The sequence below is a fragment of the Equus caballus genome, chromosome 20, assembly GCF_041296265.1.
Source record: "Equus caballus isolate H_3958 breed thoroughbred chromosome 20, TB-T2T, whole genome shotgun sequence".
In the NCBI taxonomy this organism is placed as follows: domain Eukaryota; kingdom Metazoa; phylum Chordata; class Mammalia; order Perissodactyla; family Equidae; genus Equus; species Equus caballus.
Window position 1 is genome coordinate 8,613,376 of NC_091703.1, and position 106,761 is coordinate 8,720,136.

A 106,761-nucleotide genomic window follows, 5' to 3' on the forward strand; every position below is an offset into this window, starting at 1 on the left:
TTCCGGGCAACACTGCTGTTTACGTCTCTGTGGTCACAATCAGCTGCAAGGGAGGCTGGGAAGTATGGTCTTTATTTGGGCAGCCTGGTGCCCAGCTCTCAACAGGGGCATGGGTCCCTGAGGAAGGACTGACATCTGGGTCAACAACTAGCACTGAGAGGGAGGGAAGGCTAGGAAACAACCAACGCGCAGCGCTTTCCCAGGAATATCTCAGATGTTTAAAGTTAGAAAGATAGCTTTAGCATTCTTCTTCCTTCTAAACTTAAATTCTCCCCAGCTCAGAATAAGAGAAGGTAAATGAAAACAGCTTCCATAAATATGCTACACCTCTGAGACAAAGAGGAACTCACATTCTCCAGCCCAAGGGAGGGAGGAAAACGTAACTGACTGTGAAGGTTAAGGTCACAGACACTGGGACCAGCTATCCTCAGTCTGTGGTGGAAAGCGAACAGGCACTTACATTACTCATAAGGAAACATTTCTTGTACTCTAGGCTGTTAGACTCCGGAATGGGTCAACAAGTGATATTATTAGAATTTTTCTCCTGCTTTTTAAAATACAGATGAATTCTCAACTGTCTTTGAAACTCTGAATTTCATTCCACCAGATGCATGAGAGAATGAACTGAAGAATTCTAGAATTCTCTTCAAGTCCTTTACTTCCAGGAAATAGAAAAATCTGTTTGCTGTTTGTTTGAGCAGCTCTACCACCTGCCCAGCACAATGATGGGCCCTCCAGAGGAAGAGAAAAAAAGGATATGCCTCTGCACTCAGTGAGCTTACCATGCACGTAGAGAAGCAGTTTCTATGGCCTCTCAGTACACAATTGCGAAGGAGCTTCCCAGGCGTGATCATAGGTGAAGTTTTCTCATTTTACAAGAAATGTCTTCCCTCTGAACAGTCCCTCCAATAACCTGCAAGATCCCCTAACTTACAGGGCACCCCCTAACTTTGGGGGCATGAAGACTTTCCACGGGGTACAACTTGGATGGTCTCAGGAGAATCAACTTCCAGATCCTCATTCTCCACATATGCTCCTTCCTAAGGTGGTTGGACTGAGAAGCTGCTGGAGTTCACAGTAACCTTTCTCCCACTTGATAAAAGAAAGGCAAGTGCTTCTGCTCTCTCACATCTTACCATGGCTCATTATGCTGAGACCGGAGAACTCCAGGGCAGCCAACGAACGAGAAGCCTCCTCTGAAGAATAATAAAGGCCCCACTAACTTGCAGGGCGTTCAGGATTTCCCTGGCTTATACACTTGCTTGTTTGTTTGATAACAGAAACCTATTATTCAAATTAGTTATCTGGCCCGTGTTGGCATAGTCTGAATTCAGTTATATGGTTCAGTGGGGAAATGGGAATAAAATTAGCTTTTCTTCAACAAACTCACCTCTTCCACTTCCTCACCTCTGTCAAAGCAAGAAAGAGAGAAAGACAGAGAAAGGGAGACTGGAGAAAGAGAAAATCATCATCCTTGAGGGTTAGTCCTGTGAGAGCAAATCAAGGAGAACACCTGTAAGAACTATTTGATGCTAAAAAAGACTTTTTTCCTCATATTTATAAATGTAAGAAATTCTTGGGGGCCGGCCCCCATGGCCAAGTGGTTAAAGTTCCACTCGGTCTGCTTTGGTGGCCTAGGGTTCCTGGGTTCGGAACCTGGGCGTGGACCTCCTCCACTCATCAGCCATGCTGTGGAGGCATCCCACAGGCAAAGTAGAGGAGGATTGGCACAGACATTAGCGCGGGGCTAGTCCTCCTCAAGTCAAAAAAAGAGGAGGATTGGCCATGGATGTTAGCTCAGGGTGAAACTTCCTCACACACACAAAAAAGCAACAAAGAAATTCTTTGCAGCTATTCTTAAAACTTATCCCTATGTTGTTAGCTGATAAGAAAAGCACATTCAAAAAGCTAAAGGCCATATAGCTATTGGAGTTTTATAGTTTTGATCATTTGGTTCATACACTGGATGCTAGTCATTTCCACTGTAACTAGAATGTTTTAAACAATTTCTAAAACTTTCAAGATATGTCAGCTGAAGTCCCGGGATTAGTTTCAACAGATTTCTTTCAGATCCCGATGTCTTATTTAATAAGATAGTTTAAAACCTATTTTTATCAATTTTATCATTAAAATCTTATTTAAGCAGAGGAGCCTCATTCTATGAGGCCAGCAATACCTTAACACCAAAGCCAGCAGAAGACATTACAAGAAAACTACAGATCAATATCTCTTATGAACACAGATACAAAATCCTTAACAAAATATTAGCAAATCAAATGCAACAATGTATAGAAAGAATTATACACCCGACCAAATGAGATTCATCCCAAGCATGCAAGGCTGCCTTAACATTTTAAAATCAATTAATGCAACCATCAACAGACTGAAAAAGAAAAGTCACATGATCATATCAATAGATACAGAAAAATCCTTTGACAAAATCCAACATCCATTCATAACAAAAACTCTTGCTAAATTGGGAATAAAGGGGAAGTTCCTCAACTTGATAAAGAATAACTACAAAAAACCTACAGCTAATATCACGCTTGATGGTGAGAAACTCCACTTTCACACTAAGATCAGGAATAAGGCAAGAAAGTCCCCTTACCACCCATTTTCAACATCATACTGGAAGTCCCAGCTAATGCAATAAGACAAGAAAAGGAAATAAAAGGCACTCAGATTGGAAAGGAAGAAATAAAACTGTCTTTGTTCACAGATGACACAATCATCTATATAGAAAGTTTGAAAGAATTGACAAAAAAAAAATGCAACACTATTTTACATTAGCACCCAAAAAAATGAAATACTTAGTATAAGTATAACAAAATATTGCCCCTGCAATGTGGCTTTGAAGCTCCTCACACTAGACGTGAGACTGTCTCTCCACTCCGCCCCTGAATCTGGACTGGCCTTGTGACTTGCTTTGGCCAATGGAATGTGGCAGAAGTGACAATGAGTCAGTCTTAAAGCTGTGCACAAGAGGCTTTGTTTGATTCTGCCCACTCTCTTAGGATGATGCCCAGTCACCCCATGAAGAAGCCCAGGCTAGCCCACTGGAGAGTGAGAAACCATGTGCAGCAGACACAAGGCATCCCAGCTGACCAGATGGTGGCTATAGACACGTGAGCCAGCCCAGGCAAGTCAGCCAAGCCCTTCTAGGCCTAAAGAACCACTCAGCCTCCCTCAGCTGCCTGAGCTAAAAGAATGCTTATTGTTTAGGGCTGGGGTTGTTTGTTATGCACCATTCTTTTTCTTTTTTTAAAATTGACTCTTGAGCTAAAATCTGTTGCCAATCCTTTTTTTCGTTCTTTCTTCTCCCCAAAGCCCCCCAGTACATAGCTATATATTCTAGCTGTAGGTCCTTCTAGTTGTGGCATATGAGACGCCACCTCAGCATGGCCTGACAAGCGGTGCCATGTCTGCGCCCAGGATCTGAACCAGTGAAACCCTGGGCCACCGAAGCAGAGCGCGAGAACTTAACCACTCAACCATGGGGCCCATCCCCTATGCAGCATTCTTGAGGCAAGAGAAAGCTGGTATATCTTATTTTGACAAATTCTCTACTATTTATTGTCAAGAAAAAAAGCCCACTTTTTTTAGCATCTAGCAGCTTGTCATAGGAAATAAAACAAATGTAACGTTACAATATACACATGTAGATTCGACAGAGATAACTATGAAACCAATAAAAGGTTTTCAAGTTTAAAAATATATTAAATTAGGATAAAAAATGGGTGGATAAATGGAATAGAAATAGGAATTCAAGAAGAAAAAAAGAGAGATGAAAAATGTCTGACTGTTAACAAGAACTGTTCACGTAATTTAAAAAGTGATGAGTCTCAAATCATTACAGCATTTAAATTCCATTAGGCCCACATTTGGAAGTCATGTGATAGTTTGACTTTAAGATGTCAACATTTTACAATACGCCAAAATTACATCCTTGGCAACTATTTAAACTTACCATAAAAAATTTGAGATGTTGACTTATACATGTTGGGGAGGGTTGTTTTCCAAATTCCTTTAGAAGGTATGCGAGCGAAAATTCTTGAAAAGTGCTTTTCTAGAGAACCTACTCACGTAGTCCCTATTTAACAGGTGGAATGTCTTGCACGTCTTGTGTACTTCATGTAGTGCTCTGAGTGTGTGTATGAGTATAAGCTCATATACATTCTTATGTATGCACGCATATAGACTTACCTTGATGTCTTTAAATGTATTTCTCTGAGGTCAGTCAGCCAGCCATCACTTTTTGATTTCTGGAAGAGAGATGGAATGACTCCTGGTCTAGGATTCTGAAGAAAAGGCAGAGAATAGGACCCCAGCTGAGAAGAACAAGACTATGGAAAGGGAAGAGGGTTTTCCTCCAGAAGATGCTGGGGTGCATATGGAGAGAGATCTCAGACACTTAGTCCATAATGTCGGGCAACCAGTGTTAGTTTGTATATGTATATTGTGTTGAGCAAGACTGACAAAGTCCCATACTTTTAAGGAATTTATATTCTAGTAGGTGTCCAGAAATCAAAAACTGAGACGTCGAAACAGTTCTGGAAGCCTGCCTAGAGGGACGCCGGATAAAAGTTAGGGAGGCGTTTGTTCTCTGGTTGTTGCTGTTTCGTGGCTCTGAACCTCTGCACGTGCTGTTATCTCTCCTGAGAATGTTCTTCCTTTTTCTTATTACGTTTCATTTTGTTTATTGGAGTAAATAATACATTTACAGGGTTTGAAAATCAAAATGTAAAGAAGGATTGGAAAGGCTTGCTCCCACCCTGACCTGGTCCTCTCCTTTCCCACTCCCCAGCCCCTACTCCCGACTGAGGGGTGCCCATTTTTATAAGTTCCTTGTTTACCTTTCTAGTCTTTCTGCAAATACAAGGAAATATGGATATATATGGTATCTCTCCACCACACACACGCTTTTCATGCACAAAATGTAGCCAGCTACGTATACTCTGCTCCTTGCTTTTTCTTGCATAACAGTATATTCTAGAAAGCTTGTCCTCTCGGTGCATAGACAGCAACCTTGTTCTTTTTCAGGCTGTGTAGTATTCCATTGCAGCACTATCCCTGGATTATCCAGTCCTCCGTACACGGACACGTGGGTTCCAGGCTTCCACTCCTACAGGTGATGCTGCCATGAATAACCATGCGTGTACGTCCTTCCACACAGGTGCAGCCGCCTCAGGGCAATAAATTCCCAGAAGTGCCACCCCACCTTTTCTTCTTGGCAAGCTCTTACTCACCTTCTGACACCCACGGCCCAGAGAGCCAGACATGAGAAGAGGCATGTCAGGGGAGCTACAAGAAGTCTGCTGCCTGCTCTATCCAGCTGGGAACATCTTGAGGGTATGGATCCCTCCATATTCGCCTCTCCATTCCCATGAATAAGTAAGTGAATGAACAGATGGTGTTCTAGCTTAGGTACCTTAAGAAACTCAGGCAGACAATGCCTGGCAGAAGAGCGTCCTCTTTCCCGAGGTGCCAATTGCTGCTTACTGCTGTGAACTCTACGTTAGTATACAATCTAAACATTGATAACCAAACAGTGAAGGGATCCAGAGCACACAGCCAGTCCCAGTGACCCACGCTTCTAGATACAATTCATTCCTCAATCTCATGCCTTAAAGCAGATTGTCTTAAGAAAAAATCTTGAATATGTATGCATAAACTGCACTTTGACTGTCCTTATATTGTTTCTTTTCGTCCTTCTGGGACATTAATGGAAGTCATCAAACGAGCAATAAGGGAAAACACACTTAGTACAACTCCATAGTTGTCTCAGTGTATGGAAAGGTCAAGTACAAGTAAACACAAGTGTGGACCAGTCTGTATGCTGATAATAACCAAGAAGCATCGAATATTCACTATGTGTCAATCACTGTTCTATGTTTTCAAATGTATTCTCTCATTTGATCCTCTCTAAAAACAAACAACAACTGTACAGTTGTTACTATTATTATTCCTAGTTTATGTTTGGCAACTGAGGCAAAGAGAGGTTAAGAATCTTGTCCAAGGGCACACAGCTAGCAATTAGTGGAACTGGAATTTGAAGTGAAGCAATCCAACTGGAAAGTCCATGTCCATCATTCTTTCATTTCAATACTGTTCCTTCTCATGTGTGTGTGTGTGTGTGTGTACTTTCCATGATACATTAGCTATGAATTGGTTCATCTCTTAGTTTCAGAAAACCCAAAATAACTGTGGTTTGTCACAAATGCAAGTTTATCTCTCTCACACACAAATAAAGAATATAGGTAAGCAGGCCAGGGTTGTCATCATGGCCACAATCATCAGGAACTCAAGCTCCTTATCAAAACTGATCTTCTACCTCATGGCCCAAAAAAGCTACTGAGCGCCAGCCACCACATCCACATTTCAGCCTACAGCAACGAGGAAGGGAAAATAAGGGTCTACCTCTTTCTTTGCTACTACTTCCCAGAAGTAGAACGTGAAACTTCTGCTTTTAGTCCATTGGCCACAATTTTAGCCTCTGGCCACACCTGGTCCCAAGGAAGGCTGGGAAAATAGCCCTTGTTGTGGAAAGGCATGCTAAAAATGTTGAGTTTTATTATTAAGGAAGAAGTAAAAAAATAGATATTAAGGAATAACTAGCAGATTTTGAGAAGCATAAATGCATGGAATCCCAGTATGAAAGGGGGTTTTTAAATTATCTAGTAAAAGTGCTTATGTGATGCTTTAGTATTCCTGCTCACCGGTTGTCTCCCTCCCTCTCCCCTCATAAAAAGAAGCCCCAGGCAACCCGTCTGATGTTTGCACAATGTTTCCATCCGTTGAGCTGACATCCAATTGGCCCTATTTCAACGCCTTAGAGCCATTCAGAATAGCTCTCAAACCTAAGCCCTCTCGCCCTCATAACTCAGACATTTGAAGAGAGCTCCCCAGGCTCCTCTTCTCCAAGCACTCAGGTGCTCGCAAACACACCTCTGCAGTCACACTCCCAGCGTGCTCTGGTGCTCTTTAGGGGTCTTGCCAAGGACTGGACGGGAAGTCCTGGGAGTGGCCATACACAATCAGCGGAGGATGACAACTCTCGCATAATAGGCAGCTATTAATACACTTCTAGAATGGCTTCTCAGATTGCTTTAAGGTTTTTGACAAGTGCTTTGCGCTTTTCACTCTGACAGTGTTTACCATCTACTAAAGCTACACAGCCCCAACTCAGTCTTGGCAGCTGACTTTTTTGGCTTTGACATACAGCCTTACATGGCTCCCTATTTTACCTTCTCCTACGGATAGGGCCTCTTGGCTTGAACCTACAAAGATAGTTTTGGATTCTGAGTCTTATCAATCAACATATCATCTATCCCCCTCTCCACCTCCACCTGCAATTTCGGTTAGAACTCTCTCTGGCTTCACCTGCATCACTGAGCAGAACATCGCACAGGGCAGGGCCAAGGCCTAGGCTGCATGATACACCCCGAAATCCTCCCTCCAGGTGACACCGATCCATTAAGCAGTCCTTTCTGTGGCAACAAGGAAAACTGGTTTGGATGTGTGTTGCTGCCATAGCAACATCCAAGCAGGCAGCTAAGAGCCCTAGGGATTTGGCTGTTGGCAGCATCTGCTACCAGAGCTTTCCTTCAACAGTGAGAAGACCTCCCCAGCACTTAGGAGCCAGGACTGGCTGCTGGGAGATAGCATTCATTCACGCATTCATTCGTTCATCATTCATTTGTAAAACATATTGAGGCTTCCTACAAGCCCGAATGCTCTGTCCTGAGAATGAGGGTCAACGAGACCCAATGCCTGCCCTCGAGGAGCTTGTCTGTCTAGTGGAGAGTCATATCACCAACAGGATGACTCTATTAAAACTCAAGTCAGGTCACACCGCGCCTCTGCTCAATAGTCCACAGTGGCTCCCACGCCCCTCAGATCCTGCCCACAGCCCCCCCGGCCCCACACTTCCCCTCTCCATCCTCCCTCTCCCTTCCTCATTCTCTCCCCTCCAGCCACATCGGCCACACCGGCCTCATCTTCAAACACACCAGACAGGTGTGCTCCTGCCTTCCCATCTTTCTTTTCTTTGTCTAGAAGGCTCTTTGCCAAATATCTACATGGCTCCCTCCCTCCCTCCCTCCCTTCAAACCTTTACTCAAAAACCACCTTCTCAGTGAGGCCTTCTCTGGTCACCCTGTCTGAAATGTCAACACTCCCAGTGCGCTTCATATCCTCCTTTCGGCTTATTTTTCTCCCTAGCACCTCCTCCTCTCTAATACTCTCCATCCTGCTTTCTCGTCTCGTTTCACCTCTCTTGCCCCCACTCGCATGTCAGCCTCTGGCAGCAGCAGGGAGCTCAGGATTTTTCTCTTTTTATCCAGAGCTCTCAGATCAGTGACTCATATGTAGGATGAAGGAATGAGTGAATGAATGAATGAAATGCAATTTCAATATAGCATGATCTATGGTGTATAGGAAGAGATCTGGGGGGCTGTGCAGCACAGGGAAGGCTCCCGACCCGGTCCTGGGCAGTCAGAGGCTTCCCTGAGAACTGTGGAGTGATTCAGGACAGGCCGGGCAAGAGCAGGGGAATGTCCCTCCAGGAAGAGGAAACTGGGCAGCGAACCCCCCCACTCCCCGCTGGCCATGGAGACGCAGCGGGGCCTCTGGGAGGCGTGCACTTGGAAGCCACGTGCAGTTGAACGTGGCCCGGTGGCAAAGGGCGGGCTGGAGCTGGGCCGAGAATCCTGCCAACCGTGAGAAGGTGGTTAGAATCCCCCCCACCACCCCTGCCAAGCAGAGGAGCCGGGGAGCCCATGGCAAAGCCCCAGAGTCGGAGCTGACTTCAGAAAGGCTGGAGCCGGAGAGCGGCCCGGAGGGGAGCCAGACTGAAGACGGGACTGCGTGGAAAGATGGCCCAATGATGCCCCTGAAAGAGGACAAGGGGAGAATTAGAGCAGGCCTGGCAGGCATTTTTCCTTAACCATTGTATGGAGGAGCAGCCAGAGGGAGTATGCAAATGAAGGAGCCTAGCCACTTTCCCGCAGAGTTCTACTCACCAGCCGGCCCGGCCAGATTCGGCCCAGCCCGTGGTTGACTGACCCCTGGACTGGGGGTAACGGAGAGGAAAGCATGTGCTGAAAGAAGGGCTCAGAGGTAGGGCCCACAGAACCAGAGGTTGATGGTGCTGGTGGGGGAGAGGCAGGCGGAGGGGACCTCGAGCCGGCGCTGGGGTGCCCACAGCCTGAGCCCAGGCTTACCCAGGAGGTCTCTGGGACCACCCACTGCAGTTTGGAGTACCCCAAGAAAGCCGAGAAAAGCTGTGCAGTGGTTCAGGGAAGAAGAGCCAAACTAGAATGAGGCAGAGACAGGGTCTCCCGAGGACCCTTCTCCGGAGTGGTCCAGGGCCTGCCCTGAAGTAGGGATGCCTCCCCTCCGTGCCTCAGAGTGACTGCAAGGCACCGTCTGGCCTTGTCCTGCTCAGGATGGCCTCCCTTCACCTGCCACCCTGGGCCTCCTTCTCCCCGCTAGGCTACCTTCCCCTCAGCGAGGCCCTGTGCTCTCCCTTCCTCCTGAATCCTCTCCAAGGCGGATGAGCTGGGAGAAGGTGGCCCAGCAAGCCCCACCGAGAATCAGAAAATAGGGTACCTGAGGGGAGGGGAGCTGCCAAAGAACAGGGTGTCCCAGGAGGTGAGAGCAGTGTAAGAGGAAGAAACAGGGTATGGATCTTGGCTCTTCACAGAGATGGAGAGATGCCAAACTCTCTAACAGCTGTGTGTAAGACAACTGAGGTAAAAATAATAATATTAAAAAACAAAATGTCAAGCGGCCAAGCCAATGGGCTCCCTCTCTGACTTCTTCCACCAGCGGTGGGCTCCCTCAGCCCACGAGGCAGCCAACGCTCCCTTGGGCAGGCGGCCGGGCAGCAGGAAGAGGGGCTGCTCCTCATGAGCACATTCTCCAGAAGTGGCTCCTTTTCAACAATTTTAAAGGTCACATGCTGACATGACAGTTGCTAAGACTCTGATGAAAACGCTTGCAGGCAGCATTGTGCAAGCGAGCTCTGGAGACCCTCCCACAACGGGCTCCACAGACACAGGACAGCCTTTCATACGGGCTGCTCCCCACCATGCCAGGCACAGCTGTCACTCCCACAGCCCTCAGGTCAGAGCCTGGACAGGAGACAGACAGCTTCAGGTGTGGGGAGGCACACGGAACGGACAGCGAAGCATGGGACGTGGGTCCGGCGCCAGCCACCAGCAGCTGGAGGACTTCTCGGAGCAGGTACCATGACAGCTATGCAGCGGGCTCCTGACTTCTGACCCACATCAGCCTCAGGGATTGCATGAACAGGGCCAGCCTCAGATGACCTTTCCCTGCTGGCGAGGCGCTGGCCGAGCACAACGAGCTCCCCGCACAAACAGTAAGTCTGCGTGTGGTTAAAATGCAAATGTGCACCACAGACTGTAAAACATATCAACTAAGGGAGTTAAAACAGACTCCCTGTTTGTCTTAAATCCATTTTGTGCTGTACAGGATTCAAAAGGAGTCAGAATACAGATTCCCACTGAAGAGGCCATTTTCCCCTGAGCTCCGCCCTCAGGGTGACAGGTTGAAACCTAGTGCAAACCCCATGGCACCTGACTGTCTGCTCACTCTCCCACCAGGCCCCCACAGCGACGCCCTCCTCCCCCTCCCCTCCCCCTCCCCTCCCCCTCCTCCCCCTCCCCTCCCCCTCCTCCCCCCCCTCCCCCCCCCTTGGGGCGGCTCCTTTATGTGCACACGACCTCCAGGCCTGCCACCCAGAGGCCTCCTCTATCGTCCAGCCTCACGTGTGGAACTCCTGGGAAGGTCGGGAGCAGATGTGGGCAGGAGGGCTTCTTCCGAACATTTAGGAAACGTTAGAACTCACCCCCCTCACAGACTAGGACCCTCCTAGTCCTAATCTCGGCCCATCTCTGACTGCTGTGGGAGTGATTGGTCAAGGCCCTGATACAGTTCCACCAAGAACTCTTTCTGCAGACCTGTCGTGTCACACAACTCCAGGGGCGCCGTGCACGTTTTAGAATGTGGCGTCTTGGAGGTGGCAGGGCCCAGCCTGGGGTTTTTTTGTTTTGCTTGTTCAAACTCTTCATGCTTCCCACTCGTTTTCAGTAACTCACAGGAGCTCAAGTAACGAGAAGAGAATTGCACCAGGATGATGAACTCGGATGGCTGCCACCACCTTCGCCTCCTCCAACCCATGACATACTTCCCATTCATGCAAGGGAAGCTTCCAGAAGGGGCCATGTTCCCGGTGTGGACCATAGCTGTGGGCCTCTGAGAAGCTGCAGCAGCATCAGCTGGATGTTGGGATCTGTGCTGGCACCATGTAGGGGCTGGGACAGCTTCAGAGTCACCAGGCCCAGCTAGAACTCCAGGTTGACCTGGGAGCAAACCAGCTCCTCAGTCACTCTCCCCCAAGTCCCCCTGTGGCCACGCAAGGCTGAGATGCTGCAGACGAGGAGGGCAGGCCCCCCTTGCAGGCTCCTTCTGCAGGCGCCCTCCTGATAAGTTTGCTGAACCGGGTAGGAGAGAAAAGGAGACTGTCTGGAGATGGGAGGGGCCTGATGCCAGGCCTGGACTTCTGCAGGAGCGGATGCTTCACAGTCACTCACGTGCAGGTGCAGTTTGAGCCAAACACACCTTGATAGCCCTGAGGCTTAAAAGCCCAACCTCAGCCCCACACCGGATCCTAAACAATCCTCATCCCCAAAGCCAGACCACCTCTATTTGAGTCAGCTGTGTGACCACATGCACGTCATTTAACCTCTCTGCCTCCATTTCCGGAATGGTAAGACAGGATGATCAACGCCCTAACCTTGACGTTTGCTGTAAGGATGTAGGACAGTGACTGCCCCCGGGAGGACTGGGTCAGCACCAGTCGTGGATATAACGACTCTCCTGGCCCTAAACAAGCAAAGACCTCACAGACCCAAATCCAGCACCTTCCTTCAACACATTTTCACATAAACAGTGGGAGAAAAACTCAAGACTTTTTCCTCTTTCTATTTAGAACCATAAAAGCCCAGTTAGGGTCTCAAACCTAGAATTTAGCTTTCCATAATTTCTCTAACCCGAGGCTTCTATTAGGCCTGGTAAATGGAGGACGTGATCCATGGTCCCCATTCCAGCCTGTCACTGCAAAGTGATCCCCTACATTCTCACACATATCCACACTCACACTCAGTTTCTCATGCCCTCGCACAGTTTCTCACGCTGACACCTCACTCAAACACACACCCGATTGAAGGGGGACGCTGCTGCTGAACTTCTGAGACACGGTGTGTAACGTCTGCTTCCTGAGTGAAGGTCATAGGTCATCTGTTAACCTATGCCGAAAACTACAGTACGGTGTGGTTGAAAGCACTGACGCCACAACAGACCAGGCCACGCACCGCCCGGCAACCCTCTCAGCTTGCCAGCCTCTTGCTTCACTCCAAGGCTCCTACAAACCCTAAAAAATTTCTAATCTGCATCATCCACCCGTTAATATTGACTGAGCAGTCAAATACAAGGTCGCACTGTGTGAGACCCAAAAGACCACGAGGCTGCCCTCGCCTTCAGTGGTAACATAAAACTCAATTAGAGGGCACAGCGTAACGAGGAAGGGCCTTCTGACACCTGCCACGCCATGGGGGACCTTGGGCACATTGTGCCGAGTCTAATAAGGGGTCACGAAAGGACAAATAGTGTTTGACTCCACTTACATGAGGTACCCAGAGGAGTCAAGTGCAGAGACAGAAAGAATGGGGCATGCCAGGGGCTGGGGGAGGCAGAGGGGGAGTGAGTGTTCGAAGGGCACAGAGTTTCAGTTTGGGAAGATGAAAAAGTTCTGGAGATGGATGGTGGTGATGGTTGCATAAAGATGTGAGTGTCTTAGTGCCACTGAACCGTACACTTAAAAATGGATAAAATGGTAAATTTTTTTGTTAAGCATATTTTACAATTTTAAAAAATAAAATAAATTACGGAGAACAAATTATCCCACAAAATTAAGAGGTGAGCAGTGCAGCATGGACCATGAAATCCTCCGAGGTTGCAGAACTCAGGGAAGGCTTCGTGTGGCCGTCCACCGCCTCTTAACAAGCTGTGAAGTGCTGGCTAAAATGGAGAATCGAGGCCCGCAAGGTGTAAAGACTGTCTTAAACTCAACGATGTCTATAGGAATCGAGGGCCAGGTCTCATCTGCCAAGAAAGCTCAACCACCAAGGCATAGCACGGGATGGTTGGCATGACCATAGACTATATATCCTGAGACCCAGTTCTTTTGAGAGTGGAGGGCACTAGTGATAATTATGGCAGACAACGGTGTGTGGTCACCTGGGATGTAGGGGAAAGAGGCCAGGTTTGGGAACCAGGCAGACCTGGGTTCAAGTCCTAGCTTAGGTTCTTACTTGGGCAAATTGCTTTCTGTCTCTGAGCCTCAGTTTCTCCACCTGTAAAATTTCTATCTGATGAGATTATTGTGAGTATCAAAAGTAAGACATGAAAAGCTCGCAGCCCAGGATCTGACAGTCCCTAAGTACTACAAGCCTGTTATCTCTTAGCTGCAATTCTGAACCCTGAAAAGCTCTGAAAACTGCAAGCTTCCTAAACTTGTTTCGTGGCGAAACCTGCGGGGGACCAGTGCAACGCTAGTTAGAATCCTTATTCCACGTAGTGTAATTTATTCTTATGTTTCTTTGCAGAAATATTAATGTATCGATGACAGGGCGCTGCTCCAGTAACAGCCAGGAGGATATCATCTTCCTCAAGGCCAAATTTTCTGTGTTAGGTTGGAAAGATGGGGACTCTCATTATAGTTTCAGCATCCTATACAGATCTAAATCTCTTGTCACCTATAGATACAGTTATGGAAATGTTATATAAAGTGAAAAATGGCACGTTTAGTTAATAAAAAGCCACATGTTAAATACTGTGTATGCTGTGCTCTTATTTGTTTTAAACAGATGTATGCGCACATAGGCTCATCTCTGCATGGACCGTCTTGAGGAGCGTTCCTGAGGGTGGTAACCATGGTTGCCTCTGGAAACAGGGAAACTGGGGTGAGGAGAGAGGAAAATTGATGTTTCATTATGCACCTTTTATGCATGTTGAAATTTTTATTCCACATACGGAATACATTTTTTAAACATTAAATTAAAAAGTTAAAAGACACTTCACACCCATTAGGATGGCTATTATCAAAAAAAAAAAAAAAGAAAGCAACAAGTATTGACAAGGATGTGGAGAAAAGGGAACCCTGTGCACTGCTGATGGGAATGTAAAGTGATACAGCTATGGGAATCCATAGGGCGGTTCCTCAAAAAATTGCAAATGAACTACCCTATGATGATCCAGTAATGATCCAGCAATTCTGCTGCTGGGTGTATGCCCAAAAGAAGTGAAAGCAGGGCCTCAAAAAGGTATCTGTACCTCCATGTCCGTAGCAGTGTTATTCGCAATAGCTAAAAGGTGGAAGCAACCCATTGATGGATGAATGGATAACCAAAATGTGGGATCTACATGCAATGGGCCAGTGTTCAGTCTTAAAAAGGCAGGAAATTGACAGGTGGATGAACCTTGGAGACATTATACTAAGTGAAATAAGCCAGTCACAAAGGACAAATACTGCTTGGTTGCACTTATATGAGGTAACTCGAGTAGTCAAATTCATAAAGACAGAAAGTAGAATGGTGGGTCCCAGGGGCTGGAGGAGCGAGGACTGAGGAGTCAGTGTTTAATGGGGACAGTTTCAGTTTGGGAAGATGACAAAGTTCTGTGGATGGACGGTGGTGACAGGTGACAGGCACAGCAATGTGAATGTACTTAATGCCAGTGAACCGTAAACTTAAAAATTGTAAAGACTAAAGTTTACGTGTATTTTACTACAATTAAAAAGAAAAGTTTCTCAAGTCACATATCCCTTTGGCTCTGCCTGTGCGGCTGGAGCTGAACCTCTCCGTGAGCCCTGCAGGCAGCAGGCAGCGCCAGTCCAGCGGCCTCTGAATAATGCATGAGTCAAAGGGTGGTTGTCAGGGAGGGCCCCCTCCAGGGCTCTGCTGGCCCTGCTGACCACGGAGTGCCCTTTGGGAGGGCTGGTTTGGGTGCTGGTGGAGCAGGTGCTGGGCTGGAGTCTGACCTGGCCCAGGCTGGGGGCATCCTGGTGTAAACACAGGTTGCCAGAGCTGAGGCCTAATTGTGACAAGGTTCAGGCTTCTCCACATGCCCCAAGGAATTGTTGCAAGATGCTCTGGATGAAGCCATGGGTGTCACCCCGAAGCATCCAGTCCTCCCCCAGAAGGGATGAGGGGTCCCTGTTTTCCTTCGAAAGAAGCCAGTACCCGGACCCCGGGATCCTCTTCAAAGTCTAAAGAGGCAAATAGGAGAAATAAGAAGATCCATCTCTTTCCCTCACACCTTGACACCCAAGTTTCTCTCTTTATCTTTTCTTTTCAGCCTTTCATTTATTTTTTTTAAAGGAAGGGGCCTTTCTGGGTAATTAGAGTATTTGGACCATTTCTGTGCATGAACTGGCAATTCCAGCTTTATTTCCCGCTTTCTCCTTACCAGTAAAAGTGGCCCCTTTGAGTCCGGACCCCATAGGCCCCCTGCCCCAGGAGGCTCACTAAGCGACGCTGGGGGAGCCGGATTCCAGTCCCACCTGGACCCACTTCCTATAGGAGGGGCCTGTGGCTTCCCTGGGTCTCAGGTTCCTCATCTGTAAAGCAGACCAGGCGCCCTCAGAGGTTCCGTGCATTTATCAGTTAGGAAGACAGTGGCAGCCAGGGAGTCGAATAGAGGAAATGTAATGTGGGGAGCTGGTCACAGAGACGGTGGAAGAGCTGAAAAGCCAATCCCCCACAGAAGTGAGAGCAGCAAGTTTCCACATTTGGGAAGGAAATGTTATCAGCACCTGAACTCAGCAGTCTGGTGAAGCTGGAACCGTGGAGAGTGGCTGCCCAGCAGGAGCACACTGGCAGGGGGCCGCTGTTAGAGACCCCGGCCAGCTCAGTGGGAGAACAAGGGGAACAGCCTGGCTTCTCCCTTCCTCCAGCCCTCGGATTCACCCTCACTGACTCACTCGGGCTGAACCCAGCCGGAAGCCAGGCAGCAAGACAGCCTGGGAGAAGTCGTTTGCAGAAGACAGAGGGCTGCAGTCCCAAGCAGGGCAGGGGAATCCGGGCGAATGACGAGCAAGTCCGGCCGCGGCCGCTGCCATGGTCCCAGCCTCAGAGGGGATTTTTCCGTTTTTGTTCTGTCCTGGCATTTCTGTTTCAGATGATCCCTATGCAAAGGAATTGAAGTCGGACAGAGTAGAAACATTTCAGTTCGGCTGAAACTTCAGTTAGGCTCCCACTTGTGTTTACGCTCACATATCACTTCTGAACCCCCAAAGTGGATTTGTGTCCTCTGGCTCTCCCCTTGCCCAACTGAGCATCCCCCGACTCACACTTCTGCCCCACATTCTCTCTCAGCAAGCGGCAGGCTGTGCCGGGCAGGTGTGAGATGTGGGCCAGACACAAACAGAGCTAGATTCACCCGGGCTGCTGGGGAGGGGGAGGCAGTGTAACAGGTTCCGCACCATCTGGAGAAGCAGGAGCATTATTTCCTCCACCAGGGCTGGGCTTCCAGGTACAGAGAGCAGAGGTCACTGTGGTCCAACAGGCTGAGCATAGATTAGGAACTCAATTGTTCTTTGTTTAGACTCAGCTGAGGCACCCAACCTTGTGTGACTTTGAGCCAAACTCAATTCTTTGGATCCAACCTGCTTTACGAGACGAGGAAGACGTGACCAGGAACATCAGCGAAGTACTCTGAAACGTAAATGGACAACGACGGCAATACCCAGCATTCATACCGTGCCCGTCCTCTGAGGCGCGTTCTTAACACACAATCTCATCAGTCCTTGAAATCATCCTCGTGAAGTAGGGGAGAGACTTTTATCCCCATCTTACAGAAAGAAACCCATGCACTGAGAATATACCGGGCCCAGCACCGTGGGTCAAGCTGGCACTGGATTGAAGGTCTCGTGAGTGTCAGCCCGACCTGCTTCTACTGAGCCAAGGAGGACACATGAGCTCCTCAGCCCGAGTCCACAGAGCAGCTGAAGAATGTGGGGCTACGCTCTTCACCATTAGGCCTAGAAAGGGGAGAAGGAACGAGTGAGAAGAAGAGAGGGAGTAAAGGAAAAGGAAGGGGAGCAAAAGTAGAGATAAAGGAAGACTTATGATGGGCAAGTTGGATAGGAACATGTCGCTCAGGGAATTGTTCCGCCGCGGTTCTTAATTACAGCATGAGAGAAAACCTGGCTTTGCACAGGATGTCTTCCATCTTCGCCCTCGGTCCTGGAAATCCACCAGGGTTACTATTCAGAAGAGTAAAGAGCCACTCTGCTTCGTTTCTAATCTGGGGTCCTCCCATTATCAGCTGGCCTTTTCGGCTCCCCCCGCCCCACCCCTTAGGGCCCAGTTTACGACACTTAAACTCTTGTTCCCTTTTCTGTAAGGTCCTATTGTGTAAGGCGGGAGAACAGATACTCATGTGGGTGTGCTGAAGCTCAGACATGTTTATCTGCACCTGAACAGTGGAATGCTTTCACGTGGCGGGAGAGTGGTATCCGCCACCATTCTTTGGGATTGCGAGGGTCCTCTTCCCACCCACAGCAGCATATCTGGGCTCTTGCCGAAGACAAGCCCTTACAGAAGTTGGGCAGATGTAATTTACCAAGCATGTCAAGGGTTGGGAAAGATGTGGCTAAAGGGTCTAGCTTGTGCAAGGCCTTACGTGCCCGCCCCCCTCTGACAGGCACGCTCCCGGCCACGCTACAGCACCGTATTCTAGCTGAGCCTTTTGCTGAAATGAGAAATAGCATCTCCTCTAGTTTAGACAGCCCAACACACACCAGAAACACAAAGTCCACTTTTGCTAATTTTCAACCCAAGGGGCTTTCCAGAAAGTGGAGCTTTATAACAGAACAGCTTCCTGGACCGCAGGCAAGCCTGTAGCAATGAATCCAGGCTATAATTCTGATTGCACCCTGCAAACCAGTAAAACTTACTGTGTACTTAATATGCCCACCTCACTGTTTGCCATCATGGAAATCTACTCAAGCTGCTCAGTGCTGCGATTACAGCCCTCTGTTCATGGTGTGTAGGGAAAATGACGTTTATTCTTTGGTTAATGTTGTCTCTCTCGGCCCCCAGAGTCAGTAAACAAACAAGTTGTCCTTGGAGTGAATGCCTCCATGTCGGCGTCTCCCCATTTCTGCGCCGCAGCCCAACAACGAAGCCCGTAGCCCTCTATCAGACTGTGTGCAGAATGAGCATTCTCGGCCCCCGCGTCCTGCTGTAGCATTTGGAGGACGCCAAGTTATTGATGGGAACAGGTGCTCATAATTCGGCATAACCCACCCGAGCCTTATTTCACTTTCTCTGGAAACCTCTTGATTTAGGAGTGAAAACTCCTGGCTCCTCTCAGGCTGGCCTGTAAACATCTCGGTCTGGATTTGCCGAGGTGGGTTGCTAAATTTAATTGCCAGTTTCCATGCCATGTGATGGTGTGTGACAGGCCAGCTCACCCTGTGAGCTAGCCAAAGGGTTTTAAATAAACGCTTTCTGACGGAAAGGATGATAAAGATTCCTGTTATTCACCAGTGAGCCTGCAGAGTGAGCTGGTCCGGGTTTTACTACTGAGCTGCGAGCTGCGGCGGCGTTAATCTCATGAGCTCCCTCACCACTTCCCACTGGCCACTGAGAGGCTTAAGGGGCCTGTGGCAAGCGCTCCAGCCAGATCAGCAGGCCTTTGCCAGCCCAGGCTGTCCCAGGTCTCTGTGACCTTGGAACACAAATAGCTCTGTGGGCCAGCCTCAGCTTCTCTATCTGGAAAGAGGAACTGTTAACAGAAACTCAGGAGTAGCAGCGAGTGCATGGAGCTCTCAGGAAGCCTGCTATAGGTATACAAATAGAGTACTGTTATTGAGAGCATCCGCAGAACCCCGTACGAGATGCCCTTCAAAGAAGGCAGCATTATTCTTACTCATTAGCCCTTAATGCACTAGTAGAAATGAATCGATGCTGGAAATATTTGTATTCTTCCTGATTATTTCTTTATGACGCCCTCCCATCATTGAATACTCACTCAGTCTTCCTTCTAAAGTTACATAGTGTGGTCTGAGAAACAGCAGCATGGGCCACACCTGGCAGCTTGTGAGAAACGCAGACCCTCAGGCCCCACTCCATTCCTGCTGAATCGGAATGCGCTGCTTAACAAGCTCCTGGGTGATGCATATGAATTTTAAATTCTGAGAAGCCCTGGTCTAGAGCAGCGGTTGTCAAACTTTAGCACACATCCGTATTCCCTGGAAAGCTTGTTAAGACATTGCGCGGACACACCCTCACTAGAGCTTCTGATTCAATAGGTCTGGGATGGGCTTGGGTAATGTGCATTTCTAACAAGTTCCCTAGTGATGAGCCTATTGCTGGTCTAGGGGCCACACTTTGAGAACCACTGGTAAGTATGCCTCATGGCAGCTGTTTTGTGACACCTCACCTCCCAGGTCACTGAGGATCCATAATAGCTCTTCATTATGTACTCTGGCCTCCTCGATCCCTGGAATTACTGCATTCTTCTCTTAATATCTTAATTCCTAACTCGTCAATCATCTTTGATCACTTGAAGCCAGTCCATGTTTCTTTATCACTAGCAACTTTTTCACTAGGAAGTTCTGCACTAGACATGGAAAACCAGAGAGTGTGTGCTGTACAAAAGTGGGAGGATTTCATGAAAATCTGACTTTTCTCTCCCGTGTAGTTGTTCTAAAATTCCACTTGTTTTTTCAACTGGAGTTATGCTGTTGGTCCTTAAGGAGCTGCCACAGGATAACCAAATTGATTTACTGCAGTACAATTTATGCTATTTTTTTTAACCACGCAAGCAATACAGTGATACATTTAATTAAAACAATCAATACTGAAGAATAATGAATTAAAAGCGAAAGTCAATCTTGATGTCCCCACCTCTCCATTCCTCTTCCATTCTCCTCCCAGAGCTAATGCACATTGGCAGTTAGGTGTGTACCCTGCTGTGCCTTTATATATGTGTGTATATATGCATAAATATGTATACATTTATTTACATGATAATATCATAAGTATTATTCTGCAACTTCCTTTTGTTAATTAACAATATTTCTTACAGATCCTTTAAAATTAATAAATACACTCTACTTCATTCTTTTTAAAACTGCATGGCTATATTCCATAACATGGATAAATCATATTTAACCATTCTCCCACTATGGCCATTTATATTATTTCCAATATTTTGCTATTACTGACAACATGAAGTTACGTTCTGTTCTCATGAGATTCAACTGAGAAGTGGCCTCCAAAAAGGTGGTGTCACTTTACGTCACCCCTCGCCGCTTTGAAAGTGTTTATTTCTTACCTCCTCCCCAGCACTGGCTATTATCCGTCTTTTACATTTTACAAATATATTGGGGATGTCTCATTATCTAATTTGCTTTTGCCTGATTAACATTTACGGTTAAATATCTTTTCGTAAGATTATCGACCACTTTATTTCCTGTCCTGTGAATTGCTTATTCAGACTCTCTGTCCTTTCTCCGTTGGGTTGTTGGTCTTTTTTGGGAGTGGATGAAGTGGAATAGGAACAATAGTATGGATAGTAATCTTTGGTCTATTAAAGATGTTGCAATGTTTCTTCCTACTCTCTCACCTGACTTTTCATGACTTTATTTTATCTTTTGTCATGTAGAACTTCTAGTTTTTGTGTAATTTATGATACAACTTCCACTGAATCCATGCACGGTTGGAACTCAGGTTCTTCTGATCTGCACTATTCAGAGGAGAAACAGTCTCTTGGACACGAACCAATGAACTTGGGAGTGGAAGCTGTAAGTAAAACTTAGTAGGGAAGTAAAGGAATCATGCATCTCCCACCTTCCTTTTCTTCTTTCTAGCCCTTAGCCTTTTCTTCTTTCTAGCCCCTAGTATCTTTTGGCATGAAGTTTTGGTTTGACGAGAGGTTTAGAAAAATAAGTGCACTGGTTGAGGTGATTTGGAGATTTGTGTGGAAGAGTTGAAAGGAAGTTAAAGGTAGAGGCTGTTAGCAGACAATTCTCCACAGGCCTCTCATGTTTCTGCACATCTTGCAGGCAGAGATACTGACTACCTGCGCTTGGATTATCTCTTCAAGGATGTTTGCATAGTGTCTCCCTCTGGAGAAAACCACTGGTTTGTTTGCTGTCCAGCATAATAAAGATAAGGTCTTCCTCAGGCAAAGATTGGCATGTTTGCTTACAGCCCATTATGAAAGATCAGGATTTCCTAAACTTGGGGCTCCTCTCCTGTAACACACCCCACAGTGTGTGGAGGTATCATCAGGCCCCGTCCGCCTGCCCTGTGGGAACAAGGGCTTGGGGACCCAGCATAAGAAAATGCTGATACTCTGCGTTCCTGCTGTGAGTATTAACTGTCCTTTGTCTCAGACTCAGGAGTCTCATATCTTCTGCCAGCATCCATGACATTGTCACAGGCTAACTTGTTAACTTTGCAAGTAGGAAAAAAATCTCTGAACCTTCACAGTTCGTGACAATTGCCATGTAATGAAAGATTAAAAGACTTCACAAACTCAACCTTTGTTCCAGCCAGACTTACCTGCCTACGATACAAAAGTCACCCGATCAAGTTCTTCTCTTAAACTGAATGCTCCTTAAACGGTTAAGGAGAAGAGAAATCTGTTGTAAAGAATTTTTACATTTTGCGTATAATTGCTGCAAGTCTAATATTCAAATAGTTCTCATGTAGATGAAGTAGATTCATTCTGTGCAACTCTAGAGAAACAAACTGAAAGGCAGAAAAATTTCAGCTCAATATATAAGAAAAAACAAATTCTAACAATTAGTGCTATCCAAAAGTGAATAAATTTTAAGGAAATAAGCTCCTGACTGACTTAGATGACTACTTATGCGACCTCTATGTGGGAAGGAGATTGGACTAGATGATTACAAAGGCCCCTCCAAATCTAAGATGCTCCTGGTGAAGAATGTTGTTTCAGTGGACCATCTAATCAAATTTATTTTTGTACTACGTTGTGGAGAAGGGGAGCTGGTAGATCCAGCCAGGACCTCAGACAGCTGCACTTGGTATGACTTTCATGGGTTTAAGATCTAGTGCTTAGTCTTGTCGAAACTCAGTCAGGTCTAGCTCACCCAGAGGTGAGTTAGTGCTGGAGAATTGGTTTACAGTAACCAAGTCACCAAGAGCCTGATTTACAAACTAGGGAGCCAATGCCTTAATTTTAAAGCAAAAGACAAATTTTCCAATGACTGTAATTTTCTAGTCCCATATACAGGGCACCCTACCCCTCTCCGGCTAATAGGTACTAATGAAACAGAACTAATAACTAGATGTTTGTCTGTTACACCAAACCAACTGGAAAAGATTGAACGACCCTGGAGCTTGCTTCATCTGATAGGATGCATTAGATAGCTTCATTCGAGGCTGATGAAATATCTTGTCCCCAGTGAAGAATATAGTTTTTCAGCGACTACAAAGTTCTTGTTCCCTAAATATAATGTCTGTCTCCTTTGACAGTGCTGGAAACACTCAACAATTCTTAGCAACATCCTCCCTTTCTAGAGCCTAAGAGGCTCATCACTCCACTTTATGACAGGTTTGTACACTGTTAACAAGTTACACAGTGTTTGTTGTTAATCCCCTTTTAGACTGGCTGCTTCCTAAAGATATCTAAGGAAATATCTTAATTTCATCAGTAGTAAAAGTGTGTGATGCATCCATAGGCTTCATTTCTTGGTCCTAACCCTACCATCTTCTAGTTGAGTGTCCTTGTACGGATCACTTAACTTCTGTAAGCCTCGGTTTCCTCTCTTGTAGAAGATTACAATACCTACTTATGATTAAAGACCAAGAATTGTGTGCATAAAAAATACTTTATAAGATCTAAATACCTAAAATATTGTAAAGTAATAATCGCAATAACCATAGATGATGACGGCATAGGGCAGACCTTGGAGATAGTAAAGGTTTGGTTCCAGACCACCACAATAAAGTGAATATTGCAATAAAGTGAGTCTCATGAAATTTTTGGTTTCCCAGTGCATGTGAATGTTATGCTTACACTATACTATAATCTCTTAAGTGTGCAATAGCATTATGTCTAGAAAAACATTATACAAGTGCCACCCCATGGCATAGTGGTTAAGTTCAGTGTGCTCCACTTCAGTGGCCTGAGTTCGCAGGTTCGGATCCCAAGCACAGACCTACACTGCTTGTCAGCCATGCTGTGGTGGCAACCCACATATAAAGTGAAGGAAGATGGGCACAGATGTTAGGCCTAAACTTCCTCGCCAAAAGAAGGAAAAGTGTATATAACTGAATAAAAAATTCTTTATTGCTAAAAAATGCTAACCATCATTTGAGCCTTCAGGCAGTCATAATCGTTTTTCTGGCAGAGGGTCTTGTAAAAAATGCAATATCTGTGGCGCACAACAAAGTGGAGCACAATAAAACAAGGTATGACCATATAGGCATGTCACCATTGACAGCTTTCCTGCATACAGCTCACCCTATCTGTGGTGTGAGGATCTTGTTAGCTTCAATTTCAGGAGGTGTGAGGGTCTTCATAGCTGTTAGTTTTCCATTTAAATTAGCATTTTTTAAAATTTTGCCCTACATTCTGGTTCTCCTCTTATTTTTGAGACCCATAGCTGCCTCTGTAACGATATGTGTTGACAGATTCCTTTTTCCTGCACTGCAAAAGGTGGATTGTATGAAAAGTTGTGTGCACAGGGTTTGTTATCAACAGAAGTGTGTTACAGCGGGAGGAACCTGGTGCAGAGCAGAGTTTCATGAGTTGATCCTGGACCTTTCCCTGTGAGCAGGATGTTTTCTCAAAGATAGGCAATGAGACAGGGCAAGGAGACAGACAGAGGGACAGGCCATAGCAAATGCATGTGGCAGCACAGCTGGTGGCTAGGAAGCAAAGACTGTTACATTTAGCACCACAGACATAAAGCTTAGTGAGATTAGCCTTTCAGACCCCAAACAAGGCCATTTCCAGCTGCTCCAGGGAAGACGGTCACCTCACCGTCACAGCATTTTGATCCAGGTGTCCTGGCTGGAACAAGGAAACTCAGAGTAGCATCGAAAAAGAGAAGTGATCCAAATTCTTTTAAAATTAAAAGATTTTAACTCAAAGGAAGATAAAGGGCATGATTTTTAATTTTCCCAAGTTAGTTTATTCATTTTTAATGCCAAAAACCAACACAAGTTTTACACAGTAATCCACTCACTGAAGTTGAAACCTGAAGTGTGAAGAGTTCTGCTTTGACAAAGGTTTGCACCAGCTGCTGCCGCTAAACAGCATGTAAAAACGTGTAATTTAATTTTAGCTTTACAATAAATAAGTTCTTTCCCAAACCCACTCAGGAGCGCAGGCTGTCGCTAGGCCTACAGGTGTGCTCTGAAATCAGACACTATCAAAGGATTCCATCATGCTCAAATGTGCAAGGGGCCAGACTGAGCAATCGATCATTTTTTTATGGTTTTGTGAACTGTCTTAACAAGTGTGAGTGTCCCCACTAAATTTTTTAGTCAGGTTCTGTTGTGCATATATAAGGTCAGTGTGCATGCGTGTATGTTGGGGGCAGGGGGGGTACATGTGCACATGTGTGTATATTCTATATTAAAAGGTATCAAGAAAAGAGTATAAATAAGGCAAGGAAGTGAGGCATCAAGGACCATAATTGAAGACGCTTGGGAGCAATTAGACAGTATTAACTCATTCATTCAACCAACTCCATTTATTGCACTCATCCCAAGTACCAGGCCCTGTGCTGGGCCCCCAGGGGGACTCTGAGCTGACTTAGACACAGAGCTACTCTCAAGCACCTCCAGTCTAACTAACACACAAACAGTGGTGTCACCAAGCAGGAGAGCCACAGGTACGCAGGGGAAGCACTGTGGAGTTTTTGGATGACAGTCATTGCCACGTATCATCGTCCAGGTCCCGGGGCCATCTAAGAAGGGGCTTGTGGAACAAGTCTTTCTTTGATGGGTGTAGGTTATTGAGTCTCCTGTGGCAGAAATATGAATTCAGTAGAAAAAAAGAATAGGTTATATGGATGAATGTATGAAATGTGAGAAAAGGAAAATATTACATCTACATAAGGAACACACAAAGACTTTCCTAATTATTAGCTGTGAAATTTATAATGCAAAATTAAACACTGTCCTTGTGAAGAAGAATAACACCTAAGGCAGGAATGGGCCCCTATGTTTCTTTTTTCCCCTGACATTGGAGACACACCCCACCACCCTAAGAGGGACTCTCTAGGAAACATGGTTTCATCAAGGCTTCTCCTTGGTTCCCTCAATCACAACCTCATCACGATCTTTGGAGGTTAATTGGGCAACTGAGGTGTCCACAAGCCCAGGCCCTGAACTTTCACTTAGGAAGTCATCTCCTCCAAAAGACTACCTGGAATCAGATTCATTCCTCTGGCTATTGAGTGCCGACTGAACGCCAGCACCATTGTGAGGGTGGCTAGTCCTCACAGGTAAACAAGACACCATCAAGGCTCACGCTGAGATGATGCCCTCTTTGCTCCCGACCCCCATGCAGCTAGATGTTCAGAGCTCTCACCACCCTCTTCTCTGATGGGTGAGTTGCTTGTCTGAATCCCCTGCTAATCTGGGAAGTCCTTGGGCAGGGGTGATGGCTTTTATTGTTGTATTCCCGAAGCCTGGCACATTCTAACTCGGAAAAGAAGCAGCTCACCTTACAGGTATTTCTCCTTATTTGTTCACGCATTTTATTTTATATACTTGTACACACACGCGCACACACACACACCACATTTGGCTCATTGCACAATATTTGTTAATGTATTACTTTATTTTTCATTTCTTCTTGAATTAACATTTCTTTTTATGTATGAATGTATTTAAATCTTCCCATTCATCTTTATATTGTGCAATGACTATTCTAAATGCAGGTATAAGAATGTTCAACTTGTACACAGAATCATTGAAATTATACAATTCAGATTTTGTAGCTCATTTATGCATATGTATTTTATTTTTATCTAAATGGTGGAAACACTAAATAAAATTAACCAAACTGCATTTATTTCACCTCTTGATATGTGCATATTTTACCAACGCTGTCTTCGGCTTACTGATAAGAAAGGAAGAAGCAAAAGGAAAAGGAACGACGAGTTACCCTATCTTTCCCTTTTCTTCTCTGTCGTCATTTTCAGCGTAAGTGGTGAGCTAGCACAGGGAAACGCACGAGTGAGACAGGGTTCCTGGTCGTTGGTGTTTGCGAGAACACCATTGCCTTCTGCACCTGGAGCACGCTCTGGCCTGGTTCTCAAGAAAAGCATGGCTCCCTGCCTTCCTCCCTACTCCCCTCCCACCCCTACTTACCCTCCCTTCCCCGGTTTACTAGTCGTGGACACAACACACTTGCCTTGTACCCACTTTGAGTCTTGCTGGGCTCCCACGTGTTGGGTCCACCACGGTTCTGTGCTCGTGGGGTGCCATGAAGGCCACATGTGAATGGGCAACAGGGAAGGGTAGACATGTGTACAACGTGTGTCTCCTCTGCTCACATGCATGAAACACAACTTCAAAGATAAAGTATTTCAGGACGGCAACAGCCAAGCATTAAGCTAAGCACAGGGACCTTCTGAACACGGGGCCCTGTGCAACCTCACAGGACGCATGCCCATGAGGCAGGCCCTGGCTGCACTGAACGGTCACAACCAATCGCACCTCACTGCAAGGAACAATTGGACTAAAAACAGCTAAAAGAGAGAGCCTCACAGCTTCAGGACCACAACAACAAAGAACACTACTGTTCCCACTCAGATGCACTGAGAACATTACAATGTGACTTTAAAAGCCCTCAGACATGACTCTGACATCCTATTAAATTCAACAGACATTTATTGTGCTCAGCACTATCCAAAAACACTCCAGGACAGGGGTGGGTCAGGGAGAGTTCCTTGAATGACTAGACACTGTCCCTGACCTCCAGAGCACCAGTCTAGCTGGGGAGACAGATAGCTACAGAACCATATTGCCAGACAGATTGTGGCCGCTGCTATGATGGTAGAAATGAGCACCAGGGAAGCACAAGTGAGGGAGTATTTGATTCGAACTGGGAGGAGAGAGGTACTTCAAGATGAGTAAAATATTGATGAAAGATGGGGAAAGGACATTTGTCTTAGAATGGATTCCTCCAAAAAGGAGAGCCTCAGACAGGGTTTGCATGCAGTTCGTTTATTTTGGAAAGTGATCCCAGGAGACAAAAATGAAGGGATTAGGAAGAGAGAATGCCCATCCACACGTGTATTACTGAGCTGATAAGTGCTTTGGGCAAATGGGGCTCAGTCCCACTGGAACCACTGCAGAGGCAGAATGTACCTCTACCCCAAGACCCTGGGAGAGAGATTTACCCACTGGCTCCCAACCTCCATTGGTCCAGGACTTCCCCAGGACTACTAATGAACTCCTTAGCATTTCCAGGGGTGCACACGCCCAAGTACAGCCGAGCAGGTTCCCCCAGTTATCCCACACTGTGGTGGAAGAGAAGCCCAGAGGCAGAGAAGATTTACATGGTGCAGCTGAAGGGAGGTGTGGTCAGGCTACACCTGTGCACTGCTGGTTGCCACAGTAACACCTGGATGTGGTGTGAGAGAAGCACCAGAGATGTCCACACAACATCTAGCCCAGTGCTTCTCAGACTTGAGTGTGCAGCAGGCTCCCAGGAGGGCTTGTTAACACAGATGGATGGATGGGCCCCACCCCAGAGTTTCTCATTCAGTAGATATAGAGTAGGGGCTGAGAATTAATGTTTCTAACAGGTTCTCTGTATGGGCATTCAGGCTTTTAAAGACAGCTGTCCACTGTGTACAGGGACACGAGGCTGATCAAGCAGGAGAAAGAGAAGTTTCCTAAAATGAAAAAAGTATATACATATGTCTCCAGGAAGAGCATAAATTGATTTCATCATAACAAGAGTAGAATTGGCATGCATTCATAGGTACTCGTCACAATTGATAACCTGCTGAGAGTTGCTCATCTATTGATAATCTAATGAGAATTTCAACAGCGAAAAGTAAAGAAGGGGTTGATGTTGGTTATTCTGTCGGTGCCTTATCCCCACCTCAACCCAGACCTATTCCCTGCCCTTCTCTGCTCAGGCAGCTAATCTCTCTGGACTAGATCACCCAGATTGGCCAATGGGAGGCACCATTAGGAAACCAAAAGGTTGGAGAAGAGAGAGGTAGGGCATTTCTTCTCCCTGCTCCCTCCCTGCTTCTCTGGGCTGCTGGTGGCTGTGTTCCCTTACAGCTACCCCGCCACCCCCCCCCCGCCCCCCCGTTGGGACCACCTCTTGTACATTTCTCAGCAGGCTCTGACAAGCCTGTCCCCATTCCTCATTGCCCCTCGGGCCCCAGGGTGGTCACGTCTCCTCACTGTTCCTGTTCCTGGATGCCTCACCATCCCGGGTTGGTTCCCTTATCTCTGCCCAAAGTGTTTTATTAATATTCTTTTCAATTTTCTACCAGGACCCTGACTAATAACAGTGTCTCAGAAAAAGAAAATAATTTAGAGCCAGGTAAAGCTCCGTTTCTGAGCCTTTTGGCATGAAGAATAACCCTGACAACACTCAAGGCAATATTGAAATTTTAAGACTTAAATTCAGGATGAAATGAAATGTAAAATGAAAAAGTAGATGAGTAACACATGAAAATACACCAAGGCCTTGAAATAATTGCAGCGATTAAAGATATAACAAAAAAAAGCAAGGAGAGACAGATTTTTCCTTCAAAACCTAAGGAATTTGCTATAGGCAAGGGCAAGGCCCCAAAAGTACTATCTTGTGCTATATAAAACTTTTCCCCATCTACGCACGCTCTGGGAACATGCAACACTGGCAGGAGAAAAGAAAGCATAATTTAGGCTGTGGACGAGAAAGCCTTCAGAAGCATCTTGGGAAATAGGAGATAAGATCAGACCAGAAATTAAATAATCAGAGGAGACAGTGATAATGCAACGTGTTGCAATCAATTTAAAGCTCACATCTTGCTTGATCTGTGCATCCATAACAAAATCAATCAAAAGCTGGTGGATTTTACCTCTATTTCATGGCACTCCCTGTCCCACCCCCGCCCCAGGCTCTGCCCAGAGTTCTTAGTTCAGCATCTCAGAGAACACGGGGTGTTTCTGCTTTGGGGACCATCTGCAGATTAGAGCGGCGAGGAGTCATCGCCATGTTCTTCAGAAGGGCGGCCCGTGACTTCGGATCCTACAGGGACTTCCTACGTGAGGCGGGTCCGTGGGACAGTGGGTGTTGCCCAGCGAGGGAGGATTTCGTTTTAGCCTCACAGCTCTTCTAAAAGGCCCTCTGTTCTTTTTCACTCTGTTTACACTGTGCCCTCTTGTTTTCCAGATTTCCAAGGTTAAATCCAGCCCCCCTGTTAGGGCTGTTTGAGTCCTTCAGAGTCGCTAGGGCTGCTCTCCTAATCCGACGGGCGGAGAGCCTTTCTGTGAGCTGGGGGTGAATGTGGGGTGAATCCATGCTTTTGTTGGCTCCAGCAGAACTTTTCCCCATGTGACAATGTAAGATGTGGTCTGTGTCCTTAATCTTCTTGTTAACGAGTGGGTCCAGTTTATGGGTTACAGCATTTTACCTCAGGTGAGAGGATGTCATCACAAAAATTGTGAATATTTATTGAACACTTACTAGGTGCCAGCTGATGTGTATTTGAGTACTTAATCCTATAGTAGTCCCATGAAATATCCCCAATTTTACAGATGAAGAAATTGAGCTCAAGAGAGACTAAAAGACGTTTACAACATCAAGGGGCTATGGGTGGCAGAGCTGGGATGTGAATCCAACCTACCCATTCTTTAGTCTAAACCAGTTGTTTGAGGCCAGGGGTGACATTACTCCCCAGGGGACATGTGGTAATGTGTGGAGACACTTTGGGTTGTCACAACCAAGGGAGTACTACAGGCATCTAGTAAGTGGAGCCCAGGGATGCTGCTAAACACCTCTAATGCACAGGACAGCCCCCCACAAAGGATTATCCAGCCCAAGGCGTCAGTAGGCCAAGGCTAAGAGGCCCTGGTCTAAACACTGTGCTCTATTACAGTCTAATCTCTTTGTCTGTTTTCATGTCTTTGTGTTTGGTAGGACGTGTTTGTTGGAATAGGTCCTAACAATGTCTCTTTTGGATTTACCCTTATATGTTAGGGTAAGAAAGCTCTGCTCTTCCCCCACAGTTCCTTAGTCTGTCTTCTCTGCCCTCACTTGGAAGGAAGGGCTGATTAACTGCTTAGCAGAGCATTCATTCTGTGAGAATAGTGTGTCGATCTCTGATGTGCTGTGACGGACTATCTGGTTCCAGGATTGACTTGGTAAGATACACCCAGGCAGCTTTGCGATAATTATTCTTTCAATTATCATAGGAAGTTGAAAGGAGGAAAGAATTCTCTTATGATTTTCCTGCCTTTTCCTATATTTTGAAACATCATACCAATTCTATAGTAGCTTGAAAAAAGTGTAATGGCTATGCTTTCAGCTTTTATTAAAAAAGTCTTTGATGCCTAGAGGCTCATTTATTTGGGGCAATACAATATTTAGCTCATGTGCATTTGCCTTTGGGTACAAGCAGGGAATGGCAGCACCCAGACATCAAGATGGCGTTTCCTTCCCTTCAGATCCACAGTCATTTCTTTGAGGTTGATACATCCTGGAAAAGGAGAAAAGCTTCCTTCTCGTGCTATTTGTGAACTGAAAGAGTGCTGGTAGATTAATAATTATTTGAAAAGTCACCTCACCTCTTCCCCCGAAAAAAAACATGCACCCAGAGACAAGTTTGGAAACTTCTAGAAGGGTAGAGTGAAGAAAAGTTTGGAAAATAAAGGTCACAATGGTTCTGTTAATGAAGGAGAAAGCCTGACAGAACAGAGAACTATGGGAACAGATTAGAACTTCCATTGTAGCCTTAGGCTGGACATGAAAATCTGAGAGCAATGATTTTTAAGCACCTGATGGGCAGAAACATCTTGAAACATGTCTGTGTGCCAGCTGCTAAGAACAAATATCCCAACTGAGAGAGGCCATGGATAGACACAGAGCAGCAGTCCCGACATTGCAGGGACGACAGCCCTTCAGCAAGCGTTTCACCAGAGCCACCCTCAGCCCCAAAGCCCTGTGCTCTTCTTGCTCAGTGAGCGCAGCTTTCCAGCAACAGAATGAAGGAGAGGACAACCTTTGTAAGGCAAATGCTCTGAACCTAAAGATGCAATGTGGTCCAGAATTAATCTTCTCCGGTTTTACTGTGCAAACCAGTTACCCAGGGATCTCGTTCAAAGGCTGACTTCGGTGGGTCTGGGTGGGGCCTGAGATTCTGCATTTCTGACAGGCTCCCAAGCGATGCCCACCCTTCTGGTCCTCAGCTCTCACTCTGAGTACCAAAGAGCTAGCAAGGAAGTGAAACGGACTACAGATGGCTGTGAAGCCAGACAAGGCTTCTGAGACACAGAATCTGATCACATCCCGCCCCTGCTCTTTGCTGTCGGAGTGAAGTTCAGGCTCCCGGCTTGGCAATTCAAGACGCCGGGCAGACTGGCGCCAGCTCACCTATGCAGCCATCACCCTTCGCCTCTCCCTGCTCCTGCCACCTTCAACTGCTCCAGAACCCAGCCACCGGCCCGTCCACACCTCGCCTCTTCCCCTGCTCCACCCTCCGCCTGCAACTTGCTCCCTCCCCACCTGCTGAGTTCCTCCTCACCTTTTCACATCTCCCTCTCCAGAGCTTCCCTGGGCAGGCGGTTTCTTCCCATGGTGTCTGCAAAATGCCTCTAATATAGGCACAGGGCAGCACACTGTGATATTTTACTTAAGTTTGTAGGCGCTGCACCAAACTGTGAATCCTCAGGAGTAGAAACTCTATCTTCTTTATTTAGGTAAACTGCTTCTTCACACAGTACCTGGCATCTGATGTATGTTACAAAAAGTTAGTTAAATAAGTGAAGGAATTAGGTGTCACATCCATTGCCATCATTCTCCTCTTTTCTTCTTCTTCTTCAAAGCTTTTTAGAGTCTTAAATGTTTGGGGTTATGTGTTTTTAAGTGATTTTAAAATAATCATAGTAACAGCTAACTTTTACAAAACACTATATGTTAGACGTTGTTCTAATCACTTTGGTCTGATTAAGGTATTTAATCTTCACAACGATTTCTGCAATCCTATGAAGTTATTGTTCCCATTTTAAATTTGAGGAAATGGAAGCACAGAGAAGTTAAGTAACTTGACCAAAGTCACATAGCTAGGGAGTGCTTGCAGCAGGATTTAAACCCAGGCAGTGTGGTATTAAAAACAAGACTGAGGGCTGGCCCAGTGGTGTAGCGGTTAAGTTCAAGTGCTCCGCTTTGACGGCCCAGGGTTCACAGGTTCAGATCCCTGACGCAGATCTCCCATCAGGCCATGCTGTGGCAGGCATCCCACATAAAAAATAGAGGAAGATGGGCACAGACGTTAGCTCAGGGCCAATCTTCCTCACCAAAAACTAAATAAGTAAATAAAAATAATCAAGCCAAAAAGACACAAAAAACAAAATTATAAAACAAGAATGAGTCTTCGGAGGACCCAATACTAAGACAAATGAACCACCGCTCTGTTCTGCTCTCCTTGCCGTTCTTTAACCTTATCCAACTTATAGAACACACAGCCCTCGGTCAAGTCCTTATAGTGGACTCACACTGGAGCTGGAATACACCTGGTGTCTTCATTCTGTGGTGTTCACAGCCCTCCTGAAGGGTCATTGGCAATGTCAAGCAAGACATCCTGTCCAGTCATTCAACAGAGGGATGGGAGCCTGGAGTTCAAGGATGTGTTCACAACCGAGTTGAGAGGTGCTTCCTAGACAGCAGTGTTAATAGTCACCCACAACTTCTAGTCAACAGTTACAGTGCCACTTAGCCATAAGTTGGCTTGTAGATTTCACAAGGTGGCTCTCTCAACCACAACTGGGTCTTGGTCTAGGTGTAGCTCCCATATTCACTGTCACTGAGGGGTTACTAACAGCCAACCCTTCATTGGATGACACTGTCCCAACTAGGGCCCTCTAAGAACTTTGATGAGGTTAGAGGGCTGGTGGGGAGGGTGGGCGCTGACTTCCCAAGCATGCTATTAGATGGTCCACTCTTCCAGCTATGCTCAAAGAAAGGAGGTAGACAAGGCTCCCCACCAGGGTGGCTGAAATTCCGTGGGATCTGTGTTGGAATTCAGCTTCTCCCTCCAGCCAATCCTGCTCCTTCCCCTTCATTGGCCTTGATCACTAAAATAAACATCTTCTCAAACTCCATCTCAGCATCTGGGGAACCCAACCTGCAAGAGACTGGCCTTGGAGTAGAATGTAGTCTTCCTTTTTCTTCTCACTCTTCTTTCTCCTTAGTGAACCCTACGTTCTAGAATCCCTCAACCTCACAAAACTACTGCTTGTGCCTGCAAAAGATCATGCATGTCTGCAGGTCCCTGCTTTAGCTCATTGCTATTCTCTCCGCATAGAATGCCTTTGGCCGCCCCTCCCCCGTATCGTCCACCTGGCAACCTTCTAACCATCCTTTATGGTGCAACTCAAACAACCTGCCTCTCTCTAGCTTTCCTACACCACCCCTCCCCCAGGCAAGAAATTACTGCTCCGCCATCTTGCATCCCACAGCACCTCTGCATTCTTTATTATGATGCTAATTATGTTTTTATATGCTCTCACTGAGCTGTGGCACACTTGAGAGTAGATTTTGTTTCTTCCTCTTCTTTCTAGCACTTGGCACACAGTAGGAGCACAGTAAATGTTACTCAATTAGATACATTTGAATTCATGATGATCATCCAGTGGGATTTATAGTCTTATGCGAATGACTAATCCCGAAGTCACTGGTTCCTTTAAAGCCCTCCTGACACCCACTCCCACAACAAGGGGTCCACAATGACGTAGGTGACCCATGCGCAGACAGTAAGCTTAACCATTAAAGAGAGCTCATGGTTTCACTCACACATGCACACACACTGACAAAGTACAAGAGGAGGCCCCCACAACCCTACGACCATGCTGGTGTCGGGAATCAGAAGATAACCTCCTTATGGCTGTGGCTCCCTTCTTCCTCGCCCATTCATGATGGTGACCTGGGGCCATCTCTCCCCTGTATTAGATCACTTTCCCTTCCACATCACAGCTTGGACATGGGCTACTACCACACATCTGTCTTCCTCTGGGACTTTTTGGAGAGGAGCACTGACTGGGTAACAGAGAATGTACATAATCCTTGGTCCCTGAACAAGTATCATCTTTTAGCCCTCCAAAGTCGTGACCACCCCTGTCAAGTAAAGAGGAAACAAGCTCAGAAAGCATAAGGACGGACTTGGGAAACTCTAAGAGAGATGACTTCTAAAGACACTTGCAGCTGCTTCTGGAATGTAGGTGTAGGGGTAGCTGTAGGGGAGAAGGGGGATAGGCAAGGAAAGGCCAAAAGAGAGTTGTCTTAACTGGCTACCTCCTTGAAAAGGAGGAAAAGGAGGTTTAGAGGACACTTAGATTTGAATGAACTCATTTGGAGATCTAAGGCGTTGGGTTCGTGAGATACAAATCTGGAACCAGGATGGCGGCGATTCATTCAACAAACATTTACTAAGTGCTTACAATGTGTCAGGCACTGTTCTAGGCACAGGGTATAAACGAGGAGCTGATAGTGGTGGCCCCATCTGGTCCAGCGTAGCAGTCAATTAATCACTAGTTCAACATCCCTTCCACGTGTATATAGTTAGTTAGTTAGTTAGTTAGATAGTTCTTTACTACTGTTTCTCGTAAAAACACCAAAGATAGGCTGCCCATCCATTATACACAACACACAATTTAAATCCTCCCTCCCACCTCCCCCATTTGTCACTCTCACCCACTCCAACTGCCCCAGAGCTCCTCCCTCCCCACTCCCAGCTCCCTCACAGCCAGCTTAGCTCCTCCTCTATCACACAAGCAAGAGACTGAGAAGACAGAGAGTTAAAGAAAAAAATAACTCAATCATTACCCAAAATTGTATTCCAAATCAGGATGGGAGCCACTAGAATCCAGGGTCCAAAAACAGGGAGCTCCATCAGTTATCATGCTTTAAAAAAAAAAAAAGGCAAAGATAACTCTTCAGGAGGCCCCCGACTTAGTCCTACATGAGCTGCCTCTCGAGCGAGAGCTGACTCCAGATGGTGTTCATCAGGGAAGATGGTGAGAAGGAGCAGCAGTGCTTATTGTGAGAATGTGAAAGATCCTTTGTCACTGTTTATTGACCATTCCTGACACATCAAATGACCAGTGTGTACTTCATCATTTTCTTGGATGGATATTAGGGTGAAAAAATCCCTCATCAAGGGCTAAAGAACCGACTTCTGCCTAAGGCATTCTACAAAGACTTAAAGTTGATAATAAATTCTGCCAGACATTTTCATCCTACAAACCAGTGAGCTGGACAGTCTACATTTACCACTTGACCCAGAGCTTACAGGAAATGGAAAGGCATTTGCTTGCACCCCCACCACCAAGAAATATTTGATTTGTTTTTGCCTTTTAGCTATCTCACCGCTCATGATAATAAGAATGACGAACGTTTATTGAAAGAGGACTACATGCCAGGCACCGTATGTTAGCCCTCTTCCACGGCTTTTCTCAGTTAGCATTCACAGGTCCGTGACGTCGGTTCTATCAGCCTCCTTTGGAGATGAGGAAGTCGAGGTTCTCCAGCATTAAGTGGCTTGCCCAAGGTCCCACTGCCAATACCAGGAGGAGCCACATCACCAGCCCAGGAGTTGGTGCCCTAGCCTCCTGGGAACCTATTGTCCAGATCATTCTGTGCCTCAGGAAAGAGAGAAGGGAAACCCCACTTTCTGTGTAAAGTTTGTTCACAGTTCACAGTAAGGCTGTGTCCACATCCACACAGCGAACTCTCCCTGTTCAACCAAACAGCTGGTCACTTTCATGGGGAAAGAACAACACTAGCAATATCCCAAAGACACAAACTAACTGAGTTGATCTGGAAGCTTCCTAGACAAGAACTACTACAAAATAGGATTTGAAATCCAAGTTCCACTATTTCTAGGTTATTCCTTGGCATGCTGAAGCTCTGAACCTCTCAGGAAAAATTTTGATCCTTGTGTATTTTGCCAAACCTGAAATGGCCTCAACCCCGTGTAAAATGTTCATTTTTCCTCCTAACTTTCCGAACGCGTTAAATTTTAAACGAGTAGAATTTCGCTGTTCTTATTAAACACTTAAATAAAAGATGAACTATCAAATGGGTAATAGGTTATTCTAATATTAGTGTAAGAAAACCCATAAATCGTGGCCGTTGTAATTTTTCTAAAATTATATTTTGTTTCCAATGCTTGACTCTCTATATCTTTCAATTGTTTGGGACAGTGTTGCCTGTACACAACTAAGTAAAGGACATGCAGACACCTGGATCTCATCCATTACCTTTCAACATTCACTTTGGAAATTAAAAAAAAACCTTTTTTAAACATTAGTATCGAAATAAGATCGGATAAGTACTTTCCCTTGTCTCTTATTTATTTTAAAACGGAGTTATAACAGCAGTTTGAATAATTGAGGCAAAAAAACTCATCTAGAATCACACCAACCCAGCAAATAAGTTCTTGTTATTTCTCTTCCAGATGCACACAGAATTTCACACATCTGCAACCCTATCCTGTCCATTTTCAACCCAGCTAAATAAAAACATAACTTGTTTTTGTACAAACTATTATTAAGGGTTTGTTCCTTCTCTATCAGCAACCCCCAGCAGCTGGGTGTCTACGTACATGATATCCTCTCTCAATATTAATTGACTTGTGAATATTTACTTATGCTTTTAACTTTGTCAGAATGCTTTTACATCCACGATCTCATTTAATTCTTACAGTAACTCAATGAGGTATTATTATTTTCATAAATGCAGAAAATAAGGATATATGCTGCACTGTGGCCAACAGGTATCACTATTTTCTACAGAGGCCCAGGTAGTAAACAATTCAGGCTTTGTGAGCCGTGCAGTCTCTGCTGCAACCACTCAGCTCTGCCATTGCAGAGCCAAAGAAGCCACAAATGACAGTACACAAATGAGAATGTCCGTGCTCCAATAAGACTTTATTCATGGACGCTGAATTGGAAGTCAGCTCATTTTCATAGATCACAAAATGCTATTCTTCCTTCAATCTCTTTCAACCGTTAAAATGTAAAAACCACTCTTAGCCTACGGACCAAATGCAAACAGGCCGTAGGCCAGAGTTGGCCAGCTCTGGTCTAGAACATAAGCTCTTGGAGTTAGGAAGAACCTTTAGAGCTCTGATTTCATTGCTTCTCCTCTCATTGGTAAAGAATCAGATGCCTCCCGAAGGCAGTAGTTTGCTATGGCCTGGTAAGACTAGATCCAGATATTCTGACTCCTAGTTCAATGCACTTTCCACCAAAAGGCACTGCTTAAAATAAAAGCAAATGAGAGGCCAGTTAAAGAGATAACTGTAAAAACTGCTCAGCATTACGCCCAAAGACTAGAACACCCAGTGCTGGCTGCTCAGCCTGTCACTATTTATGCAGATGGCTTTTGGCACGCTCTCAGAGGGCTTGAGAAATGATAACTGGTTAGGCAGAAACAGTTCCAAGAAACAGCACAGTGACTTTTGCTCTGCCACTACAGTTTAACTCCTCTTCTGCCTGAGTTGTGAAATCTGTAAAAGAAGGAAATCGACATTTGCCAATTTAACTTTTATGATAGTTTCACTTTTTATACCAACTTGACCAGTCCAAAAATAGAATGCCACCATCGGGCAGGCCAGCCTTTTCTCCAGGTAATAGCCAGCAAAGGCAAAGTGCTTGGCTGCTTAACTGCCGCACGGAACAGTGTAGCACTCTCTCTTCCTTCTGTTACCTTGAAGTCCATGTTGTCTCTGCCTCTATTCATTTGTTTTCTACTGTCTCAATAGAAACAAAACCTCACTAGCTCGAGGCGACAGGGTGGCTGCCCCAGAAGCAGCAGTCGAGGTCAGAAAGGCAGCCCGCACCCGCCCTGGGTCGGACACTCTGAAAGCTGGAGCAGAGACCATAGTGCTGTGTGGCTGGATGTGTGTGTGTATTTACGTGCCTGTGTGTATGTAGAGAAAATAGAGACAGGGCTCAACTCTTCCGAACTAGCCAGCCAGGGCTGGGAAGAATGGGAGAGAAAGCTACCTGGGCCATAAGTTTCATCTCCCCACTTGGGGAGAGAAAAGGACATTCTGCCTATTTCCTCTTCTCTGAAATGTTTGCTCCATCAGCCTCCTCCTTGCTTCCCTCTGTCTCTCTAGCCTGGCTGCCCTGAGGTCATCCAGTCTGGACAACAGGCCCTGGAGGCCAAGTCACACCCCTGGCCCCAGCCCCAGCTCCAGCGCCAGCCCCCTCCTTCGTGGCCCTGTGCGCTTTACCCCACCTCCACTGCAGATCATTGTACCTGCGTGGTAGTCGGAAGTAAGCAAATGTGTGAGTGTCTGGAGGCCCTGAGACCAGGGACCACATTTACTTTATCCATCACTGTATGCCAGTACCTAGCAGAATGCCTGACACACAGCAGCAGAAACACTGTTAGATGTTGCTGAGTGAATGAACCTGGTTCCAAAATAGAAACAAAAGAACTTAAAAGTATGAACCAATGCTTTTCGTGGGTGTGGGGGTGTGTGGGTGTGTGTGTGTGTGTGTGTGTGTGTGAGGAAGATGGTCCCTGAGCTAACATCCATGCCAATCTTCCTCTATTTTGTATGTGGGACACCACCACAGCATGGCTGGATGAGCTGTGCGTAGGTCCACACCCAGGATCTGGGCCTGTAAATTCGGGGCCGCCCACCCAACCACTCGGTCACGGGTCCGGCCACCAGAAACAATGCTTTTTAATGGAGATTTTGTGTCGGTCACATAAGTGCCTACTGTCCTGATGCAAAAGCTGGCCTGAACCTGGAGTCCACTTTGATCTCCAGGGGAAAGAAACAGTGAGGGCTGTGGGACGTGAAAGAACCCTGACCTTTGGCGAAGAGGGGCTGGGGGCTCTTTCCCTGGTGGATGTGCTCAGCTTGCGAGAGCCCTTGGCTCTCTCGAGACCCTGAGACGTCTGCAAGCAGGTCAGTGGGGAATGCTGTGATGTCCGCCCAGTCTTTGGCATTCCCTTAGACAAGACTTCCGGAGGTGTCCAAAGAAACTAAATAAATAGTACAACTTGAAAGTCAAAGAGTTGTGCCCACAACACACCCTCTGTGTTCTTCAGGTGCTTCATCTAAAAAATGGGCAACGTTACCCCTTTCTCCCACCACCCCCTAACTTGCAATGTTGCCAGGCAAATTTTGTATGTTGGTTTACTCAGGGTTCTTTTTTACCACCACTTTCAACCTTGTTTAGCATCTACTACATGGCAGGCCACTGAGCTGAGTTCGATGGAGAAAACAGAGGAAAAACAGAAGGGCTGTCCCTGAGAAGCTTGTGGGCCATTGGAGGAAGTGGAGGAGTTAAGCTATTCATTTACATTCAACAAACTTTTATTAAGCATCTTTTAAATGCCAGGTGTGAAAAGAGAGGAGGTTAAATGAACTAATTAGGCCCATAATGCAGTGAAAAAGAAAAGCAAATACACAAAAAATGGTAATGCATTATAAATGGTACAGCATGGTTGGAATAAATGAGTATTCAGCACAAAAACCTGGCCTTGTATGGAGGTCAAGAAAGCCACCCCAATGCGAGTTTTTAATTGGACCTGGAAGAATGAATAGAAGTCCATGGAAGCAGTGCAGGGAGGGGTGAAAAGGAGGGGAACTGGAGGTGAGACCTCAGGGACCAAGTATACAGATGGGGTAAGGACCTAGGCCTAAAATACTATTATTTGGAGAACAGCAAGTATGCATGGAGTCAGAGGGAAGCTGGCAGAAAAGAAGGGAAGAGCATGCCATGCTAAAAATACAGCTAGTAATATAAGCTGGGGAGAACCATGGAAGGCTCTGGAGCCAAGGACTGTAACTGCCACGCTTGGGTTTAAGAAGGACGACTGGGGACTGTGAAAGGAGAGTGAAAGGACAGCACGAATGGAAACCCCAGCTAAAATTCCAGTGCCAGTGTTTTGACTGCCATTCAAGTGCAGTTCCTGTCACACAAGTCAAGCAGGACAGGCCCAGAAGGAGGTCACCAAGCTTCAACGCTGCGGGGTAGTTGGCCCTCCCAGGGGAGAAGCCAGTGTGCACTGGGTTAAGGAATAGATGGTGTGAACGAAGCAAGGTGGTAAGTGATGTATGTCCCAGACAGTGACCTCCTCAAGGGCAGGGACTATGTCTTATTGACTCTTGTGTCACAAGGTTTTGCAGAGGCGGGAGGTGAGCTCCTGGGGAGGCTCATACTAGAAGCTTTCAGAAAATGAGCAAACAGGCTTGAGGAGGAGCATGTGCAGTGGGCGTGGGTGGAGGTATCGCCCACCACATTTGTCCTTTATGTGGGGTAGCCAAGATCTCCTCCTCGCCACCAACCACATAATAACCCTTTGCAATTGTCAAAGCACTGTCCCACATTCTCTCACACATAACTGGCTTTCGGAGCAGATGCTGACGGGGAAGTCCTGCTGAGATGAGTAATCGCTAGAGAGTACGCTGGAAAGAGAAGCCATGCTAGAAGCGAAATAGGGCAAAGTGACATCACAGCAGCTCAAGAAAGAAAGGGCCATTCATGGCTGACAGGTGTGTGACATTTGCAACTCAGAGATCTATTAACAACAGCTAAGCCCCAAAGCATTCTTACTTGCCCTTCAAATAAAACCTAAAAACAAAGGAATTCCACAAGTCTTATCAGATACACATACATACACACAGGCTGTAGTTACTAAGATAATTGATACAATTAATAATTAAGGTAATTAAGATAATTATATTTTACTTTCAGTCCCATTTCTGAATTGAAAAATATTTCCATATCACTGTTACATGTACTATAGACCCTACTATTTTCTGAAACTGCTATACAATACAACACAGGTTGTGAGTGTTAAAATAATAAATGCAACAATGAAAAGACAATGTCTCTAGGCTTTTATCCAAAAGCCAACCACTATTAAAGTACCTTGGTCAAAAGAGCATAATGTAACTGAAGCCTTATAATATAGTATACTGAATATAAATTATTAATGTAATTTAATTTTAAGTGTTAGCTAAATGTTACTAGAGTGTTTTAAAAGCAAAAAAATCTAATGGCATAAACTTGAGTCATGCAAAGGCAAGTTGGTAAAATACTGTAAAATAGGGTAGGGAATAATTTGGTCTGATCTCTGGGCACACTAGTACTTAATTGATTATTGGTCTTCTGGTGGTGTTTTCGTTGTTTTATTCTATGTCAAAAAAAACACACGATTCTTGCTATGTGGTCAGGAACACTTTCTAGATTGCTCATTTCTACTTCTTTCTTAACACCTGCCTATTTCTACTACCAATATTTTCTCCTCAAAAAATACATTGTCACTTCATCACAAATGCCCTCCTGTAATGGGGAATTCGGTATAATGAATTGGACTTGGTTCAAAGTTGAGCCATACGATTACAATCAGAATCTTACTGGGTCAACTCATATGAATATTTTTACAATTTTTGATGCACATTGACAAACCACTCCTTATAAAAGTTACACTTTCACACTCCCACCTGAAATATGAGATCTCGCTACATTCATGCCAGAACTCAATATTACCATTTTTCAATCTTGCTAATTTCGAAACACATATGCTAATTTTAGAGTGGCTATGATTATAATGTTAATTTGCATTTCTTCTATTCTGAGTGATGCTGAACATTTTCTAGCCATTCTGGTTCTCTGCTGTGATTTTTCAGATGTCCTTTGTCCAGTTTTTTGGGGAGAGTGAGAGAGGGTAGAGGTGATTAAGTTTTCTTAACAGCGTATTTGAACTCCATGACTGATTATTCATTCTGCGGGTATTTACTGAAAACCAGTGTGTTAGTACTGTTATCTAGGCACTGGGGATTATAGCAGAAATAGTGCTGCCTCCTGTGGAGCCTACACTCTGGTGGCATGGGCAATATCTGTTTATGGTAAGCTATCAACACATTACTATCTGTTTTTTAATGGCATTACTCACATCATGGTCCCATGCAATGGCCCCCAAGCATAGGGCTTAGCTGTCCCACAGGGCACATCCCCAACATACATAAGCACTCTCATTTTTCTTTCACCAGCGGCCAGTCAAGACTGCCCCCTCTCCTAAACTCTGCAGTTTGGGAAAGTTAGTTACTGGCCTTCAACTGCGCTTCTGGAAGCTTTTACACATGGCTCCCACACTCCTTCCTCTGCCGAAGAAAACCACTGAGCAAGATCAGCCCTCAGAAAGCTAAGCCTCAGAATTAGTCAGAGCAGGAGAGAGTCTATGCCTTAGTAATTTGGCGGAAACTAAAAAAGACAAATCAGAAACTGGCTTTATTCCAAGGCGGCTGGGGGTACAGAGCCTGCCCACAATAAGCCTTCAGGTTCCAGTCACGTCCGAGCACCCCGAAGAACTCCAGCCCTTCCTATTCAGACTAGGTGTGCCCTCGGCTCCCCGGGAAGGGGTCACTCTGACACAAGACTAGGATTTATTTTGTTCCAGAATCCCTGAGTTCACCTCAAACAAAACAAAATGTGTATGTGTGTGTGTGTTCTCTTTCACTCTGCTTCCTCCATCGTTACAAGATCCTGTGAACCCTATGTTAACGCCTTCCTGCCTCTACCTTGGCCCTGCTTACCTCCACCCAAAGCTTCTGTGACGTCAGTTGTCTGCCTTCTGTACATGGGATGGGGTGCTTCATCTCCCACCTCTGCTGCCTGCACTCAAGCCTGACTGTCATCCCGCCCTTACCACCGCACCTGGCTCCTGGCTCCTGTTCGCCATCACCTCCTCCCAGCTGCCTCCTATCACCTGATCCTATGCGCCGTGTCTCTCCATGTGCAGACCTTGCCTCTCTCATCTCTTGCCTCAGCCTCCTTGCTCCCCCTAGACAATACCTCCTCCTCCTGCCTTTTCTCACTCCTTATGATTCATTAGCAAAGGTGGGTGTGGTTGGCCCTCTCTCTGAATCCCAGTGCTGCCTCTGGGCCAATAAATGAAACTCTCCCCCTGCAATCTGTATAAGTCAGCTAGGACTGCCATCACAAAGTACCAGAGACAGAGGGGCTTGAACAACAGAAATTTATCCTCTCACGGTTCTGGAGATCAACATGTCTGCAGGCTTGGTTCCTTCTGAGGCCTCTCTCCTCGACTTGCAGATGGCTGCCTTCTCCCTGTGTCTTCATGTGGTCGTCCCTCTGTGTGGTCTGTGTCCTAATCTCTTCTTATGAGGACACCAGTCATGTTGGTTTAGGGCCACCCTCATGACCTCATGTTAACTACAATACCTCTTTAAAGACCCTACCTCCAATGCAGTCACATTCTGAAGTACTGAGCGTTAGGACTTCAACACGTGAATTCCGGGGGGATACAGTTCAGCCCATAACACCATACATGTATATAACACTTAGCAAAGTGTTTCTACATCATACTCAGCATGGCCACAAGCCAGACCTCACCAAATCTAACCCGGCACCCACTCCCTGCCTCCAGTCACATCCTCCTCAAGGGCCATCTCTCTCTGGCCGCCATCTTTGTTCTCTCCAACCTCCAAACTCCTGATCTTTGTTCTCACTAGGACCTTCAATTACTCAACTCCTTTATACATTTGGCAGCCCTTTAAATCCCTTCTGACCACACTGCCTCCCTGTCTTCTCTGGAATCCACAGCCAATTCCACACACTGCCCTTTTCAGAACCTGTATTCCCTATACCAGCACCAGGATTCAGCCAGTAAGGATGGATCCAGCTATACTATTGTTTATGGCCAGCATCCATTCCGACTCATTTTGATTTCTCACTGCCCATGCCAAGCTTTCATTCTACAAATGTCTATCATTTCCTCTACCTCCCATTTCTGCCCCCAGTTCTACCTCTTTCTCAGAAAACTTACCCCCACCTGCTCAGGGAAAGCTCACTCTCTGACCCCACCCTCTAGCCACATGTGATTGGGCCAATGGCAGACATCTGCCTTAAGAATTCCTATAGAGTCAGATCTGTAAGAGAGTACTGGGTACCTGAGCTGTAAGACTATGTTGAGTCTGAGCCCTTTTAGGCACCATGGCAACCCAAATCCTCACTAGGCCCATGTGATGGGAGAGAGGCCTTGAAAAGACTCAGTCTGCAAAGAGAGAGGAGTGAAGCAGACGTGCCCAAGAGATGAGAGAGCAGAGGCCAGAGTGTCAGGAGCTACAAATGGTTTTCCAGCTCCCATGATGTCAGCCTCTACTTCCTTCAGTTAGGTTCCTGACACCATCTAACAAATCCCTCTTTACTCAAGCTGAGTAGGTTTTTGTTTCTTGCCACCAAGCCATCCTTGATTAAGACACCTTTCAATACAGCTGCTGGATTGTCCCCACCGCCCACTTTTCCATTCTTTTCTTCTACTGGAGTGCATGTGCCCGTTTCTATTGATACAGTCACACCGCGCACACACAGTCTGATTTTTCACTTGAACAAATGCTGCCTGGCTTCCTCCAAACGGGAACGAGTGGCAGCCCAAGACTTAGTCACACAACAGGTGAGCCAGGCGGTGCCAGCGTTCACACCAACTTGTCTCAGACCTGCTAGAGTTTCCTGACAGCCATCCTGACTGCTCAGATTAATTCAAGGAACAGCCACAAGTTTGCAGCACCTGTGGCCCGGGAGCAGCGGGAGGCATTCGGCTGCTACGGCAGACTTGTCTGTAGAAGAGGGTAGGGGTAAAATGTGTTCAAGGGAACATTCTTCATCTCAAATCACTTAGAACTTCGGCAATGAGATTAATGGTTTCCATGGCAACTGATAAGCCCAGAGCCTCGGGAGACTGTAGTCTTCTCAAAGCTCCTCGGGACGAGTGCACCCTCCAAAATACCAGGATCTGCCACGAGCCAAATTTCTCCCTTTGGCTTTGGTCAAAAATAAACTTTCTCTTGCACATTTTATGACTTTTTGTAGAACATTCTCTCCTGAGGAAAATCCACATTTTTCTTTTGGTGGTTTTCTGATTCTATGCTATTCTGCTGTTCCTAAAGACGGGAAGTTCCTACAACTTTTCTAGAATGTTTTTGTTGAATGTTGCAGTTTGGGGATATAGAACAAGGTTGTTTCACTCTATTTCGTTCATTTTCGCTCATTCTGTTTTTCTCTCCCTCTCCACCTCGTCCCTCACTCTTCTCCAGCCCTCATTTACTTTCAGATAAAACACTAAAGTGTCACATGGTTTGTGGGTTTGAATGCATCCTTTTAGGAGCCCTTCCAAATGAAAGGGACACACTCTGGCAAGCATTCAGTTCCGATAAATGGCAGGTACCTTTCCCCTCTGGATGACATAGACAGCCTGAGAACCACAGGTCACGTTACACAGTGATATTCACAGCACACGCTTCCCTGCGGCCTGTTCTAGGAGGGACCACTATTTGACATAAAGATTGGTGTTCCACGAGAGAAGGACAAAAACATGTTGTCATTGTTCGTTTGCTTGTTTTGCCTTGTTTCAGCTGACTCACAGAAGTGGTAGTGACTACCTATATAGGCAAAGCTCCACCACACATGTTTTCGTTGATGTGAATAAGAAATAAAGCAATAATTACGGGAACGTGATTTGTGTTACACCTCTTGTGCCTGGTTTTAACAGGGTCACAACCAGCCAATGGCACAACGCAAGGAAGAGAAAAAGCGGAGTGGGAGTCACAAGCGTACTTGGTTCAGGGCCCATCACCCAGTTGCCACCTTGCTCCTCTACTTACCATTGGTGGCCATGAGCAGGGCTAGGAGTCATTTTCCTGACTATTAAATGCATGGATTTTATTTTCCATCTGATGTGCCATATAGGCTTTCCTCCATGATATTTAGGTTTGCTTTTGATTACATAGTTCATAGTTTTAAGTTTTCAGTAGCAAAATATATCTATGAAATACCTCTATGATTGAAAATCCTGCAAGAAAAATAATTTAATTATGGTGAGGGTGAAAGTTTCTTTTTCTTTAACTATCAAAGCAATTCTTTTTTAGTTTAGTTTTTGATAACCTGGGGTTTCTTAGGAATGCAACTGTGGCCTTACTACAAAACAGAGTGTACCATGAAATCCCAGTTCACCAGAACGCCATTTTCAGGTGAAGCAAGAATTAGATGTACTGTATGCACAGAGGACTGGGCTAGGGGTCAGGATTCCTGACAATTTATCAAGCACCGCTGTCTAGTGGAAATATTCCTTGCAGAGGCTCTGTTCCTTTTGTTCTGCTTCTCTGTACATCAAGTCACCACCTGCCCTTCTCTTTGATGCAGCACACCAGAATCAGCCCACTAGGAAGAAGAGCCTTGGGCAAGTGCCTGGCCCTGATTTCCAAGCCATGTTCCATCAGTTAGAAATAATTAATTTCAGTGACATAGAAAGATGTTCCTAATATTTTGTTAACTAAAATATCAGTTTGGAAAACAGTGAAAACACACTTTTGTAAAGGGTACTCCCAGGGATTGAGTTAGGGAGGAGATTGGGTGACAAAGATAGAAACAAGGAGGAAGTACAAGGAGATTGTTGCAATAATTCAGAGAGGAAGATGCCTTGGACTAGCCCACTGAGTAGAGTGGTCAGTACACAAATTAATTGAATTTTGGTTAGTTGGATTACAAACCACTGAGATTTTAATGTAGGTTCCATTAAAAACCTTATTTTGGCTCAAGAACACTGCTCATTCACATGCTTGGAAATGGATTTTAACCTTTGTTATATAAAAGAGAGCAATTTATTGTATCAGTCAGGATGGGCTGGGTTATGTACGTAACAGAAAACCCCATCATCTCTGTCACTTAAACAGCAAGCTTATTTCCCTCTCCCTCTACTGCCCAACACGCGTCGGCTCGGTATGGTCACTCAGGAACCCGGGCCAATGAAGGCTGCTTCTCAAAAGGTGCTTCCACAGCCACCACTGAGGTGGAAAGGAAACTCTGTGAATTTTATCACTTGTGCTGAAGTTTCATTGGCAATATTGTTTTACCAAACAATATTATTTTATCAATCAGTTTGGTTAGCATGAGTCAGTCCCCTAGATAAAATTTAACTGATACAATCCATTTTCAGAACCTAAGAATTTGATGACTCCATTAAGGAAACGCCCCCAGGAAGGCCCTGTCTGCAGCAGACAATAGATCTGTTCCTCTGCATTCCATTCCACATAGATACATAGATATATGCTCATGTGTGTATAAGTATCTAAGTATACACACACATATATGCACGTATGTATACACATAGGCAAGCCTGTAAAAACCATGGAAGGTTGAGTTAAAATGTCTATAGACCTTGGATGCACCTTGTAGGAGAATTTTCTGAATAAATACTTCACAGAGGCAGAGTCGAGCAAAAATAAACATGGGCTTTGAAATCAGATCGTCTTGCCTGTTATTAGCTACGTGGCTAGATAAGTTTTTCAGCCTCTCAGCCATAGCATCCTCATGTGTAATATGATACAATATCGACCATGTGTCTATTGTGAAATAAGTCCCTAGAAACATAACAGGTTGTCAGCAAATGGAAGTTGCTGTTTTTCTTTTTTTTGCTAAAAGAAAAATGTTTCATGATTATTTGCTTTGTCTTACAAAAAATGCATATATAAGCATTCCTACTAATCAACATTTCTGATTAAAGGATACTGATTAATAAGCACTTTATTTAAAATGTATGTTAGCATTCAAAAATACCTTCTCTGATTTCCTTATACTGGGACAACTCTGGCTACATCCCCCCAGAGTAACTGAGTCTGTTGAACTTGGGGGATGCCAGTTCTACTCTCATCAACTAAGCCTTGGAATCAGGAACAAATTTTGACTTCAGGGCCTATTTGTACACTGCGCTAAGACATTTCACTTTGGAAACTGAGTGTTGAGTCAGATCTTAAGATCAGTCAGTAATGTGCTGATTTTCTACTCTAAATTGTCTAAGATGTTAAAAGATTTTGCATCCTGTTGTACTGGCAACTAATGTTTTCATTCGATTTCAATTAATACTTTTTTTAAGTGTTAACACCCATCCCCTACAATTTGGTGAGTGACCTGTGTCAATTGCCCATTCAAATTTCAATCAGTCCACTGCCTTGTGGGTGGCAAGTATATGATGAGTCCGTTATATATGACCGTTATACTGCACCTGTGGTAAAATGGATTCCTTGATTCTTATGATGATACATAAAGAGCAGGTCCAAATCAAAATACTGTCTGCTCTAAGTCTCCTACAGGGTCAGAAGTGTTTGCTTCAGTTCCTGGATATGCAAATCTAAATCTAGAATGAGCACCTATCTGTCCCAGACAAGACCCACGGGTATCCACCCTGAGCCATGGATAACAGGCCCATACAATCCGCCATGGGCCATCCTGGATATTCTCTGTAAGCGGTCCATGGCTGATTTTAGTCTCTGACAGTTTTGTTGACAAGTAGAACAAGTGTTAGTAACATTTTTAGTTTATGAGAGAGATAGCAAGAAACATCTCTTTTCTGCCCTCAACTAGTACATTTATGACTATGTTTATCTGTTATCCACAAATTCATATTACATTAAATAGGAAATGGAACAAAATAATTAAACAAATTGAAAATTTCTATGACCATAACATTTATGAGTTCAAATTTCATGTGAACACATGGAAATATTTAGTGAGTGTACGTTGGCAACATCCAAATTACATCTAACAAAATGGCTAGAGAGAGAAAAGTAACATAAGATGATTTATTTATCCTACTTAATCTGCTGTTGTATTTCAAGCCCTAACTCTTCCAAATTGGTCAAATCAAGCCTTTCTGTTCACCCTGAATTTCTGATAATGGCTGCCAACGTTGTCGGTTCTTAGTAAGGTTTTCTTTGGCTGATAAGAGATTTAGCAGGTGCGATACACCAAAGGTTCTCTTTGCATTCTTGTTGGTCTTCCGGGCGGAGCTAAGAAAGATACAAAAGATAAAAGGCACTTGGACTAACTTGGCTGAGTGGTGCCCCGTGTCACACACCAGATTAAATCTCGGGGCTTGTCAGATGGGAGAAGGGCTCTCAGGTCAGCTGCTCTCTCAAAGAATGAAAGAAATGCCCCAGACTCACTGCGGTGTGGGGGGATCCCCTCCAGCAAGGGTGAGGCTCATGACCTCTTCCATAGGCCCTCAGCTTCTCTGTCCCCAGACAGTGTCCATGTAAACCTGGGCTCGTCAGTGTGCTCTTTCTGTAAAACTAGATGTTGGAATCTCCATGCTGGCATATACGTTGAAGTGTCCACTATCTTCCTACTACACAGCCATCATATGATGAAAAGAGTGAAATATCGCTGAGACCAGTGGCACTCTGTAGGATTCTACCATGAACATAGATCTGAGCCTTTCATCTTATCATCTATAAACCGGGGTGTGTAATACCTACCCTGCCCACCACATACAGGTGGGGTGAGGATAGAATCAAGGGAGAAGGAGAGCAAATGTGAACAGGCTTGGGAAACTGGCACACGCTGTCTGGATGTGTGCCAGCATTACTCAGGCTTGAAACATGCAGTGAGCTGCAGATGACTCTTCAGCCAAATTTGCTACAAACGTAGAAAAGGTCTACTTGACGGCGTGATCATTTTTTGATGAGGTAAAGTGATGGAATTATAGGATGGGGGCCTCAAGATTCCTTCCTGTGGGATCTACCTGTCCAAGAACCAGAAAACTCTGCCTTTGAAAGCTTACCGTGGCAAGTGTGACTGAGGACACTGCGACCTCCTGTCCTCACCACTGCACTCTGCCCTCCCCTCTCCTGACACACCTAGAGAAACATCAGGACCACACGCTTCTCCTGCTCTCTGCTTTCCCTTCCTCTCTGCTTTGTCTGTAACCTAGTTCTACATCAGGACCTAAGTGGTGAATCTGATCTCCTCACGCAGGTAGTCCACAATTGAAGTGGACAGCCAGCAGAAGAGAAGAAAGGGGTGCCTGAGGTCCCCAAAAGCACCAAGGCAGAACTTGGAAAAATTCTCCACCTCATCTCCCATTCATGGCTCCAGATGGCCCTACCATAACGTCCCTGTCCTTAGAGGCAGTCTGGATTCTTGGTGAGCCATCTACAGTGAGGCATGCCTGTCTGATATGTGGGAACTGCAGGGAGCACTCAGCATGGACAACCTCTGCTCTCATCTGTCCTCCGTAATAACCCCTGCAGCCCGAAGAATCTAAAGCTGTGGGCTTGGGCCATTAGGAAGATGAGCACATACCAGCCCTGAGGCTCCTTAGCCAAGAGGAGGGCTTGGCTCTGATACCGGCATTCTCTCCCCCTGCATCTTTTGTCTTCTTGGGGCATAAGATAGGACTGAGACCCATGTGCCCCTCTGTAAAATATAGACGACTCACCACCAGCCAAGAACCAGTATTAATTCTGAAATGTTATAGACCCAAATTTCTGAAACATTGGCCCTAAGAAGGAATGAAGCTTTACACAGAGAACATGACACAGAAAGTGGGTCTCTGCCCAGAGGAGCTTATACACTAATACGTATACGGGCGGGAGCAAAACATGATTTTCCCATACAGCATGCTGTTGAGATCCCGCTCTTAATGGTATAAATCTTTGTAAATCCTCCAGATTGAAAGATGAATTCAGGGAAGCTGGTGTATATAGCAGGAGGCATTTCAGGCTGCCTGTGGATAATGTGACAAGCCCAGAGACTCACTACCAGCGTAACTGTGTGAAGGGTACTGCCAGGAGGGGCAGGTGCTGCTGCTGCTGCTGAATGTCCCTTCAGACTATCCTCTCCGATAGCCACTCGGCCTAGGCAGCCACCCAGCTCGGCCCCGCCCACAACCCACCTGTGCATCCTCCCTTCCCAAGAGGAGCAGCCAAATGCCCACTAGCACTCTGTTGAGTCAGGCTCGGGTCATCACTGTGTTCCCAGCACCTAACACCAAACCAGGCACACACAGTTCGTGCTCAATATTTATTACATGAGCAAATAAATTAATTAATGCACCTGCAGAAAACAGCCCCTCCTAAAGAACTCCCGTCACCGGACAAACAAGAGGTGCAGCCTTGGTCACTTTGATAGATGAGTGTCTTAATTAGATCACACTCGCAACACGTGATCACTGAGTTAGTTTGTTCAAGCTGGAAGGAATCTTAGTTATCAGCTAGTCCGACCATTTCCTCTCCCACGTGAGAAATCTGACCGATTCCACCAAGTGGGGAATATCTTAATTACCTACTGAAACAGGACCTTAGTAACCTGAAGGCAAATAATTTCGACAAGGTAGCATAAGGACCACAAAAATCTGGCCAGACCTGTTGATGGTCTTCATTAAGAGGTTTTTCCAGGTCTTTACACTGTAAATCCCTGTTTCATTGTAAATTCTACAAGGTTAGGGATTATATTCACGGATGAGAAAGGTCAGCTTAGAGGGGTTTTTTTAAGATTATAAAGATATACCTAGTGGCAAGCAATTCTCCTAAAATTCTTTTAAACTTAACAACATTTACTGAGCCTCTCTTATATGTAAGATGCTCTGATAGGCACTCTAGAGGCATCCAAAGGTGAACTCAACAGTCCTGCCCCCAGCGGCTCTTGATTTCATGAGATGCTGGACAAATGTGTATAAATGATCCTGACACAGTGTAGACCGCAGCACTGGCTATAAGAGAGGCACATGGTTAGAGAGAGCAAGGACTGGAGGGACCTGGCCCCGCAGGTGGAGGAAGGATATGACTCGGCCCTGAAGGGTGGGTGGAAGGTCAGCAGGCAGGTGGAAGGCAGCAAAGGCATATCACAAAGGAATCAGCATTTGCTGAAGCAGAGGCTGGAAGGGAATAGTCTTTACTTCACACCAACCCTGTGTTGGGCACTTTACAAGTATAATCTCGTTTAGTAGTCACAGCAACCAACAAATTAGATATCAGTGCTTCCATTCTTCAGAGGAGGAAACTGAACCTTGGGAAGATTAATAATGCACCAAATGAGAGTCAAGAGCACATGGGGAAAAGCCAGGACTGATACCCCTGCGTGGCTGACTTCAACGGCTGTGCTTTTTCCTCCTCGGGAGGCCGCCACCCAGGGAGGAGAGAGCTGGTGGGGCATATTTCAGGAACATCAGCTCAGTGCGGTCGGTTCCTGGGGATGGAGGAGGGAAGTGGAACCTGGATGGCAAGGAGTTGAGAAAGTGAGGAAGATGATAGAGAGAGGAGGGGAGACGAGGAGGACAAAGTCAGGGCTTTCTCACTGTTGTTTTCTGAGGTGAAGGGAATCAGAGTGAGTCTCAAGACTCAGGGCTCAAAATAAATGGGGGTTGAAGATGAGGAGAGGTGAGAATGGACAAGACAGCAGAGGAAGAAGAGATGACCGAGGCAGGGGCACAGGTGGAAGGCTTAGCCTTGGGAAGCGTAAAGAGCATTTCTTCCCCAAAACAGGATGAAAGGAAAAGAGCATGAGAAATTATCCACGTTTTTAAAAAAGAAAGAAAGAAAGAAAGCTCAGCGGCAGGGAGCAGTGGATTCCTTAGCCAGCCCAGGGAAGAGCGCTGTTCCGGGCAAGGAAACGCGCAGGGTCAGTTAGGGCTCAAGCGGAGTGGAAAAGATTTGGAGCAGCTGTCGTGGCAATCTGATAGGGAGCTAAAAATGGAGTTGAAGAAGATGGCTGAGGGGACAGGGTGAGTCCGACGGCAGGAGCGGGCGGTGGGTCCGGTTACTTTTGGCGCAAAAATCCCTCAGCAGTTTGGGACCAGGAGTAGAAGAGAGGGTCGTCTGGGAAGATGCAGTAGGAGGTCAAGAGGGTAAGGGAATGTGGCACTTTTGAGAACTGTGCCGAAACAACTCACCAAGCAATCCAAACTTGACAGGGAGGGAAGGAACAGAGGCAACCGGCACCGGTCCAAGATGCCCCAGAATAGGGAGGGCTCCAGGGGCCACAATGAAGGCAAAGAAGAGGCTTAGTAGGAATGAGTAAGTGGGACAATGGAAGGACATGAGGTCGTGGCTACAGAGGGCATTTCAGAGATGGAGATCTTAAAGTTGGAGCCTCCTGTAGGGCAATGATGTCCAGAGTCTGGCTGTGCACTGAGGAGAGAGATGCAGGTGACAAGGTGAGGGAGAAGCATGACAGAAGGATGCCCTGCAAGCATTGCAGAGGAGGAGGGCATGGATGGAGCAGGAGGAGGACCAGGAGCTGTGTGCTGCCACCACTCGCCAAAAACACAGCAAAGGAAGTGGCTGAATGTGTGCTGGACAAAGACGAAAGGGCGGAAGAGGAGTTGACTCAGTAAACGGGAAATTCAGCTTGATTTCTAGTGAAAAAGTGTCACAACTAGTGCTGTCCCCACCCCACCCCTAAAAAGAAAGGCAAGTAAAATAGGCTTCATGGAGATTTCTCAAAGGAGATGAGATAGAGCAGGAGACTGCTGGGTGAGGCGGGAGTCGGGGTGAGTAGAGAGGGTGTGATGGTGAGGGACCGTGCCATGGATGTTGGGGTGGGAAACTGCCAAGGCCCAGAGCTGTAGATTTACAAAGTGTCTTCTTCTTTGACCCTCCACCTCAAACAAAGCCAACCCACCCATCTATGCTGTGTCCAGAGCTCAAGGAAAACAACCTCTGGGCCTCACAACCCCTGTTCACAGCACAAGTCCCAGACCCACCCCCATGGCTGTCTTCTTTATCAACTCCTGCTCCAGGCAAGCAGGGGCCAAGCTCCACTGCCCAGCCCAGGTTCATCCCTTTGACTTGAGAACAGGTTTGATTCTACCTTACTTGACCTTGGTGCTCTCTTGGACACAGTTTTAGACGCACCTATGGCATCCACTGCCAAATTTGCAGCCCTTGCCCACTTCAAGAGAGCATTTAATGACAGCTACCATTTAGTCATGCTCAGTATGTGCAAGGCCTTGGAAGCCATTCAGTTCCATTGTGATTCCTTATATAATATTTCCACCCAAAACTGTCCCACTGCTGCTTGAATACTCCAGCACCTGGGAACTCACTCCCCATGACATAGGCCGCTGCTGAATGGCTCTTGGAAACTTTCCATTCCCAAACCGGTATTCTTTCCTTCATAGTCACGTGAAACAAACCACATTCCTTTTCCATCTGATAGGAATCTGAAGACAACCATCGCATCTCAACAAAGCCTCCCCCTTTCCAGGAGAAATAGCTCCAGCTCCTTACATCTCTTCTCCTGAGACACATGCTCAGGTTCCTTCACCATCCTGCCTATTTCAATTGTCAATATGTCTCCTAAGATGTGCTTCCCAGCATAATAAATGGCAAACACTTACAGAGTGCTAACTATGTGCAGCCACTTCCCAGGCCCTGGGTGCATATTAACTCATTTAATCCTCACACCAATACTATGTGCTATTGTCAGTACCATTATCATTCCCATTTTGCAGAAACTGAGGCAGAGAGCAGTGAATAACTTGCCCAAGGCTAGTACTAGCAGGAGAGCCAAGAGTCAAGTCCAGCCAATTGGCTGTGCTCATAGCCCTATGCCAGCAGCTCTCAGACTTGCCAGCCATTGGATCACCCTGGGAAGTTCTAAAAGCTCCTGAGCCTCAGCTCCACCCCTAAAGATTCTGATTTTATTGGGCCATGTGTCACCTGGGCACCCAAACTTTTCAAAGATGTCCAGGTGATGCTAATGTGCAGCCAAGACTGACAACTACTGTTCTCTGCTGTAAGACTGCAACACCCTGGGGCAGTCTGGCCGGGGCAGGGTAGAGTTGGGCTAGAGAGAAGCAATGGAAATTTCCAAGTTCCTCTTGTGGAGGATACCCCGGGACAGGCCCAGACGTGGGTGACGAGAGCCAGCCTTGCAGGAAGGCTAAGTAAACAGTCACTCAGCTGGTGGAGTTTACAGGCCCTGAGAGGTCTTCATTCTCAAAAAAAAAAAAAAGATAAGAGAAAGAAGACACAAAAACCTCCCCTGACCGGATACTTGGCTTCAAGGGCTTCCTCTTGGAGGGACTCGTACCGATCACAGAGCCCACCTTGGGCACAGAGCCATCACTTCCTCGAACTAGAAGCTTCCTCCACAGTCGACAACAGCACGACCTCCTGACCTCCCCTCCAAAGCTAGAGATGGATGGAGAGGGGCTGCCAGCCCTCCCCTCCCAGACCCTCCCTTTGCCTCCCTGTGCCTATGAATTCTCAGGTCTCAGCAGAAGGCATTCACCTACCAGCCCCTGTCCCCAGGGGCTCACGGGGCACTTGCAATCCATCAGCGCTGGGGCTCTCCCGCTGTTCCCCTCTTCCCTTTCCTGGCCCTCCTCTGGTACTCTCTGTTGACCCTAAACTCAGGTTATTGCTTTTGAAAGCATGAGGGTGTTTCATTGGTTAAAGATTTGCCATCAGATGTTCTGTGATTGTTGCTGGAAACTTCCATACCTTTCTGTTCCTTGAACTTGCTCTTAGCAGTCTGGGCCACGGTGTCAGGGCATAGGATGATGAGGGCCTGAACCCTGGGCTGCTCCCAGGGGTGTGGTCGCCTTTTTTCTTCTTTTGCCTTCCTTCACCTCCCAGAGCCAGCCCTGCAAACTCCAGACAGCCCTGGCAACCTGAGTGTGAATAAGAGAGAAACTACCCTCATCCCCAAGCCCTATTAATATTTAATGCAAACATCTGAATGCAAATTGACTTCGCTTTTGTTTTATTCTTTTTTCTCCAGGTCCCTCTCTAATGTAGACCACATTTCATCCAAGACAGCCAAGGGGCTTCCCTCTGCTAGAAAGAGGCGGTGGAGGTGGCAGTCCTGTCACTGAGGAGAGAAGCACAAAGATGGGACTGCGCAGGATTGGAGCAGATCGTACAGCTCCAAACTCGGTATTTTTAGAATATTTCCAAATGAGAGTGTATCTCAGAGGCATTTATTCTCCGTGGAGGTCACAGTGACTTGTGGGCTTCTCAGCCTGGGAGAGGAATTTTGCAAACAGGAATAGACTATTAGTAGCCTGGAAGCCCCCCAAAAGATCTGCCCCCCAACCTGTAAATCCTCACTTTTTCTACGGCTAAGAAAAAGCAGATGGTGAGGCCGGCCAGGTTGTGTAGTGGTTAAGTTCGCACACTCTGCTTCAGCAGCCTGGTGTTCGCGGGTTCAGATCTCAGGCACGGACCTAGTACCACACATCACGCCACGCTGAGGCAGCAACCACACACAAAAAATAGAGGAAGATTGACACCGATGTTAACTCAGGGACAATCTTCCTCAAGCAAAAAGGTGTTAGCTCAGGGCTAGTCTTCCTCACAAAAAAAGAAAAGAAAAAAGAAAAAGTAGTTGGTTCAGCAGACAGCTTTGTCCCCCTCCCTCCCCAGTCTAGGAACCTGGCTATCTCCTGGTCTGTGCTGCAAGACTGAGGTTGAGAGAGTTAAAAAAGGGCGTGGGAGGGTAATAAATTTTAAAAGGAGAGCCAGAAAGGCAAATGTTATATAAAAGATTTAATTGCTTGGGATTGCAAAGGAATTGGTAAGTGCTTGAGGAGTAAGAAAAGTGAACAGATGTGGGGTATTTATTAATGAGTTCCTTAAATTTCTGGTAATAGGCTAGGGGCAATATTTCTGCAGGCAGGAAAGTGATGACAAAGAAGCAGTCCCAGCCAAATGTCTGCTTACTGTGGCATGTGTTTCATCTTTTGCCTCCCGTAAGTTTTCGTGCTCGCACACACGAATTCAGAAGCTGTGAGAGTAAATCCTCTCTCATGTGAGAGATGTGGGTGCATACGAACAGTGTAAGGAACTGGGGCCAGAGAACAAATCTGTTGATACACTTCTTCCTAAATCCTTGCAAAACATCTGCAAGGACAAGGATGCCATAATTCTTTGGGAATTGCTTTCTAGATTTACAGGGGCTGCATATCATCCAGAGCAAAGAGATAAAAAGACCCAAACAGGCTAAATGGTATGCCCAAGGTCACAAAATGAGTCAGGGATGCAGCCATGGACAGGAACCCCCTCCCCGCCGACTCCTCACCCAGCTCACGTATTCCGATGTGTTCACCCATTCATAGCAGGTGGCGACGACCCCCTGAGAAAAGCCTGGGATCACGGCGGAGGACGTTACTCTCCAACCATCCATCAGAACAGTTCAACAGACCAGGAAGTGAAAATGGAGCAAAGAGGCATAAGGCAGGGAGAAGAAACAAATAGAGCAGGGTTACATGAGTTATTCTCAGATCCTTGGATCTAGAAGTTAATTTTTAAATCCCCAGCTTGGAAATACAACCCGCTGGTACAGCCTCCTAAGCTAAGCTGTCATCCCCATTTTTTATATTTCACACAGACCTGACTATTCTAGCTACTTCACACCAAGTTTTGTGAGAAATTCTACAAGAAGTTTCCTATTTTCTCTTAAATTATAGGATGTGACATTTGCCAGTCTTTAACTATTATGAATGTATATGTCTTTGATCTCTTCCCATACAGGAGACATCTACACAGTTGAACAAACTTCTAATCAGCTTTGCTTTTGTCTTCTGTTATCCTGTGCCACCGCTCACCTGTGTTAACAGTGTCCCCCAAGAACTCTTTTATGGCTGAATAACAGCATGTCCTGGCTGGCTTGATGAACTCCTTCCCTATTGGGGGGCATTTCTAATCCTCCACCATTATAAAGAGATGTGTTGTGAATATTACTGTGCACCTTCCTGATTTTCCCTCTTTCAAGTTATTTCCTGGGGGTATAGTCCCCCAAAGAGATAAGGCACGGTTCTTCACTTCAAGGATCTTTCATGAGAGTGTGGGAGGCTCAGGCAGCAACATGCAGTGTCACACAGTCGGGCAGGTGCTGGACAGACGAGCACCGATGTGAGGGACATTCTGTCTGCCTCACCAGGTGCACTCTCCTCCCCTCTCCACCCTGCTCTGAGCTCCAGGTTGCCGGCCTTCATGAATTGTATCCAAGGGTCCCCTTGTCACCTGGCTTCCCACAGGGCTGACGAGTGGGAGGCTCCAGGAGGAGATGGGAGAAGGGGAGGAAGGCAAGAGGACTCCTCCCTCCCAGGCCACAGTTCTCAGTTCATGTGCTCCCCTACCGAAGCTTCTGTCAGGAGTCTTCTCTGGGCCCCAGGAATCCCTTCTCTTCTTGGCCCCTTCAGGCTTAGAGGTAGCCGTGGTTTCCTGGATGCTAGCCCAGGGTGTTCCCCCTTCCCTGGCCATGCCTTTATGAACAGTCTGTCGTTAAGTTCTCCTCAATGACCGATTTAGATGGTGCCTGTGTCTGTTGCCAGGAGCCTGAGCAATGTGCCAGAGTCCTGTGGGACAACTGACAAGGGACTTTAACCAATGGGGGTCGGGGTACAGCAGTCTTGACACAAGAGTCTGCTAAGCTGGAACCTGAAAGGCTGGACAAGTTAGCCAGGCACGGGGGCAGGGAGAGGAGGGAACATCAAGCACAAAACAGGGGGCAAAAAGGAGAACCGCTCAGGAACCTCCTAGAGATTCCAGACGCTGAGGCCTGGGAAGACGAGTGACTAGAGAGAGGAGACGGGGGTCTCAGATGCTCCTGTAAATTAGGGCACGTCCAACAGAGGAATCTCATGCAGCTTTTAAAAGCTATGTTCACACAGACTTTAATGACTCAGTCCATGCATTCAACAATCAAGCTCCCTGTGTTCAGGGCAGGCATTGAGAGGCACCGCAGAACAGAGACAAAATTGCTGACCATGTATCTTAACGACACAAGGAAACGCCTGTAGATTAACAACGAGTAAGGTAAAATCATTGCTTATCTATGAATTCTATATGATCGCAAATCATAGAAAAAAACTAGAAGGAAATACACTAACAACATTGAAGTTATCTTTAAGGGATGGAATTTTTAGTTATTCTTCCCTAGATATTTTTCGATATTTTCCAGATCCGATTTTTTGTCAATATTTTGTTTTTATTAGAAAAAAATTGTTTTTAAATTTTGGCTTAAGATAAATTCTTCCTTTGTAAAGGATGAGAGCATCCAATAATAATTGGGAAACACCGTTGTATATCTTGTTCAATATTTTTCACCCCGCGTTTTATTTCACAGATGTCTATCAAACTCTGTCTTCAAGACAACCCAAAAAAGACACGGAAGGCGGCTCTTGGGCCTTTAACAAGGAGCCCTAAGCGGCGGGGATAACATTGGACCACCCACATGTGCTCCTTAAGCTCTGTTTCCTACTTCCTCGTTCGCCTGCGCTGACCCACCACCTCAGCGGCAGTTCACAGCCAGATGCTTGTATCTGCCGCACAGGTTTCTTGAGTTTTCGACCCAACGCTTGGTGAGGGATCTCACTGGCTTCCACCCTCAGCCCCACCCTTGCTCTCAGGCTGGCGTTGACATTTTGATTGATGACAGCTGGTAATCAGCTCACCTCGCCCTGCCCTTGATTCCTGGACCCGACTCGAGTGCTCCCCCAGCTCCTTCAGGGGTGACACACTCACCTCCACCCCTTATTGTAAGGCCCTGGTTTCTGCTTGCTGTGCCCTGCCCTGGGGTGTGTAAAGGATATCTCCAAGCTGACACCCTCCAGGGCCTCCAGAGGATATGGCAGGTTTCCCAAGTTTGACATCAATTGCTAACTGTAAAATTTTTCTTACCAGCTGATAGCAACAATTTTTTAAGTGGGGCTTTTGGGGAGAAGTTTATTTGGAGAGGGAGAAATAATGTTAATGTTCAAGAAAAACAGACAGTTGATAAAATTCAGGAGCCAATCCTAATTTTTTAAAGAAGTACGATAAAAGTCATTTCTCAAAAACCAACAACAAACATTATATTAAACAATGAAATACTAAAACTATTCCATTAAAGTCTGGACTAAGTCATAGATGCCTCCCTCACCAAAGCTATTCAGTCTACTTTTACAAGTTCTCACTAATGCAATAAGACAAGAAAATTGACAAAGTATAAATATTGGAAATAAGAAAATGTATATGACTGTACACCTAGAAAACCAAAAGATTCTATTTTAAAAACCTCTTATAAATACTAACAGATTTTGTGAGGTAGCTGCATATAATAAATGTACAAAATTCAAAAGCTCTTATTTATGCAAGCAATAATGAGTTTAAAAAGGAAATAGAGTTGCAAGATACAAGGTTAATACACAAAAGTCAATTTTTTCCTACATACCAGCAATAAAAAAGTGGAATTTGAGATTTAAAACACAATACCATTTACATTAGCACCCCCAAAAATGAAATACTTAGGTATAAATCTAACAAAATATGTACAAGGTCTATCCAGTCATTCCTCAGTACCTGTGGGGCATTGCTTCCAGGACTCCCTGCAGATACCAAAATCTGAAGATTAGATTGCTTATAATATCTAATACAACATAAATGCTATGTAAATAGTTGTTATACCATATTATTTAGGGAATAATAACAATAAAATTCTGTACGCGTTCAGAACAGGCACAACCATCTTAGGCCTTTCAGTCCATGGTTGGTTGAATCCGTGGATGGGAAAGCCGTGAATGCAGAGGGCCTACTGTATGAGGAAAACTACAAAACTCTGATGAACAAAATCAAAGAAGAACTAAATAAATGGAAGGATAGTCCATGTTCATAGATAGGAAGACTCAAGATTGTCAACATGTCAGTTCTTCCCAACTTAATCCATAGATTCAATGCAATCCCAATGAAAATCTCAGCAAGTTGTTTTGTGGATTTCAGCAAACTGATTCTAAAGTTTATATGGAGAGGTAAAAGAGTGAGAATAACCAACGCGACATTGAAAGAGAAGAACGAAGCTGAAGGACTGACTCTACTCAACTTCAAGACTTACTGCAGGGGCTGGTCCCGTGGTGCAGCAGTTAAGTTCACACGTTCTGCTTCAGCAGCCTGGGGTTCGCTGGTTTGGATCCTGGGTGCAGACCTACACACTGCTTAGCAAGCCATGCTGTGGCAGGCGTCCTACAAATAAAGTAGAGGAAGATGGGCATGGATGTTAGCTCAGGGCCAGTCTTCCTCAGCAAAAATGAGGAGGATTGGTGGCAGATGTTGGCTCAGGGCTAATCTTCCTCAAAAAAAAAAAAAAAAAGACTTACTGCAAAGCTACAGTAATCAAGAGCATATGAAACCATGCTCCATATCATATGTCACCCGAAAAATGAATATTAAAACAACAATGAGATCTCCCTACACACCTACTAGAATGGTCAAAATCTGGCACACTGACAACACCAAATGCTGGTGAGGATGTGGAGCAAGAGGAACTCTCGTTCACTGCTGGTGGAAATGCAAAATAATACAGCTACTTTGGAAGACAGTTTGGCAGTTTCTTACAAAACTAAACATACTCTTACCATACGATCCAGCAATTGTGCTCCTTGGTATTTACCCAAAGGAGGTAAAAACTTAAGTCCACACAAAACCCTGCATATGGGTGTTTGCTGCAGCTTTATTCATAATTGCCACAACTCAGAAGCAACCAAGATGTCCTTCAGTAGGAGAATGGATAAATAAACTGTGGTACATCCAGACGATGGAATATTATTCAGTGCTAAAAAGAAATGAGCTATCAAGTCATGAAAACAAATAAAGGAAACTTCAGCACACACTACTAGGTGAAAGAAACCAATCTGAAAAGGCTATGTACTGTAGGATCCCAACTATATGACATTCTGAGAAGGAAAACTATGGAGACATGAAAGGATCAGTGGCTGCAGGTAGGGGAGGGATGAACAGGCAGCAGAGAAGACTTCTGGAGACGTGAACTGCTCTGTATGATCTATGACCATGGACACGCATCATTATATATCTCTTCAGCCCCTAGAATGCACAGCACCCAGAGTGGACCCACATGTAAACCATGGACTTTGGGCAATGAAGATGTGCCAGTGCGTGTTCATCAATTGTAACACATGTACCATTCTCGTGGGGGGTATTGATAGCCAGGGAGGCTGTGCGTGTGTGGGGGCAGGGGGTATGTGGGAAATCTGTGTACCCTCCCCTCAATTTTGCTGTGAACCTAAAACTGCTCTAAAAAATTCTCTTAATAATAATTTTTAAAAAGGAAATGGAAAAATAATCTTATGCATAATAAAGAACAAAAAATATCTTTGAATAAATGTAACAAGAAACACATAAAACTTAAGTAAACTATAGAATTTTGTTAAAAGACAGACAACAGAATGATCCTGGATGGAAAAACAATGAAATAACATACAGCTTCCAAAATTAGTGTAGTGGTTTATTAAGAATTCCAATTAGTACGCACCTAACACAGGAGCACCAAAATTCGTGAAGAAACTGTTAACAAAACTAAAAGGAGACAGCAACAGCAATACAATAATAGTAGGGAACCTCAACACCCCATTAACACCAATGAACAGATCATCCAGACAGAAAATCAACAAGGAAATTATAGAATTAAATGAAAAATTAGATCAGATGGACCTAATAGATATATATAGGACACTTCATCCAAAAAATCAGGTTACACATTCTTCTCAAGCGCACATCGAACATTCTCAAGGATAGACCATATCTTGGGAAACAAAGCAAGCATCAATAAGTTCAAGAGGCTTCAAATAATATCAAGCACCTTTTCTGATCACAATGCTGTGAAACTAGAAATCAACTACAAGAATAAAGCTGGGAAAGGGCCAAAAATGTGGAGACTAAACAACATGCTACTGAACAAACAATGGATTATTGAAGAAATTAAAGAAGAAATCAAATATAATCAGGAGGCAAATGAAAATGAAAACACACCGTACCAAATTATCTGGGATGCAGCAAAGGCAGTCCTAAGAGGAAAATTCATTGCAATACAGGCTCACCTCAATAAGCGAGAAAAATCTTACATAAACAACCTCAAATGACACCTAACAGAATTAGAAAAAAAAGAACAAACAAAGCCCAAAGTCAGTAGAAGGAGGGAAATAATAAGAATTAGAGCAGAAATAAATGATATTGAAACAAAAAAGACAGTAGAAAGGATCAATGAAACAAAGAATTGGTTCTTCGAAAAAATTAACAAAATCGACAAACCCTTAGCCAGACTCATTAAAAAAAAAAGAGAGCAGTCTCAAATAAATAAAACTAGAACCAAGAGAGGAGAAATCACAACAGATACCGAAGAAATACAAAGGATCATAAGAGAATACTATGAAAAACTATATGCCAACAAATTGAACAACCTAGAAGAAATGGATAAATTCCTAGACTCATACAACTTCCCCAAACTGAATCAGGAAGAAATAGAGAATCTGAATAGACCAATCACAAGTAAATAAATAGAAACAGTAATCAAAAACCTCCCCAAAAATAAGAGTCCAGGACCAGATGGCTTCTCTAGAGAATTCTACCAAACATTCAAAGAAGATTTAATACCTATCCTTCTCAAACTGTTCCAGAAAATAGAGGAAGATGGAGCACTCCCTAATACATTCTATGAAGCCAACATCACCCTGATCCCCAAACCTGACTAGGACAACACAAAGAAGGAAAACTACAGGCCAATATCACTGATGAACATAGATGGAAAAATCCTCAACAAAATTTTGGCAAACCAAATACAGCAATATATCAAAAAGATTATACACCATGATCAAGTGGGATTTATACCAGGGACACAGGGATGGTTCAACATCTGCAAGTCAATCAATGTGATTCACTACGTTAACAACATGAGAAACAAAAACCACATGATCATCTCAATAGATGTAGAGAAAGCATTCGACAAGATCCAACATCCATTTATGATAAAAACCCTCAGTAAAATAGATATAGAAGGAAAGTACCTCAACATAATAAAGGCCATATATGACAAACCCACAGCCAACATCATACTCAATGGACAAAAACTGAAACCCATCCCTCTCAGAACAGGAACAAGACAAGGCTGCCCACTTTCACCACTCTTATTCAACATAGTCCTGGAGGTGTTGGCCAGAGCTATTCAGCAGGAAAAAGAAATAAAAGGAATCCAAATAGGCAATGAAGAAGTAAAACTCTCACTGTTTGCAGATGACATGATCTTATATATAGAAAACCCCAAAAAATCCATAGAAAAACTATTAGAAACAATCGACAACTACAGCAAAGTTGCAGGGTATAAAATCAACATACATAAATCGGTAGCATTTCTATATGCTAACAACGAACTAACAGAAAAAGATCTCAAGAACTCAATCCCATTCACGATCACAACAAAAAGAATAAAATACCTTGGGATAAATTTAACCAAGGAAGTGAAAGATCTATACAATGAAAACTACAAGACCTTCTTGAAAGAAATCGACAATGACATAAAGAGATGGCAAGACATTCCATGCACATGGATTGGAAGAATAAACATAGTTAAAATGTCCATACTACCTAAAGCAATCTACAGATTCAACGCTATCCCAATCAGAATTCCAATGTTATTCTTTACAGAAATTGAACAAAGAATCCAAAAATTCATATGGGGCAACAAAAGACCCCGAATTGCTAAAGCAATCCTGAGAAAGAAGAATAAAGCTGGAGGCATCACAATCTCTGACTTCAAAACATACTACAAAGCCACAGTAATCAAAACAGCATGGTACTGGTACAAAAACAGATGCACAGATCAATGGAACAGAATTGAAAGCCCAGAGATAAAACCACACATCTATGGACAGCTAATCTTCAACAAAGGAGCTGAGGGCCTACAATGGAGGAAAGAAAGTCTCTTCAACAAATGGTGCTGGGAAAACTGGACAGCCACATGTAAAAGAATGAAAATCAACCATTCTTTTTCACCATTTACTAAAGTAAACTCAAAATGGATCAAAGACCTAAAGATTAGGCCTGAAACAATAAGTCTTTGAGAAGAGAATATCGGCAGCACACTCTTTGACATCAGCTTCAAAAGAATCTTTTAGGACACCATAACCCCTCACATGAGGGAAACAATAGAAAGAATAAACAAATGGGACTTCATCAGGCTAAAGAGCTTCTTCAAGGCAAGGGAAAACAGGATTGAAACAAAAAAACAGCCCACTAATGGGGAAAAAATATTCACAAGTTATTTATCCAACAAAGGGTTAATCTCCATAATATGCAAAGAACTCACACAACTCAACAATAAAAAATCAAATAACCCAATTACAAAATGGGCAGGGGACATGAACAGACATTTCTCCAAAGAAGATATACAGATGGCCAATAGACACATGAAAAGACGCTCATCATCACTAATCATCAGGGAAATGCAAATCAAAACTACACTAAGATATCACCTTACACCTGTTAGAATGGCAAAAATATCCAAAACCAAGAGTGACAAATGTCGGAGAGTCTGTGGAGAAAAGAGAACCCTCATACACTGTTGGTGGGAATGCAAACTAGTGCAGCCACTATGGAAAACAGTATGGAGATTCCTCAAAAAGTTAAGAATAGAAATACCTTATGACCCAGCCATCCCACTACTGGGTATATATCCTAAGAACCTGAAATCAGCAATTCCAGAAGTTCCATGCACCCCTATCTTCATTGCAGCATTATTCACAATAGCCAAGTCATGGAACCAACCTAAATGCCCAGCAACTGATGATTGGATAAAGAAGTTGTGGTATATATATACAGTGGAATACTACTCAGCCATAAAAAAGGACAAAGTTGTCCCATTCACAACAACATGGATAGACCTTGAGAGTATCATGTTGAGTGAAATAAGCCAGACAGAGAAAGACGAATTCTGTATGACTCCACTCATAGGTGGTAGTTAACATATGGACAAAGAGAACTGATCGGTGGTTGCCAGGGGAAAGGGGGGTGGGGGGAGGGCACTAGGGGTGAAGTGATGTACCTACAACATGACTAATAATAATGTACAACTGTAATTTCACAAGGATGTTAACTTTTATAACCTTAATTTTAAAAAAAAGAATTCCAATTAGAGCAACAGGAAAATGTTTACATGCTAAATAAAATAATCTTAACGTTTCCATGGAAGAATAAATATATAAAGATTGCCAAAAAAGTATTAAAACGAAAATGGTGAAGGAGCTTGCTCCTCCATGTATGAAGACTAATGATCAATGCCATTACAAACTCCACGGAACTGGGATGGGAACAGACAAGCAGATCACGAAAGAGAACACAGAGCCCAGAAGAGGATCCAAGGGCATGGAAGAACACACTCTATGCTGAAAGAAGCACGTCAGTTCAAGGCGAGCGATGGACTCTTTCATAAATCATGTCGGCGTAACTGCAAAGCACTGCAAAACCATTGAAGTAGCTCCCCTTTCTCCATACCACACTAAAAAATAAATTCCAAGAGAGATTAAGAGTTTTAATGTCAAAAATAAGCAATAAAAGCTTTAGAATAAAATATTAGAAAAAAATATTTGCTTGAGATAGAGAAGATATTAAACAAAACAAAAATCTCAGAATCCAAAAAACGAAAGATTGAGAGATTTAACTACAAGAAAATTTTACCATGGTGTCTGCATGACAAAAGACACCACTAAGTCATCAAATGAGCAATAAACTGGAAGAAAATATCTGTATCATTATGACAGCCTTAGGGTTAATAACCTCAATATTTTTTAATCCTATAAATTAATAACAAAAAGAGGAACAACCTAAAAATATATGAGAAATAATGTATAGACCGGCAATTCACAAAAAAGGAAATGCAAATGACCGATAAGTTTATGAAAAATTGGTCAATTTCACTACTGATCAGAGAATCAGAAATTAAAACAATAATGAGATATCTTTGACAAAAAGTTGGAACACGGACAGTGTCCAGTCTTTGTGAGAATGTAGAGAAATGGACTCCCTCACACACTGGTGGCAGTGTGATTTGCTCCATTTTTTGTAAATTAAACGGTTTCAGAGGCTGGCCCCGTGGCTGAGTGGTTAAGTTCGTGCGCTCCACTGCAGGTGGCCCAGTGTTTCGTTGGTTCGAATCCTGGGCACGGACATAGCACTGCTCATCAAACCACACTGAGGCAGCGTCCCACATGCCACAACTAGAAGGACCCACAACGAAGAACATACAACTATGTACTGGGGGGCTCTGGGGAGAAAAAGGAAAAATTTTAAAAATTTAAAAAACAGTTTCAGCGTACATTAAAATTAAAAGGAGGCATACCAGCCGTCCCACTGCAAGTTACCTATTCTACAGAAGTAAAAGCTTCAGTACTTATATACACAGGATTTCAGCTAAGTATTATTTATAATGGTCAAAAAACTAAAAACAATTGGAAAGTCTATCCATAGGATTGAATAAATTATAGCAATTTTGTGTGTATATTATGGAGCTCAAATGATTTCAGTCTTACTACATTGATCTGGGAAGATATCCATGATATATTGTTAAGTAAAAAACAGATTGCAAAATAATAGATACAATACAATTCCACTTCGTTAATATAAAGCAATCTGACATACGATTTGCGTTTCTATAAAATAGGGAAACAAAAGGATTCACATCCAATTCTGTGATGATGGGGAGAAGCCGGAAGGAAGGGAGAGGATTAAGTTTTTCCTTTATGCTGTTCTGTATTGTTTAAAATTGTTTCAATCAACACGTGGTACTTTTATAATAATAAAAAAATCGTAAAAGGCGGAGAGAATTGTGCACCAGGTAGAAAGAGGACTGCACGTTTTTTACATCCGGGAAGCAGAGCCGCGGTGCTTGGCAGAGGGAGCCTCCTCCCCAGCTGCCCCCGCAGGGAGAGGGAGGGAAGGAAAGCCGGTAAGTTGCTCGGGCCTCTGATGTAGAGGACAGTGAAGCTTGCTGCCTGTGTGGGGTCATTAGTCAGTGTCCTATGGCATGACACAGCACCAGGCCACCAGCCCAAACACACAACCAACGCCTCCCTGGGTCTGCAGGGCGGGAGGGAGATCCGCAGCCAGCACCTGAGACCCTGTTCTTCCCTCCCGACGTCACACCATGCGTCCCGTGCCTTTCATCCCTGGGTCTACCTTTCCCTTAATTTTCCCCTTTAAAGAAAAATTAAATCTTAGGCTCTTATAAACAACCCCCAATAAACTCCAACTTGTGTTATGAAATTCCTTTTAAGAAATAAATAATTAAAATGCTGAGACTGGGTGACATTTTGCTTACTCAAAGCTGAGCGGTGGTTAATGGCCTTCGGCCTATCCTTGGTTTCCGTTTCTGAGGACTCGCCTCAGAGGTTAACCTGCTACAAACTTGGCTACTCATAAACTAAGGAGGGAGCTCAGAATGCACAACAGCACTCACTTTTTAAAAACTAATTTTTTGCTATTGCAATTGACCTCATCCATGTGATTATTAATTTGTTGAATTTAAATTGAAGGAAATTTGAGACTTGCACACAGAGACAAGCCTTTTATGAAGACTCCCATCTGGGAAGCAGATTTATGAGGCCTTTTGAGACCCAGAATCACTTTAGCATGAAGAAGCACCAGGCAGGCCACCCCCACCCCCCTCCTAAACTGAGAGTGTGGGGCTCCGGGAACCTGAAATGCAGAAAGATACCCAGATGGGAGGGTTCCTGAGCCGTTATGGTTGAGACCTGAATGAAGTTAACTTTTTAGAGTGAGTGGAATAGAACAGAGCTATTCTTTGAGGGCCGATTTTTTTTAAATGACTTCTCAACCAGGTGGCTGCTTGGGGCTTTGGAAGCTCAACATGAAATACAGGGAAGGAAGTGACAGCGTGATGGAGCAGAGCAGCTGTCAGCATCAAGTGAACACATGCAGAATGTTATAAAGGAGTAGAAGAGCCAGGAGCCCCAGCATCGGGCTGGAGGGGGTGGCTCCTCCCTCCACAGCCTCCCCTGCAAACCACATGTTGGCAAGTAAACAGAAAGATGGACGGCTCAATGTGCACTGAAATAGGATTAAAAGTGGCAATTTAATAGCAAGATTCAAGGAGGAAGCAAAGTAGCTTTTCCACGAGTTTGTTGTCAGAAACATCTTTCCATCATTTTTGCTCGGCTTTACAATACAGTATTGAAAGAGGACTCCAAAACACTATTCCGGGAAACTGGAAAGTGTTTTAATTCTCAGTGCTAAAGATGACACAGGATAAGCAGTCAACATTGAAAGTGGAGGCTTGGACAGAAACAACAGGGCCCTCATCCATAAGCTAAAAGTGACAGCAGCACTATTGACAACAGCCAAAAAGTGGAAAAACCTGAGCGTCCATCAACTTATAAGTGGATAAACAAAACATGATGTATATGTACAAACGGAGTAGTATGCAGCCTTAACAAGGAAGGAAATGCTGACACATTCTACAACATGGATGAACCTTGAGGATATCATGCTCAGTGAAAGAAGCCAGTCACAAAAGGACAAGTACTATACGATTGCACGAACACGTGGTTCCTAGAGTAGTCACATTCACAGAGACAGAAAGTAGAATGGTGATGCCAGGGGCCGGGGGGAGGGGGTAATGGGCAGTTAATGTTTAATGGGGACAGAGCTGCAGTTTGGGAAGATGAAAAAGTTCTGGAGATGGATGGAAGTGATGGTTGCATAACAACGTGAACGTACTTAATGTCACTGAGGCGTATACTTAAATACGGTTAAAATGGTAAATTTTATGTTATGTATATTTTAGAACAATAAAAAAGAAAGCAGGCAAGGCCACATTTTTCATGAATTCAACAAGTACTACTTGAGCATCTACTCCATGCTAAGGATGTGTGCGAGCAAAGCCGTACACTGAGAAAACAAGATTAATCATCCAGCTCAGGTTTGGCTCACAGGCTGCCAAACATCTCAATGAGAGCATAAGAAACTAAGTACATGCAACCACTTCACTATTTCCATCCCAAAGTTTGCAGTCCTGAAGCCAGATTACGTATTGTACAAATCTGATTGGCTTCTACGCTAAGTTAATTTCCCAACTCCCATCATTTTTGCCTGTGGCCAAAAATATGTTTGCACATAATTGATTCAAATGTTTTCAGGATAGCAAGCTCATTCTGTATTAAATACAGCCTTTGACCCCAAGAACCTTCAGAAGACACGGGTCTATTGCTCTTTAAGCCCTCCCACTTCAGTCTGAGAGAATGGACCAGGGCAAGATAAGCTTCCTGCAGATGAGAGAGAAGCATCAAGAGACTGAGAAGGTAAGACTCAGGGAGGGTCAACAGTAAAGTGAAAACTAAATCTGGTTCTCTGTAAGTTTCAGTTCATGAAACGGTATATGGCAGTGTGTGGTAGTGAGAAAAATTAGACAGAAGAGCATTTTAATCCTAACTCTGCCATGGAATTCATTCTGTGATCTTGGGCTGTCGGTTTCTGGACCCTGTACTCTCAGACTTCAAGTGAGGGAGAGAATTGCGATTTCATAGGGCAGAGTTCTCAACAGGAGCGGTCTGTCGGGTGGGGGTGAGGCTGCATTCTCCCCATCTCCACCCCTTCGCAGAGCCCTGCTGGGGTGACACAACCTGCAGCTGACACAACCACCATACTTTTCAATCGCCCCGGTAATTATAACACACCCTGCATCCAACAGTGGGTCACTATCATTGCAACTTTGGGAGGATCTGATAAGGAAAAACGTTGCCTGCATCTGGCAGAATACCTAATAAGTAGTCAATATTATTAATCTTTGCTTCCTTCAGGTCTCTAAACACAGGGCTTTTGAGCGAAGTCACTTCTGGTCAGGGTCTATAATTCTTTTCGCCTCCCATCAAATCTCTCCCTTCACGATTCCTACATACAACACATGTAAACGTGGGATGAAATGACCACAGATCTTGGGGAGGAAGGCCCTGGGGGCTTGTCCACTGACTCTTTTGCAGCCATAACTCATATTTCTTTGCACTCTTGGGTGAATTGCAAGTAAACCAAACTGTGAACATTTGTCCAATTAACTTGGGCAGAGCCTAAAGGTCATTTTTGTCTATCCTTGAATCTAGAACCAAGCGCAGGCCCTGTGGGGAGGAGAGCATGAAGAACCTGGGGAGACAACTTAGCATGAGGATGACAAGCACAAGCACAAATGTCAGCAAGACAGATTTAAATATTGGCTGGTCACTTGACAGAGGCATGACCTCAGTTAAGAACTTCTCTGGGTCTCCATTTCCTCATTTCTAAAACAGGAGAAAAAAAGACTCACAGAGTTTTGTGAAGATTAACTTGGGCAAAGCCTTAACACAAGGCTTAGCATATAGTAATTGCTCAGTAAGTAATAATGAATAATATGACACAGGAGCAAGACTCAGGCTTTCTGCTCACAGTAATCATACCTAACATTTACTGAACATTTGCTATGTGAAAGGTACTGTGCTAAAAGCTTTACATAGGGCAACTATCTCAAGCCTCACAGTAATTTCATGAGGTAAATTTTACCTTCTTTTCATAAATGGAAAAACCAAGGCTTGGAGAGATGGAATACCCTGCATAAGGCCATAGAGGGAGGAGCGAGCAGAGTGAGGCTTCGAAGCCAGTCTACAGTACGAGAAGCCACTATTGTGCTGCTGTTGTCCTCGCCTACGAAATGAGTATGTAAAGGGAACGCTCACATCACCTCCCCCACAAAGTGTGAGGGTCCACGGATATGATGGATACAGAAGGCGTAGCCTGTGGAAAGAGAGGGACAAATGCAATTATCAAAAGTCATGGACCCTGCTTGGAGAACCACCATCTAGACAAGGACACAAAAGACTACAACCCAGGGCAGGAAATGATTCACCATGACAGCAGTACCAATATGGGATAAAGAGACTTTTTTCTTTCCTTTTCTTTCTTTTTTTTTGGCAGGGGGGACGTGATTAGGTGTTCATGCTGCCCAGGTAGAAGACAGAAGGCCACATCAGTTGTTCCCCTCAAAGGGACTGTAAAAGAATACATTTGCTTTGACTTCTGTTCCCTTTAGCAGGAGGGGCTATATGAGAAATAGCTATAACATACACATATATTTTGTTCTTTTTGTATTTGCTTTGAATTATGTTTCATCCAGACAATTACGCATCCTGAGTGAGATGCCATTTACCTGCAGGACAGCAGGGAACTGAACAGGACTATCTCTTGAAGGCTCCTCCTGCTCCTTGAAGGAGGGGAGGGGGCAGCCCGGTGAACCGTAGGTCTGGCAGAGTCAGAGCCCAGGGCCTGTAAGCTATACAGTGTCAGAGAGAGGAGGGTCCTGAAAGACCCGCAGGTCCAACCCCCACTTCTGCCTCACACAAATGCCGACAGCCCCTGAGCAGAGAGCTGGCCAGTGACCCTTCAGCCTCTGCTGGAATATTCTCAGGGGACTCACCACCCATTGCCACCCCTCCTTATATCAGTATGCTATGACTTCTGACCACAAAACCTAATTAAACCCCTGGAGTAGGGCTCTCCTTGGGAGTGGCTTTAGGAATATGTTCATAGATAAGGTGCGTTTGCCAGCACCTAGGAGTTTATGAGGAAGAAGGGAATTCTCTTCATTTGAGAACAGGTCCCAACAGTGTGCGTTTTGTATAAAGTCCCCTTTTCCACACGGACATGGGGTTTTCGTGGGTTGCTGCAAGTGGGTCTGTCTGTACTTGTTCACTGTGGCCTTGGTCAGTCCAACTCTGTCCCTAGCCTGCCTATTCTCCTAGCTGAAGCTCGCAGACTCTTGCCTGCACTCCCCGCCTGGCTTTAGTAGTATCCAAGATTGGGACCGAACCCAGGCAAGAGGGGTTTATGGACCATTAGCCCAACCCTCTGACACTTATCATCTCCCACTACCTCATCCGACTCTGTCCAATATTTCCCCCAGCTGTGGTCTTGTGGGTTGCTCCAGATACCACACCCCTACCCTACGCTTCAGTTCTGGAAAATGAAATCTCATCTCATTCCTTTTGTCTGGAAATCCTAGAAATTTCTGGAAATCTGCTTAGTATCCCAGTTCTTCTCAAATACCTCTTGGACAGGGCTCTGCTGTGCTTTTGCAAGGTATAGGGCATGCTACTCTGAGGGCCTGCCATGCCCTCAGGCATCCCTGGACACCTGCTCTGCACTGTACCACCTGCCACCCCAGCCTCAGCTCATTGGAGCAGGTGTCAGACCTTACCCAAAAGTAGCCACCTATAAACCAGCCTAAAAGGTGGCTTGTGACCCCACCACCCTGCCCATTCTCAAACTAGGTCTTTATTCTTAAGGATTTCTAAATATAACACACATAGAATCAACTGGGAGTGGAGCAGTAACAGGAAGGAGAGGGCAATAAAATAATGGCCGTAAGCAGGAGCCATGAGGCGGCAGCGAGAAGAGAAAGTCTGAGGCAGCAGGAGAGCAGAGGCAGAGAGGGCAGAAGTGCCATCACAGTGGGAAATCAGTGCAGGGAGCCGGGCTCCCAGCCCCCTCCCCGTTTTTGAGGGGAGAACAACTGGTTGTAAAAGTAACACTAGACCTTGAACAGCCTTTCTGTTCTCCACAAGGCCTATGGGAGCATTTCCCACCTCCCTTCATTCTCTGGGTATCCCTCCACCAAACCCCATCACCCGGGCCAACCAACTTGGACTCCACTCTTCACCACCTGAATACCCGAACTAACTCAGCAAGGATCTCTTCCAGGGACCAGAGTCCACCCCTGAGCCACGTTCAGGCACCCCCATCCCCCTGTGTCTGCTGAGTCACGCCCAGGCCTGTCTTCGGGGCACAGCAGCCCATGGCCCTCACCAGCTCCCAGAAATAGCACAGGCCCCAGAATGGGAAGACCTGAGCTCAGCAGCTGTCCCAGCCTCTTCAGGCAAGTGCGTAAATTTCTCTGTGGTTATTTTCTCACCCATAAACTGAAAGGTCTCGTACCTGCTCCACATACTCACAGGGATGCTGGGAGGATCAAACGAGGTCAGGGAAGGGCAAGCTGTTTGGAAGAGCAGCAGTAGCATGCAAGGGGAAGGTGGTAGGACATTTATGATGACTTGCTATCTACCTGTCAGTGCCCCCACTCCATCCATGCTGACGTCGTGCTCCACGTGTCTCCTTCCCATCTTATCTTTCCTCCTGCCCTCTCTAGAGCTCCCATCTTGCACCTCAGATCCACAAGGCCCTGGTGTAGGCAAGCTCTTCTGTAGCCGCTTCCTTTGACAGGAGCCCCTGCTCCATCAGGGCGAACTCCAAAACCTTGTTATCATCTCACTGCATCCCTCTTTTTCTTCACTTTTACGGAAGCTGAACTTTCCCCAGAAAAATTTAATTTCCCTGGGGTCAGCACCATCACTCAGAGACCAGGCAACTTCTTCCACTTCCAATGGATTCAACAGGTATGTAAAAGGACGTGGGGTCAAACTTTGCCAATTTATACCACGTTGAATCCATCAAACTGTCACCTTTCTCCTCCTTTAAACTTTCACACCCTCTACTTCATCACTAAAAGGCACGTGAATCACCAGCCCTGGCTCTAACTGACCTCCTCGTCTTGCAGGGGCTCTGTGGCCAGGGAGTAGACCAGTGGTTCTCAAAGTGAGGCCCCTGGACCGGCAGCATCAGCATCACCTGAGATCTTGTTAGAGAAGCAGATTCTCAGGCCCTACCCCAGACCTCCTGAGTCAGAAACTCTGGGAGCGGGGCCCAGCTCTGTGTCACAGCCTGCAGGTGATTCTGCTGCTCGGGTTTGAGAACCACGGACCTAGATTACAAACTGTCTCATCTCCCCGACTGCAGGAAGTCCACCCATGCGCCTTTTCGGCTTCCATTCAGGGCACAGTTAGAGACACACCTCACTGGAACAGAAGGATCTGATCCCCTTCCGACTTGTGACGGCCAACAACAGCAGCTCTGCCCCTGCTCAGCCTCTTCCCCTATCCCTTTGCTGGTTTCCTATAACAGCACCTCCAGATACCTTCTTTCTCCCTAAGCTCCATCCCACTCACTCTCCCTTTCAGTCTTGCCCTCGAGAAGGCTGATGAGGGCCAGAAGAACGGCCTCCACACTTGGAGTCAGAAGACCCGGGCTCACCGCTTACTGGTGTGTGATCTGAGGAAATGGTTAAGTGAGCAGCAGTGAAGTGACTGGCCCAGTACTCAAAAAGATCACCAAACGTCGCCGCCCAGGGCCATGCTCTGCTCCTCCATTTCCCCATCTGCGTAATCAGGATGGGAAGACCTACCTCATATGGGCCACATCACAAGTCATATGCAAAACAAAATGGTCGACATGAAAGCGCTTGGTAAACTTGAAGCCTTACTAATCAAGTGTGGTCCAGCAGCAGCAACATCCCCTGGGAGGGTGTGAGAAATGCAGACTCCCAGGCCCTCCCCAGCCCTGCTGAATCAGAACCTGTATTTTAGCAAGACCCCCAGGAGGTTCATCTTCACTTTAGAGTTGAGGAAGTGTGATTGAAAGAACCAGGAAAACACAAGATTTTATTTAAGTATTACCATCTTCAAGTTTCTCTGTCAGCCTTCTCTTCCTCTCAACAGAACGCTCTTCCCCACCTCCAGAAGAAACCCTGGCCCCTTTCCTAAGTCTGAGGCAGTCGTCCCTAACCAGCTGGCAGGTTAGAACCACCTGGGCCAACCCCAGGCCAATTCAATTAGGCTATCTTGGAAAAGGGTCCAAGATCAGTATGTTTTTAAATTCCCCAGGTGACTCTAATGTGGGCCCAGCGGCGGACACTCGACAAGCCAACCACCCTGCAGTTCCATCACCTCCATTCTAGTGCCTCCTGGGGAACTTAGCTGCCACACTGTTTGCCTCATCTCTCTCTCGACCTGTCCCTCTCTGCCTCTCCACTCCCTGCCCCAACCTTATCCACTGATCTCCCGTTCCCATCCCCGTCCCCTAGCCTGCTTCTCCTTTTGGCTCCCATCACTGTGCCCTGTGGCTTTCGCTTGACCAGAGTTCAATAAATGTTCATTGATGTGGACTTTTGACCTTCCACATATACAAAGCCCTCCACCTGGACGCCAAATCGTCCCTGGGTCTCATCCTCCCTCCAACCTGTCCCGCTTTCTTTCCTTGAAGATCCACAGGCAACTGGATCTCCATTTCCTCAACAGGCTGACACCCTGCTCTCTAAGGCAGAAAGCCTCTCCCACCATCTCTCTGAGGCAGTCACACCACCACCTTCAGACTCTGCTCAATGCTGGAGAACTCAGATAAAAGGCGCTTTGTTGTTAATTGCTATTAGGTAAACAAGAGAGGATTCCTGAAGGGACCTCCAGCATCCATGAGACAATAGATCAAAGAGGAGCCCAAATATGCCACAGGAGGCCAAAGAAGCAAGAAAGGGTTGGTTGTGCCCCACCTGGGAAACACCTGCCCTAAGACTGGGCATCTGAGGGATCTTGCCCCTTCCATGGCAAATGAGCTGGAAGGGAGTTCCGCCTGGACCTGAAGCAGAGGCCAGACAGTAACAGAAGAACATACATACTCCATAAGGAAACATAGAGAAAAGCCCACGGGCCGGCCCCTGTAGCTGAACAAAGGAATCAGGAACTCTTGCTCTAGGCATCATTGGGGAGCTTGGATAAGCTGCCCTGTGCCACACCCTCACACACACATACCTGCAGGATGCAGGTGTTGTTGAATTCTAGAAGCCAGACTTGAAAGTAAGTCATTGCCCACTACTTATTTCAATCATTTTCTCGTCAAATATGTGATCGATGCCTTTTCCCTGCTGGGCAAGAGAATCACAGCACAGCCCCTGACCTGAGGACGCCAAAGTCTAAAGGGGAAGGACAAAACATAACCCGATTACCAAGTGCTGCCAGTGGCTTAACACACAAAAAAAACTAATCAGTGTTATGGGACACAGGGGAGGGACCCACCTGTGGTGCCAGGAGATAAGATGAAGTTTTGTATGGTCCGGAGACCACCAAGAGCTCTGAAGATGAAAGCAGGGGCTCACCAGGACTCCCGCCTTAGGAAATGTGATCCCTTTTACCTCTTCCCCCCCCCACCCCCCCACCCCCCACCTTCTCCACACAGTTAATTGCCGGAAATTAGGAAATCAAAGACCATCATTTTAAGGCTTCTCATCAGAATTGTGGAATGAGAGCCAGCCCTAATGGCCTAGTGGTTAAAGTTTGGCACACCCCACTTCAGCTGCTTGGGTTCAGTTCCCAGGCATGGAATCACCCAACTTGTCTGTCAGTAGCCATGCTGTGGCGGCAGCTCACACAGAGGGACTTACAACTAGAATATACAACTGTGTACTGGGGCTTTGGGGAGGGAAAAAAAGAGAGAGAGGAAGATTGGCAACAGATGTTAGCTCTGGGCAAATCTTCCCCAGCAAAAAATAAGAAGAATTGTGGAATGGTTGTCTAAAGAGTTTGTACTGATCCTACTGGAGAGAATGACAATGTTCATTTCCCCAAACCCTTCAAAACCTCAGGCACTGTCACTGAAGCAATGAGAATGTCACTCTGTTAGGTGCAAATGGAAACTAAGGGTTGTGTTGATTTATGTCTCCTCAATTACTACTAAAATTAAACATGTTTTCAAGTTTCATGGCATGAAATTCATCTTTAATTTGCTTCTTCCTTCTTTGTCCCCCACATCCAAAGCCATGTTGTTTTTCCTCTGATGGTGTCTCCTTACTTCGTTCCTGTCTCTGCATCTCTGATGTCCCCAGCCCAGTCCAAGCCCACAGCCACTCCCCTCTTTTCCTGGCCTGTCTCCCTGCCCACAGTCCTCCCCTCTGCAGTCCACTCCCGGCATCGTGCTTAACTTGCTAAACCATCACTCTCATCAGGTCACTCCCTCTATAAGAAGCTCAGAGGCTCCCAGTGGCCCAGCGATTGAGTCCTCTGCGAGCTTTCCAGGTTCTCCACAGAGAGGCCCCTCCCTGCCCTTCTGGCACCCTACCACCCCTCATCTCAGCTCAGCCCACTTCCTGTCCCTGACTCCCAGCCAACACTGCACTCCTTTGAGCTGTCACAACTCTGAACTCCTCACGGAACCTTTTCCTCGTTATTGGAGAGGAAATCGACAGCTGTCTTCCTACGATGCCATGTAGTTCGCCATTTGTGACTAAGAACCAGTTTCCTATAGAAACGTGTTAAATGTTGATAGGCTGCCCAACTGAAACAGCTGAAAACCAGAACAGAGCTGAATCACAGGGCTGGGTCCTTCCCACATTCAGGGTTCTGGGAGGTGTGTGGTGCTTCTAGAAACAGCACATCACATCAAAGAGACCACAGCTCAGTGAAATCCCTGCTCTACCACCCACTAGACTGTGACCTTGGGAGGTTACCTAACTCTGTAAACTTTCGTTTCCTGGGTGTCACAAGTTGGGGTTTCCAGGATGAAGATGCAGAGATGGAGTTTGGCTTGCAGGGTATTTATTGGGAATCAATGCCTGCAGACAGGGGAGGTGGAGGAATCAAGATTGGGCAGAGGGAGAAGCTGAACTGCAACAAAGCTTCAGCCAACCCCGTGGGGAAATTTGGAGCATATGTGGTCCATCAGACTGGACCTTCTTGGCCCGGGTGGCCAAGCCTTTAAATTCCTGCCTGGATCCATCATTGAAGCAGACAGCCCAGGATACACATGACATTGAACAAGAGGCTGCCTGTTGGAGGCGCTCTGCTGACATCACTCCCACCACTGGAGCTACAAGCCTTTCCTTGAAGGAGGACCTGGACAGCACACCTCCTTACCCACCACGCTTGTTTATAGAATGAGGATGATATGAACAGGACCTACCCAATGTTGTTGAGACAATGAAATATGCTAAGCATTTAGCACATAGCACACCTGGCACAGAGTGGGATTCAGTAAGTGTTTGCTATTATTGCCATTGCCGTCACAGGTAGAGTAAGAAATGGAGAAAGAGTTCTCCCCTTTCTTTAATTCATCCAATGAGTAGGTAGTGACCACAACCAGGTGTCAGGTACTGTTCTATGAAAGGGAGTGCTGGTCTGAGGATATATGTATTCAATAGGTGGCCATGGCTGGCCTCATCAAGAAGAGAATCTGTGGCGTAGCAGTTAAGTTCACGTGTTCCACTTTGGCAGCCCAGGGTTCGCTGGTTCGGATCCTGGGCACAGACCTATGCACCACTTGTCAAGCCATGCTGAGGCAGTGTCCCACATATAAAATAGAGGAAGATAGGCACAGATGTTAGCTCAGGGCCAATCTTCCTCGGCAAAAAGAGGAGGATTGGCGGTGGATGTTAGCTCAGGGCTAATCTTCTTCCAAAAAAAAAGAAGAGAATATGTGAACCAAGACTTGAAGGAGGTGAGAAACATATGGGACAGCCGTGCAACAGCCCTGCGGAGGGAGCACACCTAGAATGTTCAAAGTCAGAGGGGCAGAAACAGAATGAGCAGAGGGAGTGGAGCAGGTGAGGTCGACGAGGTGACAAAACTGCTTCCCAGGTGAGGTGGTGTGCCAAAACAAATCAAACTCGTATGTGGTCAAACCTCACCACCAACTCAGGGGTTCAGAAATACAGGTGACAGGGCAACATGATAAACACCCTGGGGAAGTAATCAGCAAAATTAAGACCGTGGGAAACTCCACAAGAAAAATAAACTAGTTACTTCAAAAACAACCCAAAATTGAAAAATTGCAAGAGGCAAAAAAAAAAAGAGGAAACTATAGATTAAAAAAGACAAGTATATCCACCAATCCCACTAAACACATAAATCTTATTCGGATCCTGACTCAAACAAGCAAACTGTCTTCCAATTAGTAATCATCATCACCATCTTATAGTTGAGAAAACGTGAGCAGTAAGTGGATATTTGATGATAGCAAGGAATGACTCTGGGATGGGTCTATCGGCCACGTGATTTCAGGAAGGGAGATTGTGGATCTGGAATCTGCCGAGAATTCAGAGAGGCCTCCAGCCCCAGTGCTGCAGACAAGTATTTAGATAATAACTCTGTTTGACTTTCCCAAATTCCTGTCGAATATGTGCGGGAAGCACAGCCCCGGGCCGCCCTGGTCAGCACTGCTAAGAGGCCCGGGAACATTCCTGGTCTTGCCCATCTCGCCTCCCTTCCTTGTCACGTTGTATGAGAACCAAGAAAACTTGCGCACCTCAGATTCCTACCCTGCGCACAGCACAGAACGTTGCCATCACTGCCTTCGACAGCCCCACCTTCTTTTCCCAGCTCTGAGGAAGCTCTCCGTCATCATGCTCAGGTCCTGGACTGGGAGTTCCCAGCTTTGGTCTCTAACTCGGCTTGAAGACTGACTGACTCTTCACCAGACCCTTCGTTCTTTTTCTTTCTTTAAAAGAAGGTCCACACTCAGTTTTCTCTCCAAGCCAAATGCGTTGGGTATCGGAGAGCACATCCCTGGATCAAGTGGAGTATTTTTTTAAGTATTGTAGGAAGGAAGTTTCTGAGTTAGATGATTGCTACTGGTACTTTACTATAGATTCTGAAAAGATTGGAAAATGAAAATGCACAGCCACTAGAAGCTTCACAGCTGGGCAGTGGGTCTATTAGCAGCACCTCCCCCCCTCTTAAATAAGAATGCCTTTCCCTCACTGGCACAGGATGCCCCTTTTCCCACAAAACCTCCTCATTTCACCCACTTGATATATCTAAGAAACTGGGCTTGGCTTTATGCCTGGTGACAGAGCTTTTGAGAGCCATTCCCATGTGGCTAATAAAGGTCACACTCTCCCTCTAATAGCCAGATTTGCATTTGCTTTCTGTTCAGTTAAAGAAGATTTGCTTGGAAGACAGTGCCCAGAAAAGAATAGCCAATGATATTCTTCACAAACACTATCTCCTGAGGGGGCAACAGGCAGGAGAAAAACACTTGAATTAGAATCAATTTTCAGACCTGTCACTAACCAGCTATGAGACATCTTTTGCCTCTTGAGATATTAGTTTTCTCATCTGTAAAGTAAGGCATTTGGACAACATAATCTCCTTCGCTCCTTTCTGCTGCAGAATGCTATGATCTTTCTAATTTACTGCATTATCTCTCACTCATCCTTTGTCATTTATTTCCAATTCATAATCAACAGGAATTGAGTATATATTGAAAACAAAACACAGTCATGCATCGCTTAACGGGGATACATTCTGAGAAAAGCATCATTAGGGGATTTTGTTCTTGTGCAAACATCATAGAGTGCACTTACACAAACCTAGATGGTCTAGCCTACTACACACCTCGGCTATGTGGTCTAGCCTATTGCTCCTAGGCTACAAACCTGCACAGCATGTTACTGTCCTGAGTACTGTAGGCAATTGTAACACAATGGTAAGTACTTGTGTATCTAAACATAGAAAAGGTACAGTAAAAATATGACATAAAAGATAAAAAATGGCACACCTGTACAGGGCACTTACCAGGAATGGAGCCTGCAGCACAGGAAGTTGCTGTGGGTGAGTCAGTGAGTGAGTGGTGAGTGAACGGGAAGGCCTGGGACATTAGTGTACCCTAGTGTAGACTTTACACACTGTACACTTAGGCTGCATGAAATTTATTAAAGAATAGCTTCTTTCTTCAATAATAAATCAACCTTAGCTTCCTATAATTTTTTTACTTTATAAACTTTTTAATTTTTTTAACTTTCTGGCTCTTTTGTAATAACACAGCTTAAAACACAAACATATTATACAGTTGTACAAAAATATTTTCTTTATATCTTTATTCTATAAGCTTTTCTCTATTTAAAAAAAAATTTTTTTTTACTATTTAAACTTTTCTGTTAAAAACTAAGACACAGACACATTAGCCTAGGCCTGCACAGGGTCAGGATCATCAATGTCACTGTCGTCCACCTCCACATCTTGTCCCCCTGGAAGGCCTTCAGGGGCAATAACACATGGAGCTGTCACCTCCTATGATAACAATGCCTTCTTCTGGAATGCATCCTGAAGGACCTGCCTGAGGCTCCTCTTGAGGAGGGGTCACTCTTTTCAGAAATACGTCCCTGGTGGTTTGCTTGGTTTGTTTCTTTTTTTAATAATAGCTTTGCTTATAAGCAGATAATACACCAAGAATATTCCTCTCTACCAATGAAAACCTTTCAGTGTTGGGGTCCATGTTTCCAAACTTTTTAAGAAGCTTGTTGAGGTCTACAAAAGCTTCTGCTAAACTTTCACTGTGAATATTCTTGGGGGTTCTTCTTTTTCTTCTCCTGAAGTTTCCTTTTCTCTTGCCTCTTCTTCAGCTATGCAATCTTGTTCTAGTTCCAACAGCTCCTCATTAGTCAATCCTTAAGGAACCACCTCCCGGAGCTCTTCAGTGTCATCCTCATCCACACCCAGGGTAAAGCTGTTTGCCATCTCAGCCGCAGCCTTGTTGATGTTCACAACCTCTTCATCCTTTGAAGTCATGGACAAACCGCTTGAGAGTCCTCTTCCAGATGTCGTTCACACACTCGTTGGTGACATCATCCCAAACCCAAGCAAGCTTCTTGATGCAGTCATAGGTGTTTTAATCCTTCCAGAATTGCAGTGTCCTCTCAGTGTCTTGCTCAGTTGCACCAATAGCCTGAGCAAAGGTCTTCCTCAGGTAGTAGGCCTTAACTCCTTGATCCATTGGTTGGACCAAAGAGGTGGTGTTTGGAGGGAGAAACACTGCTTGATATTTGGATAAAGATCTAAAAGGAGGGTGTCCAGTAGCATTATCAACAATAAGCAAAATCTTGAAAGGTACGTTATTCTCCACACAGTACTTCTCCATTTTGCTGACATAGCAATTCAGGAGGGCATCTTGGAAGAGGAGCTGGGTCATCCATGACTTCTTATTGCTTCTGTAGTACACTGGTAGTGTGTGTTTATTGATATGCTTGCAGACCCTGAGGTTCTTACTGTGTCAGATCACAAATGGTTTCAATTTGTAGCCTGCAACATTGCCCCCAAACAAGACTGTTATCCTGCCCTTAAAAGCCTTGAAACCTGGCATTTATTTGGCCTCCTCATGGATGAAAGTCCTTTCAGGCATCCATTTCCAGAATAGGGAGGTTTCATCCACATTGAATATTTGCTCTGGCAAGTAATTTTCTTCCACAACCAATTTATTGAGAGTTTCCAAAAATTCTTCAGCTGCTGTCACATCAGCACTTGCAAATTCACCACTCACTTTCACATTATGTAAGGAATAACAATTCTTGAGTCATTTAAACCACCCAGAGCTATCTGTAAATTCAACATCGTAGTTGGGTCCAGCCTTTTCTTTCAACATCAAAATAAGACTTTTGCTTTGGCTGTGATCATCGTGACGCTGAGAGCGATATACGCTTCTGTGTCTAGGCTTCAATCCAGGTCATTAGAAGTTTCTTCATGTCTGATATAGGCCCTTCTCAAATTTTTGTTAGTCTCATTGTCTTCAAGGAAACAGATCTTTTAAAGGCGTCTGTCGCTTTGTTCTTGTTCTTCAAGACTGTAGCTGTGCTCACAGGAATGGGACATGCCTGACTGGTGAGCAATAACCATCACTGATTTTCCACCTTCATAGTCCTTAATCACTTTCAATTTCATTTCCAGGTCAATCACTCGACATGGCCTCTTACTGGCAACATTAGTAATGGATTCTGTATGCTTAGGGGCCATGATGAACAAAACAACAGGAGATTAAATCAAGCACAAGAGAAAACGATGCAATCAAGAGACACGGTAAACACGACATGTATGAGGCAAACACGAGATGTATGAGGTTGCTGCAGGCATAATACGGCATACTGTTTTACAGTAAACTAAGTAGAAAGATTATTTATTTAGATTATTATCTAAAATAATGATAAAAAGTATAGTATAGTAAATACATAACTAGTAACATTGTCATTTATCATCAAGTATTATGTACAGTATGTAATCGTACGTGCTATACCTTCATATGACTGGTAGCACAGGTTTGTTTACGCCAGCATCACCACAAACATGAGTAATGTGTTGTGCTGTGACTTTATAATGGCTACAGCATCACTAGGTATATAGAAATATCTCAGCTCCATTATAATCTTATGGGACCACCATCATACATGCGGTCCATCATTGACTAAAACATCATCATGTGGTGCAAGACCGTAGGTCATAAATGATTACAATGCAATACCTAGCAAAGATTAAACAAGTCCATTTAAAAAATACAAAGGATAAATACATTTCAGAGAAGAAACACAAATAGCTGATAAATATATGAAAAAATGCTCAACCTCACTAGTAATCAGGAAAATTAAAATGAGGTGCCGTTTTTTCTCCCTCAAAATGGTAAAAATGTAAAAGATTGATAATGTCAACTGTTGGCAAGGATGTGGAGAAACAGGAGTGTAACTCAGGACAAACTTTTTGGGGACAGCATTATCTACCAAAATGTGAAAGTTTAGTACCCTTTGATCTGGGTCTATGAACCCACATTTTAGAATGTGTGACAACATTGCATGTAATAACAAAACAATTTAGACATAAACCAAATGTCTTTCTATAGGGAAATGGTTAAATACAGTACAGCCATGCTATGGAATACCAAGCAGCCACTAAAAAGAATGAGGTAAATTTATACAAACTGATAGAAAATTATACCCAAAATACATTGTCAAGGGAAGAAAACAAGCAATCCAACCGTATGTAAAATATAGTCCTATTACTATAAAGCTCTCTTCATTCTCCTCTTTCTCTATATGAATATGAGTGTCTGTGTGGAGGAGGGCAGTGGATTGATGGAGGGATGCAGAGGCAGGGTGGCTGCAAGTGGTTATATAGACTGAACATAGGACATTCATATGGTAGACATTGTGGATTTGCATATTTATTGTTATACAATTTTCTGGCAGATGGCAGGAGTGCCTTTTTCTAACTCACACAAACATACCTTATAGGCCAGTGGCAGTCCTACGAAGGGGACTTTCATCTTATTCCGTATATTTGTGCATTATTTTTACAAGCATGCATCGCCCTTATGACCAAAATGATTGGAAAATTTGAACATCGCCCTTGACTTCAATTAGCTAACAGTCTAATGGAAAACTGAAAAAGACAAGGACCAAAATCATATAGTCTTCTAGCCTGATCACCCTTAGATAACTTGAAGACAGCTTTTGCTTTCTGAAAATCTTCTAGTTCCCGTAACTAGTCTGACTTTTAAAATCACAAAAATCAGACAGCTCCATCTCGAAATTCCGTATATTCTCACAGTGTTCCAAAGTCTTCCCACAGCTCCAGGTACCCCTTTTCTTCATGCTTCAAACTCCCTTCCATTGCTCTCCCCGCCCACTCTCCCTACTGAGGGGCTTTCCAGTCCACGGTCATCCATCTTCAACAACAAATCTTCCTTGAAAGGACTCAAGTCCAGAAACACTTTGGGTCAGGCACCAGCCGACATCAATAAGTTTTCTTCTCAAAGTTTTGGCAGTCGTACCTGAGGCCCCTCCCATTCTAATGAGACACTTTCACATTTATCAGTGAATCCTCCCGTATCCCAACGCATTCATTGATTCATTGATTCAACAGAAAATTATTGATCATCTTCTCTGAACCAGAGCCTCAGCCAGTTGAGTCAGACACGTCCTTATCCTCAAATCTGCCAGTCTAGTAAAGCACACGGAGACATCAACAAAGAACTGTGAGTCGAGATGGTAACGCTACCATGCAGGCACAGTGCTGCAGAAGCCCAGACGAGAGATCTCCTATCTGGAAGACGGAGAGGGCTTCAGAGAGGAAAGCTGTTGGGACTGAGCGCGGAAGGCTAAGAGGAAGGCAGGAGCAGGGATTCTTGGCGGGTGTGGTGAAAGACACATTGTAGCTCGAGCAGCAGGTGCTGCAGAAGTGAGGTTGGAATGGACTGCATGCAAAGGACTCTGGAACGGATTCAGCCGGTCACAGGGAGCCACCAAAGAAGATTAGTCAGGGAAACACACAACAAGCTGTTTTTTTGGAAATATAGCCATGGTAGCAGTTTGAAGGATGACCTAGAGAAAGCAGGACTAACATCAAGAAGACCAACTAGGAGGTTGGCGCTCTAGACTGGGCACACAGCCTTTAAAAATTGACACACTCAGGGACATGAACAGACATTTCTCCAAAGAAGATATACGGATGGCCAATAGACACATGAAAAGATGCTCATCATCGCTGATCATCAGGGAAATGCAAATCAAAACTACACTAAGATATCACCTTACACCTGTTAGAATGGCAAAAATATCCAAACAAAAAGTGACAAATGTTGGAAAGGTTGTGGAGAAAAAGGGACCCTCATCCACTGTTGGTGGGAATGCAAACTGGTGCAGCCACTATGGAAAACAGTATGGGGATTTCTCAAAAAATTAAAAATAGAAATACCTTATGACACAGCCATCCCACTACTGGGTATCTATCCAAAGAACTTGAAATCAGCAATTCCAAAAGTCCCATGCACCCCTATGTTCATCGCAGCATTATTTACAATAGCCAAGATATGGAAGCAACCCAAATGCCCATCAACTGATGATTGGATAAAGAAGATATGGTGTATATATATATATATATACACAATGGAATAGTACTCAGCCATAAAGGATAAAATCGTCCCATTCACAACAACATGGATGGACCATGAGGGTATTATGTTAAGTGAAATAAGCCAGACAGAGAAAGATGAACTCTGTGTGACTCCACTCATAGGTGGAAGTTAAACATAGAGACAAAGAGAACTGATTGGTGGTTACCAGGGGCAAGGGGGGGTTGGGGGAGGGCACAAAGTGTGAAGCGGTGCGCCTACAACATGACTAACAATAATGTACAACTGAAATTTCAGAAGGTTGATAAATTATCATAATCTTAATAAAAAGTTTAAAAAAACAAAAACTGACACACTCAAACAGGAAATAACGCTCCAACCTCATATAGTCTGAAATAAATTACATTATATTGAACCTCCAATGTTCTTCTATTTGAAACCAAGTTTGGATTTTAAGAGAATACAGAAATTTTAAACTCTGGTTGCAATTACATATCCTTAAGACATCTACCAGAAGAATGGGAGCTGACTTGAATATGCTTTATCCAAAGATTGACTAAAGGCACTTAGCTTCCCTTTAGGAATCTGCACATTGGAGTTCAGGGTTAAAAAAAAAAAAAGTTGAGCTTAACTATTTTCTTAGCCATGAACTATAATTTGCACTTGGCATCAGCTGCTTAGAATTAGAAACTTCCATCTTTCTTACATCAAGCACATAGCTCACGTTTTAAGGTGGAAGTTCATTCCTCCATCTTCCATGCCATTCTTCAAAACGGTGGAGAGAAAGAGGAAGGAAGCCAGGCAGGCAAAAAGACAAACCCCATGAAAAGTCTCTCTCTGTCTATCGGAGCTGAGAGTTTCTTTCGTGTCTGCAAAACAAACATGTGAGTCAGCCTGAGAAATAGAACACCTTGAACAATCAGAAAATTCCACATGTCTCACCTACAGGTACCTTCAGGCTGATCTTCAGTATTTCTTAGGGTCAAAAAAGCCAAAGTGGAAGGGAGAAAATGCAGATCAGCTGTGGCAGGAGGAAGCCTGGCCAGAAAACGAGTCCATCAGGACAGCGGGTGTTACTCAACCTTCAAGTTCAAACAGGACCTGAGTGCTTCAAAGGGGAGCTACCTAATGGAGAAGGAAGCTGGCTGCCCAGGAGAATGTCAGTCATTAGGAGAAAAAACATTTCAAAAAGGAAGGTAAGGGATTCAAAGAGTTTTTGAGATGATATGCACTTCTCACACAAAACACAAACTTGTATCTGAAAATTTGCAGCTTTTCCAAGCACATTAAAAATTAACTGAAAAAGAAAAAAATCTTGTTTGGCCCATTCTCTTTATATTTGAGAAGTTTTATTAACCTTAAGTTTCTGCACATACTATTGTCTACATAAGTAAAATAGGAGAATGTCTATATAAACGTAGAAAGTATTTTCATGGAAATAAACTAGATACAGATTCTAGGCCGATAGTTAACCATTAAGTACACGCGCACACACACACACACACACACACACGCAGAGTAAGCACTTGCAGTCATTGCCACACCAACTAAATGCCTTTAGCAATCAACATCCTGGACATTTGAACTTTTCCTCCAAGAGCCAGTGTTTTCACAAACACCATCTCATTTCTACACACAACATTCCCAGGACGTTCCTAGAGGCAGAGACTATCTCCATTTTGTAACCATAAAAAAATGAGGTTCCAAAAGGCTAACTGACTTGCCGCAGGTCACAGAGTCATCAGTGGGGGCCCACACTCCAGGGAGGCAGACAGAGGTCACAGGGAACTCTCTGGGCCCCTCCACGACAAAAGCCATTGACACTAAAACTATATTTTAACGTTTCAACAACCATTTTGGACACGATCGTTCCCCAAACCACATTGTAATAGAGCTGTCACTTTTGTTCCAAGAATGCTCTCTGATGGTGAAGAGTTCAACAAGCCTCCTCCTTGATCCAAACTGGTTTGCCCAGACCTCCTTGCTCAACAGGTGGGAGGAAGTGCAAATCTGGGAACCAAGACTTGCAAACAGAGCCAACTCAAAACAGAATCCAATCATCACCACAGCAAGCTCCCCAACCTGCATGTGAGTTTCATCTCCTTTCCGGGCATAAGTCAGAACCTTCACACTTAGTGTAAATAACAACCAGCCCGTGAAATCCCTAAGACGCTTTCTCAATGTCCCCTAACATTGCCTGCTCGCTCAGCCCTACAAGCCCCTTCAGGATCCAGGCCGAGTTGTTGGCCCCAGTTGTCCTAACTGATGCCAGTCAGGGAATGTGCCACACTCTCTCTCACCTCTGGGCCTGTGCATAGGCCATGTCCCTATCCGGAAAACTCTCTGCTGGGGTCCCTCATCTGCACCACTTGTTATCCACTCATCCCCCATGCTATATGTCACTTCTTCCAGGAAGCCTTCCTGACCTCCCTAGCTATATGTTTTCGTAGCACCCTGTCCCTCTCCTAGCCAACACTCCACACAATAATTACCTGTGGACTGGTCTGCCCCCTCTGTTTAGACCACGAACTCCAGGAGGACGGGGGCTGGGTCCCTCTTCTTCGCCATTGTGTCTCCAGCACCCAGAATAACGCCCAGTTATGAATAAATGATCAATGACTGTTTGAAATCAACAAACATTTATGGCTTACCATTAGGGCAGACCCACTGCTAGACACTGAAGATAGAAAGATGAAGACGTAATGTCCTTTTCCCTCAGATAAATTATGATCTCTTAATCTGTGATGGCTTTTATCTTTATTTCATAAACAGATAGAGTTTTACAAAAATACAACTACTCAGTGGGTAACTGTTGAGAAGGGCCCAGTGAGCCCTGGGGCTAGTTACAACTAAAACAAGAATAACCTTCTCTTTGGTATCAGTGATGTTTCTGAAATGTTGAGTCTCAGATCTGGCTTTTAAACTACTGCTTCCTGTGAACTAGCACAGAGATGAGAATACTCTAGGCCACAAAGTAGCATCATCCTTAAGGCCGACTGCGTGGCTGCCTCCCCAGAGCAAGGGGACTCCAAACGCTGACCTTGCTAGGGACAAAAGTAGAGTGAGCAGTGAGGGAGACTAGGTTTTCCTTCTCTTTGCAGCTGCCCTTTCCACAAAATAACTGTGAATAACAGAGAAACTCCAGCCAACTAAAAAGGAACACAACCTCATGCCTTTGACCTAACCTTCCTGAGCTCTGTTTCTAAACTAGCCCTGCCCCATCCCTGGATACAGGGATCCTAGTCGGTGGTTCTCAAAGTGTGGTCCAGGGACCCGCAGCTTCAGCATCACCTGAGAACTTGTTGAAAGGCAAATTCTCCGGTCCCTCCCCAGACACACTGAACCTGAAATGCTGGAGCGGGGCCCGGCTTCCTGTTTTAATCGGCCCTCCAGGTGGGTCTGATGCACAGTCAAGTCGGACAACCACTGCCTGGTGCTTTATCTTCACAGGCTCACTGCTCGCTGAGTTCCCTTGTTTACGTACTTAAACAGCTTATTTATTTCATGTTCTCCCTCACTGGAATGAAGTTGCCTGGAAACTAGGACCTTGTCCGTGTTGCTCAGGGCTCTGCATTTCTATGACTTTGAACGCGCCTGCATCTGATGGTGCTCAGTAAATGATGGTCGAGTAAACCAATCTTCCTCTTTTTCTTGTTTTCCCGGGAGCTGGCCAAGAACCATCCTAGAAGGAGTTAAATTCCTCTCATGAGTCATCTGGCCAAGACACTGGTGATCTGTCCCTGGATGATAAGGCTCCAAGGACAGGAGATGTGACATGGCCCATCTTCATGACCCTTTGTCCAAACCCCCGAGGCTGGAGTGCTCACGCATAAGTGTTCTGAACTCACCTTCCAAATGTCAGAGGCCTGATGTCATTCCACAGTCGAGACATCTTGGGCCCTGAATGGATTCGGGATCACTAAGGAAATCCCCTCGACAGGTGAACGGACTCTTTGTAGCCCCTCCAGCACTTCTGATGAGTCAATGCGGCCAAGTATGGCATCCTCTGCAGGGTCCCCTTACCTCCGTGCATCTGTCAACTCCCCTTCCACAGCACCCAGGGGAGCAGAACTCAGCTGCTCATTACGGTGCGCAAAATTCCATCTCTAGGTTTCATGGTTTCCTAGGGGGAGAAGTTCTCCCCAACTAGGTCAAAGTGTCAGGAAAGCCAGATCTTGGGGCAAGAGTCAAGTGAAACAGCCATTCATAAAAAGAAAGATAATAGCTGCCACCTATGTTACACCATACTCACGTCATCTGGTGTAAAATGTACGTACTGTGATATCTGTTTCCCTCAGATGAGGAAACTAGGGCTTGGAAAATAACCTTTCCACGGCCTTACAGCCATCAATAGGTGGACCTTGACCTCTAACCCTGATTTGACCCGGAAGCTCTTCTTAACCTCTAAAAATTGATGAGCGTACAGTGGCCGTCAGGCCCCTCCCCTACATGGGCCAAGCCAGCTGCAGTAAATAATTTACAGCTGCAGCTGTAAATACCTGTGAGGTAGGGAGAGAGAAAATTAATGTTTAGGAGGGGATAAACTGGGGGATTTGAAGGCCAGGTTAAGAGGGCTCTTGGCTCCCAGCTTCTCCACCCAGTCCGTCTGCCCGTGAGGATGCCACGCCCCTCCTCCTGGATTTGCCTTGGACCTGCCTGGACGGTTAATATTAACCTGAGGTGATGAGCTCCCTTGCCAGGTTCCAGGGCCTCTTAGAAAGGTGGGATGCTGACTCACTGCCTACGTGGCAGCCACGTGTTTCCACAGCGCCTAGGCAGCAGCAGCCAGCGGGCGGCCTCCTGCGCTAAGCAGAAGGGCCTTTTCCTCGGGGCAAGGAAGGGGAAAAGTAGCTGGTTTTCAGTGTCTCCATCAGGGGAGGAAGGGCGCGTTAGCAAGGAGGAAGGAGGGCGTTCCAAGCAGCTTAGGGAAAAGCTTCCCCTGATGGGCTCCCTGCTGCTCCATCTGCCGTCTACATCTCCGGAGGGTGTCTCCAGTTTTCCCCAATCACCAACTAACACGCAAGGGGAGGCCGGGCTGGTGTGGAATGAAGATTTATGAAAAGCACAACCAAGGAAGGGTTAAAGGCAACCTGTGATATGACCTGTCTGCGGAACGCTTAGCCCCTCCAACAAGGCCCTGCAAGTTCCAGAAGCAAAGGCCAGGTCTCCCTGTCTCTCTGCCTCGCTCCCACCCTCTGGACCACATTTTCTTCGCTCTGAAGACAGAGGTGCCTGAGGCTGTCAAACCTCCTCCCACCGCACCCCGCCCCCAGCATGTTAGCAAATCTCTGGATAAGGATAGAGAAGCCAGGCTTCACGCGCCTTTCCTTCTGCCCCTGTGAACCTCCCAACAAAAGTAAAATTAAATAAAATGAAAAGTTCTGTGCAATTGAGATTGTAGAAACTGACAGCTACAAACCTGGCACACATGGGAATAACAGGAGAGAGCACGGGACCTGCAGATGTCAAAAGACGTTATTCTGAACGCAAGTGCTCCTGCCGGGAGGGAAGCTGCCCTGCGGCTTCTCTCAATGCCTTTAACCCTAAAAACACCGTGGCAATGCTGAGACAGATCTGGGTACGCTGGCAGGGGTACATCCACCTTCTCAGCTCTGACACCCCCAGCAAGGTTTGAAAGCTCAGGAAGTTCCAAGAAAGCCCCTCTCCTGCCTGACCTGCTGGTACTGAGGCGGAAGCATGGAGGAAGAAGAGAGGCTGGAAGGCAGCAGCAACGTAAATCCAGCCCTGGGCCACAGCCCTGAAGTAAAGCCCTGACTTTCAGGAGGCTGGGACTCGCTCAGCTTCTGTTAAGCTGAAACATGCCTGGTGCTACAGCTTATGGGCGCTGGCTAATCGCACCTTCTGATTCACACCATTATTAAACCGACAGCTTGGGCAACAAGGAGAATCACCCAGGGCCCAGCGCTCCAGGCCAAAACTGAGCAGAGTGCAAACTCAGGGCACGCAGATGTTTGGTAAATGAGTGGTGTGACTGCCCGGCCTGCTTTCTGCCCCAGACCATGCGACTTGTCCCTCCAGAGAAGAGGAAAGTCTTAGGGAGAGGAGCCTGGCTCCCTCTGGACCACATTTGCCTGTCTAGGGAGTCGCCGCTTCCCACAGCTGTCACACCCTGTTTTAAGACACCAGAACTAACCCACTGGGCCGCTGACATCCCTTGCCAGCCTGGGGCCCGCGTGCAGGTTGGAGCACGCAGCTGACATCACGCCTCAGTCTGGGTTAGCTGTCCCAGGAGCCCGAATCCCGTCGCTCCTGCACATGACCCCAGTTGCAACAGTGGGTTAAAGTTCAGAAGCAGGCTGCTGAAAACATCCACGGTGATAAGCTGCACCTTTCGCGGCAGATAACCCCGGCAGGAGAGAAAACAGGTTACAGGACCTCTGAGCTGTCCCTTCCAGCAGCCTCGCTAATAAAGACCTCTGACCAGTCTTTCTGCTGCTGATCCCCATTTACAGTAGATTAATGGAAATTTAATATTTTTTCCAAAATAAACAACGAGCCTAGTGCTTTATTTTTCAGCACCCAGCTTATGTTTTATTTATTTTTTAAATTCAACTTATTTAAATTAAAACCAAAAAAACTGGCTCACCTATTTCTTATTTTGAGTAAAATAAACACATCAGTCTTCTAAGGGATGTTTTCAGAGGTGAGGCTGAGGAGCTTCTTCTCCTTTCCAGCTGCTCATGGAATCAGGGTTTGCGATCAGCAAGCAAACCCAAGCAATGCTGATGCCGTGAGTCAGCCCTGAGCCCCAGGGGCTGGCTGAAGGATCCAGGTGCGGGGCTGTTTTGAGGGGAAGTGAACTTTGTCCTCTAATCAAAATGTTCAACTGGACTCAGAATCTTCAACTTGGGATCTCATAGCTCTGAGAGAAGGAATCATTACCAGGTTTAATTGGTTTAGAATAAGAGGGGAAAGGATACAAAAGGCAGCCGCAGCCTTAAGGAGCTTACAGTGCAGTTGGGAAGCCCAGAGCAAAACACAGAGAAGTTAACAGAAATACAGAGTGGTTGGACCCAAAGCATCTCCAGCATGGTAACTACATGGAACATGAGTGGTTTTGATTTTAAAAGGGGAGGGTAGAAAGGGGACAGTCATGGTAAGCTGTGGGTTTGGAAAGGGATCGAGGGAGAAAGGACTTGAGTAGGATTTGATAGGAACGGAAAATAGCTCTTGTTCCTCAGGACTCCATCTTACTTTCGTCACGCTTTCTCTTTCTACACACTCCCCCTGGGCAATCTCACCCACCGCTTCAACTACCACCTCAATACGATGACTCACAAACCTTTATCTGCAGCCTGGTCCTTTCTCTCCAACTCCAGCTTCCAATGGTCTGTGAGGTAATTTCCCTGCTGTCCCAACTAGTGACTCTAACTTGCAATCTTTGTCCTCCCCTGTACCTGCTTTGGCTCTTCTCTTCGCTCCCATGGCTATGCACTTACAAAGGGAGATGCTCAAACCAGACAACCCGGGCTCATCAGGACGGCTCATTCCACTCCTAATTAGTTACAATACAAAGCTGCCAGATGGTGCGTATTGTTAACGACACCCATTTGTAGGCCCCCCCCAATAACACCCTTCGCTGACCGGCCGGTGCTGTTCCCTGTTGCCCGCCCCTGCACCTAAGCGGTTAGTTTGCACTCTGCACGTGAGACTTTCAAGACCAGGCCCATCTACCTTCTAGGCTCCAGGTGTTCTGAGTTCTACCCAGTTTTAAACCACTTGAGGTGCCCGCCTCAGCTGGGCTCTCTCCCACCTCCGTGCCTGTTCATGGAAGGCCCTTTTCCTCTCTGGCTTCCCTGGTGACTCAGTGATTCTCATCAGGGGCAATTTTGTCTCGCAGGGGCCTTTGGCCGTGTCTGGAGGTGTGTGTTGTTGGTAGAACCTGGAGAGAGCAGGGCTGCTATCACTGTCACCTAGTGGGTAGATGCCAAGCATCTGCTCTACATCCTAACAATGCAAGGCTGGCCCCCCGCAGCAAAGAGGGGCTGATCCCAAATGTCAAAGTTCCAAGAAGGAGAAACCTCCGTCTAGATTCATCTCAAGCTTCGCTCACCCTGCTCCCCCAAAGCTCTCCTTCTCTCCATGAAAGAGAGAGGAGCAGCCTCTTCACGTCAGGTCCAGACCTCTCCCGTAGCAATCAGCACATTGCATGTGACTGTCTACTTCCCAGTCTCTTCCCCAGGCTTCTGGGAGGCAAGGAATTTGTCATCTTCTTCTCTTTATGCCACTGGATATTGTGCATAGTAAGGTCTCAGGGCCTGACATGCAAGGAGAAAAGTGACTGAATTGGATCCAGGCCAGAAAGCATTATACAATGCATTGAGAATAATGTCTACACCTTGCCCCCAGGATTCACATAATCTCTTATTTACACTACCATTAGTGGCATTTAACATATAAAGACCACAATGTGCCCAGTATCACAGAGAACATAAATTTTAGACACAGATTGTTTTTCGCTTCAGCTTACACAATAAAATTGGCTGGCAAGCCAGTACATCAAGGTCAAAAAAGTTTTTCAAATACCAGCAATTGCTCTTAACCAATCAAAAAAATAGATTGTCTTTCAGTACGTGTGCTGCCTTGTGAAAAGAGAGGGATTAGAGGAAGGATCTTCAGTCAAAGAACAAATTCTTGGAGAGACTGTAAAAAAGAAGGAGCCCTCAGAAACCCAAGAGTTATTACCCTCCTGCTTGGCCACAAAGCAGTAATAACTTAGGTATAAAATACGTGGAAGGAAAAAAGGCAAAACTTTCCCCAAAATAAAGCCTTCTCCACACAGCTAACTTACTCACCCAGATTCCAGAACGTTAAGGGAAGTCAGTCGGTAGGAAATCAAATGTGTGAAAAAATGAGGAAAACATAAAAAAAATCTGCTTTGGCCCCATGCAGCTCAACCAAGTGTCTTCTTGATGTCACCCAAAGGGATGTTCAGAATGCTGGTACCTACACACCCTCACCACAGACACTGTCAGAGTCAGAATGCTCTTTATCCAAGTGCCTGGACAACCATTCAACCAGCCAGAGGAATGGGACTCACAATAAGGGAGTACAGACATTAAGAGCAGAATGTGAGGTCAATGGCTGTAGGAAAAAGAAAAACGGATTCAACACCAAAGAAGCCGGTTAGAGACCATGAACCTGTTCCTTTCACCGCACACAGATTTTCTGTTCTGTTTGCCAAAGATTCAAGATGTCCATGCCAAATATGTGTGTGTTGAGAGCCTCGAGTCACTGCTGACCCCCAGCAGCCCATATGGGAGCCACATAGAAGGGCCATGAGTGGGGCTGCATGCTCTCATCCCTGAGGAATGCAGCTTCATCACAGGACTTGCTTCTGTGGTGACCACTGCAGGCCACCAGGAGCCCCTTTAAGATGAATATGTGTGTCAGCAAGAAATTAATGTTGTGCTGTGATTGCTGTGTTTGCTATAGTATTAGGAAAACTATACCGGATATAATATCCCCTGAAGATTAAGATCATAAATGAGCAGGGTTGCTGCAGAGCATCAGGGTTGTGCACTGGAGAACCAGTCTGACACCCAGGTGTGGCAGCAGGTCATGGGACACAGCAGCAGCTGGTTGAGAAAGGCTGCCCCTGTTTCCTCTCCCCAGCAAGCCCAGGATTAGTGTTTGTGTGTCATGGGCCTTCAATCCTCTCCCTCTGGCTTCTAAGCCATCTTGTCAGGGTGGAGAAACGGCTTAGGGGCTGGGCCTTCCTGGGGTGCATCCCAACAGGATCAGTCACCCTCCCACTAAGCTGCCTGGAGGAGCTTCCAGTCCAATAGGAGAGTCACCTGCTTAACTGGACCATTTGAACATAATGTAGTCAGTGCTGTGGCGAGACTTAACCTGGAGCAAAGCAGTGGGGCACTTTAAAGACTAGTGTTCTGCTTGTCACTGGCCAGTACCACAGCCATCGCACTTCAAAAATCTCTCTAAAACAACACATAGAAATAAATTCTCCCTCTCCAAGAATTTTGGGAGAAGAGAGGAGCTGATAGCACCGGTTGTAAAACCTAATCAGAAAGCATCTGTTCCGTTCCAGAAAACAGTTACTGAGCATCTTCTAATGCTGCCCTCCAGATGCCTGCACAGTTTATAGAATTTTAACTTGAAGAAAAAGTATATACTTATTTGATTTCAAGTGCAAAGAGAAAAAGCTGGGATTAAGGAAGAATTTTTCCTGATAAGCTCAACTCTTGTGGACTAAATGAAGAAATAGATTTTTTACTGGGTGTGTAAATGCTGTGTCATGTTTGGGCATAAGGCCACAAGTGTGTCCATGGGGTTTATTAGAAGAAAAGTTCCCTCTCAACATACCACAAGGAGTTTGATCACATATTTCTATGTATTAAACCTCCCAACCCCAAGGCTGGTGTACTTCCTATCTGGTTGGATGGGAAACACAACAAAAAGATGTCTTTATATAGCATATAATGGGCCCTATGCCACAGCACTTTTTGGAATATGTAGCTGTCATTTATTTACAGCTGTAACTGAGCATCTGAAGGTGCCAAATAAATCACTACACCCATTACAAAGATGCCACTATTGCTGGATAGTAAAGAATGTAAAATGGTTCGGTCACAGTGGAAAACAGTATGGAGGTTCCTCAAAAAGTCAAACATAGAATTACCATACGATCCAGCAATTCCACTTCTGGCTATATGCCCAAAAGAATTGAAAACAGGGATTCAAACGATGTTTGTACACCAACATTCATAGCAGCATGATTCACAATAGCCAAAAGGTGGAAACAACCCAAGTGTCCATTCACAGATGAATGGATAAACAAAATGTGGCACATACATACAATGGAACATTATTTGGCCTGAAAAAGAAAGGAAATTCTGACCCGTGCTATAACATGGATGAACCTTGAGGATGTTATGCTGAGTGAAATAAGCCAGTCACAAAAGACAAATGTTGTCCTTTTTCCACTTATATAAAGTACCTAGAGTAGTCAAATTCATAGACACAGAAAGTAGAATAGTGGTTGCCAGGGACCAGGGGGAGGGGACATGGGGAGTTAATATTTAATGGGGACAGAGTTTCAGTTTGGGAAGATGAAAAATTCCAGAGATGGACGGTGTGATGGTTGCATAACACTGTGAATGTACTTAAAGCCATTGAAATGTACATTTAAAAATGGTTAAGATGATAAATTTTATGTATGTATATTTTATCACAATAAAAAACAGAAAGAAAAAGTGGTGTCTACGTGGAGGATAATCCTCCCATTGAGACCAACCCACCACACACTTAACGCCTGTGGCCTCGCTGGCCCTGATCCTCCCCGCCCAGAACTTAAAACTGTCACCCCTGTCGATAGGTGACAGGTCAATGCTCAAAGATTTTACAGCCTGGGAACTTACCCTACCTGGGCAAGATTAACATATTTCATAAAGGAAAGAAGAAAGACCAGAAGAGGCCTCATTTGCCATCACTGGATTAGTAACCCCAACAGTGTCGAAATGAGCCAAAGTGCTTGAGTACCCAGTGTATATTACCGACAGGACAAAGGTGATGCTTGCTTTCTAGCTTTCCAAGACCTTGCTGGATTAAGGGGACATGAGAGGTCCCTCCACTCCAACTGTCTAGCGCTCTTACTAAAATTAAGAAATTAAGAGGGAGAGGCGGAGCGTGGTGTGAGGGTGGGAGAGAGAGGAGTTAGTAGGGAGCAGAGAGGAGAGAAGGAAACGCAGATAAACTCAGGTAAACCATTGCAAATTTGTGTATCTGAGAACTCTTTCCACAAAATTGCAGCTTTTAATCTTAAACCAGCATTTCACACCATTTATCACAGATGCAAAAAAAGAAGTTATGTCAGCCCTGGAGGCTCTGACAACACACAGGAGGATCAGGGGAAGGGGCTTTAAGGTAAAAAGTGCAAGGAGTTCCTTCCAAAGAATACAATTGTTCTACACTTTTAGCTGCTCTACTTAACTGCCAGACCTTTCCACCGGCTTCATAGGGTGCAAAGCAGCAGGAAACAAGCCTTTATGATTCTCAACCCTTTATGATACAAGAAATGCGTGCACTTAATTAAAACAAATTCCTGCACGCTGCTTGATAGTATTTTGTTACCCCTTCAACAAAAAATAAAAATACAGAAAAGAAGATGCACAGGAAAGCATTCTGTAAGTTTTTAAGTTGCTATATCAACATCAATTTTCTTCTGTACTAGTCTGCTCAGGCTGCCATAACAAAATACCACAAACTAGATGGCTTACACAACAGACATTTACTTTCTGACAGTTCTAAAAGACCAAGATCAAGGTACCAGCACGGTTGGTTTCCAGTCAGGCCTCTCTTCCTGGCTTGCAGATGGCTGCCATGTCACTCTGAGCTCCAGTGGCCTTTAGTGCTTGCTATGACACTGGTGGAGGAAGTCCAAAAAGGAGAGGCCCCCCATGCAGTGAAAACACGTGGCTTGGGAGCCAGAAACACTCATGCTATGGGCATGAGTCCAGGATGCACCTCACTTTCCTGCCTGGCCAACTTCATCCGTATACTGCTTTTCATTCCAGTCCTAACTCAGATCACCCCTTCTCCTCCAAAGCCTTGTATCCCACCATGTATTTGCCCGCCCCTGAGATGTTCGTCTCTATGACTCTTTTGAAAACAAATCCCTTTCTGCCTAGAAAGTGATTCCGATGTCCCTGTATTTAGACCCTATTTCCCAGCCTCAGCCATCCCCACCTGTGTACAAGGCAAATTTTGCTCTGCAGCTTGCCCTACCCCTACAGTACCAGAGCTATTTTTAAAAGTTTCCCTGAATCTCGGATATTTGCTGAGAAGGAGTTATTTCATTGATAACAGCCTAAATCTCAGTGACATTACAATGTCCTTCTCCCAAGGTTGAAAAAACATGAAACAAAGAGCTATAAATCTCCACCATCCACGAGTCAGGCTGCCAGGGTCTCCATCATCCAGGGAATGCGCTCCCGTGTGAGAAGGGTGAGAGACTTCCTTGTCTTTGATTTTGCTTTCTTCTAGGAGATTTTCCAGAATAAAGAGTTCCTGCAAGCTGGCCTTTTCTGAGTATGGGGAGGTGGAGTCAATGTCCCCTCCCATGGTGCAGTATTATGTAATTACATACATTCTAGGAACAAAGTACCTGAAGCATTAGGGACCCAGCGACTGGTGAGTTCCAGATGTGAACTCAGGAGTAGCTGGACTCTCCAGGGTGGTAAGCCCTGTGTGCTTGTCCTCAATCTGGCCTACACCAAACCCTGAAATATCGAAACAACAGCCATGCAGCTAGCTAACACCAGAGATGGGCATAGTCTATAAAAGCTCTACTCTAAAAGCTGACATCCTTTGGGTTAATAAATGCACTTTGAGATTGCAATAGCATTGCTTCATCAGGTAAACTAAATGCAAGAGGTTCTTCTGATTAGAACAGGTTGTGTCTTCAAAGTTGTTTTGAAGTTTTAGGTTAACCAGCTCTCTCAGTTTGCCTACAACCATGGGGTCTCCCAGGATGCAAGACTTTCAGTGATAAAACCGGGAGAGTCCTGGGCAAACCAGGATAGTTGATCACCCTATTAAAATATCAGAACCGGGGAAGCCATTATGGAATGCATAATCTTTGCGGGGTGCGAGGTTTCTTTTTGTTTATTTCTTTTTCCCTGTACTCATTTCTGCATTTGTCCTAAAACAAGGACACTATTACAAGCTTCATAGTTCTGTTCTGAGAGTTATAGTATTCAGTATTTGTGTGAGTGCACAGTCAATAGTTTGCACTCTTAGGAGGGGTAGTGGGCAGCTGTTATGAATAAGGATGCAGTTGGCTGTTCCCAGTGTTCATAACCTGGCACCTATGTAGTTTCACTTTGAAAGGTGTCAATGCCAAGAGGATGTGTGATATGATGAGTAATGAGGGCAAAGCTGTGTCCCAGGGTCTGGGACACAAAGTTGAGCTCAGGGACACACAGACAAGTTTCAATATCAAAGTAAGAGATGGGAGTCAGTGTTGCGAATCCTAAGCAAGAAGGTTAAACGTGGTGCATGGAGAGTATACAGGCTGAGGCCAGTAAGTAGAGATGCCAGCCAGGCAGTGGGCACAGGACACCTGCGGTCAGAGTGGAGAGGAATCCGGAGCTCGCACACCCAAACCGCACAAGCAGATGCAATCCAGGCACAATTCCAAGCACCTGGAACAGGCAGTTAAGTAACTGGAGACATGAGGGGAAAGAGCCCTCAGAGGAGGCAAAACCCACTTCACAGCCCCTCATAAAACAGCCCCTCGCAGGCAGTGCCTCAGAGCACGACTCTAGGTTGTTTGGTTATCTATGTTCCATTGCATCACAGAAGCCACAAATCAGCAAGAGACGTGCCATAAGCAGGCACAATGTGAGCAGAAAGGTGTGTCAACCGTCAGCCTAATGACAATAGAGAGAACAAAAGCAATAAGAAGAATGAATTGGCCCGGGACCATTTACCATAAGCAACACTTACACCTTGAGGGTCCACGATGAGAGCCAAGAGGACTGTTCTGCTCTCACTGATGCTGCCCTCCAAGTTCCCAGGATGGCTTATGCCTTCTCAGCCTGTCAAACTCACTCACTCACTCACTCACTCACAGATGGAGAATGGATAAATGAATTGTGGCACACTCTTACAAAGTAGTACTTCTCAGCAATAGAAAGGAATGAACCATTGCTAGGCAGAACAATCCCAAAAACATTATAGGGGGAAAAGGCAGATACAAATAGTTTGTACTATATGATTCCACTTATTTGAAATTCTAGAACACGCAAAGCTAGCCCTTGATGATAGAAATCAAAAAGTGGATCCTTCTTGGGGTCAGGGGGAGTTTGACTGGAAAGGAGACAAGAGGGACTTTCTGAGGTGATAGAAACACTCTGTCCTGCTTGGGGTGGTTGTTCCACAACTGTCAAATGTATCGAACTGAACACTTAAGACTTGTGCATTTTATCATAAATTAATTATACACCATTTAAAAATTGTTTTAAAAACACGTTTATTGATGGCACTTTTTTCTAATTCAGCACTAACACATATCATGTCTCTTATCTGCCTAAAAATTCAAAACTCAAAATAAGTTTTGAAAACAATATAATTGCCCAAGATTGTAGACACACACACCTACCTCATTAGCCCCTCCTATGTGCCTGGCGTTGCACTAGTCACTGGGAGTATAAAGACGAATAAACATTCTCTCTGCCCTCCTACCACTGGTAGATAGATACATAGCCAAATGCTTACAATATAGTGTGAGAAGGTGTGAGTATGAAGAGAAGATGGGGAAGTGGGTAGAAGGGATCTGGGAAGACTTTCTAGCACCAGCGACACTTGAACCACGTCTTGGAGAACGTATATATCACTAAGAGGATGGGGAAGGGTAAGATGGAGACTCCCAGGCAGAGAAGGCGTATGCAAAGAGAGAGAGGCATAAAGGGTACTTGTACTGAGGAACAAGGAATGGAGGGCAGCCAATGCATGGAGTGCGGGAGAAAAACAACAGAAGACGAAACTGAGAAGACAGAATGGGGCCAGACAAGGAAAGCCATTTGGACTTTATCCTGTGGCCAACAGGGAGCCCATGGAGGTTTTAAGGAGGTTTCAAGCAAGAGAGTGAATTTTCAGCATTGTATTTTCAACAGATAACTCTGCAACCATGTGGAGGGTGGCCTGGAAGGGGGAGATGACAGGGCAAAGAGACCAGTACCCTACGTAAGGTGACAAATGTTAACTAGACTTATTGTGGTGATCATTTCGCTATGTATACAAACACTGAATCGTTATGTTGTACACCTGAAACTAATATAATATTGTATGTCAATTATGCCTCGATTTTAAAAAAATGAAAATGAGAAAAAAGAAAGATTCCTCTTCTCAACATACCAATTACAGATTTTGTAAATTTAATTATAAAATAAAGGGTTCCTAACTAAAAAAACAAAAGACCAGTTACCATGGCTGTAAAATCCAGCAGAGACACCCAAACAACACAGTAAGGCAGCAGTCAAGGGAATGGGGCTCTTCTGGTGGGGAAAAAAGACTCAGCGATGTTGAGGATAAGAGAATGGGAAGAGATGGAGACAACTGTGAGACAGTCAGCTGGGGCATGTGGCCCAGGGTGCCTTCTTTAACTGAGGTCACAGCTCTGGGCAGAAAGGCAGGCAGTGAGAGACAGTGATTTCCTCGGGGTGCCTGCAGACCTTCCAGCTGCATTTGTCCCGTTGGTGTCTGGAGTTCAGAAGGGAGTTGTGGACTAGAGGTAGAGGCTAGACAGTCATCCTCCCAGACGCAAGCAAGTCCAGCCAGAACACAAAGTGTCGATGTGGTGGTGTGAATCTGGGCTATCAAAGAGTTGCTGAAACATTTGGAACTATGAAGCATGTCTGTCTGTCCACAGGTAGAGTGAGCAAGGAGAGCATGGCCTTTGGAACCGTGGGGTTCCAATTCCAGCACTTCGTCATGAGTAAGAGAAGGCAAGCAGAATTGGGGAGGGAAGGAAGAACAGAGAGAAAGAGGCATCAGACAAAAGCTGGGTAAAGCCAGCATCAGTGGGGGAGCTCTTGCCACTTCCTTCTTCCACCTGTGGCCACTCTTCCTCTTCATCACGCCCCTCATCACATAGCAGAGCTGCCCAGGCTGCCTCTTGAGCTCCAGGAAGGTGAGGGCAGTCACGACCACCAGAGAAAGAGCTTGGGCATTTGATAAGTGCAAGCGTTGGTGCTTTCAGACAAGATTAGCTGCATAATTTCTGGGAGCCACTACAAAATGAAAATGCAGGGCCTTCTGTTAAAAGAAATTATCAAGAATTTCAAGATGGTAATAATAGAGCATTAACCCAAACACAGGGCCAGTACAACTGCACAGATTGACGCCCGTGAGCTTAGACAGTTTAATCTCTCTGAACTTCAAAATTCTCCTCTGTCAAGTGAAGATCATAGGACTTACTTCATGATGTTGTTGGGAGGATTAAGTGATAAACACGTGTGTGAGATGAGCCTGACTCACAGTGAGTGCTCAATACCTGGTAGGATGTTTCATGCTGCTCAGCTCCATATGCCCTCAGAATCAATATCGGTCCCTACTCAGCAGGCTCTCTACTGCAGTTAACCAACATCTCTTCAGAAAATAGTCAGTGGTAGTCCTGGCTTGTCTGGGTAAAAAAGTTTTCAGACTGGGCAGTCATTAAATGACATGCTTCAGACACAGTTAGCAAATATAGCAGCAAAAACAGGAAACAAGGCAATGTTAAAGGAAGCTCCCCTCCCGTAGGAGGCAGCTTCCATTTGTCATGTTTCATTGCCCACACTGTATTGCTAGGCACTTGCATGTAGTGCTATAAATAACATATTCTACCAGGAACCCTTGGCTGGTTCAGAGATGAGGAGCCCGTTTACTGAAAAGATTAGATAGATGCAATCCATCACAAATTTGTCGACTTCATCTGCCGCGTGCCTTTTTAATCGTTATGCAACTTGGGCCATTGTGATGAAAAGAAACCTGTGTTCTTTAATTAATGAGCAGATATGTAAGGAATTTAAAGATTTTTTTTTCCTGAATGTCTTGATTTATAAGCTATAAGAGTTCACTCCAAAGCATGCTAGGACTCCCGGGGCAGGCCAGTAGGGGAGGTGAACAAGCTGGGATACGCCAGGAAAGGGTCAAAAGTAATTGAACTGTATCACAGAAAAAGATGCTCAACGGTATAAGTCACAAGATCCTAAAAGAAGCAGCAGACTCTGGCTTGTCCTTAATCCACAGAAATATCCAAAATGGCACAAGATTAAATTTGGGGTGCTACTGCTGATCTTTAGAGTGAAAGGCTCTGTGTATACACACAGCCAGTTTATGATGATTAAGTCAATCCAAAAACCAGTTGTTCAAATGACTGGTTTGTGAAATGAACCAGTTCCCCAGTCCTCTGATCAGAAAGACTGACCTTGCCAAACTAGACAGACCCACAACTAAAATATACAACTATGTACTGGGAGGATTTGGGGAGAAAAAAGCAGGAAAAAAGAAAAAGCAAGACTGACCTAAACCTTTTAAATATAATTTCATTATTAAAACGAAATTTGGAGTCCTTAGTAGACAATGTCTTAGCCTACCAGTAATTCTAGTGCTCCTCATTTCTGGCAAGTTATTGTAACAAATATTTCAGGCAGTTGGGACTTTTGAGGCCCTTCAAATGACGTTACAAAAGCATCAACCTGGCTTACCTGTATAACATCCGAGCTTCAGCATATAGATCCCCAATGGATATAGTTCATGCATTTCCAACATCCTTCCTACATTAGGGCATTTCCTGTCTTATTGAGTCCCACTTTCCCAAGGTAGAAGCCAGACACTACTTCCACAGCCTCCTCTACAACTTGGGCAAAGACATGTGACTTAACCTCAAACAATCAACTACACTGGCATGAGATTTTTTTTTTCAGTTGTGCTAGAAAACGTTTCAAAGAGGGATGCCTATAGAAGGAATCCTTGGAAGACGGAAGCGGGGGCATAGTTTTTCAATCTCTCTAAAACCCCACATAAAAACAGATAAAGCAACTAGATAGCAAAACCAAATTGCCATGGACAACATTTACAACAAAACTATATCACAACATTTCCCCACAAACCCCGAAGTACAAGATCACCAACTGTCACACTGTCTACATGGTCTCAGCATCTGTGCATGAGAAAGCAGCGAGAAGCAAAGTGGTGTCTTCCGGACCTGAGAACAGGAGAACGCCAAAGTAGCCAATGGGTATGTAAAGGAGAGCTCAGCGGGAGATTCCAAGAACAGCAACGGGAACTGAAAGCACTCTGCCCAGTCCAACAGTGGGTGAGCCCCAGACGCCTTCAGCAAGGGATGACAGGTCTGGAGAAGTCAAGCTCCCGTGAATTCTTGAAACTGTCAGGCAGGGCTCTCGTTCAGGACAGGGCTCCACACTGAGGAGGAACTTCTGGGAGTGGGATCAAAAGCTGGTGGATAAGACAAAGGAAAGGGAAGGTGCAGTTGAAAGTGGAACATTACATGAAAACACAGAAGAAAAATTAGGAAGAGTGCTCTCAACCTTGCTCCCTTCTAAAAGTTCATGGAGAATTAATTTTGCAAATAAGCAACATAAAGATATCAAGACCAAATCCCATATGAGGTTAAGAAAAATGGGATTAAGAAGCTGAAAAACATCTCTATAGATAATGCAAACCCATCAGAAAGACATGTCTAAAAGACAGGCCAAAATTGTTACCTTCTTTTTCAAACAAAAAAAAAACACAACTAAAATAAATTCTTGATTTTTAAAGGATGAATAAACACAACACATAATGCCTTAAGTGAAATAGGAAATTAAAAAGAAAACATTAAAGTAAAAAGAAAAGAAGAAAAATAAAAAGGATATGAAAGAAAGTAACAAATGACAATAGACAAAGAAGATCCAACACATAGGATAATTGGAGATGCTGAAGAAGAAAACCAAAGTAAGGGAGCAGAACAAATACTAAAACGCTTATTTCAAAAACTATCCAAGGGGCCAGCCCCGTGGCCATGTGGTTGAGTTTGCACGCTCCGCTTCGGCGGCCCAGGCTTTCACCGGTTCGAATCCTAGGTGAGGATACGGCACCACTCATCAGGCCACACTGAGGCAGCATCCCACGTGCCACAACTAGAAGGACCCACAACTGAAAATACACACTATGTACCAGAGGGCTTCGGGGAGAAAAAGGAAAAATAAAATCTTAAAAAAACAAAAACTGTCCAAGAAAAAAAAACCTAATTGAAACTACATATTGAAAGAGCACTCAAAGTAGCTAAAAATACCAACCCAGAATGACCCCAAAATATATTCTAGAAAAAATTACTGGAGATTAAAAAAACTCTTTGGGCATCTAGGCAAAAATAGGTAACGACATTTAAAATAAGAAAATTACATTTTCACCAGACTTTTTAACAGCAAGACTTTATGCCAGAAGAAAATAAAATAATGTATTAAGATTCTCAAGGAGAGAAAACATGATCCAAGGGTTTTATATCCTGAAAAACTGACTTGAAAGCATGAAGGGCACAAACTTTTAACATGCAAGAAATGAGGGAACGTTGCTGCCATCCATAAGCCCTTTCTGAAGACTCTTCTAGAGAACAAGCTTCAGACACCCAAAATGGCCAGAGAGACATCGACATAAGGACTGGCGATGAGCACTAAACTTACAGCTATTTGTAGAACTGTGACTAAATGAGATTTAAAGTAGAGAGAGTACAGTATGCGATGACTATATGCTCAGATAAATTAGATGCAGCACAGCTATTTAAAAATGAGGAGAATGAGAAGATACGA

General features: G+C 45.1%; 3 long non-coding RNA genes across 4 annotated transcripts; 2 read left to right on the top strand and 1 right to left on the bottom strand.

The window, feature by feature from the left end:
• Positions 1-9,828: 9,828 nt before the first annotated feature.
• On the top strand, positions 9,829-13,916 carry LOC138919342 (uncharacterized). The gene is made up of 2 exons (XR_011429470.1): positions 9,829-10,384; positions 11,116-13,916. It is a non-coding gene; the product is annotated as an uncharacterized lncRNA (long non-coding RNA).
• Positions 13,917-20,819: 6,903 nt separating this feature from the next.
• LOC138919341 (uncharacterized) lies at positions 20,820-87,555 on the bottom strand. 2 transcript variants are annotated; one of them, XR_011429468.1, is made up of 6 exons: positions 87,381-87,555; positions 87,153-87,297; positions 57,165-61,084; positions 55,586-55,755; positions 24,768-25,102; positions 20,820-24,627 (listed from the first exon to the last, which is right to left on the bottom strand). It is a non-coding gene; the product is annotated as an uncharacterized lncRNA (long non-coding RNA). The 2 variants fall into 2 exon arrangements; XR_011429469.1 differs by having other exon boundaries at positions 87,371-87,514.
• On the top strand, positions 70,035-77,524 carry LOC138919338 (uncharacterized). Its single transcript, XR_011429465.1, has 2 exons — positions 70,035-70,221; positions 71,017-77,524. It is a non-coding gene; the product is annotated as an uncharacterized lncRNA (long non-coding RNA).
• Positions 87,556-106,761: the final 19,206 nt, after the last annotated feature.